Consider the following 141,642-nt stretch of genomic DNA (forward strand, 5'->3'; position numbering starts at 1 on the left):
AGGGGTCCTTAAACATCACCAGGATGACACAAAATCGGTCAAGAACCCTGCTCTAAAGGGTTTCTCCATCCCTAACTCCACAATGGGGGCTCCTTTGGAGGCACGAGAGCATCCCCTCCCCTCCCGGAGCTGCTCCTTCAGCCCTTTTGCCCTACGACTCTCAAACCGATTATGGTTCGGCTCATTTCCTAGAAAGGCTAATTGGGGAGCCCAGACTAGAAGTCAGGTATCTTGTTTCCGAGCTCGGGTTCGAGGCGCCCCTCAGACCCTCCTTCCCTAGTCCGGCTAGTTCTAGTCCTGGGCTCGACTAAACGGGGCTTCTTTCAACTTTAGTATCTCCGACCCCTATTAGCCTTCAATTACTCCAGCCCAGTTTTCTACTCTTCAGTGGAGACTCAGCATCACAAGAGTAGCTTCTGACCCCGAGGGTTTCCTCCCTCCAACTAAGCCTTTCCATCCCCAGGGTTTTCCTGCTTCTCGCTAGAGAACCTTTGGGCAAAAAATGGATAGAAGGCTCCTCCAGCAGTGCGACAGGCAAAAACGGACAGGGAGCTCGCTGCTTGGTGTATTGCGGAGCGAGGTGCCGGGTGGGATGGGTCCGGGAGTACTGAACGGTAGCTTCCACTGCGCCCCACCTCTCTCCAATCTAGGTCCCCATCCCTTCGAGGAGGAGCAGATTTGGTACCTCTGCAGGCAGTCTGCGCCTTTAAGGAGCCAGCCCCGGCAGGGTGTGCCCTGTCTCCATGGTTACTCCGGTGCAGGCGGCAAGTTGGTGGGGAGGGGGGGGGCGGGTTGGGAGCCGCATATCTCCATCAGACGGAGATAGCTGCAGGGATCTGGAGCGGGGCCGGAGCCCAAGCCGGTGGGAGGGAAGCGGGACCCGAACCCGGGGAGCACGGGAGGAGTCCAGAGACATGCTTCTGACACCGACGGAGCGGACGCCTCCTCTCACTGGGGCGGCGGAGATGTGGCTGGGCTGTGCCCCCGGACAACTGCCCTAGGACCCTTGCCCGGGGAGACGGCGCCGGGGGCAGCTCCCGGCGCCCGCTGGACTGGCGGGGCGGGGAAGGGCAGAGAAGGCAGGGCAGAGAAGAAAAGGGCTGCCCACCCTCTTCCCCTCCTTCCCCGCCCCCCGTCGGCGCTGAGGCCCCCCCCCGCCCCGCGCCCCGGGAGGGATGGGGCGGGCGGCCGCGGCAGCCTAAGATGCCGGCGATGAGGGGGCTCCTGGCGCCGCAGAACACCTTCCTGGACACCATCGCCACGCGCTTCGACGGGACGCGTGAGTTCATTGGACCCTTTCCCAAGAAGGAGCCCCCTCCCGGTGGAAGACCCCCCCCCACCAGCCTGGATTCCCAAAGGACCTCCAGCTCCCTTCCCCAAAAAGATCCCCATGGGAGCTACCGATACCCCCCCCCAAATCAGGGGTTCTTAATCTTTTTTGTAGCATAGACCCCTTCGGTATTCTTGTGACGCCCATGGACCCCTTTGCAGAATAATGCTTTTAAACGCATAAAATAAAATACAGGGTTACAAAGGAAACCTAATATATTGAAATAAGATTATAAAAATATTTTTTAAAGTTTTCGGACCCCTCGAAATCTAGCCACAGATCTTGCCCTAAGCTCTCCTGGCCCTTCCAGGTTCATTCCCACTTTGCAAAATTCTTGAAGATGTACCTTCGTCCAATCAAATTCTTCCTGGGAAGGCAGTGGGGACAGGACTCTCGTGAGTGGGCGGGAGAAGAGGGGCAGAGGTAACCAGAACCCTCCTGGTCATAGTAGACTGAATGGTTTGAGGCTTGGCAAGGTTTGCTTACCTGGCCCGATGCCTCAGAGCGTCTTTCTCACCCTCCCCCACAAAAGGATGAATGGAAGGGAGAAGACACCTTGCAACTGACCTGGAGCAGTCCCGGATTCCCCACTGTCAGCCTCATTCAGTCAGACAGTAGGCAGCCTGGTCAGACAGTAGGATCCTAAATGATCCTAAATAAGGGGTCAAGGTCAGAAAAAGGAGGTTTGGAAAGGGAATGTCAAAGAGGAAATAGAACTGGTCAGTGGGGAGCTTCATCTCCCACCTGCATATACTCCACCAAAAAGACAAATAATTCAGTCTTATTAAAGCAACAACTGAAGAGAACTAGCAGTAAAGCTCTAGTAACCGTCGTCACCTCCACAGGAAAAAAGTCAAGTGATATCAGGGTTTGGGGGGCCCCCACACTTCCCTAGGAATGGCTGAGGAGCCAGGAGTTGGGGCTTTGGAGCCTGGGTTACATGACACCTATGTACTGCTTCATGCACCCATAGCCTGGAATCAGGGAAAGTCGTCAGAGTTGCACCTGGGCCAGCAGGTGTGTGTGTGTGTGTGTGTGTGTGTGTGTACAAGTTAGTAATTGCCCATTCCATTAGCCCCACACCTTCCCATTTCCCTCCCCCTCCCCATGGTCTCCAGTCACTTGGTGAGGGATAGATGGGGGGTGGGGTAGGAAGGAAGGATGCTGGGAGCTGACGGAGCTCCCACCATCTGCCTCTCCATATGTTTGGCACCAGCCTAGCCCTCTGATTCAGCAACACCACCACCACCCCCAGCTACATCTTCAGCCATCATCTAGAGGACCACTCTGCCTCAAATCTCAGGGCCTGGGCCAGCTAGCCAGGGCCTGGGGGTCTGTCAGTCAGAGGACTTTCCCACCCCATCCTCCAGAGGTGGAAGAGAATGAAGTGGGAGGAATGGCAGGAAGCCTAGGGGACCTATGGGGTGGGTTAGCCATCATGAGTGGAGCCAAGGAAGGATTAGGAGCAAGCAGCTAACCACGTGGACACCTACACTCTCATCTAGATTTTCCAAGATGAACATAAGGGACAAGCACTTATCTACACTATCCAAGATTCATTTAATAAGCCTGAAACACAGGGCACACATACTCCTTTAGACCTGGGAAAGATGTACCAGGACAAATCAGCCAACCAAAAACTAAGTGTCTTTTATGTGACAAGTAGGAACTAACTGCTGTTGAAATGGACAAGTGAAATAGCTGGTGTACTTGGGAGCTGTCCCCTTAGCCAGAGGAGAATGAGTGTGTATGTGTAAATGCACACAAATGTATAATTTCCATGTCTATATTTATACACATATGCAAATATGTGTGTACATATATATATATATGCATGTATATACAAAGTTAAAGCTAATTTTGTGGGGTAGGCACTAGTAGCTGGGGAAAACTAGGAAGACTTTTTGTAGGTGGTGGTTGAGTAGAATCTTGAAAGAAATGAGGGATTCTCAGGGTAGACAAACGAGGCATAGGTGATCACCAGAGCAGATTGGGACCAATTTGTAAGGGGCTTCAAACTGTTCGAGGAATTTATATTTGATCTTAGAGGTAATGGGAAGCAATTGGAATGTGTTGGTATGGAAATGACATAGTCAGACCTACATTTTGGTAAATTACTTTGGCAACTTGTGAAGCATAGATTGGAGAAACTTGAGAGAAGCCTCAGGCAGAGAGGCCATTTAGGGGGTCACAGGTGAGATGTGATGAGGGCTTGAACTAGAGTGCTAGAAAGAAATTGACAAATATGAAAGATGTTAGGGAAATAGAAATAACAAGATTTAGCAACTGAATGGATATGTGGGGTGAGTGAAAGTAAGGAGTCAAGGATGACATCAGGTTTGTAAATCTGGTTAACTGGAAGAATGGTGGAAGCCCTCCACCTTCCCCCAGAATTGGGGTTGGGGCAGGGAAGAATTTTATTTTGGATATATTGAGTTTGAGTTGCCTGTGGAACACTGGTTCAAAAGGTTCAATAAGCAATTGGTGATGGGAGATTAGGGCTCAGGAGATCTGAGATGAGGATTGAATATATAGCCCTGGGAGTCATCTGCTTAGAGATGAGTATGAAACATATGTAAGCTGATGAGGTCACTAGATCATCCAGGATGTATACCCAAGGGAAAGAATCGGATAAAGGGAAGGAAGACTCGAATAAAGGGCACGTGTTAACACACACACACACACACACACACACACACACACACACACACACACAGACTCTATCTAGGACAAACAGACACACACCAGGAAAAAATGCATGAGGACATTAAAAAACAACAGATACATTGCTGAATTGTCTGGTACACAAACATCATAAGTGACAACTCACTTCCAGAGACTGTTGACCTAAAGGCACAGAATTGGAGTCTGAAGAAGAGGAACATTGTAACCATAATATTTTACTCACACATACTCATTAGGTTCATTAGATTCCAGAGCTTCACAGAGATAAAGAGTCATAGTAGTCCTTAACTCTCTGGTCGTATCTGACACTTCTAGGAGAAGAAGTTTCCTACCCTGGGGCTACTGGAGAAATAAGCTTGGTAGGGCTGGGAGCTGGGGAATTAGGGGAAGGGAACCAGGAACCCCAGGGGAAGGAGTAAAACCTTAGCCTCACTCTAGAGTTGGGAATCCAGCCTCCAGGGTCCTCTTTGTGTATCCTTCATAATTTTTCTCCTCCATCCCCTTCCCTGGGGCTTCTTGAAGCTAACCCAGAGAAATAGGTTGGAGATGGAAATTGGACTGGGCGAATTCTCATCCCCAGGAGACCGAGCCCCTCTCGGCTCAAGCTGGTTAACAACCCGCCTAAGCACACTACATACATACCCACCTCCCTGCCTCTCTCTTTCCCTCCCTCCCCAGGCTATATGCATAACTCTTTCTTGCAGACAGACTGTAACTTCTCTTGCAGACAGTAACTTCGTGCTGGGTAATGCCCAGGTTCGGGGATCCTTCCCTGTGGTTTACTGCTCTGATGGCTTCTGTGACCTCACCGGCTTTTCTCGGGCTGAGGTCATGCAGAGAGGCTGTGCCTGCTCCTTCCTCTATGGTCCTGACACTAGTGACCTTGTCCGCCAGCAGATCCGAAAGGCCTTAGATGAGCACAAGGAATTTAAGGCTGAGCTGATTCTATACAGAAAGAGCGGTAAGCCAGGGATACCCTCTCACCTCACCCGCCAGTCAAAGGCTCCCTGGTCCAGCTAATTCTACCTACCCTTTCCTACTTCTCTGTCTACTTCCCCTCTGATCCCTTCTTCTCCCTGTCATCTGTGCCTCTTCCCCTTTGCCTGCCTCCCTATCCTCTCTACCACATGGCCTCCTCCCTCTCCATTTTGAACACACCCTCCCTCTTCCATCCCCCTCCTTTAAAAAAAATACTAACTTAATTAGCAACAAACCTAAGTAAGCTCTTTCCCTCTCTACATTCTGTTTATAGCCTTCCTCCTTCTATTTCAACCCTATCCCTGCCTTTGTTTCCCTCTCCCACTCAACCTACTCATGATCCATCACATCTGCCCTGCCCTACTTCATGGCAGGATAATCTGATCTGGTCCTCTAGCCCATCCTGGGAACCCCCTTCTTCATTGCAAAGATTCACACTGATAGGAAGTTCTTTCTACTAAGACAGACATCCAAGTATATGTACACAAAAACAATTCTCTCTTATGGGTGTGTGCAGCTGTGTTCCCCACACACATAAACGCACACCCCATCAGAGTTTGTCTCTGCCTTGGACACATTGTGACAAAGTACTACAGCCCCAGCCTATTCCTTCTGGCCCAGTCCTCAAATCAGACAAACAGTGGGTGATTCTTTCTCTTCGTATGATATAAACAAAGCCAATGACTAAGTCACCCGTATCCTTTCCTTCTCCAGCCTGAATCATTCCCCCTCGCCTCTCTTTCCCTCCCCTTTTCTCCTCAGAGAAACTGTTTTCCCTAGGGAGCGGGCAGCTTTTTTTTTTTTTAGGAACAGGGCCAGAGTCTTGGAGCTAGGGTCCAAGACTGCCTTTGTGCCTAGGTCTCCCCTTCTGGTGCCTCTTGGATGTAGTGCCCATCAAGAATGAGAAAGGTGAGGTGGCCCTCTTCCTGGTCTCCCACAAGGACATCAGTGACTCCAAGAACCGCGGGGGACTAGACAACTGGAAGGAGGGAGGTGAGGATGGAGGATGGATCTGCTTCGCAGTCATTTATCATAGGTCTCCTATGGGTGGCAAAGTATTGTGACTGGTACTGGTGGAACCCCTGCCCTCAGGGAGATTGCACTATTCTAGGGAGGTTGGAAGTGATCTGGTTATTCTGATGGGATAAGGGACCACCCATACCACAGGAGACAACAGGGCCTTTAGGGAACCTCAGTTCCAGTCACCCACACCACACTCAACCTCCCATAAGCCTTTGTCTTCTCAGTTTAATCAAAACCAGGTTCAGTTTTTTCAAAAGGCAAAACAAGAGCAACTAAAAAACCCCACCCATAACAGTAGGTATATGGGAGCTGTATAGAGTATAGGTTTATGAACCAAAGTTAACTAAAATTTAATCACAGAGGGGGCTTGGCTAGCACAGCTTATGATATACTCCAGTCTTCAATTCCTTCTCCTTCTTACTGTCTGGAGAACCCTGTCTTCAAACCCCTTTCTTCATTTTCTCTGTCTCTCCTCTCTCTCCTTTCCCTACTCCCTCTCTCTCCCCCTCTCCCTCTCCCCTCTTCTTTCTTTCTCCTATCCCTTTCCCTCCCCTCTCCCTTCTTCCCTCCTTCTTTCCTACCCCTCTCCCCCTCTCTCTGTCTCTATCTCTGTCTATCTCTGTCTCTGTCTCTCTCACACACACATACACACACAATCATATCTTCTCTCTCTTTTCCTTTGACCTCTCTCCCTTCAGGGAAGGTAGGGGGAAACTTTTTTTAGTCCCTCAGCTTATTAGGAAAATAAATAGGTTTACCCCTCATTGGAAGAAAAAAATATTAATGATAAAAGCTATAATTTATAGAGAGCTTTAAGGTTTGAAAGACACCTGACAAATATCTCATTTTATCCTCATAATAAACTTAGGAAGCAAATGCTATTATCTCCATTTTACACATGAGGAAATTGAGGCAAATAGGTTAAGTGACTTGCCCGGGGTCACATAGCTAGCAAGTGTCTGAGGCCAGATTTGAAATGAGGTCTTTTTTATTTAAGGTCCAACATTATATCCACTACACTAATTCATCTGCCTTTAAGCTAACAGGCTTATTATATTTGAATCTATAGTAATAAAATGATAATGGTAATAATTTCAGTACCTCAGATTTTGTAGAGTGATTTAAAGTCACAGAACACTTTCCTCACAGAGATAGGTAAGGTAGCATTATTATCCTTATTTTACAGATGGGTAAACTAAGGCTTAGAGCTTGTGACTTGTTCAGGGTGGCAAAGCTATTAAGTGTCAGATCCAGGCCTGATATCTGGGTCTTCCAGCTTCTAGGCAGCACCTACTCATGCAGTAGGGGAGGGGAGCTCGTCCAGAGCTCTCGAAATGGCACCCTTGGACAGCTTCAACAGAGAGAGCCTCACATGTAGGAAAGAGCATAAGATTTACAGTCAGAAAGACAAGCTCTTATCAATTACTAGCATTATGACTTTGGGATGAGATCCCCTGTCTTAGCTTCAATTTCTTTGTAAAACACCTATAATGATACTCATTTTTCCTGCTCCTTGGGAGTTTCACGAGGGTAAAATAAGTAAATGGATGTGGGAAGTAATTTTTACCTACAAAGTGCTCTGCAAATGTTGTTCTCATTGGCATTAATTGTTATTATAGAACCATTGGATTGAGAACTGAAAGGGAAGTCATTGTCTCCAACTCCCTAATTTTACAGATGAGTAAACTGAGGCCCAGAGAGGTCAAGAGTTGTGCAAGTTCACCCCAGCAAGAAATAGGAGAGTCTGTATTCCAATGATGATCCCCTGACTCCCAATCTAATATTCTCTCTGCCTTAGACTTCAGCGCAACCTTGGCCTGGGAGCTAGGGCATCCAAGATCCTAAACTTTCCCAGCTTCCTTTGCCTACTTGCAGAAAGACCTAGGCTTGTCCTCTTTCCACCTGTGTTCTTCACTTACCTGTTCCCTTCTCACTGTCCTACCTAGCTCTGATTACTGGTGTCCACCTTGATCTGCTATTTTAGATAGTGTCTGTCCCTTCCAGTGGCTCTAATCTGATTGTTATTTCTCCGTTCTGAGGTGAAGGACAAGGAAGAGGAGAAATTTGGCTCATGAGTTTTCTGAGGGAACCAGCCTATAGTTGGGAAGGAAGACAGATGCCCCTCTTGTTGAGGGGGGTGCCCTTGAGACCCTACACACCCCTCAAGGGAATAGATTATTTAACTCAAACTAAAAGAAAGGTAGCCTGACTCACTCTATACATGCAAGGCATGTATATACAACACTTTGTGGGTTAGTTATTTGTCCATCTGTTTGCCCCATCATCCTCAAGGGCCCCTTTCTCATAGGTGGTGGTCGTCGTAGGTACGGCCGGGCAGGGTCCAAGGGCTTCAATGCCAATAGGCGTCGGAGTCGGGCTGTGCTCTATCACCTGTCTGGGCACCTGCAGAAGCAGCCAAAAAACAAGCATAAACTCAACAAGGTTGGAAACGGGGACTGGCCTGGGCTGGGCTGGGTTGGGCTGGGTTGAGCTGGGTTGGCCTGGGCTGGGCTGGGCTGGGCTGGACTAGGCTGGGTTGAGCTGGGCTGGGTTGAGCTGGGTTGGCCTGGGCTGGGCTGGGCTGGGCTGGGCTGAGCTGGGTTGGCCTGGGCTGGGCTGGGCTGGGTTGGGTTTGCCTGGGCTGGGTTGGGCTGGTCTCTACTGAATTTTGGAGTGAGAGGGGGGTAAAATGGGAGAAGGGGAGAACTAGGAATATTCAGAAGGCAAGAGAGGCGGATGGAAGGCAGGGTGGGACTCTTCATCACTACCCACAATTCCCCATTCCCCAAGCAAGACTAGATCCCAAGGGCTCAGGCCACTCTCCCTGCCACACTCAGGAAAAAATGCGGAAGAGTTAATGCTCAAGCCTCCTGGGCACTAGGCCCTAGGGGATTCCCAGCCTGGTAGGACTGGGGCACTGTGTATGGGAAGAAAAAGTCTGTATTTCCCTAATCCTTCTCTCCACACTAGGGTGTATTTGGGGAGAAGCCAAACCTTCCTGAGTATAAAGTAGCTGCCATCCGGAAATCACCCTTTATCCTGCTGCACTGTGGGGCTCTACGGGCCACCTGGGATGGGTTCATCTTGCTTGCCACGCTCTATGTAGCTGTTACAGTCCCCTACAGCGTTTGTGTCAGTGCTGCCCGGGAGCCCAATGAGGCTCGAGGCCCACCCAGTGTCTGCGATCTGGCTGTCGAGGTCCTCTTCATCCTTGGTATAACAATATTCCTCTCCAGATGTCAGGCTCTGCTCGTCCCCTCCCATCCCAATGTGGCCCTAGCCCTGTCAGAAGATCCATGCCAGTGACCTTTCTTCCCCCTGTCCTCCCGGGGCTCTTTGTCCAGCTCAGCCTCAACACTCACCCCATGGGCTCCATTTGGAGAAAATGGCCCAGTCCTGGTTCCTCCCAGACACCCCAATAGCCCCCTCCCTACAGCAGCAGCCATCCCTCCTTCCATAAGGAGTGCCTGATCGCTCTCTACCACCCTGTTCTCTCCATGTTGATGCTCCTGTCCTCCCTGCATTCCCTGCAGACATTGTGCTGAATTTCCGCACCACATTCGTGTCCAAATCAGGACAGGTTGTGTTTGCCCCACGCTCTATCTGCCTCCACTATGTCACCACCTGGTTTCTACTGGATGTCATTGCTGCCCTGCCCTTTGACCTGCTGCACGCCTTTGAAGTCAATGTGGTCAGTGCCTGGTGGGCAGGGAAGACTGGGTGGGGAGTCATGAGGACTTGCTTGGGCTTCCGGGGAAGTGACCGCCCTCTCCCCTCTCCTAGTACTTTGGGGCTCACCTGCTGAAGACAGTGCGGCTCTTACGGCTGCTCCGGCTGCTTCCAAGGCTCGATCGATACTCTCAGTACAGTGCTGTGGTGCTGACACTGCTTATGGCTGTCTTTGCCCTGCTCGCCCACTGGGTGGCCTGCATCTGGTTCTACATCGGGCAGCAGGAGATTGAGAGCAGCGAGTCTGAGCTCCCTGAAATTGGTACGGTGGGTACAGTGTGTGTGGGGGCACTGGAAATGGCCACTTGCAAAGGCATGATGCAGGCATATACATGTGTGTTTGGGGGGGCATGAAAGTAGTTACAGTATAGGCAAAAGGATCTTGAAGAGTGTGCTCAGGTATCACACCTAGGGAATGGACGGAGGGGTGCGTCTGTAATGTACATGGGTAGTATATGGGGGAAGTCTCAGTCATTCATTCAATCCTTTCTTTATATTCCTTTTTTTAAAAAATCTGCTTTCAATAAGCATGCATGGGGAAGAGATAGAAATAAGATATAGTTGCTACCCTCAAAGTGCTTATTATATAGCAATAAGACATGAATAGAGATAAATATAATATGAATTGGAATATATCAAATGCTTAAGAATAAATTAGCCTACCCCAGTCATACTAAGGGCCTACTATGGGCCAGGCACTCTGCTAAGTGTTGGGGATGCAAAGAAAGGCCAAAAAAAACAACCAAAAACAAAGCCAAGCCCTGTTCTAGACTTAGCTCACAGTCTTTGGGGGATACAACATGCAAACAATCATTTATAAACGGGACATTTGGGGGAAATAAAATACCATGAAAAATCAAATGAGAGAGGTCACTTTTTATTGGGGGAACCAGAGATTTTGACATTTTATTTGGACCTTGAATGATGGGTAGGATGTCAAAAGGTAAAGCTAATTAGTGGAGGGCATTCTAGGCTTAGGGAAAAGCATGAAACAAAGGCAGGGAAACCCAATTCATATTCTAGAGGAAACAAAGTATCCAGTTTGTCTAGAAAATATGGTATTAGGGAGAGTGGTGTTAGAGAGAGAAGCCTGGAGAGAGACAGTTTGGAGCCAAGAGGGACTTGATTTGGTAGGCAATGAGAAACTACAAGAGGTTTTAAAGCAGTAGTGTAATGTGATCTCAGGTGTGCATTAGGAAAATTAATCTGATGGCCCTATATAGAATGAATTGGAGTGGGGTGAGACCCGAAGCTTGCAGAGATGCTAAGAAGCTATTAGAAGAAGGGGGCGACAGATGGGGACCTTTGTATATAGCATCAATTTTGTTTTGTTTTTAATACATTGATGTTGTCCTTTGCTCATTTTCCAGTCGTGTCTGACTCTTTGTGACCCAATTTGGGGTTTTCTTCTCAAAGATCCTAGAGTGGCTTAGCATTTCCTTCTCCAGCTCATTTAACAGATGAGGAAACTGAGACAAACAGGGTTAAGTAACTTGCCCAGGATCACACAGCTAGTAAGTATCTGAGGTCAGATTTGAACTCAGATCTTCCTGTCTCCAGGCCCTGCACTGCACCACCTAGCTGCTCACTGTACGTTGATAGGTTTTGCTATATTTTTTCTCCTTGTTCCGCTTTTCATATTCCTTTAAAAAAACAAAAACAAAAAACAAGCAAACCTTTGCAACAAGGAATGACTTTCTGGGAGAGGGAAGGAGGGAAGGACCAGTCTAGTGGAACATCTCTGGTCGATAGGTTTTTTTCTTACGTCAAGCCTGAATCTTTTTCTCTGCAACTTTTTCATCTGTTACCCTTAGTTCTTCCCTAAAAGGTCAAATAGAACAGGTCTAACCTTACTTCCCCAAGAGAGCCCTTTAAATGCTTGAAGCCTGTTATCATGTCCTTCCTGGATTTTCTCTCCTTCTGACTAGATACCCACAATCCATTCAGTTGATCCTTTTTTGGAATGATCTGGAAGCTCTTCACCATGCCATTCACCCTCCTTTGAACACTTTCTAGGTTAACAATATCCAGATGTCCAGAACAGAACATTATACTCCAGATATCATCTAACTAGGGCATCAGGATTAACAATGCTTCCTAAGAAGGAAGAAAAGAAACAAGCATAGTTGAAGCACATACTATATGCTAGGCACAGTGCTTAGCACTACAAATATTCGATCCGTACAACAGCCCTGTGCTGTTATTATCCCAATTTTATAATTTTGGAAACTGAAGCAGATCAAGGTAAAGTGATTTACCCAAGGTCACCCAGCTAGTGTCTGAGGCAGGATTTAAACTCAGGTCTTCCTGACTTGCTGACTGGGGAGTAGGGTTGGGAGTGGAATGGATGTTCTGGGCACAGTTTTTGTCACTTTGGGATTCCTGACTTATAGTAAGCCCTAGGCAAGAGGGTGGTCCTTCTGGGAAGAACAGTGGTCCTGACTTCTTATCCCTCTTCTTCCTCCATTACATGATTGGGTAGAGTCAAGGTCTGCCACTTGTTACAACAAAAATGCAAGATTTGCACTCCATTCACTGCACCACCTAGGTAGCTGCCCCTCCCTGCCTCTCTTAGGGATGTCTAAGATCACTTGAGCATTCTTGACTGCCACATCACGTTTTGGACAAATATTGAACTTGCAACCCACGAAAACCCCCACATCCTTTTCATATGAGCTGCTTTCGAGCCATGTCTTCCCCCCCACACACACAATATTTTACTAGTTAATTAGATGTTTTGAACCAGGGCGTACATCTTTTTACATTTATTCCCCATTAAATGCCATCTAACTAGATTTGGCTTCCACATTCTATTCCATCAGATCTTTGGAGGACTTGATTATACCATCCAGAGTCTTAGCTCTCCCTCCTAGCTTTTTGTCACTGGCAAATCTGAGAAGCTTAAATAAGGAATAGAAATGTTGTCCCACACAGAACCAAGGACAGAACCTTTGGGCCTCCTCCTACATACTTTCCAAGCTGACATCAAAACATTACTATTCTTTGGGTTTTGCCAGTTAAGCAGGTTTGAATCCACCTAACTCCAGTTATCATCTAATCCCACATTGCTCCATCTTGTCCACAAGAAAAGAATAAGAGACCATCAAATGCTTTGCTGGGATCTAGGTCAGGAGTTCTTAACCTTTGAGTTTGTCCTGGACCCTCTTTGGCACCCTAATGAAGCCTATAGACCCCCCTCTCACAATAAGGTTTTTAAATGCATTAAATAAAATGTACAGGGTTACAAATAAAACCAGTTATATTGAAATGGTTATCAAAATATATTTGTATATGTAAATCTATCTATTATTTTTAAGTTCATGAACCCCAGGTTAAGGACCTCTTATTTAAGTCATCTATAATGATAGCATTTCCATAATAATACTAATAATCCTGTTAATAAAAGGGAAATGCAGTTATCTGGCATGACCTGCTTGTCACATCAGTATATTTGTATCCCCAGTCTGTTCTCTCTTTAGTTTCTTGGGAGACACTTGCCACCACGGATTCCGGTTTTTCTATCCTGCCAATTTTTTTTTTCCTGCTGGGCAGAACACAAATCCTGCCATTTGTTCTTCTTGAAATTCTTATCTCATGGTTCTGAGCTGTCTCTGGAACATTCTGAAACATGTTGCTGGGTTTCCATGTTCTCTTGGGAATCCCTTACAGTTCTGTGTTTCCTCGGTGTCGATCGATTTTCCTTTATCTTGCAATATTTATTTAGACGTGTTTGAAATCCTTTAGAAACATTGTTACTCTTCTCCCTTTCTGAATTTAGTATCCTTTCTCTTGATTTATCTGCTTGTGTTCTAGGTTTTTAATTGAATTTTCCTTCTCATGAGAGAGATTTGGTGATTTTGGACTTTTCTACCTACCCCCTTATGTTCCCCTATCCCTAATTATCTGATTTCTTCCCCTTTGATGGTGGTTTTATGCCTAGGGCTGAAGCTCAAAGCTGTTTCAGACTCCTGCCACACTGGGGAGTTAATTTTTCATCAGCTATGCCCCCAAGTAACTTCTAGGGACCCAGTAGAATTCCAGACCCCATTCCTTCAAGCCTATGCAGCTGTCCAGTCTTGCCCCCTGCTCCCTACCCCAGTTCACATCCTTATCAATCAATTCCTTATCCAACTGTGTTAAGTTTTTGTGTGTTTGAAAAGCTCTTCAATTTCATGTAATAAAATTATGTTTTATCTCTTGTGATGGATTCTATCCTTTGTTAATCACAGCAATAATATTAGCCAGAATGTATATAGTGCTTTAAAAGGTTGACAAAGCATTTTGACATGTTAACTCATTTCTTTGGTAAAGAATTCTCCCAAGCCATTTCTGTCAAAGGTACCTGATCTACTTCTCTCTTTCTCTCTTTTTTCATCTTCCTGATCTCTGATAGAGGTTCAACAATCACGTGTTACTTCTTTCTATGCCCTGGAAATGTAGTTTGGGATGTAGTTTGTCTGAGCCTAGTGACTCAAATTTATCAAGAGCAACTATGTCTCTTACTATTTCCCTACTTGGGTTTCAATTTCCCATTAGCCATTTTTGTTCTCCTCTTTGTAGTCCAAAGATGTCCCTGCTTTGGAAGAAAACAAACAAATAAGCAAGAGGTGAATAGCTCTTCATTTTTTCTCTCTTTTATCCTTATGCCATCCACCCTAAATATCAGTCCTACCCTCTCTTTCATCTTTCTGGTTTTCTCTTAGTTTATCTAAAAAAATCCCTCTTCTTACATCCAACCACACAAAGCTTTTGTATTTATCCTCTGTTACTTACCCTTGATTCCATCTGCTGGATCTATTTTTTGGAAATCTAAGCTGATTGGTATGTTCGCAGTGTATTTATGTCAGTTTCTTTAAAGAGCTCTCCCTCCTCTTCCTCAGAGGAATTGGATCTTTTGAATGTCTTTAGAATTCCATTCTTGAAAACTTCTCATGCTTCTTGGACACACTTCTCCCATGGAAATTCAGTCCATTGCTTTCTATCTTCCTTTCCCTAAACCCTTTGAAATCTGCTCTCCAACAATCTTGGGGTCATTCCAGACTTTGCAGGATTTTTTTTTCTTTTCTATAACAAATTTTAAGTGGTCACTTCTTTTCACCCCCAAGGTATTGTACTTTAAATGGTACAGTGGATAGAACCCTGAGCCCAGGCTCAGGAAGGCCTAAATTCAAATCTGTATCAGCTGCTTTCTAGCTGTGCAATCCTGAGTAAGTCACTTAATCTTTGTTTGCCTCAGTTTCCTCAACTTTAAATGGAGATAATAATAGCACCTATCTGTTGTCAGGATCAAATTAGATAATATTGTAAAGTGCTTAGCATAATGCCTCTTACCTATTACTATTATGATTAAGGTTACCATCATTTATACATTAGCAACCAGTTCTTCCTTATTAGTATCAATTCCAGAATGGCAATTCCCCTCATTGCTTCCTCTATCTCTTGAACGGTGAGATAAGTCGAGATAGTTATTAGCTATTGTTCATGTGTGTGTGTGTGTGTGTGAGAGAGAGAGAGAGAGAGAGAGAGAGAGAGAGAGAGAGAGAGAGAGAGAGAGAGAGATTTCGATCTCTTTCAGGTGTCAAGATAATTGAAGTCCCCCATCAGTACTATCATGATTTTGTGCCAGACTTTTCTAGTTTTCTTCCCAGACTCTTTCATATTATTGTCCTTGTGGTACATGTCAATGGATGCCAATACTTCTGTCCCTGCCCCAATCCTCAATCAGACACTCTTCTCCATACTTTTCCTATGACTTTCCTTACTTGAGTATATCTTCTTAATGTCTCCACATGAACATATCTTCCTTCTTCTCCAAGTGTGAAGGGGACAAAGATATGAGTCTGTGACTGGGGAGGGAGGCTAGGGCTAGAGATGATTGATCTGGAGGTCTTTTTGCAAAGAAGTGACAATCAGAACAAGGAAAATGAATAAGAGCACCAAGGGAAAGAATGTAGAGAAAGAAGAGAAAAGGGCCAAGGACAGGACTTCAGGGAATCCAGGATATAGTGGGTAGGGGGGAAGGTAGCCAGTGAACTAAATGGAAAAGGAATGATTAGAGAAGTACCAAAATAAGGAAAAAGGAAGGAAATGGCCTAGAAATCAAGGAAGAATGGTGCGTCAATGAGGAAAGGAGTGATCAGTTGTGCCAGGTGATGCAGAGAATGTCCAGTGAAAAGAGAAGTCTTGTCTTGGAGAACACTGTGGGCTTTTTTTAGGGGGGCAGAGGAGAGGGGAGATATGTACTCTTAAGAGTTTTAAGGCATGTCAGATGTCATGTAGTTTAACCTCCCTATTAATTCAGTAACTGCCTTTATATTATTCCCCCCAAAGTGGCCATCAGACCCTTCTGGAGCCCTTCCACTGAAAAGGAGGTGACTATCTTCTAGTTTCAATAATAGTTCATGTTTTAGCTATTTTAAGCTTTTTTATACTTTAATTTTTAATATTTTAACAATTTATAATAGCATTTTAAGGCTTGTAAAGCACTTTACATATGCTAACATTTTATTCTTACAACCTTAGGAGGAAGGAAACTGGGGCACACAGGGTTACAGAGCTACCAAGTGTCTGAAGCAGGATTCAAACTTGTCTCCCTGACTCCAAGTCCAACACTTGTGCCACCTAGATGCCACTTACATTTGTGTGTAGCTTAAATCACAAAGTTCTTACTTATATTAAATTCCTTTAGTGAAAGTTCCACCCACTGGTCCTCTGTTCCCTGGAGCCATACAGAATATATTTTATCATCTCTGGGTCTATGAGGGATGCAACGTGGTATATTGGGGGGGGACTAAATCTAAAATCAAAAGACCTGGATTGAAACTCTAGTTTTGCTTTATACTAGGGCAAGTGACCTTGGGCAAGTCACAGAATCATAGACTTAGAGACATAAAGTACCTGAATCTAGTCCAACAGCCTTGGGTTGTTGGGGGCTTTTTAATTTTAATTTTTATGAATGCCTTCTGTCATCCTATAATATTAGCTTCTGAATATACTTCTCCCTTCCCTACCCAGCAAGCCATCCCTTGTATTGAAGATTTTAAAAGAAAGAGAAGGGAAGGGAGAGAAGTTCCTTTCTGGAGCCAGATCTGGTCATTAGAATTCTGCCACTTTCTGGCTTTTTGATGTTGTTTCTGTTTACATTATTATTATTATTATTATTATTAAAACAAAATATTTGTTTTCCTGGTTCTTGTGACTCCACCCTGCATCTTCAAATACTTCCCTAAATCCTTCATTATTTCATTGTGGCTACTCATCCAGGATACTCTATCTTGTATACTTTAATAGGACAAGGATTCATTAAAAAATTTTTTTTCAGCCTTTTTTTTCAAAATAATTTTTAGATAGAAAGATTGTTTCCTTTTCTTTTTTTATTAAGATCTTAACAAAGACGAAATAAAGTGAGCATTTCCATATACATTATGGAACAGAAGGAAAGGATTATATGTTCTTTAAAAGTACAAAATAAATTCAACATGTAACTTTTAAAGTTGTCCTGCTTATCTGTGATTCCTTCTAGCCTCTCCTCACTGAGAGGGTAGATGGGTAGACTCTATTCCTAACCCACCTCCCTCTCCCACCAACTCCCCCAAAAATTGAAAAAAGAAAAAAGAAAACAAGACCCTTGTAACAAATATACATAGTCAAGTGAAACAAATTCCCACATTGGCCATGTCTAAAAATGTGTGTTTCATTCTGTATCTTGGTCAGGAGATGGGTAGCATATGAAATCTTCAGTACTTTGAAATCATGTATTATCACTATATTGATAAGAGCACTTAAGTTTCTCAAAGTTGTTTGCTTTTTTAGTTTACCCAGTTTGCCTTTAGTGTTGCTTCCATCTAAATTGTTCTGTTTCTGCTGACTTCACTCAGTATCAGTTCATACAAGTCTTCCCAGGTTTTTCTGAAACCATCACTTTTATCATGTCATGCCATAATTTTTATATCCATTCCCTAGTTGATAGAGATTCCCCTCAGTTTCCATTTCTTTGCCATTTCGAAAGGGGCTACTATAGGTACTTTTTGTACATATGAATCTTTTTCCTCTCTTTAATTTCTTTGGGCCTGGTAGTAATATGTAGCTGGATCAAAGTGTTTGTACATTTTTGTAATGTTTGGTTCATATTTCCAAATTGCTTCCAGAATGGCCACCCCTTAAGGTGTCCCAGTACATTAAAGTTCCTGTTTTCCCACAGCCCCTGCATTTTCTTTTTCTTTTTTTGTCATATTTGCCAATCTGATGGATGTGAGATGAAACCTCAAAGATGCTTTAGTTCATATTTCTTTAATTATTAGTGACTTGGAATATTTTTTAAAATGTGATTATTAATAGTTTTGAAAGCTACTTATTTATATTCTTTGACCATTTATCTATTAGGGGATGGCTCTTGTTATTATAAATTCAATTCAATTCAGTAAACATTTATTAAGTGCCAACTATGTGCCAAGCACTATGCTAAGCACTAGGGATACAAAAAAAGGCAAAAGACAATCCCTCCCTTCCAGGAGCTTACAATATAATGGGTCATAATAAATTATAATAAATTTGAAGCATTTCTTTATGTATTTGGGAAATGAAAACTTTATCAGAAAAACTTACTGCAAAGATTTCCCCCCCCTCAGCTTCCTCTTCTAATTTGAATGGCAACAGTTTTATTTGTGCAAAAGTTTAAAAAATTTTATATAATCAAAATTTTCCATTTTATCATCTTCTTTGATCTTTTCTATATCTCTTCCCCTATACATAACTTTGAGGGATAATTTCACCATTGCTTCTTTAATTTGTCTATGTGGTGATTTTTTATTAGTCATTTATCCATTTGGATAAATAGTATGAAATGTTTTACCCTAATTTCTGCCCAGCTGCCTTGTAGATTTTCCAGAAGTTTTTTGTTGAATTGTCCTTACCCCAATAACTTAGGACCTTTGGGTTTATCTATGCTATCATGTTCATTTGATTCTATATCTTGTAGCCCTAATGTTCCCTACTGATCTGCCTCTTCATTTTTTAGACAGTATTGGATGGTTTTAATGATTTTGTATCATAAAAGATAATGTACACTAAGTGAGCTAAGGCTCCTTTTCTTCTTGACCTTGAGATTCTTGATCTTTTGTTCTTCTAGATAAATTTCATTATTTTTTTCTAGCTCTATAAAGTAATCCTTTGGTATTTTATTATTATGACAATGAATAAGTAAATTAATGTAGGTAGTATTGTCATTTGTGTTATGTTGGCTTGGCCTACTCATGAGTAATTAATATTTCTCCAGTTATTTAAATCTGTCTTTATTTCTGTGAAGACTATTTTGTAGTTTAATAATTCCTGTGTATATTTGGGTAGGTAGCAAGTATTTTCATACTTTCTAGTTATTTTAGATGGAATTTCTTTCTATCACTTCCTGCTGGATTTTGTTGGTGATATGTAGAAATGCTGATGATCTATATGGATTTTTTAATATTTTGCTGCTGATATTTCAGTAAATTTTTTTAGTTGACTCAGGTTCTCTAAGTAAGTCATCATATTTTCTGCAAAAGAATATTTCCTATGCTTGTGCTTATTCTCCCAGTTTCTTTTGCTTATCTTATTGCTATAGCTAGCAATTCTAACACTATATCAAAAAATAGTGATGATGATAGATGACCTGCTTTACCCTTGATCTTACTGGAAAGAGACAGTGGGATTTTCAGAAGTTTTTCCATGTCAGATCACCTGATGTAAAATAACTATTATACTTTTTAATGTGAATTGAAGTACTTTGCTTCTTAGCATTATGAAGACATGGAGGCACATCACAAGCTAATAACTATCATGGCTTTGTGGGTATTAGAAGCTTGGTGCTCTTTCCCAGGAATTATTCTACAAAGGACTATGGGTTGTGGGAATATCTTTTGACTGACTTGCTGATACAGACTTTATACCATAATTAAAGCATATTGAAGAATATAAAGTACAGGTAAAGGACCATGGGGATGGAGAAGCCATAATGAAAGTGGAAAGTAGCATGGGACTGGAGGCCAAAATAGCTTTATTCCAGAACAGCATCATCAGAGGGCAGATGAACAGGTAGCTTGTGTTACAAATATGAACTGGGTAGTCACAACACTGTTGAGTGCAAGAGGATATCGCATTATTAATGTATAAAAGTCAAATATCAGTGGTCCAGCATTGGAAGACTCTGATGGGGTCATGGAGAAGGGTGAGAAGTTGAGATCATTACCTCCTATTCCTGCTTCTGTCCACCTAGGCTTGTAGGACCTCAAGAGCAAGTCTTGTGTTCCACAAGGCTTCCCCTCCCACAATTCAACCCCCATTGCTGGCTTCTCACCTGCTGTTAGCTGGATATTAAACACCTTCCCCAATACAATCTCTGCTTCTGCCTGAATAGTCACTGCCTTTGCTACCCAACGTCCATTGGACTTTACCATCTACCTCACTGCTGTGTGCCAGACCCTAAGGGATCATCTGGCTTTTTCCATCTACCCGAAGCTGAACCCTCCTATATATGTTGTCTCATTCAATTAGGATGTGAGCTCCTTGAGAACAGGGATGGTCATGTTTTTCTTTCTGTATCTTCACAGTACTTGGAATACAGTAAGCACTTACTAAATGCTTTTCCATTGCATTCAGAAAGCTTGCCTTTGTGACTCCCTGAGGAATGGAAGGATCATTTAAGCAAGAAATTCAGTGCAAGGACTGGAGTGCTCTTGCTGAATGAATGGGACATAGGGTATGCCTGACTGATCCTTTTAAGAGTGATCTTGTAGGGGCAGCTAGGTGGCACAGTGGATAGAGCACCAGCCCTGGAGTCAGGAGGACCTGAGTTCAGATCCGGCCTCAGACACTTGACACTTACTAGCTGTGTGACCCTGGGCAAGTCACTTGACCCCAATTGCCTCACTTAAAAAAAAAAAAAAAAAGAGTGATCTTGTGGGGAAGCTAGGTGGCGCAGTGGATAGAGCACCGACCCTGGAGTCAGGAGTACCTGAGTTCAAATCCAGCCTCAGACACTTAACACTTACTAGCTGTGCGACCCTGGGCAAGTCACTTAACCCCAATTGTCTCACCAAAAAAAAAAAAAAAAAAAAGAGTGATCTTGGAAGAAACCCTCAAATACCATTTGAAAGAATTGTTGATCAATGACATCAGAGTCCTGGAGCCCATATGTCTTGACTATAATGATGGCACTAGAAAGACCCAGATTTGTGTAGAAAACCCAGATGCTGAACAAGAGAACTAAGAGACTGGTACACTATGCCCCAAGTTCAAGCTGTCTGTCGGGCCACCAGTGGTTTTCAGTATTGTAATTATGCAGTAAATACTACTAGATTTCTGTGGCAGAGGAAGAGAGAACACAATCTTCTGGTTAGCCAAGAGTATTCTACCAGTTTGAGAATATGCCTCAAGGAATCTCGGGGGCACCAATCACATTTTTCTTTTCTTTCTTTTCTCTGGAACCTTCCTGGGAGTCCTCTTGTCCAAGCAGGTCCTCAATCAATCAGGCAGTAAACATTTGCCATCTTTTTTTTTTTTGGTGGGGCAATGAGGGTTAAGTGACTTGCCCAGGGTTACACAGCTAGTAAGTGTCAAGTTTCTGAGGCCAGATTTGAACTCAGGTTCTCCTGAATCCAGGGCCAGTGCTTTATCCATTGCGCCACCTAGCTGCCCCCATGGCAGTAAACATTTAGTAAGTGTTTACTGTGTGCCAGGCACTATGCTAAGCACTGGGGATACGGAAGAAGGCAGAATAAATAAAGCCTCTCTGCCCTCAAGGAGCTTATAGTCTAATGGAAGCCATGCACTTTGGAGTTCTCTCATTTGACCAGATTATTGTCGCTGGTCAGATCTCCCAGTTTCATATCAGCAGATTCTCTGCAATCACCCTGACATTTCCAGGAGTACAGAATTAGGATCCCAGGCATAGGAGGGATAGGCCATGTGCAGGACCTGAGATCTATTCACAAAAACATAATAATAATAACAACTCATTCCTTTAGCCTCGGAAAGATAAAGCTAGTGATTTCTTCTTTTTTTCTTTTTCTTTTTGGGGCATTGAGGGTTAAGTGACTTGCCCAGGGTCACATAGCTAGTAAATGTCAAGCATCTGAGACTGGATTTGAACTTGGGTCCTCCTAAATCTAGGGCTGGTGCTTTATCCACTGTGCCACCTAGCTGCCCCCTACAGCTAGTGATTGTTAGAACCAGTATTCAAAGCCGGGTCCCCTGACCAAGCCCACTTCTCTTTCCCAAATCTTTGAGGAACAGCCCCTTCTGAATCTATAATTGTCATATTTCTTTTCTAAACCAGTTAGGAATTTCCCTTTCTTTGCTTTTAGTTCACCTGGAGACAGGTTGTGGTTTTCCAAAAGTGATTCATCAACATTCAGCTTAATTGCATTCAATTCAGCAGATATTGGGTCTCTGCTCTCTGGAGTCACTGTGCTGGGGTGGGTGATTCCAAGGTAAATGGGATACAGACTTTCCTGTCAAAGAACTTAGAGCTGAATGGAAGGGAGAGGAAGGGAATAAGCACTTATGTAGAACCTGTAACGTTCTGGGCATTGTACAAAGTGCTTTTTGTTTGTTTCTTTTTTTGTGGGGCAACGACAGTTAAGTGACTTGCCCAAGCTAGTAAGTGTCAAGTGTCTGAGGCCTGATTTGAACTCAGGTCCTCCTGAATCCAGGGCCGGTGCTTTATCCACTGCACCACCTAGCTGCCCCCAAAGTGCTTTTTACAAATATCTCATTTTAAGTCACAACAACCCTGGAGGGAGGTGCCATTTTGATCCTCCTTTTAAAGTTGAGGAAACAGGGGACAGCTAGGTGGCATAGTGGATAAAGCACCAGCCCTGGATTCAGGCGGACCTGAGTTCAAATCCAGCCTCAGACACTTGATACTTACTAGCTGTGTGACCCTGGGCAAGTCACTTAACCCTCACTGCCCCGAGGTGGGGGGGAATAGGGGCAACTCTGATTGTTGTGAAGTTTTCCTTCTATGTTGGATCGAAATGTGCCTCTCTTCCGGTCCTTGAGTTCTGCTGGACTCAAACAGAATAAATCTAATCTCTCTTCCACATACATGACCACCCTTCAAACATCAAGATCATTTAGCTGAATGCCTTCATACAAATGACAAAACTGAAGCTTGGAGAAATTAAGGATCTTGACAAAAGTTGCTGAAATAGCAAGAGGGCAGAGGTTGGATTTGAAGTCAGCCCTCGATTGTCTGAAGACATGCACATCATGCTTCTGCCCAGATCTCAAAAATAATCGTTCCATGTTCTTTCCAGCAATCCCTGTATGACAAGACCCTAAGCTCCTCCAGCACCCTGGTCACTGTCCCCTGGACATATTCCTGATTGTCAATGTCCCTTCTAGAGGTATTCCCAAGTGAGAGGCATAATTCTTCCCAGGGTGCCTTAATTATTTTCTTATAACCCTTGATACTCTGAAAGTTCAAGAGATTTCTTTTATCCTAGGATCAGAAAACATAGATTAATTAGAAGGGACCTTAGAAGTCATCTTGTCCAACCTCCTGATTTTCCAGAAGAGAAAACTGAAATTCAAGGTCACATATGAGGCTTTGTAATAGGCAGAACTGGGGAAGGTGTTTTGACCAGGTGCTTTGACCCCATAACTTATTCCACGGAGAACTTGTGTGGATGTCAGAGCAAGGCTGTATGGTGATGTCGTGGGCTTGTATACATGTGGGGTCATGGGAAGAATATGGAGGACGTCATTGGGATTGCATGTGGGGTCATGGGAAATGTGTGGGAAGGGGGTCAAAAGGCTTGTGTATAGGGAGGTGTCAGTATGAATATGGGTTATAAAGAACAAGGAGGGGCAGCTAGGTGGCACAGTGGATAGAGCACCAGCCCTGGATTCAGGAGGACCTGAGTTCCAATCCGACCTCAGACACTTAACACTTACTAGCTGTGTGACCCTGGGCAAGTCACTTAACCCCAATTGCCTCACTAAAAAAAAAAAAAAAGAACAAGGGAGAAGTCAGCAGGATTACATAAATTGTAAGGGCTACATAAATCATGTGGGTCATTGGAAATGTGTGGGCATCCAAAAGAATCCATGCATGGGGATCATGGAGAACATGGGAGAAGAGTCATAGAGCATGGGAGAAGGGTAGATGGAGCAGCATCTGGAGCTGCCCTGGCTAACAGCCTGGAATCCCATCCCCACGCCCTTGACCCTCTGCCATGCCCCTCATACCAGTCATCATCAAGCCTGAAGTCCATTTTATGCAATCTCCTCCTGAACTACTGAGGATTTCAGAAGTCTCAGAACAAACTGCCCTTGTCGGGTCCCACTGAAAATTCATGCTGCTTAACCTTAGTGCTACTCTAGTCATGGTCTTATTTGTCATGTGCTGTCTCCCTTCTGAATTCCCCATGGCAGCTGCTCCAAAGCTTTGATGAGTTCTTTCAGCTTCCCCCCTTTCCTCCTCCCACCCCTCCAAACACTTTCAGCAAATGATCTCCCTTCCTACTAGATTCTGAAAAACCTTCCAGCCCAAGATTCCCTCAACATCTCTCCTTTCTACCTCTGAAAGGCTCAGTATTTTTCACTGACCCATCTCTCCTTAGAGAGAAGAAATAGCTCTCCCTTTCCATCCCTTCCTCCTTCCTTCTCTCTCTGTCTCTGTCTCTGTCTCTCTCTCACACTTCAATTGTGCTCTTAATTCCAACACCTTGATTTCTATTCTCTCTTCTTCCTGCACTTCCCTCCCTCGCACTAGGAGCTACAGATTTATCATCCCCATCACTTTTTGGCCTGCCTTGAAGCAGGTAGATGTCACAGTAGGTAAAACACTGGGCTTGTAGTCAGCAAGACCTGAGTTCAAATCCATCACAGATATTTATTAGCTCTGTGACCCCAGGCAAATCACTTAAGATCTATTTGCCTCAATTTCCTCAACTGTAAAATGGGGATAATAATAGCACCTACCTCCTAGGGTTGTTGTGAGGATGCCTGTGATGTTGGCAAATTGCTTAGCCCAGTGCCTGGTGAATAATAGGTGCTTAATAAACACTTGTCTCCTTCCTTCCTCATGTTCCCTCCTCTCCTCCCACTCAACTCATAAACATACTCAGGTGTCTCTATCCTAAAAATAATTCCTTCGTCCTACTGACCTTTCCACTGCCTATCCTCTACCACCTTCATTTCACATAATGGTTTTCAAAAGATGAGTCCATGATTTGCTGTCTCCATTTTTCCACCACCCACCCACTCACTCCTTAATTCCTTTCAATCTAGATTCCACCCCCCAGCTCCAGCTCCAGCTCCAGCCCCAACCCCAGCCTCACCTCTCTACTGAAACTGTTCCCTCCATAACATCAAGTGGCCCTTACTCAGTCCTTGCCCTCTCCAACTTCCACAGCATTTGACACAGTTGATCATAACTTTCGTGAAGTCCTTGGTTTCTTCCTATCATTCTAACCACTCTTTCTCTCAGTGGCTCTTCTTCCTTTCACCTCCTCAACGTGAGTGTTCCCCTTCTGTCCTAGCCCCCCTTTCTCATCCCATGCATTCTCCTTCCTTGCACATTCTCATCCATCCCCATGGTGTTAATGATCACTTTCATGCTACATCTTTCGAACACTAGGATTGCTCAAGTCTCTATCTCTGGTTCTGACCTCAGATGGTCACTTCCTTCCAATATGGCCCCAACCATATCTTTCTCTACTCTACACCTCCTTAAACCTTTTTATCAATAGCTGATCAATAGATGATTGAAAGATGACCACTCTGTAGGTATGGGATCTCTCTCCACTTGAAGCAGACTACAACCCTTCCATGATTTATAATCTCCCTTCAGCTCAAAAAATTTAAGTGACTTATTCCACAGTTAGGGTCATGCAGCCAGAGGTGGTCCCTGGTCTTCCTGGTTCCAAACTGAGCTCTCTACCTCAGACAAATTGAACTATTTGCTACTTCTTAAAAATTCCTCAAGGTTCCTCTGCTTCTCTTTGTGTTGGTGCAATCCCTTTCACTTGGGATGTCCTCCTGTACTCCATTGCTGCCTATTGGGATCCTACCAAAAAAAAAGCATCAGGACCAAGCTCAGGACCCCCTTCACAGTCTTCTAAGCCTATTCTGACCCTATTATCTGACCCACCATTTTTAAATAGCTAACATTTATATTGCACTTACTATGTGCCGGGCACTGTGCTAAGGACTTTACAATGATCTCATTTGATCTTTGAAACAACCCTGGGAGGCAGGTGCCATTATTATCCTCATTTTATAGATGAAGAAACTGAGGCAAAGAGAGGTTAAGTGATCTGCCCAGGTGGAGATGCTGCCCTCCTTTTCTAACCTTTTGTACTCAGTTGGTACCATCAGATAGCAACTTATCCCGTTATTGTCTTAGAGTTGTTTGCATATATGTCTCATCTTCCCTTCTGATCTACCTTCCATGAAGGTAAATGTTCATTTTTTGTGTCTTTCATTACCGGGCACAGTACATTGTACATAGTAGACACATGATAAATGCTTTTGAATGAATGGATGGAGGACGAATGAATGAAAAAATGAATGATGGTGTGAGGGCCAATGAGCCACAGGTAGTATATGCATACCTGAAGAGTGAAGGGTCACAGGAAGTGTGATGGGATGATCAGGAATGTATGTAGGAGGAGGAAGAGGGTCACACAAAATAAGGGAGGGATTGTGGGTAGTATGTGTTCTGCCCTGGTTCCTGAGGCACTGGAATGACCTCAGCAATCCTTCTTATGACTGCCTATTAGCTCTTCTCTAGAGCTCCCGGAAGGGAAACCCAAGCTTCTTTGGGGCTCTCCTTAGGGGGTGGGAACCATTGCTATGAGTCTTTCTAGGATCCCTGCATCTACTAGGTTGGAGTTCAGGATAGATCCCTCAGGAAGTCATGGGCCAGAGGGTGCTCAAAGCTCAGACCTCTCTTATCTCAGGCTAGTCTTGATGAGGAGAGCTGATACCCGGTGCACAGTAGATTGAGGAGAGGAATTCACCAGCCAAGTGCACATGTGTACCTGGCAGGATGAGCACACCTTCTGTTTGGGAAGGCTAGATTTGGGAAAGCTTTCTGGAGGAGACAGGCCAAGCAGGTGGATCAGCTGTTCCCAGCAGAGATAGTGAAGGAGAGGACAGACAAGGCCCTTCTTGGCCCAACTGGGCAGAGGAATAACAGATCACATCGGGGGTTTATTCTGTCTTAGTTTCCTCTCTTTATACTCACCAGGTACCTTCTTTTACCCTATATATTAATGTCCTGTTCCCTCCTCCCAAACAAACCTACAGGAGAATTGTTTCTGACCCTGTGAATAAGCTGTATTTCACCATCCGCACTGCTTATCCCACCTGTCTGACACCAGAGGCTATCAGAACTGTAAAAGGACATTGTGGCCCCCACTAGTGTCCGTGTCTCTGTTCTTGAGTGCACACATATTGCCTGACTAGATGGAATCTGTGGATGATGCTTTCCTAATATAGATTAAAAACTAGCATACTGTGGGATTGGGAAGGAAGGATTGGAGGATGAAAGGAAGGGAGGGAGGGAGGAAGGACAGGAGAGATGGAGGGAAGGAAGGAAGGAAGGGAGGGAGGAAGGAAGGAAGGAAGGAAGGAAGGAAGGAAGGAAGGAAGGAAGGAAGGAAGGAAGGAAGGAAGGAAGGAAGGAAGGAAGGAAGGAAGGAAGGGAGAAAGGGAGGGAGGAAGGGAAGGAGAGGGTGAGAAAGAGCATTTATTAAGCACCTACTATGTGACAGGCACTCTGTGAAGTACTTTACAAATATTATCTCATTTGGGGGGGAAGGGTTGACTATAGAGAAAGAGGAGATGGATAGAAGATGGGGGAGAGGAGCAGGTGAAGATCAAGGTTGAATAATAATAATAATAATAATGATCATGATGATGATAATAATGATGCTATAAGTGTTACAAAGTATCTTGCTCAGAATTTGGGAGGTAGGTACTGCAAGTAGTATTATTGTCATTTATCAAACAAGAAACCAAAGCTCAGAGAGTTTAAGTGACTAGCCCAAGGTCGCATAGTTAATTAATGTCAAAACCTGACTTGAAATTTAGGTCTTTTGATACCCAACCCAGCACTCTTTCTGCTGTGCTGGGCACACCCTTGGGTCACAAGCACACATACCTGTCCATGTTTGGACCTGGTGAAATACACATGTAACCCAAGACTAACCCAGGCTCCACAGCCCACATGTGGGCCACAACTTTGCTTCTGTGCTGACCTCTGCTCTGTTCTCCTGCTCCGCTCCTGACCTAGGTTGGCTACAGGAGCTGGCTAGACGACTAGAGACCCCCTACTACCTGGTGGGGCGAGGCAGAACTGTGGGGAACACCTCTGGCCCGGGGGACAACTGCAGCAGCAGTGGCAGCATTGAAACCAACGGGACAGGGCTGGCGTTGCTGGGGGGCCCGTCCCTGCGTAGTGCCTACATTACCTCCCTTTACTTTGCGCTGAGCAGCCTTACCAGCGTCGGCTTTGGCAACGTGTCGGCCAACACAGACACAGAGAAGATTTTTTCCATCTGCACCATGCTGATTGGGGGTGAGACCCCCTAGGTTCCCATCTCTAGGCCGTATTGGACTTCCTACCATTCCCTACCCCTGACCTCATCCACCTCGGGGCCCCTCTCTCAGCTTTTTAGCCTTTTCCCACACTGTTCCCTTCCAAGTTTTATGCCCCTCTACCACTCTCAAAACTCCCTGAATTCCCCACCTTTGATTCTCTACCCAAGATACCTCAATCTCCCTATTGTCTTAGGATTCCATGCTCAGGCTCTCCTGATGATTTGAGAGATGGGGGGAAGGCAGCTGGATCCCAGCAGATGGAGGAGCAGGGACCCAAGAGTTGCAAAGCCCAAGGGGTACCTTAATGCCAGCAGGCGGGCCCTAGGCCCAGAAGAGTGGAGGATGAGTACTCAGCAGACAGGGTCGGATACCCATGTCAGGAGGGAAATTAGAAATAGAGGGAAGTGGGGAGTTGTGTGCCTGAGAGGTCCAGGGGTCCGAGCCTGGTGGTGCCCCCCAAGCTGTGATACCCCTCTCCTTCAGCGCTGATGCATGCAGTGGTGTTTGGGAATGTGACAGCCATCATCCAGCGAATGTACGCCCGCCGCTTCCTCTACCACAGCCGCACTCGTGACCTCCGGGACTACATCCGCATTCACCGCATCCCTAAGCCACTCAAACAGCGAATGCTCGAGTACTTCCAAACTACTTGGGCTGTCAACAATGGCATCGATACCACAGAGGTGGGTGGGGAACCCATCAAAGTTAGAGGTTGATGCCACCAAAGTAGGGGGCACTGGAGCCTGGGGTGGAATGGGCCAAGGCAGCTTTTCTTGAGTTATCAGCATTGGCACAGTAGGCATAATGGAAAGGTCACACTGGCTGGAACCAGGTCGGGATTCGAGTCTTGACTCGGTCGATTCACTGTGGGGTTTGAGGCTAGTTGTAGAAGCTCTCTGGGTCTCGCTTCTTCCTTATCTTTCAAATGGAAGGAATGAGTCTTCAAATGTCCCTTCTAGCTTCAGCATTCCCTAACTCTAGCTGGTCTTTGGGGGTGGGGGGGGGGCGGGGAGGTAGCCCAGGAGACCCAGGAGGGTAGGGATGAGGAGGCTGAATCCTGTCTCCCAACTTTGCTTCACTCTTCCTCAGCTGCTGCAGAGCCTTCCAGATGAACTTCGGGCTGACATTGCCATGCACCTGCATAAGGAAGTGCTGCAATTGCCCCTCTTCGAGGCAGCGAGCCGCGGTTGCCTTCGGGCACTGTCCCTGGCCCTGCGTCCAGCCTTCTGCACACCTGGCGAGTACCTCATCCACCAGGGCGACGCCCTGCAGGCTCTCTACTTCGTCTGTTCCGGCTCCATGGAGGTGCTCAAGGGTGGCACTGTGCTCGCCATCTTAGGTCTGTGAAGTAGGTGGGGCGTGAGGGAGAGGGGGAGAAATGGGTCCAAGAAACACTATGGAATCAGGGCTATTTTATAGGAAAAGCTCCTAGTAAATCTAAGAAGAAAATAACACAGAAGTGCATCAGGAGTGACACTTAAGACTTTACTTAGGTGTCTCTAATATGCAGGTGTGGGTAATAAGGTGAAAATGAGATTTTAGGGGCAGCTGGGTGGTGCAGTGGATATAGCACCCGCCTTGGAGTAAGGAGTACCTGAGTTCAAATCCAGCCTCAGATACTTGACACTTACTAGCTGTGTGACCCTGAGCAAGTCACTTAACCCCAATTGCCTCACACACAAAAAACAAAAAAAAGAAAATGAGATTTTAGTGCAAAGGAGATAAATACAACTTCAAAGGCTCTGTAGAGTGGGACTCATAACTGGGGCAATGGAAGGGTATGCTTTGTTCAAAAGAAATAAATCTAATAGGAGGGAAGGGAGTAATACTATATGTCAAGAAAATATTTTTCAGGTTCATGAGGGCATCCTAGAGAGCATTTGAGCCTATTGATGAGGATAAAAGGAGAAACAGGAATACTAGCATTGTAGAAATATACTTCCTGGGCAGATGGAGATTATGGATGATGTTTTCCTGAATGAGTACAGAGGCAAAATATACTTGTAATGGGGGATTTTAGCTATCCAGACATCTGTTGGAAATCTCATTTTGCTAAATCCAGAACATCTACAGTTTCATCTCTCAGAAGGGAGGAGAAGCAATGAGAGGCATTGCTGCCCTGAATCTAATTCTGATCAAAAATCAAGGTCTGTGGAACAGCCTAGAATACTTATGAGAAAATCGCAGTATCAGGGGGAAAACAGGTGGATCCAATGAACTCTAAAGAGGAGAGATGGGAGACTCTCAAAAAGCAGTTTCTAACAACACAATTGCATAGAATCCCAGTGGAGAAGAAAAAACAGGAGACATCTAAAGGAAGAAAGGAAATAATCATCTATTAAACAAATACTATGTGCCAGGCACCATTGCTAAGTACTTTGCAAATATCTCATTTGATCACCACAAACAACCCTGGGAGATGGGTAATATTATATCCATTTTGTAGCAAAGGAAACAGGCAAACAGAGGTTAAATGACTTGTCCAGGGTCACATGGCTATTAAGTGTTTGAGGCTAGATTTGAATTTAGGTCTTCCTGACTCTAGTCCTGCACTCACTCTATCCACTGCGCCATTTAGCTGCCTCAGGAGATCCTAAGTTTGGAGCGAGTTCTCACAAAGCCCAAACTGAAAATGTACGTGAACAGAAGATGGAAAGAGAAGGACATAGAACCAAGAATGAATACCAAAGAATGGTGCAGACATATAAGAATGCCGGGAAGTCTAAAGCCCAGAAGGAACATAAAAAAGAAATGCTAAAGATAACAAGAGGAGCTTTTAAAAAGCTAAAATCAGCACAAGAACAAGGAAAGGATAGGCCTAGCACATGGGGAAGAAAGCATGATGATGATTACAGCAGAGAAAACAGAACAATTCCCTTTCCATTAGAATGAGCTTCACACTAGAAAGTGGTAGAATCAATATGGCTAAGAGGAAATTGGACCTCCAGTAGAAGTGAGAGATAGTAGGAGAGAATCTAACTGCTTTAACTGATTGAAGACCAGATTACATCCCTGGGCACTGAAAGAACATGTAATTAGGATTATGAACCCATTGCCAAAAAACCTGGAGAGTGATTGAGAATTCTTGAGAACAGGAGATAGGAAGATGTCCCAATATTTTTATCTCTCCCTCTCTCTCTCTTTTTTTTTTTTGTGAGGCAGTTTGGGGTTAAGTGACTTGCCCAGGGTCACACAGCTAGCCCAATATTTTAAAAAAATGAACAGGGTGGATTCAGCAAACTATGGATTAAATGAGTTTTATGTTAATCCCTCACAGAATTCTATGCAATTAAAAAACCCAACAATGCTAGGCCTTCTTCCTACACATTAAGGGACCCTTTTTAGCTCTGGACTTACACATGTACAGTTCTGGGGAGCCTGACCACCTAAACAGGAGTCTTTATCTTGTATTTTTTGGTTCTTTATACCCCTGTTCCCCAGAACTCTGGGGGAAAATCCTTAAAGCTTAAGTTTGACTCATGGGTAGAGTCTCCTCAAAGTTTGTGGGGGGTGAGTTGTAGAAAGATACACAGTGTACTACACTTTAGATCAGATATAGGACAACTATTTTCTCTTACACAACAGAAATATTACCTTGAACATTAGTGACAATATGAAGCAGCTTTTCAAACTGCTAAATAGGCATTTTGTGTTTTACCTTGGCTCTGCACTGTCTAAACAATTCCCTTTAGGGCCACATCTTCTGGCAAGTCAACCCAGAGCCTATACTCATCCTCTCGTCTGTGGTTATCTTCTCCAAGAAGCAGTGGAGTACGTGTAGAAAGGGTGGGACCCAGGATCTTCTGACCTCTCAATTCTCATGAAACTGCCTCCCAGACTGAACACACCCATCTCAGGATTACTGTTTGGCCACCTATGATTAGGCAAGGAAACACAAGGCAGAAGGGGCAGGCAGAGGCCCAAGCTCAAGTTCAGCTGGCAGAGGACCCTTTTATAGTTACCATAATAAAGTGGGACCCTGCTGTCACCCTCATGAGAAATCCCAGAATTAGAGGATGCTACCCTGAGAGTTGAAGGAAGTGATAGAACTGTCATTCCATTTTTTTTTTAAGTGAGGCAATTGGGGTTAAGTGACTTGCCCAGGGTCACACAGCTAGTAAGTGTTAAGTGTCTGAGGTCGGATTTGAACTCAGGTCCTCCTGACTCCAGAGCTGGTGCTCTATCCACTGCACTACCTAGCTGCCCCTGAGTCATTCCATTTTTTAGATCAACTCACTAAATTATCCATTTTTCCTGGCCTAGTAACCAATCCTTTCTGATTCAACTTTTTTCTTTCTTTCTTTCTTTCTTTCTTTCTTTCTTTCTTTCTTTCTTTCTTTCTTTCTTTCTTTCTTTCTTTCTTTCTTTCTTTCTATTTTTTTGGGGGGGTGGGGCAATGAAGGTTAAGTGACTTGCCCAGGGTCACACAGCTAGTAAGTGTCAAGTGTCTGAGGTCAGATTTGAACTCAGGTACTCCTGAATCCAGGGCCAGTGCTTTATCCACTTCGCCACCTAGCTGCCCCCCTGATTCAATTTTAATGTATCTTCCTCTTCTCCCATTTCCCTACACCTTTCAGTTGTCACAAAATAAGGGACCCAGGTTTGCTCCATCATCCCCAAATAACAATCCTTCAGAGGTGAGTGAACAACTTTTCCTGGAAATAGCTAGTACCTGGCATGGACTCAGAACAAGTTATACGAAGTGATTTTTCTTTTAGAATATCTGGATTTTAGGGGCAGCTGGGTGGCGCAGTGGATAAAAAACCGGCCCTGGATTCAGGAGGACCTGAGTTCAAATCTGGCCTCAGACACTTGACACTTACTAACTGTGTGACCCTGGGCAAGTCACTTAACCCTCAGTGCCCAACAAAAAAATAAAAATAAAATATTAGAATATCTGGATTTCAACTAGGCATTTGATCAAGTTTCTCATGCTATCTTTTATGAACAAGATGAAGAAATCTGGGCTGAATGACAGTAAAGTTAGGTGGTTGCATAGTAACCAACTTTATCCAACCAATAGAGGGGTCTACCTTAGAGGAAGTCTGTTCAACATTTTGATCAACAATTTAGAAGAATATATATGAGTGTGTGTGTGTGTATGTATCTATATATGTACATGTGTATAAAATTTGTGGTTGACATAAAACTGAGAGGGAGAATAGTTCATGTCTTAGATTACAAAAACAGGACTGCAAAATATCTCAGTAGACTGAAACATTGTTGCCAAACCAAAAAAGTGAAATTTAATATAGACAAATATAAGGTCCAACACATAGTTTTAAAATAAATTATATAAGTATACATACATGTATATATGTGTGTATGTGTGTGTATGGATGTATAAGATCATGGAGACATGTCTTGATAGTCCTTCCCATGAAAAAAAAAGATAGAGCACTGAACATGAAGTCAGGAAGGTCTGGGTTCAAATCCAGCCTCAGACACTTAACCGTGTTGCTCTGTAAGTCACTTAATCTCTGCCTAACCCAGTTTCCTAAAGTTAAATAACATTTTTAAAATTAAATAACATTTGTAAAGTACTTTGCAAACCTTAAAATGCTATATAAATGCTAGGTATTTATTATTATTATTATTGAGAAGTGGAAGTTTTTGGTCACTACAAGCTCAATATAACCAGGATATGAGGAAGAAATGACAAGGAGGCAGATTTACATTTACTATAAGAACTTTCTAATCATTAGAATTGTCAAACAATGGAATGGACTCACTACTTAAGGAGTAGTGAGCTTTCCATCTCTGGCAGTGTTCAAACATGACATCCGGTGATGCTGAAATGAAGTTTTTTCCATTGGGAAGAAGGTTGAACTCTCACTTTCTGAGATTCCTTTCATCTCCTAGATTCTATGAATCTGTGTATGTTTCTATATTCTGCTTGGCATGCTAAGTATGTTGGGGAGATGAGGAGAGAGAAGGTGATGAAAAGGATATTAGGAGATGGAGATGTCACAGGTCTGGAGAAACAGTGAGGCCACAGAAAAGGATGGGCTGTGGCTCTCTATCTCTCTCATCCTCCCCTTCTTTTCATCCCAGCTGTCCCCTCACCTCTGTAGTAATATCTAGACCCCCCAAAAAAATCCCCAAACCAAAAGCAACCAAGGATGGTTGCCAATCCTCCTAGGTGGAATGCCCTCTGGTCTTCATCTTCCCGTCCCCTGTTTCCAGGGTAAGGAGGGGGCAAATTGTGTCCCTCTCATCAGGGTCTTCCTTCTCCCAGGAAAGGGTGATCTGATTGGCTGCGAGCTGCCTCAGCGAGAACAGGTGGTAAAGGCCAATGCTGATGTGAAGGGCCTAACATATTGTGCGCTGCAGTGCCTACAGCTGGCTGGACTACATGAAAGCCTAGCACTCTACCCTGAGTTTGCCCCAAGATTCAGCCGTGGCCTCCGAGGGGAACTCAGCTACAACCTGGGGGCTGGTGCAGGCCATGAGGTAAAAAGCCTGTGCTGGGGGTCCTAAGGAAGGACTGGGGACAAAGGTAGAAGGACCGTGGGCCTGAAGCGGGGTGGGTCTGCACAAGGGGCTACCAAAATTAGCAACAGGCCTTTGGAGGGAAGGAGGTGCCACTGGACATCACCAATCTTCCCACTTGTCTATGGGCTCTGTAGGCTGACACGAGCTCACTGAGTGGAGACAATACCCTGATGTCTACTCTGGAGGAGAAAGAGACAGATGGGGAACCAGGGCCTACAGCTTCACCCACCCCAGCTGATGAGCCTTCTAGCCCCTTGCTATCTCCAGGCTGTACCTCTGCCTCCTCAGCCTCCAAGCTGCTCTCTCCTCGCCGGACAGCCCCACCTTCCCGCCTGGGTGCCCGAGGACGGCTGAGCCAGGCAGGGGGGGCACAAGCGGAGGTCGCACGTGCTTCACGCTCACTGGGCCTGGAGGGACTGAGGCTGCCTTCCATGTCCTGGAATGCCCCCCCTGACCTGAGCCCCAGGTGAGTGGGGCCACAACATGTGGTCCCCAAGGGCCTCATAGGGAAACATTCGTTGGACAAGGGGCATGACTCCAGGTGACTCCTACCCACTTGAGACAAGAAAGCCTGTCCCTGTACACAGTCTTCTCTAGCCAGAAAACATAGTATGGTAGAAAGTGTTTTGAATTTAGAACCACCTGAGGAAAAAAAATTTTAATTCTGTATTTTATGTTTTAGCCAAAATCTATCAATGACAATTTATAAACATATACATTCATTTATTATTATTATTATTATTTTTTTTTAGTGAGGCAATTGGGGTTAAGTGACTTGCCCAGGGTCACACAGCTAGTAAGTGTTAAGTGTCTGAGGCTGGATTTGAACTCAGGTACTCCTGACTCCAGGGCCGGTGCTCTATCCACTGCGCCACCTAGCTGCCCCTTTTTTTTTTTTTTTGGTGAGGCAATTGGGGTTAAGTGACTTGCCCAGGGTCACACAGCTAATAAGTGTCAAGTGTCAGAGGCTGGATTTGAACTCAGGGAGTCCTGAATCCAGAGCCGGTGCTTTGTCTACTGCGCCATCTAGCTGCCCCATATACATTCATTTAGCTAATCAGAATAGCCTCTCTCCCCAAGCAACTTCCTGTTGACGTTGGAGAGTCAAGTTGAACCATGGAAAACCAAAGCACATCATTGAAAGTGTTTTTGCTTTACCAAATAGAACGGTTCATAATTATAATGATGGCATATACACCCTTGGGGAAGAGCTGACTTCCTGGAAAACCTGTGTCCCTTCTTTGACTCAGGTCCAGGTGTAAACAAAAGGGTGACTTTATTGGGTCTACTTCCTGTGCTTAACAGAGGTAAATTTTCCATTTATTCACTGGTTCTGATCTCTTTGAGGAAATGCCATTATCAGATGAGATGTTTGCATAGTACTTAGCCTATCCCAGGCAAATAGGTGCTTACTAAACCCCTCCCTCCCTTCCTTCCTTCTCCATATGGTCCCTGATTCTAGGGAATCAAAAGTTCAGAATATCAGACGAGTCTACGGCACTCGTGCTTCATGTTTTTATAACACAACCAAGACCTTCGTGCTATCTGCTTTCACTTTCTATGTGACTGTGATCACGTGTCCTAATATCTATGGGTTGTCCAGCTCTTGATCCGATGGGAATGAGGGAAGAAGGGAAGAAGCAAAATCTTCTAAGGGCAGGGACCTTCTACTAAGGAAGAAGGGACTGGGAGGGGATGGAGATCTTGGACCAGAGGAAGGACTGCTAGGGTAGGGGAGACCTGTCTTAGAGGTCAGGGTCAGGAAAATATGAAGACCCCATAGAGGTGACAGGAGGCTTTGTGTTTGCAGGTAGTTTAGGGGTGAAAAATTAGGATGTGCAGAGTCAGGCTTTAGAAAGGGGCGGGGACAGGGGAGGTCTGGATAGAGGTGAGAGACAGGGCTCATGAACACCTTTCTGAGTCCTCTTTTGAGGATGAAGTGGGTTCATTTGTGGATTCTTCCCCCTGGAATGCCTTTCTTATCCTCACCTCCCTGAAACCTCCAGCCCCCTTTGATCTACTCAGAACTAACATCAATTAGTGATGCGCAATTCAGCCTATTTTGTATTATTTTCTTATTGTTTGAGAGGACTAGTCACGTCTTCCCAATGAGGTTGTCAGTTCCTGGTGGGCAGAGAATATTTTTTCCAGCATCTTGTGTGCCCCGCAGCTCTTACCTAGCACAGGTAACGAGCACACAGGTAAGGAACAGAAATTTATTAATTGTTCTGAAAACTGGGCCCACAGGGTCGTGGATGGCATTGAGGATGGCTGTGGATCTGATCAGCCAAAATTCACCTTTCGTGTGGGACAGCCTGGTCCAGAGTGCAGGAGTCCCTCCCCAGGTCCAGGTATGGGGCTGAGTGGGAAATGGGTCTGTCTTCTATCCCTAAAGCCACGAGCAAGCCCTAAAACTGGCAGGGAAGTGACTCCTGGATGCATACACTATCTTCCCCTATTGTCTCTGTTGTGGGGTCACTACCTAGAGGCAGGCCGAGGAAGAGAACCAGGTTTGTCAGAATGGGGGCACAGCAGCAGGAGGGAGGTGGCCATGTCAACATGGATTTGGAGGGACCTTAGAGAAGAGTTGGTAGTTTTCCTTTGCCAGTTGGGCGGGGGGTGGTCAGAGAGAAAGAAGAATCTCATGAGAGTTGGAGAACATTTAAGAGAAATGTTCAGAATCTCCTTCCCTGGAAAACTTTAAGTAAAGGGAAGATTTTTGCTTGTCTGGGCTATCAGTTGAGGTCCTGCTTGAAAATAACTAGGTGTGGCAGTCGATGTTCCCTTGGGTGAAGCTGGGGTGGGGAGGGTGGGGGGCTCTGGGAGGTGGGTTGGGTTCGTAAGCACGAAAAAGAGAAGCCCCTGCCAGGATGGGTCCTGCCTTTAGCATAAAGGCAGTTCTGTCCACCTGTGCTCCAGGGCAGACCGGGGCCCAGATCCAGGCCCTTGTTCTTGCCCTACCCAGTCCTACTTCTCCCCTCAACCTCCTTCCCAGCAGAGAGTGGACTGCTCACCATCCCCCTCGGACCCAGCGAGGCTAGAAGCACAGATACGCTGGACAAGCTGCAACAAGCGGTGGGTGAGGGAGCGAAGAGATGCTGCCCCTGGGGAGGGGAGGGAGGGGGCATCCCCTCCACCACTAGAATTTTCAGCAAATACTATTGGGGTGAGGTGGGAGAAGGGAGGGGGGAAGGAGGGAGGTTGTGGCCTGGGCTGGGCACTCTGACCCCTTCATCCCCACCCCGGGCAGGTGGCTGAGCTGTCGGAACAGGTACTACAAATGCGTGAAGGGCTACAGTCCCTTCGACAGGTGGTGCAGCTCTTCTTGGTGCCGCATGGGGAGGGGCTGTCCCCCAGGGCAGGAGAGGGTCCCTGCCCGTCAAGGGGGTCTGGACTCCTACAGCCCCTCTGTGTGGACACTGGTGCCCCTTCCTACTGCCTGCAGCCCTCGGCCGGATCCTTCCTGAGTGGAGCCTGTCCCCGACACCAGCCAGGCCCCCCACCCCTCACGGCTCCCTGGCCTTGGGGCCCTCCGGCCTCTCAGAGTTCTCCCTGGCCCCAGGCTACAGCTTTCTGGACCTCTATGTCAGATTCGGAGCCCCCGGGCTCTGCAGAACTTGGCCCTGTGCCTAGCACAGCTGCCTCACCCCCACCCACTGATGAGGTGGCTGGGACAGGGCCCCAGGAGCCCTCCTCAGGTCAAGCTGAGGAAACTAGCACTGGCGAGCCCCCACCGGGGCCAGGCGGCCTGTCTCTGACTTGGGATCCCCACAGCCTAGAGATGGTGTTGATCGGCTGCCATGGCTCCAGCACCGTGCAGTGGTCCCAGGAGGAAGGGACTGGGGTCTGAACTGTTCTACCACCCAGAACTCAGTGTTGTCCCATCATGCCGCTACCCTCACCCTCCCAGGTGGAAGGAGGGGGTAGCAGGTGCCGCATAGGCCCATCCTTCCTGTTGGCTCAGGGCCCTGGGCAGGGGAGTAAAGGCCCGGCTCAGCACTGGTTCAGCATTCAGGGCCCAGGACACAAGGGCCCAAGGGCAAAAGGTAGCTGCTTCCTTGGAGTATCCATGCCTGGTTTGTTCCCCTCTTCACTTCCCCTCTGCAGGCTGGAGGGGTGGGTCCCTGTGTTCCCTGCATGTAGCCCTGACCCCAGCTATCACGTCCCGTTCCCAATGCTTTTTTAAAAAACAACAATAAAAGAAATCATTTGGAGCTTGGTGCTTTATTTACAAAAGGTGAAACGTTGGTCAGGAAGAGGCAGTCCTGGGTAGAATCTGGAACTGACGGGGCTGAGAGGATGGGGTGCTGGGTCCTAGTCCACATAAGGATACTCGGTCTCCCTTTAGTACCTCCTACTGTGGTATTTCTTCCCAAATGGCTCCTCCCTCCCTCCGTCTGTCCATCTGTCTGTCTGTCCATCCGTCCATCCCTCCCTCCCTCAGGGCTCAGTCAGCCACATCTGGGGCTTTAGGAGATGCCCTCCCACCAGACTCCTGGGGACAGAAGGAATCTCTGCAGAGCTTGCTTTCCCAGACTAGCGCAGCTGCTGTGGAAAGAGAGGCTGGGAGGCCAGAGAGGAGTCAGCTGGCTCCTGCCTTCTCACTGTGGAGTTATCTTGGCGGCCTCAGCCCGGATGAGGGTAATGAGGTCCTGGTTGATGAGGAAGACAAAGCGCAGGCTGGCAATCTGTAAGCAACAGGGAAGGTCATTCCTGGGGCTCAGAGGGTCTGAGGTAGCCCCAAAGCCTCTCTCTCCACACCCCCCATCTCACCTCCACCACTGAGTTGTTGCTGAGCCGCCATTTGGAGCCACAGAGGACAGGTCGCCCATCGATGTAGATTGGCCGCCTGCCCTCATTGGCAATGAAAAAGTCACCGTTGTTCTTCAGTTTGATGACACCTAAGGCACAGGAGAGATGAAAGAGGGATGGAGAAAGGGCAGGCCAGGAAACCTCCCCTGCCTCTGCCCAGTTTCCCCAAGGAAAAAGAGATCCTCACACTCCCTAATGTGGAAGGGACCACAAAAATGCCCTCGAGAGGCCTTGCCTCTTCTTGGGGGGGTACCTTGTTTTCGGGAGATCTTCCAGGCTGGCCCCTCCAGGGACAGATCCACATCAATCTGGTTGTCCTTGGTAGCTCTGCCCAAGGTAATCTGAGCAAACAGCAAGAGAGAGAGGCTGCAGGTCAAACTTGTGGAAGAGGATAAGGAACAGGAGAAAAGAGGAGAGAAAGAGAAAAAGGGAAACACAGGAGGAAAAAGTGAGAGGGCTCCTTACCTCCCTGGAACGCATCAGGTAGCGCACCATGCGTCCACGCAGCACGGCCAGAGTCTGGTTATCAAAGTCTGGAGAACTCATTCCTGGGGAAGGAGCAGGGCTGAAGAGGAGTCTGCCTCTGCAGGAAAACCCTGCCCTTAACTCCCTCTAGACCACACCGGAGCATGGGGAAGTCACAGCACTGCCTCCTGTTGTCTGTTCTATGAGATGATTCAGGTGCCCAAAGATCAAGGGGCAGGACCCAATTTACTTGAACAGGAGCTCAGTGACAAGGAGGAATGAGGACTGGCCCTTGGGGTGGCGAGGACTGGTGGGAGGGAAGGAAGCGTCCTCACCTGTGATGCTGTCCACCAACACCTGCCACTTGTGCAGCTCTTGCTCCAGCTGCCGAATCTCCCGTTTCTGCCGTCTGTCAGCTACTGTTAGCTCTGAGGATGAGGGGACAGCCCTACCTGTCACACTCCCCCTCCAGGAGGCCAGCCACCAGCAACACAGGCCTCCTTGGATTTCACACCCACAGTCTCAAGAAGCCTTCCTCCTCTCTCCAATCCCCTGCCCCTTCAGCCCCCAGAATACCCATGCTCTGCTTTAACAGGACACTCACCATGCTCCAGCACCTCGTCCCGCATGTCCCTGAGTGGTCGTAACAGGGCAATGGAGAGAGAAATGGGTTAGACTAGGCCCCAAACCACATACCCCACAAAGAAGTGGTCTCTTGGACATCCCCCTTACCACCACAGGGCCAAAGAGGTCTAGAGGCCTATCTAAGTACAGCTGTTTCTCTAAGCAGCACAGACCCAGCCTGGGACTCCAAGGCTGCAGTGGGAAACCCAAAAGGAAACACTGTGGGAGAGAGGCAGCAGTCCATTCTAGCCAACAGGAAGCCAGGAGCCATTGCTGGGGCTGCTGCTCCAGCTCGATACCTCTTTCCTTCTAAAATCTGATCATGTGGCCAATCCCCTCTACACTTGTGGTCAGATAACCCCCACCCGCTGGGGGAAGGAATCAGGAGCCTGGCTCAGTTCTCAGCACCTCTGAGGAGAGGGAAGAGTGAGCCCTCCCCCAGATTCCCAAACAGCCAGGTGCAATGGGCAAGCAAAGGCTTGTCCCAGCGCAGAAAATGCAGACTCTCCACACTCCCAACGGCTTACTTGAGTTTGCTGTCATCAATCAGATCCTCCGCATCTGAGAAATTCAGCACTTGGTCCCCCTTCGGCAGTGGCTGCACTAAATGGAGAACAGATGAAGGGTCAGCATCAGTTGTGATGGGACAATCGTGTTAAGTAAATAACGTACTATAAAGAATAAGACCCTTGGAAAGGTATGCATAATTATTATTGTACTGCAGGGAGAAAAGGAAAGTTTATATGCCCCATAGAAAGAACCTGATGCCCTACGTTATTTTATACCCAAGCTGTCCCTCTTTATTCCTGGTACCAGTACGGAGTGAAACTGTGAAATGGGCACAATGAGAAAAATTAGGCTGTAGGTAACCTCTATTAGAGAGATGAAAGGACTCAGTCCCCTGAAGTGACACATCCAGGGGTATTCAGAGAGGAGTTGGACAGTTTCCAAATCAGCCTGCTTCCCTTTGTCTTATTTCCTCCAAGCTAGGAGGGGGTTGTGGTCATCAGACTACAAATGTATTGGCTAAATGATAGGATTTAAGAGGGGAAAGGGGTAAAGGAAAAGGAGAGTGAAGGAGGTATATTACCAACAATTTATACTTTAGTGTAGATTAGAGGACAGCCCCACCACCCCCAGGGGAGAGTTCAAAATGTGTTAGCAATGAAGTATTCCTCAATTAAAAAGGAATTAGTATGAAATGAGTATTTTCTCTTCACAAAAGAAAAAAAGCAAACCTTTTAAAGTGATATTTAGATTGTGATGGAATACGGTTTTACTATAAGAAATTACAAAGGATATGGTTTCAGAAAAACTTGGGAAGACTTTTATGAACTGATGCAAAGTGAAATGAGCAAAACCAGGAGAACATGGTATACAGTAACAGCAATGTTGTTAAAAGTGATCTACTGTGAAAGACTTAGTTACTGTGATTGAGACAATGATCCAAGAGAATTGCAAAGGACTCACAACGAAAAATGCCATCCACCTCCAGAGAGAGAACTAATGAACTCTTGAGTACAGAGTAAACCACATTGGTTTTTTGCAACATAGCTAATATAGAAATACTTTTCACATGACTTCATATGTATAATGGGTATCATAATACTTACCTTCTCAATGGGTAGGGGAGGAGCTAGAGGGAGGGAGAGAATTTGGAACTCAAAAAAATGAATGTTAAAAAAATGATATTTAGAGTTCTATTTAATAGGTAAGTTTATACAAAATAACTTTTAAGCTAGTAATGACCTTGCAAAATGTGACAAGGGGGAGTTTTTTGCTGTAATAACAAAAATAAATTTTATCATGCCTCAGTTCTTTCTGCTTTCTAAAATATTTTATGCAGTTGAGCCCTGAGAAAGAACCATGAAACTAGGCCCAGCCATTCCCAAGAAAAGGATAGCTGAGTTCAGGATTAATTAGAAGGCCGGGCTCTAATAAAAATCAGCAAACACTTAGAGGCAGCTGTGCCAACCAGCTGGATTAGGAAAGCCACAGAATAATAAGACTTTAATCTATGTGGCTGTGATACCTCACTCAATCCTTGCAACCACCTACAAGCAAAGGGCTACATAACACTGTTTCACAGTCCAGTAAAAAACATGTTATAATGAGATATACACAAGTTTGTGTTAATTTATTCAAGCACATGGCCTCCCTTTAGTAAACTACAGAAGTATGAGGTAACATATGTATTCATCAGTAGAAGTCCCTCTTTTACCAAGTTTTGCTTACATATTTTTAGGGATCATACTTCACAGCAATCAGAGCTGAGAGGGACCTTAGAACTTACTTACTTAGTCCGGCCTTCATTTTACAGAAAAGGAAACTAAGGCCCAAAGAGGTGAAATGTTTTGCCTAAGTTTGCACTGTAGAAGAGCCATGATGACTGGCTAACATGACAGAAAAGGAAAAGGAAAAATGCTGGAGGGGATGAGGGAAAAGAGGTACACTAATACACTCTGGAGAACAATTTGAAACTAAGTCCATAGGGCTAAAAAAACTGTGCATTACCCTCTGGCCCAGCAATAGTACTGCCAGGTCTGCATCCCAAAGAGATCATAGGAAAAGGAACCATAGATACAAAAACATTTATAGCAGCTCTTTTTGTGGTGGCAAAGAATTAGAAATTTGAGGCAGTGCCCATGATCAATTGGGGAATAGCTGAACAAGTGATGGAATACTATTGTGCTATTAAGAAATGACAAGGGGGGGGGTGGGAAGCAAGGTGGTACAGTAGATAAAGCACTGGCCCTGGATTCAGGAGGACCTGAGTTCAAATCCGGCCTCAGACACTTGATACTTACTAGCTGTGTGACCCTGGGCAAGTCACTTAACCCTCATTGCCCTGCCCCCCCCCCCAAAAATGACAAGCAGAATGGTTTAAGAAAAACCAGAAGTCTTACATGAACTGATGTGAAGTGAGCAGAACAAGAATACTGTACACAGTAACAGAAATATTGTAATGATCATCTGTGAAAGATGTAGCTACTTTGATCAATACAATGATCCAGGACAATTCTGAAGAACTTATGAGAAAAATGCTATCCACCTTCAGAGAAAGAACTGAAAAATTGGGTGCAGACTGAAGCATACTTTTTTCATTTTCTCTATTTTTCTTGTGTGTGTGTGTTTTCTTTTGCAACATGGCTAACATGGAAATGTTTTATATGACTTTGCATTTATAATGGTTATCATACTGCTTGCCTTCTCAAGGGGTGGGGGGAAAGCGTGGAAGGGAGGGAGAGAATTTTGAACTCAACATTTTTTAAAAATAAATGTTAAAAAAATTTTAATACAATTAAGAAATATCTAATGAGGGGGCAGCTAGATGGCGCAGTGGATAGAGCACCAGCCCTGGATTCAGGAGTACCTGAGTTCAAATCCGGCCTCAGACACTTAACACTTACTAGCTGTGTGACCCTGGGCAAGTCACTTAACCCCAATTGCCCCGCAAAAAAAAAAAAAAAGAAAGAAATATCCAATGAAATTTTTTTTAAAAAACCATCAAATTATCTCTACTTCAGTAATGAATGACTTTGACGTGGGGCAGGGGGAGCCAGGATGTGAACCCAGGTCTTCTAACTTACAGGTGTTCTTTTATTACACTGTGTTGTATTGTGGGTAGTCTATGTAATCAGCCTGGAGTTGTCTGCTGTGCCACTGCCCAGGACTGACTGTACATAGGACTCATGGCTACTCCAAGGCGGCTTTAGTGGAAATTCTTCTCAGATCATTCCTGGCCCCTCCCACCTTACCAGCAGCTGCCTCGTCCCCTTGGCCCCACACAGCTCTCCTTCTGCAGGCCGTTGGTTACCTGTCTGGTCCTCTAGAAGATAGTACTGCTTCATGAGCTGCCAGTGGCTCTGCAGGGCCTTGGCTGTGCGGGACAAATAGAAGGCATCGGGGTGTCTGTGCAGCAGGTCTTGGAAGGTCTCCAGGGAGGGCTGGCTGGCCTGGAGGGATAAAGGGCCACGCTGCACCCAAAGAGGTCTGAGGTCCTCCTGCCCCCACCTTCCCCAATGCAGAGAAAGGTGAGAGCAGGACTCAAGGAAGCTGCTTCTAACTTGAACCAGAGCATCCCTGAGGACCCAATCAAGGTGCCTGTCAGCTGGAAGAGCTATTGCTGGGAATGTGCCTCTACCTGAATGTCACTGACACCTAAGCCCACCTAGTGTGTAAAAAACATATGCATGTGGAGAGAGAGAAACTGGCAGAGACAGAGAGTGAGAAGAGACTAGACTTCTGCTTCCATGGGGAGAAGTTGCAAAGGAAGATTTTGGCTCAACATATAAAGGGGAGGGGGCGGCTTGGTGGCACAGTGGAGATAAAGCAGCAGCCCTGGATTCAAGAGGACCTGAGTTCAAATCTGACTGTAGACACTTGACACTTACTAGCTGTGTGACCTCAGGCAAGTCACTTAACCCCCACTGCCCTCCAAAACAAACAAACAAACAAAAAATTAACATATAAAGAAGGAAAAAATCCTAAGAAGAACTGTCCACAACTTGGAATAGTTTGCCTTAGAAGGCAATGAGTCCCTGGGGGTCTTCGGGAAGAAGCTGGATAACTCCTTACTTGACAGGGATTTTTAAGGTCCTTTCTGACCCCAAGATCTTGAGGTGATTTTCCAGCCTCTGGTTTTCCTCCACTTTTATCATGTCCCATTCAATTTCATTTGTTCCCATAGACAAACTCCAGCTTAAATACTTAAAATACTCTCCAAGGTCACCAATTACTCCTTTATTGATAAAACGCTGACAGCTTTTTCTCCAGCCTTTCCCTTCTCTGTAGCATTTGACATAATTGAGGGTTCTTTTCTACTCTATGTCTTTTTGATGACAGCTTTCTTTGGGTCCTCTTTCTGCCTGATCCATGCTCAACCTACTCAGCAGGGCTACTGTCCATGGCCCCTTCTTGCCCTCGACTCCCCTGGCCACCCCGCCCCCCACCCCACAACACAAGTGTCAAGTGTCTGAGGCCACCTAGCTGCCCCTACACATTCAATTCTACCCAACACCTTCCCCTCCCACCAATCCCACCTGCTACCCTCCCCACCTCAGCCCCCAGTACTTACCGATCCCACCTTGCTCAGAAGCTGCTCCTCAGCTTTGCTGAACAAAGCCTTACTTTGTATGGCTGCAATGGCCTCTGGGTGTAGCTGCCTCATTGCCTGACAGGCCAACCTGCAGGGGAGAAAAAAAGGAGAGGAGTGGGGATTAGAGAAAGGAAGGAGAGCCCTCTGCGCTTCCTCCCTCTTAGTAGTACCCAAATTCAAGATGCCTGATTCCATTCGAAGTAGGCAGTCTGAGAACCTATCGCTGGAGCTCGCAGCTTTTGAGAAAGATGGGGGCAGCAGTGGATAGAGCACTGGCCCTGGCTCAGGAGGACCTGAGTTCAAATCCAGTCTCAGACACTTGACACTTACTAGCTGTGTGACCCTGGGCACATCGCTTAACCCCAAATGCCTCACCAAAAAAGAAAAGAAAAAAGAGAGAAAGATGGCCAAAGTTCACACACTCAAAGGATCCACTTCTCTCATTTTACCAGTTAAGAAACTGAAACCCAGAGAAACTAAATGACTTGGTCGAGGATCACCCAGCTAATTAGTGAGAGCAATGAAACTAGGATCTATAGCTTCCAGCTTTGAATCCAGTTCTCTTGCCATCACACAATGCCTTGAAAAGACCAGAATGGGTCCCATTTAGAACCTGCCCATCCTACATGAGTTCCAGGGGACTAGAAAGATTTATGGGAAAGAATTTCTCCACAGTGGAAACTGGCTACCTAATTTCATCACTTGATTCTCAAAAAGTATAAGGAATAAGGATATCAGAAAGGTGATTCAGGAATCCTTCCTCCAAACCATCATGAGGCAGAAAAACAATTCCTGTGTCCCTCTCCCAACCCCTACCTGTGTCTATACCATACTTACTTAGAGATGACAGGATCATACAGCAGGGCGTACCAGCGCTCCTGGACCTCCCGAAGGGTGAAGCGACAGCTAAACTTCACACCCAGGTGGACTGATGTCAGGTCATTGGTCTGCAAGGCCCCAGAAGGTAGTGACTAGAGGAATTTTAGCCGGGGGAGATCTCCTACTGTAGTTCCCAATGTGCCCTTGGGATGGCCAGACAGCAGGCTACTCTGCAAGAATCCCCTGGGTCTGGCTGGGGGTGGGGTAGAGGGGTTGGGAAGATGCAGAGCCATGTGGTAGCGATACCTGTAACACAGCATTGATGAGCAAGAGATCGTCTGCTGGTTTCCAGCGGCCCAGGTCCTTGGTCACCTGTAGCGGCTGCTTGCTTTTCTTCATGCGCTTAGTGAGGCCAGGGGCGGGGGCTGGGCTGGGGGGTACTGGTGTGCTCAATGCCTTGGATACCTAGGGAAGTTGGGAGTGGGCTGAACGTGGCTGGGTGTAGAGGGAAGGTGTGGGGCTGTCCTGACAATGCATCCATTCCAAAGCTGGTATCCTAGAGCCTGGAGTGGTTTGTTTTCTGTGGTATTCTCCTCTTCAATGGGCCTGAGCTGAGCCCAGTGTCACAAGGACACCCAGAGTGGCACGGACCTGCTCCAGTTACTCCACAATTTACCCTTTCTCTCCCCAGTTTCCATGCCCTTGGGGGTAGAAAGCAGACCTTGACAGCATGTGGGCTGTTATCTGCTGCTGCAGTTTCCCTCCCTATGCTCTTCATGACTGCCAGGGGGATGCTACCTTTGGCACAGTGCCCAGGGCCAGAGCAATGCCACCTGGAAATTGTTTTTACACCCCAGCACTGCTGGGAACGGGCTGCCTGCTCCAAGAATAGACACATGCTTAGTGCCTCCTACACAGGATGCTATACAGGATGAGTGGGAAGGGGGGGGGGAGGAAGGAGGAGGTTCTGGATAAGGATATGGATGTGAAAGAGTGGTAGTAGGAAGAAACAAACTGCCTCCAAGTACACAGAGGTTCAGGCTGGGGTGGCATGTTATTCCTTTAGTTCCCCCCAAATCAAACATGGCCTTCCACCTGAAGGTAAGAGGCACTGACAGAGAACCAGCCCTAGCACTATAAATAAAAAATGCTCACGGAGTCCCCAGGCCTTCTCACCTTCTTCTTTTCACTGGAGGAAGGCTCACTCCCTGAACAACGCCCTGGTTCCACTCCTGTGGCACCCTTGGCCCGAGTGGATGATTTCGCCAAGCTGCTCTCCACCAACTCATCATCAAATTTCTTCCTTTTGATGAACCTAAAAAGAATCTGCCCCAGTTATCCCCTCACACCTGGCAGTTTCGTCCAGGGATTTGGCTTCTATAACCTCGTTTCATAAAGAAGGTAGGGATGGATCCAACAGACATTCGCTTCAAGAGCTGGGAATGGAGTTTGGTAAGGTACTGGCCTCCCCTTTGGGGATGACTAATCTGAGTAGCACCCTTTGCCCCACAGAGGTATCAGTGCATCTTTAATCTTTTAATATACAGATGATGTTTTTGAGAGGACAATGTTTCTCCTCCCTTGTTCTCAACAGTATATAGTTTGATGATGGAGGAAAAGGAACTTGGGGCTAAGCCAATCCCCCAGCCCCAGACTCATATACTCATGATTCATTGTGTTGGGAGTGTATGAGGGAGGGAGTGAACAGGGAGAACTGGGAGTTCTGGGAGCTGCCAATACCCCTCCCTGCACTTATCCCAATAATCATTGCTACCTGGAAGAGCTTCTCCGCTTGGGAATAGTGCCCAAGGCCTGAGAAGAGCTTCGCTTCTGTCCAGCCAATGACTCTTCATCTTCTGAGCGGCTGGCAGTGCCAGATGCCATCAAAGATGAATCTAACAGTCCCTGAGGATCTAGAAGAAAAGGGAATGCAAGACCTGATTTCATATCACTATCCCACTAACCCCCAGCAGAAGAGGACCCACAATGCTTTTGCCCTCTTTCCCCCCACTTCTCAGATATCTCAAAGTTTAATGCAGCCTTTAGAAGTCCTTGAAGATGGGGACCAGATCTCCAAATTTCGCAGTTCTCCTGACATCACAAGTTATACTACACAAGGGGTGGTCGAGTCAGAACAGTGATGCCAACATAGGGTTCTAGGCACAGATTTATCTGTCACCAAAATGTAACCACCTCTAAAGCAGAAACAGGAGTTGAATTTCCATGGAGTCAAATGTGGCCCCTGCTGGGCGATAAGTAGGGGATGGCCCAGGAAGGATATGATGCTTAATTAGGACTAAGAGAAAATTGTGGCACGTATGGGCTAATGTGGTAGGAAGTTAATTAAGACTTGTAAATCAGGGGAGCTGATCTAATCCAATACTACCTTTGTCCATCCTTCCAGTCTCTTAAAGCCAAACCAAAGGGATAGGAAGAGTCCCACAGGTTCATCCAAGGCTTCAGACAGGGTGAATTGAGAGGCTGAGAAGGAAGTCTGCAAAGAAGAAAAGTCGTTCCCCAAGATGGAGTTGCCAGAATAATCAGTCCCCGCCTCCCTTCCCTAAACTGACTCCCCTCCTAGCTCCAAATTCCCCGAGGACAGAAAAGGACTGGGTCCCCATTTGCTAAATCATCTTCCCTGTTAGCTAGGAACAGCCCTCTAGGGTTCCATGGGAAGGTGAGAAAGATTCCTTCTATCACACCTGTGGGCTCGGCCAACTATGCAATTAATCCCAGTTTGGCACTCTCCTATGTAAGGTTCCGTGTTAGCACTTCTACCACAGGGCAGACAGGAGTTAAAGGGTGATGAAACCTTTCGGGTGCTTTACTTTGCTCTCCGCTGGAGCTCTGGTGAAAGATTTGCTAGAGACGATGTTGATGCTCTTGGCTACAAATGAAGCTCTTGGGATTTTCTAGGATTCTCAATCCCCCCCAGGTCTTCCTTCACCCTCACCAATATGAGCACTGATTTTGGAGCTAGAATAATTCGGTCAGGTCCATGGAGGATCTGCTCCAGATCACAGGTTACTAGTGATGACACGGACTCCAAGCCCAGGACCCTTTCCACTGCACCATGCTGCCCCCCGAGGCTGCCTGTGCGTCTCTTCAAGCGGGTATATTAGTAGAGGACAATGGTTTTTCAGAAGAAAGACCAGGGCCCCCCAAACGGGTAGGAGATTAGCCCATAGCTCTCCCTCCCCGGAATGAGCTCACCCTAACTTGCAACTCCTTCTGGGTCCCCTTGTCCCGCCCCCCCATCCTCACCCACAGCTCCTGGGTGTGGCGGGGCGGGAGGATGGGGGGAAGGGGCGGGAGGGAGGGCTTATTTTTTGTGGGCTATCAAGCTCAGAACCACGTGAGAAGAAATTCACCTATCTGGGCTGTCACTACCCGCCAGGGGTCTAAGCCCCGAGGGGGCGTGGGAAGACCACTGAGCTCACCCCCGGCAAGAGGAGTTTGCGCATGCGTACCCTCTCCTGGGCCTGGTTCCTCGAGCGCATGCGCAGATTTTCGGGGCGCTACCGGGGCGGGCCCCCAAACCTAGTGGGGGATTGCATCCCATCTGCCGTCAAATTCTCAGAATCAAACCACGGGGTGGCAGGAGTCTCACCATTCCTGGGCCGCCGGCTCCAACGCAGTATTCTCCGCGGCGACGGCAGCAGCCGCAGGGCCTCAACCGACTTTCGTGAAATACTTCCAATTCCGGGTCTTGGGCGAGGACGGGTATTCCCTTCCGGTTCGTCACATGAACACTTCCTATAGCAAATAATAGTGCGAGGAAAGTCAGGGAGAGAGGTGTGGCGGCGGCCATCTTGGTAAAGGGAAATAATCCTCACTTCCTGTGCCTTTTGCGAACATCAGAAGAAGCTTCCCCAAATGTAATTACCACTAAGGCAACCCCACCAACGACGTTCACCTTTTCATTAACCCAGGAAAATTTTTCAGCCAAGGGCAAAAAGTAGTGGAAAGCAAATGAACTGGCCGTATGGCAATGGCAAAGGAAAGGACTGCGCAAGCGTAATGAAAGGGGGCGGGGAAGCCAAGGGGGAGGAGGAGTCTTAGAGTAAACTCAAGTTCAAGGTGGAGGCAGAGTTCCCTGCTCTTCTAGGCCGGGATTCTGCTGTTCCTCCAGAGCGGGGGTCGCCCTGGGTGCCCTGTACAAGGGCAGCTCCTTTTCATTCCTTTGGTGCCCATCATACCCGCGCATTTCCTGAGCATCTTCTGCGAGCCTGGCTCAGGAGCCCGGCTCCTATTGAGCTGACTGGCCGACATTTACCTAGTGCCTGCCGTTCGTTGGATCCACAGCACAGTCTCCATCACCCGAGCTGGAGCCCTCTTGGGGTTTTCTACCGGCTTTCGGGTCATATTCCCCCCTTTCAGGGCCTCACTTTTACATGATGATGACCCTTCAAGTATCCTGACCTAATTTCTGAGTCTCCCCCACCCCAGCCATGTATATGATGCAGCATGTCCAAAACAATGCTGTCTTCCATCTTCTTCCCCGACCCATCCCTTTTCCTAACTTACACCTCTTTAGGATCTGCAGACAGTCGTGGTATATGATTGTGATGGAGTATTATTGTGTTATAAGAAATGAGGAGGGGGGTGGTTTTAGGAAAACCTGGGAAGACATGTACTGATGCAAAGTAAACTGAGCAGAACCAGGAAAACATTGTACATGGTAACAATGATATTGTTCCATGATCTACTGGGAATGATTTACCTGTTCTGATCAATACAGTGAATACAGTGATCCAAGACAATGCAAAAGGACTGACAATTTAAAATGCTACCCACTTCTAGAGAAAGAACCAATGGACTCTGAAGATTGAAACATGTTTTTTTTCATTTTCTTTATTTTTCTTGTTCTTCAGTATCATCCCACTCTCTATGATCCCATCTGGGGTTTTCTTGGCAGAGATATTAGAGTGGTTTGCCATTGCCTTCTCCAGCTCATTTCACAGATAAGGAAACTGAGGCAAACAGGTGCTAAGTAATTTGCCCACAGTCACATAGCTAAGTGTCTGAAGCCAGATTTCAACTCAGGTAGATACATCTTCCTGACTCCAGGCCTTGCACCTCTATCCACTCTGCCAGCTAGCTGAGGGCTATTAATGTAAGAGGGGAATAACCAGGAAAGTTCCCATCTGCTGGACCTTGAGTTACTTCTAGTGGGTCTTGGGTAGTCTGACTCAACACTAAAGTACTTTGAGATGACACAGCAAACCCTGGGTCAATCCTTGGTCCTCTCTTACCTTGGAGGTTAAGAACAGAGGAGATACTGCATCAGATTAAAATGAAAGACTGCCCTCTGACTTTTTTCCTTTAAAAAAAAAGTGCCCTCTCTGTATCTGTCTCTTTCTCTGTGTCTGCCTGTCTGTCTGTCTCCCTCCCTCTCTTCCCAAGAGAGCCAGGAGAAGAACATCTCCCCTCACTACCAGCAGCGTCTAATAGACACACTACCTAGGCAAGTGTGAGCCTGGGCCTTTTCAGCTTTGTATTTCTTGAATTGCTGTTGTTCAGTCGTTTCTGTTGTGTCCAACTCTTTGTGACATCATTTGGGGGTTTCTTGACAAGGATACTGGAGTGTTTCACCATTTCCTTCTCCAACCTATTTTACAGATGAAGAAACGGGAGTCCAAAAGGATTAAGTGATTTGCCCAGGGTCACACAGCTAGTAAGTGCCTGAGGCCATATTTGAACTCAGGTCTTCCTGACTCCAGACCTTCCCGACTCCATCATTCTACCCACTTCAACACTTAGCTGCCCCTTTTCTTGAACATCAGTGACTAAATGCTAATCAAAAGCTGCCCTTTTGGGAAGTTCCTGGGTGCCTCAGTCAGTGCTGGCGGTACTAAAGTAAGACTTTCCTGTGACTACCATAGTGATTCCTGAAGAGGAGAAACCCTTGACGGAGACAGTGAATAGCTAAGGTGAAGGGTTTCTGTGTTTGTTACACTTTACAAATCAGATGGTTGCCTGACATGAGTTTGTCTGACTATAAATGGTCAGCTAGGTGGCACAGTGGATAGAGCACCAGCCCTGGAGTCAAGACGACCTGAATTCAAATCCAGCCTCAGACACTTAACACTTACTAGCTGTGTGACCCTGGGCAAGTCACTTAACCCCAACTGCCTCACCAAAAAAAAAAAAGTCAATCCAAATGTCCACACATCCCCCGTGAAGCTAGCTTGAAAATAAGAGGAAACATTTCAAGCTCCTTCTTCCCTTGTGATTTCTATATTTTAAGTTTTCTTTAGAAAGCATTGAATTTATTATTTGAAATCAGCATATTTTCTTCTTTGTATACTCACATTTAGGCTATATTTATCCATTTAATGACAGAAATATCAGCCAGATAGATAAGTTTTACATAGTATTCCATCATTCAAAAATACATTTTATTGATATATTTTGGTTTTGCAACCTATTTCCCAATAGGTCCTTTTCCCTTTGAAAGAGCCATTCCTTATAAAACAAAGAATGGAAAAAGTTATAAAAAAAAAACAGCTAAGCAAACTAACCAATATATTGAAGGGTTTGGTATTATGTGCAATGTTCCATACCCATAGTCCTCTACATTTAGAAAAAGAAAGGGGAGAAACACATGATGGGGAGAAGGAAGGGGGAGAAATACTACATCATTTAACTGAGAAACAAAGTTCAAATGGAACAGCTTAGTTTATCGAATATTTAAAAAATTTTTATTTTGACAAGGAATTTTCTCACCTTCCATTACCTCCCCCATTGAACATTTTTTTTAAGAAGTCAAAATCAGGGCAGCTAGATGGCATAGTGCATAAAGTGCCAGCCCTGGATTCAGGAGGACCTGAGTTCAAATACAGCCTCAGACACTTGACACTCACTTTCTAGCTGTGTGACCCTGGGCAAGTCACTTAACCCTCATTGCCTCACCAAAAAAAAAAAAAAAAAGAAGTCAAAATCAAAATTGTCATAATAAATATGCATAATTCAGCAAAACAAATTTATATATTGGTCATGTCCAAAAATGTATATCTCCAATACCTCTGGCTAGAGGCATGTGGAATGATTCATCCTCAGTCCTCTGTTTTGGTGGTTTATCATTACATTGGTCAAAGACTTTAGAAAAATCTTTCAAAGTTGCTTTTCTCTATAATGTTATTATTGTATAAACTGGTCTAGCTTTGCTAACTTCACTTTGCACACAAGTCTTCACAGCTTCTTCTGAAACCATTTGTTTTGTTATTCCTTATGGTATAATAATATTCTATTACATTCATATACCATAATTTGTTTATCTATTACCCAATAGGTAGGGACTCCCTTATTTTCCAGGTTGGGGCTATATTGAAAAGACCTATTTTAGATCTGTGTACACATGCATGCATGCACACACATGCATGCACATAGAGCCTTTTCTTCTTTAATTTCTTTGGGTTATAGGCCTAGTAATGGTATTACTAGGTCAATGGATATACATAATTTCATAACTTTTTGGATATAGTTGCAAATTACTTTCCAAAATGGCTAATTTGCACATCCACCAAAAGTACATCTATGTGCCTATTTTTCCACAGCCCCTCCAACAAGTTTTCTCTTTCATCATCTTTGTCAATCTTATAGGTATAAAGTGAAACCTAAGATTTTCTTTAATTTGCCTTTCACTAGATAATTATTTTGAACATTTTTTCCATATGGTTGTTGATAGCTTATATTTCTTCCTTTGAAAACTGTATTTTCTTCTCCTTTGACCATTTTATCTATTGGAAAATGGCTCTTAGTCATATACATTTGAATCAGTTCCTTATATATCTTGGCTATTGTGAGAAAATAATGGGATTTGGCAGATGCCCAGGGGCCCCACCTGGAGATTGATTTGGAATTGATTGAATTGGGTGAGACTGACTGAGAGACTGGCTGAGAACCTACTTAAGGTTGATTAAATCAAGACCACACCTGGCCGGACCTGGGTAGGGTGTTGTTCTCAGAAGCAGGACTTTGAACTCAGCAATGAGACCACCCTGAGGTACAGTGAACCAATCTAGCCAATAGGCTTGAAAGACGGCCCCTTCTGGGGGAGGGAGACAGGAAGTTGGAAGTGAGCCTGGCTCCTTGGCTCTGTCTCTTTCATTCTAAAACCTTGTGTTGGTGGCTGAGGAGAAGAAGAAGGAGTCCAGTCTGAACCCTAGGGAAGATAGGTTTCTTTTCTTAATTTTCTGAACTCCACATGTTCTTTCTTTACTAACCTCTAATATACTTTAATAAATGCTTAATGCCTAAACTGTTGCTGAAGCTTCTAATTTATAAGTAAATCCTAGCTAGTTTCCCCCCACACTGGGAGCAGAAAAAGTCGAACACACATTAGATTTTAAATGTCACACTATGAAGTGTTTATCAGAAAAGCTTTCTACAAAGATTTTTTTCCCTCCAGTTACCAGTTTCTCCTCTAACTTTTTTTTTCCAGGGCAATGGGAGTTAAGTGACTTGCCCAGGGTCACACAGCTAGTAAGTGTCAAGTGTCTGAGACCAGATTTGAACTCAGGTCCTCCTGAATCCAGGGCCAGTGCTTTATCTACTGCACCACCTATCTGCCCCCTCTCTTCTAATTTTAACTATTATTTTGTGTGTACAAAACCTTTTTTATTTTAAATAATCAAAATTGTCAAATTTATCTTCTGTGATCCTATCTCTTATTTGGATATTAACTCTTCCCCTATCCACAGATTTGAAAGGTAATTTCTTTCTTCCTCCCCTGATTTGCTTATGATGTCACCTTTTATGTCTAGGTCAGCTATACATTTGGAGGGGTTTTTTTTGGTATATGGTAAGAGATGCTGGTCTATACCTAATTTCTGCCAAATTGCTTTCCATGTTTTCATCATTTTTTGTCAGATAGGGAGTTCTTGTTCAGTAGCTGTCATTTTGGGGTTTATCAATTATTGTTCTACTATGTTAATTTGCTTTTGTATGTTGTATACTTAATGTTATACTAACCAACTTTTTTTAAAAATCAGTACTACATCATTTTAATGATGGCTTCTTTTTAGTATAGTTTGAGATCTAGTATTGACAGTTGGCTTCCTTCTCACTTTTTTCATTAATCTTCCTTGAGATTTTAGAGCTTTTGTTCCTCTTTTGTTTCCTCTTTTTTTTGTTTTCCTCTTTTTTAGAGCTTTTATTCCTATGTTTTTCATTATATTTGTATAGCTCTATAAAATATTTCTTTGGTAATTTGATATGGCATTGAATAAGAAAATTAACTTAGTTTTTTTATGTTGGCTTGACCTACCCATGAACAATGTAATATTTCCCCAATTATTTAGGTGTGCCTTTATTTCTGCAAACAGTATTTTGTAGTTGCATTCATATAGTGCCTGGATGTTTCTTGGTAGATTCTCAAATATTTTATACTTTCTGCAGTTATTTTGAATGGAATTTCTCTTATCTATTCCTGTTAGGTTTTGTTGGTAAATAATCTAGATTATTTGTGTGTATCTAGTTTATGTCCTTCAATTAGAATGAATTTATTAGTAGTTTATAAAATTTTGCAAGAACCTTACACCTTGATAAGAAGAAAATATCATTATGAAGAATAAAAATGTCATGATGAGAACCCTCTTCCTGGTACATTTGTTTGAGAAATCTTGTTTTAAGAGCTCTTGACTTGACATATTTGACTATTTTAAACTGCCAAGTGCAGAACATTTTTAAATTCCTCTGGAATAATCTTTGCCACCAGAGCCTCAAAATGTATGAAGCAAAGCTTTGAGCCTACATGTGGAAAACCTTGTTTTACTTTTTTGAAACAAATCCTTGTAATCTTCCAGTCATTGAAAGTGCACTGTTTGTGCAAACAGAAAGACAGTTTTCCCAAGATAGATCATTTTTCTCCAAGGTGCTGGAGATAGAATTATATGTATCTTATCCTGTTGACATTGAAGGTAATTCAGTGCATGAAAAGAATTGTTCAGTAATTGAATCTTCTTCAGCAAATCTGATATAACTTAGTAATTGACATTTTTTACTTATATCAGTTGAGTCATCGAGCTGTAGTGAAAATATTCAGCCATCACTCACTTTTCTCAGCTATATTCTTTTGAATATCTGAGAATCAATCCACTGAGAAACTGTAACTGACATTGGAGCCAGGAATATTTCTTTCTCAGTGCTCTTACCTAACATTATTGACTATTTCTGTTAAGGCAGGTAAAGTTAAATCCTCAGCTGTGGCTACATTTTCATTATCATTATATTGACAACTATATAGCTGGCTACTTGTACTTTTTCAGCAGTAGTTGCTCTTTTCCATAGATTTTATTTTATACTCTGACATGACTAAAATAGTTCTTCTCTTTACCTGATACATGACCATGTTTCATATTCAAGTGTCTTTTCCCTTTACTAAGAACCATGCATTCATTTCTGGTTTTTCCACGTACCACATATTCTGGAATAGGATTTTTTAAAAATCAGATTTACTTTATCTAAATCCAAACTGTGAAAATGATTTTGGTTATAAAGTGTAAACTGTATGAATGATATGGACCTTGCACTTGTAATCGGCCTGTCCTCACTTTCATTATTATTGCTTTCTGCCATTGACTCACCTTTTTTGTTCAATCAAAAGTCTATTCATATTAAATTTAAGCATTTTAAATGTCACATAAGGAAAGGGCCTTTCCCCCTTAGCTTAATTGATGTAGTTATAAAATATAGTTATGGATGATGAGGTTTCAGTATGTTAACAAGGTGTTAATGCCCTATTATCCCTTTACAAAGTCTGACCATCTCTTTCTGATTGAGTCATTAAAGGTGAAAAGTCACTGGACAAATAAAAAATTAGCCATTACCTTGCAAGTCTTTAAATAGCTAAACCCCAGGATCAAGCAGCAGTTTGAAATCGAAAAGGGACAAGGGACAGCTAGGTGGCACAGTGGATAGAGCACCGGTCCTGGAGTCAGGAGGACCTGAGTTCAAACCCAGCCTCAGACACTTAACACTTACTAGCTGTGTGACTCTGAGCAAGTCACTTAACCCCAATTGCCTCACCAAAAAAAAAAAAGAAAAAGAAAAGAAATTGAAAAGGGACCCAGGGACCCAGCTCTCTTTGCCATTGAGGAAAAGAAGGGATTTTCTCTCTCCCTTCCTTTCCCTCTCCCCACCCCACCCCCATATATACACATTGGCCATTGTGCCTCCAAGTGGAGATATTCATCTAGAAAACAAACCATACTATCCAACAGTTGGAGAATCAGTTTGAGTTTGAGGCACAGTTATGGGAGAAGAGACATACTTCAGACACATATGGATATCAAGAGTCAGTCACTTGAGGATAGAAACAGCTACAAGGATTGTGATCTCTGGCAGCCAAAAAGAGGGCCCTATAGACTTAAGGGAGAGGTAGGTCTGGGAATTGGGGGTCAAGCTGTGGAGAGGAGAAGACTCTAGGAACTCATATGAGACTGTGTAGAGGATTCCCAGGAGAGACTATGTCTGGGGAAAACTTTGTTAGGACTCCACAGGAGAGAAAGGGCTTCTAGGCCTGGTAGTATCTGAGAACACATAAGATCTTAACCATGTATGCTTCCTACATATGTGTCTTCCTACTATTGTATTTTAAGTTTGTACCCACTGTTCTCATCAATGCTGTATGTACTTGTGTGTCCTGGATTTATAAAGAAGAGGGGATGTTTTGTAGCTATTGTCTTTGACTAAGAGAAAATTGTGTCTATTTGCTGATAGTTAATCTGAAGAACACTGTTAGGGGCTTACAGTAATAGGAGTCCAGGCTCTCTGTACACTTGAGGAACATGTATACTTAGGGGGCAATGGATGAATAATGAACTAGGAAGAGATACTTAAAAAGATCTGGTCAAGTGGGAGGTGAACCAGGAGAGAACAGAATCATGGGATGGACCCCATCCCATGGGGATGAACCCATCCCAAGGGGAGAGAATACCTGGGAAGGTAGGAATGGTCAACAATATTAAAAGCTACAGAGAACTGTGAGAAAATGATTAATAACAGGAGGTTTGGGACTTCCAGGGGCCTTCCTGCTGAGAGAACCTGGCTGACCTTTCTTAAGGTCAGCCCAGAGTCAGGAAGTTAGCTTACTCAAAACCACACCTACTTTGAAAGCCTTGTTCCCACCAGAGGATCTGAACTCTGACCTCAACATCTTCTACTCATGGACCACCCTCAAATCCAGTGAACCAATGGATTTGGGTCATGCTGGCCAATTAGCTTGGAGCAGTGTGTAGGGACCACCTCTCTTCCTGACCCGCATGTAGCTTCTACTCTAACAGGGACAGGATCTTCCTCTTTTGGGCCCAAGACTTGTAGGTGAGGGGCAGCTAGGTGGCGCAGTGGATAGAGCACTGGCCTTGGAGTCAGGAGTACCTGAGTTCAAATCCGGCCTCAGACACTTAACACTTACTAGCTGTGTGACCCTGAGCAAGTCACTTAACCCAAATTGCCTCACTAAAAACCCCCAAAAAACAAACAAAAAAAAAGACTTGTGGGTAAAAGCACCTTTTTCTCTTCTCTCTCCTGTAGATCCTAGCTGGCTTTCCTATCTTTCAGAGCCATGTGCACTCTCTTTACTAATATTTAATATACTTTAATAAATGCTTAATGCCCCAAACTGGTGCAGTAGCCTCTAATTTCTAAATAACAAATATATGATAAACCCCAGCTAATTTTCACCAAACTTGGGGCAGTAATATGCCCAACCACATTTAGTTTTACTTGTCACAGAACTCAAGCAAGGATACAGCTCTCATTCACTTCAACAAAGCTTCTCTGCCTGTGTGAGCCATGTAGGTACATTAGACAAGCCCAAGGGAAAGGACCCTCCTCTTAAGCTTGCTTTTGTATTTGGACCACCAGAAAGCTATATTATTAGTCCCTTGAGCCAATTAAGTCTGGAGGACAATTTTAATAATATTTGAGAAAAAACTAGCCTAGTCCACATTGCTTCTACCACAACTCTCAATCACACTGCCTCCCCAGTAGCTGCTCCCATGCCCCGGTTTATACTATCTTTCCTGCTAGGAATACCCATTCTTCTTCTATCTAAATCCTCTCCATCTTCCTAGACCCAATCTTCCACATATGAGAAGCCTTCTTAAACTATAGCTAGAGGTCATCTCTACTTTCTGATAATTCACACTTCATGATTATCTGCTTACATCTAAATGTTAGGAATCCCAGCTAGACTGCAAGCTCCCTGAAGGCAGGAACAACTTCTATTTCCTATAATGCTGAATACAATAGGGTGGAGGGACCAGTATGGAGAAGTCCCAGTTCAGAAATGCATTCTACCATGCAGATCAGCAAGTCATCTAATAATTGATGGTCTTAGAGAGGTGACTTGACTATGGTCAAGCTATTATATTTCAGAGACAGGTGTCATCTTTAACCTTTACAATGTAAAAGGCTAAAATTCTAGTTAGTCTGTCTAAAATCTAATGAGTGGTCGCCAATAAATTATAAGCTTTAGCAAGAGTTAGACTTTTAAGCATTTATTAAGGAGAATAAGAATTTGGTGAAGAGAAAGAGAAAGGCCTAGATTCATCTATCTATTATAGGGAGAGAGCATTCCTAGCCCCACTCTCCACCAGAGTCCACATGAAAGAGAGCTAGCCAGCGCCAGCCTCCCCCTTCCTCCTCCCACAAGCCAACTTCACTTCCTGACGCCAAAGAAAGCCACATGATCCTGCCCTCAGAGGCCCTCTCATGTTGGAGCTTTCCTACAGTAAGTCTCCAGCAGGTGGCGTCATTCCAATCATTACAAGGAGTAGGTATTCAGTCAACCTTGGGCAAGTCTCTTTACCTCAGTGGGTCTCAATTTAAAGACACAGAAAACAAAGTCCTTGCCAACAAAGTCCTTGGTGCTAGGGGAGGGGGGAGGGAGGGGAGGGAGGGAGAAAAATCTGAAATTGTAAAGCTTGTATAAACAAAAGTTGAGAACTATCTTTACACGTAACGGAAAAAATAAAATACTTTATATGTAAAAAAAAAAAAAAGTCCTTGGTGCTGCTAAAAGGTTCAACACCAGAAACTAGTAAGCTTTTATCAATGGAAATCTCATGAAAGAAGAGGCAATAAACATAGGCTTTGCTGCCCCAAGGACCATGCTGACTTGCTAGTGAAATGTGAACTCCCTGAGAATGAGGACTGTCTTCCTTTTCTGTTTGGATCCCTAGCACTTAGCACGGTGCTTTGCACATAGAAAAAGCTTACTAAATGCTTCAGTCATTTATTTCCCCATCCATAAAATGAGTGGGTCAGGCAAGACTTCTTCTAAAGACCCTTCCATGGGCAGCTAGGTGGTACAGTGGATAGAGCACCAGCCCTGGAGTCAGGAGGACCTGAGTTCAAATCCAGCCAAAGACACTTGGCACTTACTAGCTGTGTGCCCCTGGGCAAGTCACTTAACCCCAATTGCCTCACCAAAAAAAAAAAAAAAAAGACCCTTCCAATCCTACAAATACACTTCCATTGATTCCATGACATTTTCATTGTTTAATATCCCCTCTAAGATACTTTCTCTTCCCTTGGCTTCCTGGACATTGCTCTCTCTTGGTTCTCCTTTTATGCCATCTTTCACATGCTCCTTCATTGTGGGATTCCCAAAGTTCTATCCTATTCTTTCTCTAAACTCTCTTCCTTTGTGATCTCATGGTTTTTGGTTATCACCTTTATATAGATGACTCCTCCATCCAGTACAGACTTCTCTCCTGCAATTCTAATACCACATCTCCAACTGCCTGCCAAATATTCCTATATGGCCATCCCACCAGGACCTCAGATGCAACGTGGCCAAAGTTAAATTCGTCATCGTTCACTTTCAGTCTTCCCTATCTACCTACCAAACTGCCTTATTTTCTTGAGTGCTCACCATCCTCCCAGTCACCCAATTTTGAAATCTGAGTCATCTTTCACTCAACCTCAATATTTAACTATTTGCCCAATTCTGTCAATTATAACTCCCTAATAATATATCTCATATCAGTTTCCTTCTTTCTAATACCCGTAGTTGAAGCCTTTCACTTACACTATTCTAGTAGTCTACTGTTCTCCCTCTCTCCTGGGCAATCCATCCTTCATTGGGCTGCCAAAATAATCTTCCTAGGATGCAAATCTAGCATATATCACTGACCACCCTGCTCAAAAACCTTTATAGACTCCCTAGTGCCTATAGGATAAAAATAAAGAATTTTCATTCTGGTATGTAAGACTTTTGCTTCCCCTAGCCCCAATCAGGCTCCACTCTACCTCTCTAGCCTGATTGTACACTCCCCCCACCCCACATGCTTTACATCCTAGCCATATTGGATCATTAGTTATTCCTTGGTCTTGCCCTGCAGTTCTCCACTTCTAGATATTAACTCAGGCTGCTCTCCTCTGCCTACAATGTAGTTTCTCCTCAACTCCACAAATTGAAGGATTTAAGGCCAACCTCAGGTGCTACCATCTCCATGAAAACTTCCCTGATTCCCTTGGTTGAAGATAATCTTTTCATCCTTGTGAATTTTTCCTAGAGTATTTTGTTTGGCTTCTCACACTGGAACAGGGGAAGGAACATTGGACTTTTGAGTTAGGGGAGGCCCAAATTTCAATCTTACACTAGTCACGTGAAGATAAACAAAGCATTTAAGTTCCCTGAGCTTCAATTTCCTCATATGCAAAACATAAACAACAATAATAACACCTGCCTATATATATATATATATATATATATATATATATATACCTATATATGTACACATACATACAAGATTTATACAATATAAATGGAAGGCAATATCCATGTATATACATTCATATATACATACATAGATTTATATAGTGTAAATGGAAGGTAATTTCCAAATATATGTACATACATATACACACATACATACAAGATTTATACAATGTAAGTAGGAGGTAATGTCCAAATATATACACACATACATATATACATAGACCCATACACACATACACATATATACATACACATATCTATACATATATGCATACATACACATACATACATACAAGATTTATACGATATAAATGGAAGATAATGTCCAAAAGAAAGTGGGGGGGGTGGAGAGAGGGACCCGGAAAGGCCTCCTACAGAAGGTGGTATTTAAGCTGAGTATTAAAGAGCATTCCAGACACCTGGAACAGCTATCATCTAGATGAAGTCTCATGCATGAGGAACAGCAAATAAACCTAAAGTGTTACTGGATTATAGCGTGTGAGAAGAGGATCTGGTACACTGTAGGAAAATCACTTTGGCATCTGAAAGGAGGATGATGGAATCCGAAGAGCCTTGAAGTGGGAGGTCCAATAAGAAGGCTATTTATTGCAGTAATCTAGATGAGAGGTGAAGGGTCTATACTAGTGCGCTGGCTGTGTGAATGGAAAGAAGGGAGAAGTGAACCAGGGAAGTGAAGGGAGAAGTGGTAAGATTTCACAAAAGACTGGATAAGTGCAAGTGAGGAGTCAAGAATGATACCAAGGGGGGCAGCTAGGTGGCGCAGTGGATAAAGCACCGGCCCTGGATTCAGGAGTACCTGAGTTCAAATCAGACCTCAGACACTTGACACTTACTAGCTGTGTGACCCTGGGCAAGTCACTTAACCCCCATTGCCCTGCAAAAAAACCAAACAAACAAACAAACAAACAAAAAAAAGAATGATACCAAGGTTTTGAGCCTGAGTAACCAGGAGGATGCCATATGATTGCCCTGGATAGTCATAGGAAAGGAGCAAGAGAGGAAAGATAATGCCTTCCATTTTGGACACGGTAAATCTGAGACGCCCGTGGAATGTCTAGGTTGAGGCACCTCAAAGGCAGTTGGTGACTAAAGTTCAGAGGACAGACTAGATGTGGAAGTCACTGAAGAGAGATAAGAATCGAATACACGCCAATAAAATCACCGACTGAGATTATTATAGAGGGAGAAGAGGGTCTTGGGGAATTAGATGGTTAGTGGGTGTGATCAACAGCAAAGGAGATTTGAATCAGAGAACGCAGAGAGTTTAAGGGAGAAAAAGGAAGAGGACTGAGAAAAGGCCGTTCGATCTTCCTAGGCTAACCTCCACCTACGTTCATCTTTCCCTTAAATTATGTTTGTTTTTCCAGCAGTCTCAGCTTAAGATACACAGTTCATGCCTAATTCTCTGAGCCATTTTCCTTTATTGTGACACTTGAACAAGCACTTTGCTGCCCCTGTGTGGTTCTTTGGGGAAAAGACAGACCTCTCCTCACAAGGCACAAACCTATAGCTCAGCATTATGGGGATCACCGTGTTTAGACAGGGAAGGGTACTTAGAAATCATCTACTCCATGTCCTCTGGTGCTAAATCAAATGTTCTTTCCACTCTACCTTGCTACCTTTTTCTAGTTTATTTTTCTTAAGGTTTTTTTTTTTTTTGGTGAGGCAATTGGGGTTAAGTGACTTGCCCAAGGTCACACAGCTAGTAAGTGTTAAGTGTCTGAGGCTGGCTTTGAACTCAGGTCCTCCTGACTCCAGGGCCAGTGCTCTATCCACTGCGCCACCTAGCTGCCCCTTTTTTCTAGTTTATTAGACCTGAGCAGTAACAGAGGTGATCTAGGCTTCACCCAGAGCAAGGAATTTCCCATGGACACTTTAGTTCATTGGTGGTGGTTGCCCCATTGTCCCAGTCCAGTCAAAAAAGGACAAGGTGGAAGACTGAGGCTTACTGAGCAAGTCAATTCTTTGGGAAGGGACTGTTGTTACAAAACTGGTATTCAAACATTCAAAAGAAATATAAATGCTAATGGTCTTTTGGTGATAACAAAAATCTATTTATTTCACTAATAATCACTCACATTAAGAATAGCTCACGGGGCAGCTAGATGGCGAAGTGGTTAAAGCACCGGCCCTGGATTCAGGAGTACCTGAGTTCAAATCTGTCTTCAGACACTTGACACTTACTAGCTGTGTGACCCTGGGCAAGTCACTTAACCCCCATTGCCTGCAAAAAAAAAAAAGAATAGCTCACCAGGGCAACTAGGTGGCGCAGTGGATAGAGCACTGGCCCTGGAGTCAGGAGGACTTGAGTTCAAATCCGGCCTCAGACACTTAACACTTACTAGCTGTGTGACCCTGGGAAAGTCACTTAACCCCAATCGCCTCACACACACAAAATTAAAATTAAATTAAAAAAAAAAAAAGCTATGTACAAACAGTATATATACAGGATAAATGAGAGATAATCTCAGAGGAAAGGCACTAAGATTAAGGAGGCCTGGAAAAGGTTTCTTGCAGAAAGAAGCCATTAGCTGAGACTTGAAAGCAAGCCAGGGGGCTAAGGACAGATGGCAATGAAAATGCTAAGTCAAAAAATGGAGTGTCGGGGCAGCTAGGTGGCGCAGTGGATAGAGCACCAGCCCTGGAGTCAGGAGTACCTGAGTTCAAATCTGGCCTCAGACACTTAACACTTACTAGCTGTGTGACCCTGGGCAAATCACTTAACCCCCAATTGCTTCACTTAAAAAAAAATAGCTTACCATAGGGTTTACAGAGGCTCTCAGAACAGTAACCCCAACAGGTAAGTACTTTTGAGTGAAATTACTATACCCACTTTACAGATGAGAAAACTGGGATTCAAAAAAGTTAGGCCACCTAGCTAGTATGTCTCTAGAATCAGGAATTAATCCTAGGACACTAGATCATAAGATTTAGGAGGTAGAAGGAACCTTACAAATAACCCATCCAAATCTCCTTATTTTATAGATGAGGAAACTGAGGTCCAGCAATGGAGTGACTTGCCTAAGGTTACACAGGTGAGAGAGCTGGGATTTCCAGCAGATTCTCTTGTCTCCAAATCTAATGCTCCTTCCAGGTCTTCTACATACAGAGCTCTCAAATATATCATCACGCTGCTTCTCCAGAAAAAAAAAATGCCCTAGATATAAAGAAAAATATCTTTCCTTCAGCATGGGGCTCCATAGCCTCCTTCTTTGCTCCTCCTTCCCACCAGGGATAGCTGCTTAATCTTGTGGCTATGACCTTGGTAATGTAGGCCCCCCTCCAATATCTTCATGCAACAGAATCTTCATGTCAGCAGCATGGTCTCAAGCCGTACTTGCTGTATACAGAACAACCTGAAGATGATGAGAATTTGTCAGGGCACACACTCTATGTGGCTAAGTCCAGCCTAGGAGACAAATCTAAATAAAAGATTCCTCAGTCGATCTCAGGCCAACTAGTTCCCAGTCCAGGATCTTCTTTCCATCACCTCCCTTTTCTTTCTCATTCATAGAATCATAGATTTAGAGCCAGAAGGGACCTTTGAGATCATCAGGTCTAACCTCATTTTACAGATGAGGACACTTCAGTGGAGAGAGGTCACACATATAGTCTATAGGTCCTCTATTGCTGTGTTCTTGCATCCATTTTGGTTTTTTTTTATTATTTTTTAAAAATTATTATTTTTTTTCGCAGGGCTGTGTGGGTTAAGTGACTTGCCCAGGGTCACACAGCTAGTAAGTGTCAAGTGTCTGAGGCCAGATTTGAACTCGGGTCCTCCTGAATCCAGGGCCAGTGCTTTATCCACGGCACACCTAGCTGCCCCCCCCCTTTTTCTTCCTGCATCCATTTTAAAAAGCATTTAAAAGCATGTCCATATCTCTGACAATCACCGCATCCCTCAATCCCTGTGTTCATTTGACTAGATGATATATTACCATTTCTCTACTTTATCTCTTGTGTTTCTGCTTTTCCTGATCCTGGTTGAATTCCTTTTCCTAGTTACCTGGGCAGTACATCTTTGTGATGTGTCAAAAAGGGGGAATGAAATAACCTGGGGCATGGGGTCTGGTTCTGCTACCAATTAACTGTGCGACAGGTGACAAATCATTTGACCTCTCTGAGGCTCAGGTTTCTGCCTTGGGAGGGACTAGGACTAGATCCAGGGATGAGAAAGTGGAATTTTGTAAGGTGCCTTCCAACCATAATTTAAAATTCTAACCTTTCAGGTGATCCCCATGACCTACTCCTTCTCTGGGATGAACTACTGCCTTCATGCACTGACTACCAGTGAAGCAGCCTTTCCTAGGGCCCAAACTCAAATGTTTGTTTTCTCTTTACCTTCTGTTCTTTCCCTGCCTTTTTTTCTCTCTACCAGCTAAATTTCCCTTTGATCTGTGATTTTCTGGGACTCAAGCCCATTCTATCTCCCCTGGAGGAGCCATTAACAATCAAACCTTACTAATAATTACCTAGAGTAATTTAGCATATATATATATATGTATGCATATATATATATATATATATATATATATGTGTGTGTGTGTGTATAAAATAATGATGGGTCACATTTATTTAAGAATGGTAATAGTCTGTGGGTCCTAAAAACACTTAAGAACCTGAGAATATGACCAGATCTCAATTCACCAACAGACTACCCCCACTATGCCATTTTGTCACTGTCGCAGTCCCTTATGTTAAGGGCTAAAATTCTAGCTAAACTGTCTAAAATATCTAATGAGTGGTCGCCAATAAATTATAAGCTTTAGCAAGAGTTAGACTTTTAAGCATTTATTAAGGAGAATAAGAATTTGGTAAAGAGAGAGAAAAAGGCCTAGATTCCTATCTATTAAAGGGAGAGCACATTTCTAGCTCCGCTCTCCACCAGAGTCCAAAGGACAGAGCCCCAGAGTCAGCGCCAGTCTCTTCCTTCCTCCTCCCACTAGCCCGCGTCACTTCCTGACTCCTGGTCTTGCCCTCAAAGACCTTCGCTTCATGGGCAGAACTCTTCTACAGTAAGTATCCAGCAGGTGGCGTCATTCCAATCGTTACAGTCCCCCCTGTTGTTCCTCAAGAAACAAAATGTTTCCTTGATGGAACAGTAAAAACAATATAATAACTATTGCTAACTAATAATATGTGAACAACAATATAGAAAAGGAAGAGAGGAAAGTTTTGTCCAGAGGGGCGATTTTTTTTTTTTGTCCTCATGAACCGACGCTTTGACATTAGTCTTGCAAAGGGAGGGCCTCTGCAGAGAATACATGTTACAGATGGTGTATATTATAACAGAAAGAGAAAAAAAACAACAAAAACAACAAATCAAAACTGTTCATTTAAAGTCTCTGAAAGTCTTTTCTCAGATGTCCTCTAGGTGTAGTCGTGGAATGGAAGTCTTTTCAGGGGTTGATGTGTGGATGCTGGTAATCAGCCAGGAAAATTTCCTACAAAATTGAGCTTAACACAACTTTAAAATAGCTTTGTCAATAATCAAATCAAACAATGAAAGTTCTCAAAAACATGTCTAAGGGAATTCAGAATCTTAGTTGTTACACATGAAACATATAATAAAACAAAAATTGAAACATTCTTTAAAATTATAATATTACTATAGTCCCCCCTTATGGAGGGTAATTGAGAAGACAATTGCTGCAATATTAATTAATAAAAATAATTTTTATCTTTGTTTTATCACTTTTTGCATCATCTGCCTAATTATCCTCATGCCATTATGAGAAATTTAAAATCTAATATAATTAGTAACAGATGTCAAGGCCAAATTCAACACTGTTATTTATCATGACACCTGAGATAATTATGGGGGTTACCATAAAAGAACAGAGAAATGATGGGATATGAGCATTCCCACACTTGAGCAATATGTACTGCCCATACAGTATGCCAGGCTTAAAATAGGTGGATGGAATATACGTCCATGCCACCAAACATATTGGAGGAAACTGAGTCAGACTTAATCAGATGCATGGGATTGAGATGTCCATGGCATCAGGCATATAGGAGGGAGCATAGAAGCCAGGTGTAGAAGTGAGATGGGTGGGATGAATACTTCCAGCCATCTGTACAATATTGTGGGGAAAAATAAAATAAAATATTAAACCAAGAGAATCCAACCTCAACATTAGTCAAAAGCCGTTCCCTCGGCCATACCTTGACTTCATGCATGTCTCCCCTCATGTGACAGTTCAGTGTCTGCTCTTGCATGTATTCCTCTTGTGATTGGATGGCATCTTGGCCAACTGGCATCTGATAACTCAGAATAAAGGCAATTAGTGTCTTAAATGATAAGTTCCCATAATCCAAGTCTCATATGGATTTAAAAATTGAGGATAATAAATGATTGCAAAAAATGTGAATACATCTTGACTCAGAATATAATATATAATTATGCAACAATTTCAAATGATACCTTTTTTTTACTTAGTATACAATTACTTTTGTGAAAAATCTGAACATATTTAAATATAAGTTAAAGCACAACAGAATCTCAAAGAAAACTTTTTTTTTTTGAAAAAAAGAAAACTTTTACAAATGTTCCCCTCTTTTTTTTTTTTTTGGAATATGCTTGTCAAAAATAATACTTCTTTACACATGCCATGGCAACCAATTTGCCAGGGAAATGCTTCAAAGAGTTTGATCAAATAATCAGTTGAGAAAAAATAACAAAAACAAACAACTCAGAATATGGGAGCACAATACTCCTAGAATTAACATTGTATTATGAAATCAAAACCATCTCTCAATTTTTTAAAATTAGATAAATGAATAGAAGAAAATACACATGGAACAATAAAAAACAGTGAAATTCAAACTAAGGAAATCTAAATGAGCATGAATTTAATATTAATAAGAGTATTATAAAATATAAACTTGATCACATGACTATAAAAAGCTTTTACAAATATTCTCCTTGTTTTAAAAACTAAGTATGACACAATCTCAAAAGCATGAAAATCTCTATGAAAATAAACCCATACCATTAATTTCAAAATGTACATGTAATAGCATAGAAATCCTATGTAACCTCTGAACTGATACTATTACTCTGAGTGAATTCAGAACACTTTTGATTCCAGTATCTAAAATCCCCAATACTCATATCAATACCTTGCTGCTTACTTCTACATTTCTGTAAAATATATACCCTTCCATGGCAAAAGAATCGGAGTCTTGAACTATGTTGATGATTGTCATTCTTATTCGGCTTAAGTTTTTCTTCTTTAACCCCTCTATATTGTCTGTCAGTCTTTTCACCATACAAATGCTTTATAAAATTACTAATTAAAGACAAAAGCAGGTTAGCAAAATTATGAACAAAACGAGCATATCTGGAATTTAAAGGGTTTTCTAAGGTTGTCTCAGAAGCACAGCCAGGCTGGGGAAGGGCTGAGCCTGAAGCTGCAAATGTAGTTAGAGAAAGCTGAGCATGCGCATCAAATCTCTGGACTTCCCAGGCCAGGGAAGCAATGGGCTTGGCCATGGGAGGAGTAGAGGGTGGGGTCTGGAGAGGAGGGGAGGGACCAGCACAATTTGAATCACACTTGATTTTGAACTCAGGCCTGGATTCCTCTTCCCCCACTTTGCCTCCAGGTGCTAGGGGATTAAAAGCTTCTAGAGGGTGGGTCATTGCCTCCAGGCATGCAAAATAAGAGCAACAATTAGTGTTGGAACTGGGAAAAGCTGCGGGAATCTCTTCAGTTTTCTCTGAAAAAGCATGGTTGGGAGAGGGAGAGTTATTTCCTTGTGTGAGTAAGTTGCTGGCTCTTTTAACAAAAAGAAAAAGAAAAATAGAAAATCCACAAAAACAAAGCATTAACATGATCTTATCTCCCATTTGTCTGGTTAAACAGACTAAAATCAAAAATAGGGTAATTAGGGAGTTTAAAAGGTCCATTCGAAAAAATTTAAAGGGAAAACACAGCCAGTACGCCAGTACTTAGCAGTTAAAGGGAGAGGGAGGGGAAATTTCTTACCCAACCAGAAGATCAGAAGACTGAGGTTTAGCTTATCCCTTCGTGGTCGCCATCTGTTAACGGTTAAAATTCTAGCTAAACTGTCTAAAATATCTAATGAGTGGTCGCCAATAAATTATAAGCTTTAGCAAGAGTTAGACTTTTAAGCATTTATTAATGAGAATAAGAATTTGGTAAAGAGAGAGAAAAAGGCCTAGATTCCTATCTATTAAAGGGAGAGCACATTTCTAGCTCCGCTCTCCACCAGAGTCCAAAGGACAGAGCCCCAGAGTCAGCGCCAGTCTCTTCCTTCCTCCTCCCACTAGCCCGCGTCACTTCCTGACTCCTGGTCTTGCCCTCAAAGACCTTCGCTTCATGGGCAGAACTCTTCTACAGTAAGTATCCAGCAGGTGGCATCATTCCAATCGTTACACTTATCTAGGAGCAGTCTATGTTAGTATATGTAGTATATGTAGACATATACTCTCTCCCTCTCTCTCTCTCTATATATATATGTACATGTGTGTGTGTATAGATAGAGAGAGAGATAGAGATAGAGACAGAGACAGAGATAGTATATATCAGTTCATTTCTGGCTCAGTTACCCCCTATTAGGAGCCATTCCCCTTCCTTTACCTTCATGTTGCTTCATTCACTTACCTTCACTAAAGGTCATAGTTTAATCATATTAGTAAATGTATAATAAAAACAAAAAGCATAAATTATTATCAGAAACAAATCGCCCATTCCATTGAATCCCCGGCTCTAGTCCCTCCCAAGGCAGAAACCCTTTTAAAGCTGAAGGCCTTGCAGTGTCCCAGCCAAAACAAGAAAGCAGGTGAGAAAACGACTTTGAAGTTTAATGTCCTATGATATGTCCTCTATTTAATGTCCTCTTGGGGGGAGGGCCCTGTGCATGTAAGAGGAGCTATATACACAGTTCACGACTGACTTAGAACACTTTGGAAATGTGGGCGATACTCGTGATCACATCTGCACAGGCTGACAGGATCATATTCCTAGGAACTGCACTGTGGATTCTGGTGTAGGCCTCTCATCTGTTCCTGTTAATGCCAGCCCTGGAAAGGGCACCACTGCTCAAATGCCCCAGGGGCGCCTAGCACAACACTAGCACCAACCCAGGCAGGAACAGTTATGCCTGTGTGTCAGGCCCACTTGCCATTATGTCTCTCAATTACTCTTTCACCTTCAGAATTTCCATTCAGCTGGCATCTCCACTGTCCTGCCCATCCAGTCCAAGTCCATGCTGAGGCAGCTGCCCAGTTCTGCCTATGTCTTTCTTCAGCTAGGAAATATATCCAAACCTTTTCCAAACATATATATATATATATATATATATATATATATGTATGTATGTATGTATGTATGTATGTATATATATATATATATAGCTTCGGAATCACTTTCTTTACAATAACCCACTTGAACTGGCATTATCACTGTTTTACAGATTAAGAAATTGAGGTAATGAGAGATTAAATTGTTTACCCATGGTCACATAGCTATCAAGGGAAAAACCAGGACTTGCCACCAACCAACTTTAGAGCTCTTTCCATCCTTGCCTCTCTTGTAACTAAAGAAGATGTCAGCATGATTGCACACTGCTGATCCCATACGTTGGCATTGGCCATGGTAGGCTATTTGGTTACACTAGGAACACTGGAGTCTAAACTGCAAATGGGCTCGTAGGTCCCATGGTAAGCAAGATGACAAATATTAGGTGACAAAGATTCTTTGAGATAACACTGGAGAGATAAGTACAAATGATTACTTGATGATGATAAGAGCAGGAGCAGGGAAAGGTGAGAAGAGTGAAAGAAGGAAACCTCTTAGATACATCTCTAAGGTAGAAATAGAGGAGGAAAGAGAAAAAGATGGGTATGTAATGAAAAGGGGAAGGAAAAGGATGATGAGGTGAGCCAATCAACAGGTAAGTAATTTGATTTGCATTTAATTTGATTCAACAAGCATTTTTTAAAAATCAGTTTTACTGATATCTTTTGTTTTTACAACACAATCCATTCTGGAAATATTCCTGCCTCCTCATCCCCTCCAGATTGAGCCCCACCTTGAACAAAAAACAAAACAAACAAACAAAACCATGCAAAAATATCCATTCCAGTGACCATATCTGACAATGTAAATAACATAGAGGAAATAGAATTCACAACCTACCTCAACCCCCACCCCCCAAAAAAATAAAAACCCTTCTCCCTTCCTCATTTCCCGAATTCACAATTTTGGAGTCATCCTCAACTCATCACTCTCACCCCCTCATATTCAATCAATTGCCAAATCTTGTCAATTCTACCCCAGCAGTTTCTCTCATATTCAAACCCTTCTTTCCATTCACACTGCTATGACCCTCATTCAGACCCTTATTACCTCTGGCCTTGACAACTGCAATAGCTTCTTAATTGGGCTTCCTGCTGTTGGGGAGCCTGGCATTCCCCTATACAAGCCATTCCCCACAGACCTTCCCTGTACAAGTCGCTCTAGGGGCTACCTCTTACCTCTGGCACAAACCCATTGTTTTCAGGCTAATTCCACACCGTTCTCCTTCCTGCATTTTATGCTCCAGCCAAATTGGTCCACTTGCTGTCCCTTCCCTCCCACCCTCCTGCATATTAAAATTCCATCTCCCTTCTCTTTGCCTTTGCATATGCTGTCTCCACATGTCTCTGCCAAATAGAATGCCCAGCGTTCTTCAAAACTCAGTTTTGTTGTTGTTCAGTCATTTCAGTCGTGTTCAACTTTTCATGACCCCATTTGGGGTTTTCTTGGCAAAGATACTGGCTCGGTTGGCCATCTTCCTCTCCAGTTCATTTTACAGATGAGGAAACTGAGGCAAACAGTTAAGTGGCTTGCCCAGGATCACACAGCTAGTCTGAGGTTGGATTTCAATTCAGGTCTTCCTGATTATACTGCACCACCTAGCTGCCTCAAACTCAGCTTACATACTACTTCTATAGAAATCCTATCCTGATCTCCCCATTTCTTAGCACTCCCCTGCATGTACATACTTTGTATTTATTTTTTCACATAGATGTTATTTCTCCTGAATAGAAAATAAGTTAATTGACATCAGGGACTTGTTCCTTTAAAAAAAAAAAAATCCCATCACTTAGCATAGTAACTGGCACATTGGAAGGTGTTTAATAAATTTTTGTTGAATGAGTAAACGTTCCGCCCTGGTAGTTGCCTCTCTCCATGCCAGGAAGACCATTACTGATTTTTCGGATACTCAGAATTCAACCTCCTTTTAAGGATTTTTTGGTTTACATTTTGATCAGCATTTATTAAGCACTTACTCCATGCAGTGCCCTGCAATGTGTTACTGGGGACTCAAAGATAAGGGGGCTCTTAGAAGAGCTGACAAATAGGGTAGGACAAGCACACATTTGTTTATGGAGTACTGTAACTAGGCACTGATATTTTCGGGAAAGAAGTGGGCAGAAGGAACCCTGAGAATTGGCGTAGTGTGTTTATTGTGAAGAGCCTTAGATTGGAATGAGAAGAGCTGGGTTTTGAATTCCTTTTCTGGGTCTGTTTCTCTAACTACCCTTCTAGCTCTAAATTCTGTGAACTTATGAGTCCATGGGGGCACTTTAAAATCAAATATATAATAAAGTATACAAAGCTACATACAGACCCAAGCTTCAAAGCTGTGAGATTTTAGAGGGAGGTATTGCTCAAAATAAGGGGGGGCCAGGCTTTCTCGTGGAAGACATGCTGGAGGAATTTGAGCTAGATTTTGTAGGAAGTAGGGGCAGAAAGATACTATAGATACCTAGAAGAAAGATACCTAGAACCAGAAAAGGAAGTTGCTTCTAGAAAAGCTTCCCAGACTGGTCATGTGATTGTTGCTGATACCCTTTTCCTGACCCAATCCCATTTGGACCTGAAAATCCCACAACTAAACTCCTTGCACACCTCCTTGCGCTCTATCCTAATGATGGATTCATGCTTACTCTCCCTCTCATTATACTTCATCTGATATTTCACTATTATTTACAGGAGAGGAGGGAATATATTCACTATTCACTATATTATGGGCTGCTCCTTTTATTTTAAATGTTTGAATCATTCATTCATCCATTTTTAAACAAATATTTATTAAAGCACTTTAGGCAGAGATACACCATGAAGGTACTATGCTTACAACCTCTCCTTAAACCCATGCCTAAGATCATGTCATTCATAATAGTGTGAATTCTCAGAAGATGGAACCATCACTTAGTTACTTCTCCTTAGACAATTCCTAGCCCAGTACCACTTATAGACATTTACTAAAGGCTTTTTATTGGTTACGAGGGAGCTGTGATATAATAGCCACAACCTTTGTTTTTTAAATTTAGATGGAGGAAATGTGGGCATCAGTGAAGAGATGAAGAAAATGATAGGGGGCAGCTAGATGGTGCAGTGGATAGAGCACCGGCCCTGCAGTCAGGAGGACCTGAGTTCAAATCTGGCCTCACAAATTTGATTTTCAAATACAAGACCCTAGAGAACCATAAAAAAAAAAATTGGAGCTGGGGAACATACCTGGGGTTGTACAATGGGTGACTGTCTTGTGTCTGAGGCCGGGTTTTGGCTGGGATCCCCCTGGGTCCAGGGGTGATGATTTGTTCACTGTGTCACTTAGCTAGATGATAACATCTCTAGGGTTAAATTGAGGGGTGAACGGAATTCATTGGGGGAGGGGGAAGGGCAGAAGCGGAAATCCTACATGAAAGCAACAGGAAAAGGCTTATGGAGTGGGGGAAGAGATGGGAGAGAAGCAGGGCAGTAAATGAATTTTACACTCATCAGAAAAGGCTCAAAGATCTTAAACTCCTAAAAGCTGCCAAATAGACTAATAGACACACCCAACTGGGTGGAGTAATCTATTTAATCTGGGCAGTAAATGAGCCTAACACTCATCAAAATTGGCTCAAAAACCTCAATCTCATTAGAATTGGCTCAAGGAGGGAATAATGTACACACTCAATTGGGTAGAGTAATCTCTCTAACCCTGCAGGAAAAGGAAGGGAAAGGGATAAAGAGAGAGGGGCAAAAGAAGGAAGGGAAGAGTGGGGGAAGGGACTGACAGAAGCAAATCCCTTTTGAAGAGTGATAGGATGAAAGAAGATGGATAATAGAATAAATATCATGGGGAAAGGAAGAGGATGGAAGGGATACAGTTAACAATAGTAATCATGAAAAAGAGAAAAGGGGGAAAATTGTACAAAAAATATTTATAGCAACTCTTGGTGAAGGCTAAGAATTGAGAATCAAGGGAATGTCCATCAATTGAGGAATGATGGGAAAAGATGTGCGGTATGATTGTAATGGAATGGACTTGTGCTACAGGAAATGACAAACAGGATGATTCCCGAAAAACCTTGAAAGACTAATGAACATTGATGTATAGTGAAGTTAGCAGAGCTGGGAGGACATTGTGCATAGTGACAACAGTATTGTTCAATGAGCAATTGTGAATGACTTAACTATTCTCAACAATGCAATGATCCAAGACAATCCCAAGGAACTAATGAGGAAGCTTACTATGCACCCCTATAGAAAGAACTGATAAAAAGAACACTTGTGATTAACATAATCAACCACATCAATAAAAAAACCAACCAAAATCACATGATTATCTCAATAGATGCAGAGAAAGCTTTTGACAAAGTACAATACCCATTCCTAATAAAAACACTAGAGAGTTTAGGAATAGGGGGAGCTTTCCTTAGAATAATAAACAGTATCTACCTAAAGCCATCAGCAAGTATTATATGCAATGGAGATAAATTAGAGGCCTTCCCAATAAGATCAGGGGTGAAACAGGGATGTCCATTATCACCCCTATTATTTAATATTGTCCTAGAAATGTTAGCTTTAGCAATCAGAGAAGAGAAAGGAATTAAAGGAATTAGAATAGGCAAGGAGGAAACAAAACTATCACTCTTTGCAGATGATATGATGGTATACTTAAAGAATCCCAGAGAATCAACTTAAAAATTACTTGAAGCAATTAACAACTTTAGCAAAGTAGCAGGATCTAAAATAAATCCACATAAATCATCAGCATTTCTATACATGAACAACAAAGTCCAGCAGCAAGAGATAGAAAGAGAAATTCCATTTAAAGTAACAGTAGATAATATAAAATACTTGGGAGTCTACTTGCCAAGACAAACCCAGGAACTCTATGAACACAACTACCAAACACTCTTCACACAAATCAAATCAGATCTAAATAATTGGAAAGATATCAATTGCTCATGGATAGGCAGAGCTAATATAGTAAAAATGACAATACTGCCTAAATTAATTTACTTATTCAGTGCCATACCAATCAGACTACCTAAAAATTATTTTATAGAGATAGAAAAAATAATAACAAAATTCATCTGGAAAAACAAAAAATCAAGAATATCCAGGGAAATAATGAAAAAAAATTCAGAGGAAGGTGGGTTAGCGGTACCAAACCTGAAGCTTTACTATAAAGCGGCAGTCATCAAAACTATCTGGTACTGGCTAAAAAATAGAGTGGTAGATCAATGGAATAGGCTAGGCTCAGGAAATGCAGTAGTAAATGACACTAGTAATGTAGTGTTTGATAAACCCAAAGACTCCAGCTTCTAGGATAGGAACTCAGTATTTGACAAAAACTGCTGGGAAAACTGGAAGATAGTATGGCAGAAATTAGGCATAGACCAACATCTTACACCTTATACTAAAATAAGGTCAAAATGGATACATGATTTAGACATAAGAGGTGATACCATAGGTAAATTAGGCGAGAAAGGAATAGTCTACCTATCAGATCTTTGGAAAGGAAAACAGTTTATGACCAAACAAGAGATAGAGTATATTATAAAATGCAAAATGGATGATTTTGATTACATTAAATTAAAAAAATTTTGTACAAACAGAAGCAATGCATCCAAAATTAGAAGGGAGGCAGAAAGCTGGGAAACAATTTTTGAGGCCAGTACTTCTGATAAAGGCCTCATCTCTAAAATATATAGGGAACTAAATCAAATTTATAAGAACCCAAGTCATTCCCCAATTGAGAAATGGTCAAAGGATATGAACAGGCAGTTTTCTGATGAAGAAACCAAAGCTATCTATTCCCATATGAAAAAATGCTCTAAATCTCTAATGATTAGAGAGATGCAAATTAAAACAATTCTGAGGTATCACCTGACACCTATCAGATTGGCTAAAATGACAAAAAAGGAAAATAATAAATGTTGGAGAAGCTGTGGGAAAATTGGAACACTAATCCATTGTTGGTGGAGCTGTGAACTGATATAGGTTATATATATATATATATATATCAGATTACCTGCTGTCTAGGGGAGGGGGGAGGGAGGGGAGGGAGGGAGAAAAATCTGAAATTATAAAGATTGTGTAAACAAAAATTGAGAACTATTTTTACATGTAACGGAAAAAAATAAAATACTTTATTAATTAAAAAATTAAAATTTAAATTTAAAAAAAAAAAGAACACTTGTGGATTTTACATATATAACCTGATTGCTATGTTGTGGAGGGGGGAGGAAAGGGAGGGAGGGAGAGAGAAAAATTTGGAACTCTAAATCTTATGAAAATGAATGTTGAAAACTACCCTTACATGTAAATGGAAAATAAAATAAATAGATTACAAATCCGGCCTCAGACACTTAACACTTACTGGCTGTGTGACCCTGGGCAAGTCACTTAACCCCAATTGCCTCCCCCCCCCCAAAAAAAAAAGAAAAGAAAATGATAGAAGTCTATTTTATTCATTAAGCATGTACAAGATGAAGTTTGAGGAGGTTAGGGGATCAGAGTGGGTGGGGTGGAGATTGGAGAAGGAAGAGGCATCTCTCAGACATTATCCAATATCTCTATCCACATTCCTTTCTTAGCTCAGATTTCAGCCATCGATTCAGTTGACTCCTCATGAATGAGTTCATTGTCTCTGTCCAAGGTGGATTTTCTTTTGAAACTGCTTGGTGATCTGAAAGAGTAAATACAGCTTCCAAAAAGGCCTTGGAGAGGTCCACTCAGGGAGAGCATGGTGTGTTTAAGAAAAAAAAAAAAGGAGCTCTGTTGCCCACCTGACCCCTTCTGACCAGCCTCCCTGGGAGTTAGGTTCACAGCAGCAATCCCATTTGGCCTGGAAATGAAACCTGCCAAATGTCATGATACCAGCCTCTTACGGTTACTCTGTTGACCAGTGACTCCCCAAGAATCAAAAGTAGGTGGAGAGCCTCAAGAAACGAAGTGTGGCAAAGAGGTCTGATAAATGAAAGAGGAAGGGGTGGGGAGGAAGGTCACAATGGAATGGGAGGCACAGAGCACATAGGTGGAAGTGGACAAGACAATGGATGCTCTCCTACTCAGTTTTTACTTCCTTTCCTGCTTATTCATTTACCCAATCTCTTTCCCACACTTCTCATCCAGTTTCCCACATACTAGAATTTTTTAATATTAAAGATTTATTTTGTTGGTGATGTTAATATGAATGAATATATGGATCACCTGGAGTTGATGGAGGTACCTTATTATGTAAAAGTATTTTTATGAAACCCTGCATTAATAGGAGCAAAATGTCCTTCAACTGAACTACAAACTGAACCCAGATAGCTAACAGATAAAAGACCCTACCTAGTGACTTCTTTTCCCTCAGGATGGTAAGTCCCTATCTTATGATAACATCTGGGCATCCTCATTCTTACCAAACCATATCACGATGCTTATATTTCCTCCATACTTGTTAAAATTGAAATTGCTAAACTGTTTTTTGCTTCTGGGTTGATTTCTGCATTGTGCTATCGAAACTGACAACACCCTGTAATCAGTGGACAAAAACCATATATACCTTCAGAAATAGGGAGTCCCCTGAGCTTCCCTCTTGGGAGGGGAGTCTCCATATGATCATGTGTTATATATTTCTTCTTGGGACAAAATATTAAATTGATATTATGTTTTTCCTATCCATTCTCTGATCTGGTTTTTGTGAGGTACCTACTTCTGGTAAGAGAGGCAGAAATAGACTTCTCTGATCTGGGTGAACACATTGTAGGAGATATTATTGATGTCTCTGACATGTTTATTATCTTGTAGCAGGATGGGTATGAAAACTATATTTAATATTCAGCAGTGACAACTTCCGCACAAGTCCATGTGTAAACCATGACTCACCCTCTTATTTATCAGTCTTCAAATGAGCTATGCTTACACCTGTCTATGGCTCTGTCCATATGGGTGTGGCAGCACACAAGGTGATAAAGCATCACCTGCTATATATGGGATGATTTGAGGAGCACCAAAAGGCTCCCCTGCCCTACAAGACCTCCACTGCTTTAGCCTCTGCCTGGCATTCTCTCATCATTAGGCATCACGTTCCTTTGACCATGTGAGAAATGAATATTTCTCTCTTGTATTTAACTATTAAATCAGGACCAAGGTTTTTCCCCTTTTCTCCCTCCTCATCCAAAAACCAACATGTGGGGAATCTCTTAAAGATCTACCCAGGCCAAGACCTAAAAAGATAGTAAAAGAAATTCTAAGTTTGAGCTAATGGGTGTATTCCTGCTCATTGTGTTTACTCAGACAGGTCTAGGAAGTGTTGATCCTCCCTTTTGTTTAAGGTGGGTGATATGGAAATTGATATCTCTCTTTTTTTCCTTTTCTTTTTTTTTTTTTTTGGCGGGGCAATGAGGGTTAAGTGACTTGCCCAGGGTCACACAGCTAATAAGTGTCAAGTGTCTGAGGCTGGATTTGAACTCAGGTACTCCTGAATCCAGGGCCAGTGCTATATCCACTGCACCATCTAGCTGCCCCCCTGAAATTCATATCTCTTTGACCAAGATTTGGGTGACCCAGGTGACATACCCCAAGATCCTAATTTAAAATTTTTATTTTAAATGTATTTATTTATTTAGAATTTTCCCCAAGTTACATGTAAAAACAAATTTTCACATTGTTTTTTAAAAATTTTGTGTTCCAAATTCTTTTCTTCCCTCCCTCCCCACCACTCCCTAAGAACTCAAGCAATTCAATATAAATTATACATGTGCTGTCATGCAAAACATCTCCACATTAGTCAGGTTGTGAAAGAAAACAGACAAAATAACTTTAGAAAGAGGAACTAACAAAAAAAATTTACTTCAATCTGTATTCAGATACCATAAGTAGATGTAGATGGATTGCTTCTTTCATAAGTCCTGATAGCATTGCTCATCATTTCTTTCACAGTTACTACTGCTAACTGTATTATCCTCTATTTTATTCCCTTCCCTTGATATTTACTCTATTTTCTATCTTCTTTCACCCTATCCCTCCTCAAAAGTGTTTTGCTTCTTACTGCTCCCTCCCCCAGTCTACCCTCCCTTCTTTCACCTCTCCCCCCTTATCCCTTTCCCCTCCCACTTTCCTACAGGGCAAGATATACCCACTTGAGTGTGTATGTTATTCCCTCTTAGAGCCAATTCTGATGAGAGTAAGGCTCACTCAGTCTCCCACTCTTTCCCCATCTTCCCCTCTATTCCATAAGCTTTTTCTGACCAAGACCCTCATTTTAATATAGCCCACCTCCAATTGTGTTAACAAATCAGAATTGATTGGTACCCCTCAGGAACACCTACTCTTCAAAAGGCATATAAACTATGGGGTTTTTGGTCTAAGAGAGATGACCAAATGACTATCCTTTCATTAATAAATGTGCTGGCCTTATTAATAAAATGATTAAATTACCTAAAACTGTCTCTTGAACCTTTTTAATCACCACAACCAATAGCATTTCTTCCATGTTCAATTGTTTTTTGTTGTTTGTTCTCAAAGAGGACCATGACATAAAGGTGATGTCATGACTTGCACTGAATTGGATTTTAAGTGAGGGAAGGCTGAAAAATTACAACTGCTACTTGGGAGCAACATTAACTCAGCACCCATTGATTTGAATTAGTTTATCAAATTAATTAAGTGAGACCCCAGTACAGTGTTAAGCCTAAGGAAATAAGACACAGGATAGATTTTGATGGGGAAGTTGTGAGAGCTTATCGCCCCCTCGCCTTCAAGAGTTGACCCAGGTAGAGTACAAAGCAAGTGCTTTAGTGGGGGTAAGGGGGTAGTGGGAAGGGTTGTTGAGTGGTTAGGGATGTAGCTCCTGACAGTGGAGGAAGGGAGGTCAACAGGAGAGGAAGGAAGCCTTACCCATTACACAATTTTTTTAGAATGGACTAATGAGGGTTATATGTGTGTATGAGTATATGTATATTTAAGATCACTGATTTGTGACACATGATTGGAGTGTGTGATCCCAGACTGGGACTCAATCATGTGCAGATGTGATGGCTTATATTTAAACAGCTTGGAGTTCTCCCAAAAAAGTGATATAAACAGTTGGGGTTGAAAGAAGACTAGTTTTTTCCACTGGGAAAACCAAATGGCCTCCTAGAAAGCATGCTAGGAAGGGAGAAGCCATTGACCAACCTAAACCCTACTCTTTCACCCCCTATTTCCCAGAAGGACCTTCTAGAAGCAGCAAGGAAACGGAAGCACTAGAGATAGCATAGGCCCACCTTCAGATGCACTGGATGGTTTATAACCTCTCTATGCTGTCTAGAAAAGCAATCGACAGAGTGGATAGAGGGTCAGCCTGGGAGTCAGATATACCTGGGCTCATGTCACATCTTTGACACATACCAGCTGTGTGATCCTGGGCAAAGCCCTTAATCTCTCATTGCCGAAGACAACGAGTGACAGAGAAGTTATCAATGTGCTCTGGTGGAGGCAGTTTCCATACCATGATGAAATCACAGGTCCAGACTAGGTCTAGATCTGTATCACCCTCCTTTGCCCAAAACACCCTTCCCCTCTACCCAAGCTCTCTCTACAGGTATGATGAAGCAAGTATGAAGGGCAAAAAAGTTATATTGTGAATTGTAAAAATGCTGGAGCCCAAAGTAATGTAACTTTTATGCCATTCTAAAGACCGAAAATATGCACAACAAAACCAATATCATGTTCGGGGGGGCGGCTCAGTGGCGCAGTGGATAGAGCACCGGCCCTGGATTCAGGAGGACCTGAGTTCAAATCCAGCCTCGGACACTTGACACTTACTAGCTGTGTGACCCTGGGCAAATCACTTAACCCCCATTGCCCCACAAAACAAAAACAAAAACAAAACAAAACCAATATCATGTTCAGATGAATGAATGGTTGGCAAATGGAAACCAATATCAGCTCTATTCAATATAATTGAATGAGTTATGAAAGGTTGAAAGAAAGATAGAAAAATAATTGCTACATTCTAGCTCTTGTCCTTGGTGAAGCTGACCACTCTTAGCCCACAAAACCTCTGAGTCTCACCTTGTTCTTAGGGATTTCAGGCATTTGTGGTGGGAGGGATAGACATCTAAGTCCATCATCCGAGGAAAATCTGGGCACCCACCAATCTGGGACCAGATGACACTTGCAGGGGTCTTCTTTTGGACTGGATAACTGGAGGTAGACACATCAGTCTTCCAGATAGCCTCTATCTCACTTCCTCTTTGTCTAAGAGAATTAAGAGAGATGAAGATGAAAGCAAAACTCTTTTCCTGGTCTTATTTTCCCTCCCAACCAAAGAGAATCAGCCCCACTTCACCTTCTCCACACCTGCCCTTCCCCAGATCTGTATGTACAATTAGAGAGAAAGAGATGCACTCAATTTTCCCCAGGGTGGGTCTTGCTTAGTTTTCTGGGAAGGTTCAAAAAACAGAGACTGAATAGGAGGTAGGACGTGAGTCCAGAGACTAAGTTGACCACATGGGAGCTGAGGACCCCTGAGATGGGCATATAATGGCCCAACACTGTGTGGCAGTCAAGGGGACCAGTTTTCCCTGTCTTCTTCCTAGGTGGGAATAATTAAATCAGGAATGAAAGGTGGACCTGTGGACAGAAATGTTTGCAAATTTGTCAACTGTTGATACTAAAGTGGAGAGGACTCTGCCATCCACACAGCATTGCTCTTTTACTCTGATAGCCTGAAATGTACCCAAGTTCATGCTCAGATCTTAGATTAGAAGTATGCACATACATACTCCCTTCTCAGCCTGGGTAGTCAGCAACTTGGAACCATTCGCAGCAGTGGAGGTGAGGATAAACCACTCACACATCAATGAGGGTTACACTCTGTCTCCTTCTGCATGGCTATGTGTGGGACCGGAGAAAACCTTTTGTTAGCCCCCAAGGCTTATTTCATCCCAGTTTCTCCATCCTTCAGTCAAACCGTCCTGCCAGTAGCGGTTCTGCCCACCGAGCAATCTTCAGAACTTCAGGACACTCTCGATGCTTCACCATCAGGGACTGTTTGAGTTGTGTTCTGCCAGACCTGATGAAATGGATGCATTTCTTTGGTACTGCTACTGCTGCGGTTTTTTTCTGCTTCTCTGGGCTGGCTATGAGAATTGGAGTGCTGAGGTTCAGATCCCATTCCCCTCGGAGCTAAAGGAACAAGGCAGAGACAGGCTGTCAGGAGAGGGGAAAGGCAGAAAGGATAACAGGTTTCTCCTCAAGGGTGTTGACATTTCTCAGGATCTAGACATAAAAAGAATGGATATGAGGGAAATAGGATCTAAGTGCAGTTGTAGACAGGGAAGCAAGAGAATCAATAAATAATTGACAAATGTTGAGGGGCTACTGCATGCCCAGCCCTGAGCTAGGTTTGCGGTTGTAGGATAAGATGGGGGACCCTTATAGAACCCTTCATAAGCCCCTTAGTTAATAATGTGGGGGTAAATTGCAGAGTATTAAGACTTGTAGTAGAGGTACGCTTCTATACCATGATGTAATGTTGTGATGTCAACACTTCTAAGGCAAAAGGTAAATTACTCAGAATTCAATTCAGTAAGTAACTTTTTGAGGGCTGATAATATGTGATCAATTCTGAGTTAGGTGCTGGGGGAGATAGTGTTGTGCAGTAGAATGAGCAAAGGTGTCCCAAGTCGGGTTTAAGTCCCACTTCTATCACTAGCTAGGTAACCTTGAACAAATCTCTCTTTTTGAGCCTCAGTTTCATCAGTTATAAAACAGAGATGATAAGATTTGTCCTTCCTGCCTCACAAGATAGTTGTAAGAATCAAGTAAATGATGTAAAGTGCTTTGTTTCCAGAAAGCAGTATATAAATGTAAGCTGTTATAATAGAATTATACATACTACCTGTGCTCAAGGAAGACCCCATGATATACTGAGGAGAGAAATGGACTTTGAGTCAGAAGATCCATGTTTGAGTCCTGGTTTTCTGCCACTTGAATCTATATGGACATTGGACTAGATAACCCTAGAGTATCTTCCAAATCTAACATTCTGCAATTTGATAATACTAAAATCTTGTTGGGAGTCTAAAGCAAGCATGCATACAACAGAGAAAAATAGGACTTAGAACTGGATGGAAGAGAAGTCATCTCTTCTAACTCCTTTGTTATATCTATGAAAAAAATTGAAAGAGATAAAATGATTTGCCCAAGGTCAGTCACATAGATAAAAGATAGAGTAGCCAAGATTTGAACCCAATTTCTCAAACTCACAATCCAACATTTGTTTCCTTGCATCATGCCACATCCCAATACGATATACTATACATATGTACATATAAGAATATAGTATGATATGTAACTAAGTGATAAAATACACTCTAGGAAGTCAGAGTTCGAAGAAATAGATCACTGTTGGCCAGAAGGCCTCCACCACATGATTTTGCGAGTGCAGATCTGATATTTCGATCACACATGATCCCCTACTACCACAACTGACATTTATACAGTAATTTAAGATTTATGCGGCACATGCCACCTCTTCTATAAGCCTGAGACTATCTTGACACACAAAATGACAGAGTATGTCCTTGTTGGAGAGTTAGAGAAATGAAATCTCACAATGACTCAGTCATCTAGTCATTCAACAAAAAATAGTTAGAATGATCTGTGAGTTCAGTCCCCAAAGTCAAAGGAACTCTATCAACCCCGACTTTCATTCCTATTTAACCTTTTCCTAATTGGTATATTCAAAAATGCCTGTGTCTGTTTATCTTAGTTTGGTGCATTTGCAAAAGACTCCTGCTTCCCTTTGTTTACTTAATATAATACCCCTTTGGCTACTTTAAATTGATTTGTAGTTTCCAAACCAAGAGGATTTTCTGGGAGGTGAAGCAAAACAAGACTGAGACCTAAGAATAATGGGGAGGTGGAAGCTCAAGTCCCCTTGATTTTTTTTTCATCTGGTGAGTATTCTATTTTTTAGTAGTATTTTATTTTACTTTCTCCAATTACATGTTAAGATCATGTTCATATGTTTAACATGCTTGTAATGTATAATCTATATGAAATTGCTTGCTGGCCTCAGGAGGGGGGAGGGAAGAGAAAATGGGAGAAAAATCTGGAACTCAAAAAAATCTTTACACGTAATTGGAAAAATAATTTAAATAAATAAATAAAAAGATTAGAAGGGGAAAAAAGGATGATTTCCAACATTCATTTTGTAAGATTTTGAGTTCCAAATTCTTCTCCCATCCTCCCTCCACTTACCCCTCTCCCAAAGCTAGCAAGCAACCTGATAGAGGTTATATATTACAATCATGCTAAACATATTTCCACATTAGTCATGTTGTGAGAGAAGAATCAGAACAAAAGAAAAAAAGAACAAGAAGAAACAACAACAACAAATCAACAAAAGTGAAAATGGTATGCTTACATCTGCATTCAGACTCAATAGTTCTTTTTTTGGATGTGGAGAGCATTTTCCACCATGAGTCCTTTGGAATTGTCTTGGATCATTGTATTACGGAGAAGAGCTAAGTCTATCACAATTGATCACCACATAATGTTATTGATGCTGTGTACAATGTTCTCTTGGTTCTGCTCATTTCACTTGGCTTTAATTCATGTAAGTCTTTCCAGGTTTTTCTGAAATCTGCCTGTTCATTTCTAATAGCATAATAGTATTCCATTATATTCATATGCCACAACTTGTTTAGCTATTCCCCAACTTTGCCACCACAAAAGAGCAGCTATAAATATTTTTGTACATGTGGGCTCTTTTCCCTCTTTTATGATCTCTTTGGGATATAGCTTTTTGGGTATGGTTCCAAATTGCTTTTCCAGAATGGCTAGATCAGTTCACTACTCCTTCTAGTGAGTATTCTATTGGTGTGCAGCTAAATGGCTCATTGGATAGAGTGCCAGGCCCAGAGTCAGGAAGACCTGAGTTCAAATCCAGCCTTAGACACTTACTAACTCTGTGACCCTGGGCAAGTCACTTAACCCTCTTTGCTTCAGTTTCCTCAACTGTAAAATGAGCTGGAGAAGAAAATGGCAAACCGGGCGGCTAGGTGGTGCAGTAGATAAAGCACTGGCCCTGGATTCAGGAGTTCCTGAGTTCAAATCTAGCCTCAGACACTTGACACTTACTAGCTGTGTGACCCTGGGCAAGTCACTTAACCCCATTGCCCTGTAAAAAACAAAACAAAACAAAACAAAAAAAGAAAATGGCAAACCACTTTAGTATCTTTGCCAGGAACACCCCAAATGGAGTCATGAAGAGTTGGACACAACTGAGACGATTCAACAATCTTCCATTGGTGTTTTAATGCTATTAATAAATCCTATAGTTAGGTTAGAGGAAGGTGCTTTTTTGTTCTTTGAAATACAGAAAAGGGACTTATTCAACAATGCAAGCAACTGTTGGTTATATAGTGGCTGATGGTCCTGGAGTTTGTTTTTCTTCACACTGCCCTACTCTCACAGATTGGGGACAGAGAAAATGCAAAATGAAGTCTCCCTGGTCCTTCTGTGGCTTTCTGACCCTGGGCTTGGGATAGGCTAGCCTGTGACCAGTGATGTTAACATAACCCACTAGCAATTGAGAAAGTGTAAATGGAGGTTTCAAAGGCTTCATTAAAAGGGAAAAGACCAGTGATGAATGCTGCAGGCAGCTGCACTTAATGGATAAAGCTGGAAACAAGCATCAGTTTTGCAATGCTTTGAAAGATATTGAGGCCTTGTAGAAAAATTCACTTTAGCGTAACAGGTATTCATCAAATCTTCTATGTGCAACTTTGTTAGATGTGAGTGGTGGGGATACGCAAGTGAAGGAAAGAAAAAACAAACAAACAAACAAAAAAACAAAAGCAAGTAAAGGAAAGCATTCCCACGTTAGCAAGCTTGCAATTTAACTGGAAGCAGGGTCAAACACTTAGATAAATATAATCCATTGCCTAGGCCTCCCTAAGACTCCAGGCTCAATGGATCAGGCACTGACCCCAAAAGTTAATTTTCTTCTTTTAGTTTGTTGCCCCAGGGGCAGCTAAGTGGTGCAGTGGATAGAGCACTGGCCCAGGATTCAGGAGGACCTGAGTTCAAATCTGGCCTCAGACACTTGACACTTACCAGCTGTGTGACCCTGGGCAAGTCACTTAACCCCAATTGCCTCACCAAAAAAAAAAAAATAATAATAATAGTTTGTTCCCCCTTACTTATGAGGAAATCTCTAAATAATAGCACCTATCTAGGATTCCACCAATGTGGCTAACAGGTGTTCTCAATTCCCATAAAACCACTTGAGGTAGCAAATGCATATAAGGACCTGAGAAGACGTATATGAAAATTTATATGAGTTGGTACAGAATGAAGTGAGCAGAACTAGGAAAACACTGTATGCAATATGTAACAATGATTGACTGTGAAAGATTTAGCTACTCTGATTAATACAGTGATCCATGTTCCAAATCCAAAGGACTCATGATGAGAAATGCTCTCCACCTCTGAACTCTGAGTGCAGCTCAACTGCTGAACTCTGAGTGCAGCTCAAAGCATATTTTTTTTTTTTGATGAGGCAATTGGGGTGAAGTGACTTGCCTAAGGTCACACAGCTAGTAAGTGTTAAGTGTCTGAGGCTGGCTTTGAACTCAGGTCCTCATGACTCCAGGGCCAGTGCTCTATCCACTGCGCCACCTAGAAGCCCCTCAAAGCATATTTTTTTCACTTTCATTATTTTTCTTGCTTCCCCCCACCCTGACCCACACTGCAACATAGCATATGTGGAAATACGTTTTGCACAACTTCCTATGTATAATGGGTATCATATACCCATTTGGAGCTGAAATTTTTTAAAATTTAATTTTAAAATGCATTTCAGTAGAGAATGGTTGCCTTTATTTCAACTCATAAAACCGGCAGAGGACTCACAGAAGCCTCAAATCAGAAACGGAAAGCACATAGTTCCCCTTGGAAGTGACTGAAGTCGAGGTTGTCAATGGGATATCACTCACATTTTAGTGAATCAATATTTTTCCCTCATAGTCCTAAAATGAACCTCTGAAACTTGTGTCACCTGATGGCTTGGATTTTGGAGCTATGAAACAAGCAATACATAAGCAAAAACTACATTGCAGGGAGTCCCTCCCAAAAGACTCATACAGAAATTCAGCCAAATGGTACTTACTTTGAGGGCTTATACTTCTCTAGAAGAAAAATGCTTTGTGGAGGTGCTAGATGTCAATCTCCTTTCTTATCAAATTGCACTGTCTGAATAACTCACTCTGATATTAGGAAGTGGCTATAACTTTGACTATTCCTCTAGATTCAGAGGCCTCTTGTGTGGTACTCTTCTTTCAACAAAAAAGATGCTACTCTGGGCAGCTAGATGGCGCAGTGGATAGAGCACCAGCCCTGGATTCAGGAGTACCTGAGTTCAAAGCCAGCCTCAGACACTTAACACTTACTAGCTGTGTGACCCTGGGCAAGTCACTTAACCCCAATTGCCCCGCAAAAAAAAAAAAAAGATGCTACTCTGCATCTCTGCTTCTCTCTGAAAGGCCAGATCTTTAAACTATTAAACTGAGGTTACTCATAAAGTAACATGCAAAGTTTCCAGTCCAATAAGTCTACCTTATCAGTTTAGAAGAACTCTCAAATTTGGGTTTGTCTTCAAGACAACCCCTAGATGCAGCCAGGAAATTTTATTTATTTATATATATATATATATATATTATACACACACACACATATATATATACACACACACATATTTCAGGGCAATGACTTGCCCAGGGCCACACAGCTAGTAAGGGTCAGGTGTCTGGGGCCATACTTGAACTCAGGTCTTCCTGAATCCAGGGCTGGTGCTTTATCCACTGCACCACCCAGCTGCCCTGAAATATTCCTCCTTTAAGGGAAATAGTTGGAAAAAAATCTTGGAAGTTTTTTCTGATAAAAATATCATTTTCAAGATACTTAAGGAGATGATTCAAATTTAGGAGAACAAGAGTCATTTTCCCAAACAGATCAAAGGATATGCACAGTCAGCTGGCAAAGGAAGAAATCCAAGCTATCAACAACCATATAAAAATGTTCCAAAACACTCATTTTTTAGAACCGCAAATGAAAACGATTCTGAGGTTCCTACCTATCATATTGGCAAAGATGATAAAAAAGGAAAATGACAAATGTTGTTGGGGCTGTGGGAAAATGGGCACATTAATACACTGTTAGTGGAACTAAGAATTTGTCCAGACATTCTAAAAAGCAATTTTGACCATGTATTAGGGCATAAAAACCTCACAAAAAATGTAGGGATGCAGAAATATTAAAAGTATCCGTTTCAGATCATAATGCAATTAAAAATTACATTCAATAAAGGGTAGTGGGAAGATATATTAAAAATTATTTGGAAACTAAATAATCTAATCCTAAAGAATGAGTGAATCAAAGAACAAATTATAGAAACAATCAATAAGTTTATTAAAGAGAATGACAACAATGAGACAATATACCAAAATTTATGGGATGCAGCCAAAACAGTAGTTAGGTAAAATTTTTTATCTCTAAATGGTCCCATCAATAAAATAGAGAAAGAACAGATTTATGAACTAGATATACAACTAAAAAAAAAACTAGAAAAAGAACAAATAAAAAATCCCTCATTGAACACCACATTAGGAATCCTGAAAACCAAAAGTGAGATTAATAAAATTAAAAGTAAAAAAAAAAAAAGACTATTGAGCGAATAAATAAAACTAGGAGCTGGTTTTATGAAAAACCAATAAGATAGATAAACCATTGCAAGACGGGAGATTTAATAGAGATGGGAGATGATGAAGTTACAAAGTGAAAGAATGGAAAGAAAGAAGAAAGCCCATGACAAGAGCCTTGCATTCCATCTTTATTTATCAGGCATGACGTGGATGATGAATCAGCAAAGGACACAGAGACAGAATGATCTGACAGGTAAGAGGAGATGCAAGAGAAAACAGTCATGAAAACCCAGAGGAGATAGAACATCCATGAAGGGAAAGTGTTTAACAGTGTTAAATCCTTGAGAGAGGTCAAGAAGGATAAACATCAAGAAAAGGCTGGTAAGATTTGACAATTAAGAGATCAATGGCAACTTTGGAGAGAATAGTTTCTGTTGAGAAATGAGATCAGACATCAGACTGCAAAGGGTTGAAAGTGAGAGCATGAGAGAGTTTTTCAAATGTCCTTCTGAAGTCTGTGTAAACTATATCCACAGCATTCCCCTCAACTTTTATTTAATAATTCTCTCAATAAAGGAAATGGAGTTAGTCTGGCATAACCTGGTTTTTTTTGTTTGTTTTGTTTTTGTTTTTGTTTTTTTGGCAGGGCAACGGGGGTTAAGTGACTTGCCCAGGGTCACACAGCTAGTAAGTGTCTGAGGCTGGGTTTGAACTCAGGTCCTCCTGACTCCAAGGCTGGTGCCTTATCCACTGCGCCACCTAGCTGCCCCCCTGGCATAACCTGTTATTGATGAAACCATGCCAACTTCTAAAATCTTTCTTTCCTTTTCTAACCATCTCCTTAGTGAGACAATGTAGAATTTTGTTTAGAATTAAGTTAAACTCACTGGCCCAAAATTTATGAACTCCATTCCTTTCCCTTTTTAAAAAAATTCAGATGATGTTTTTATAGCAGCTCTTTTTCTGGTAGCAAAGAATTGGAAACTGATGGGATGCCTAGCAATTGGGGAATGGCTGAACAAGTTGTGGTATATGAATGTAATGGAATACTATTGTGCTATAAGAAATAATGAGTAGGCATATTTCAGAAAAACCTGGAAAGACTTAAGTGGGCTGATGGGAAGTGAGCAGAACCAGAACATTGTACACAGTAACAGCAACACTGTGTGATGATCAGCTGTGATAAACTTGGCTCTTCTCAGCAATACAATGATCCAAGACAATGCTCTCCACATCCAGAAAAAAGAACTGTGGAATCTGAATGCAGATTTAACCACACTATTTTCACTTTGGGTTTTTTTTTCTTTCTTGAGGTTTTTCCCTTTTGTTCTGATTCTTCTTTCACAACATGACTAATGTGGAAATATGTTTAACATGATTATACATATATAAACTATATCTGATTAGTTGCTGTCTTGTGGAGGGGGAGGGACAGAAAAATTTGGAACTCAAAATTTTATAAAAAAACAAATGTTGAAAACTATCTTTACATGTAACTGGAAAAAATATACTACTATTAAGTCTAAAAATAAATGAATGAATGAATAAAAAAGAAAATTCAGATAATGACATTTGTTCTTCAACAATTCTTCTCTCCTCCCATTCTCTTTCTTAATTTTTTTTTTGTTTGGTTTTTTTTGCTTCTTCTTTTTTTTTTTTTTTTGCGGGGCAATGGGGGTTAAGTGACTTGCCCAGGGTCACACAGCTAGTAAGTAAGTGTCAAGTGTCTGAGGCCGGATTTGAACTCAGGTACTCCTGAATCCAGGGCCAGTGCTTTATCCACTGCGCCACCTAGGCACCCCCCCATTCTCTTTAAATAACCTTTCAAAGATCACTGTGGCTCAACACTAACATCTTCTCAATCTTTATGGAATGTAATTTGCATGGACATGGTGATTTCGACATTGACAGTGAGGTGTTATCTTATTATCTCCTTAGCTTGGATTTCAACTCTGTATTAACTAGTTTTTGTTTGTTTTGTCCTACACAGTTCCATTCAGACCAGTCCTTAAGAGGCATGGTCTTCAATCCTCCCAACATCCTGGTCACCCCCTTCTCGATGTGATCCAGTTCATCACCCAGAGCTCCCTTCAAGATCAGGTGGCTCTAACATGCTTCCTTATCCATCAGCTCTAGTCACACCTCATTTTCCCAGCTGAATGATTTTTTTGTTTGTTTTGGGGGGGTGGGGCAGGACAATGAGGGTTAAGTAAATTGCCCAGGGTCACACAGCTAGTGTCAGTGTCTGAGTCTGGATTTGAACTCAGGTCCTCCTGAATCCAGGGCTGGTGCTTTATCCACTACATCAACTACCTGCCCCCCAGCTGAATGTTTTCCTGGCCTCAGCATTACTTGGCATTTCTTGCTCCCAAAGCTCTGGGGAGGTAACAGGAAATCAGAACCCACCTGGGAGAATAAGGACATCATTTGCTCCAGACAATCTCCTCGGTCCTGTTCCAGAACTTTCTGCTTTTCTGTCCAGGTCTGCAGCCTGCGGCTCTGACACTTCTCTATTTTTTCGAGGAAGATATAAAAGTTCTGGGCATCATCGACATTCCCAGTTTTTTGGCTGGCTTCTATGTGGTTGATGACATCCTGCCTGGGAAGAGAAAACAGGAAGGAGTTCAATGGAGAAAGGGGTTTCTCCAGGTTTCTTTTAAAAAACACAGCTAGGTGGTACAGTGGATAAAATACTGGCCCTGGATTCAGGAGGACCTGAGTTCAAATCTAGCCTCAGACACTTGATACTTACTAGCTGTGTGACCCTGGGCAAGTCACTTAACCCTCACTGCCCGAAAAAACAACAACAATAAAACTCAGCTCAAATCCCAACGTCTGCAACCAGAGGCCTTTCCCAGTGTTTTGGGGGATAGGGAGAGGGGAAATGGGATGATAGAGAGGTAGAAGGAAAGGTAGTGGTTGGGATAGTTTCCTAGGATTCCCTTGCAATTATTTTTAAAATGCTGTTGTTTAAAGAAAAGAATCAGGGCAGCTAGGTGGCGCAGTGGATAAAGCACTGGCCTTGGATTCAGGAGAACCTGAGTTCAAATCCTGCCTCAGACACTTGACACTAGCTGTGTGACCCTGGGCAAGTCACTTAACCCTCACTGCCCTGCAAAAAAGAAAAAGGAAAAAAAAATAAAGAAAAGAATCAGAAAAAAAAGATACTTCTGAAAGACGAACCCCACTCCCACTCCCACCCCCCAGACCAAATGCAAAGGTCCCCTGGCAGAATTTTTTTTTTCTTTTGCTTGGCAATGGGGGGTAAGTGGCTTGCCCAAGGTCACACAGCTAGTAAGTGTCAAGTGCCTGAGGCCGGATTTCAACTCAGGTCCTCCTGAATCCAGGGCCAGTGCTTTATCCACTGCACCACCTAGCTGCCCCTTCCCTGGCAGAATTCTGAAGAGGATCTGATAATCCCTCTAGGAAGCTAACTTGGCTGCCCAGAGTAGGATCCCAGAGTAAAAGGTATCTTCTCTAAAGTCTACTTGGATGTTTTACATGACCTCACATGTACAATTAATATAATATTATATTGCTTGAATTCTCAATGGGTGGGGGATGGACTGGAGGGAAGAAAAGAATTTGAAACTCAAAAATTCAAAAGAATAAATGAACAATAATTAATCAATCAATTAATTGACTGATTAATTGATTGATTGATTGATTAAGTCTATTTGGGTATCCCCAGGGCCTTTCCCTGGGTCACACTCTCTGCCTTCTCTCAGGGAGGCATTTTATGAAGCTGGAGTGTCCTCTCAAAGTTCTTTCCTCTCCAGACCACCTAAATAACCAGCCCCTTTCCCTGACTTCTTCCTCTTTTTCTCTGCAAAATCTTCTCCCCAGGGGCAGCTAGGTGGCACAGTGGATAAAGCACCGGCCCTGGATTCAGGAGAACCTGAGTTCAAATCTGGCCTCTGACACTTGACACTTACTAGCTGTGTGACCCTGGGCAAGTCACTTAACCCCAATTGCCTCACCAAAAAAAAAACCAAAAAACACTTTTTTAAAATCTCCCCAGCTCAGCTCCTGTTGCTTCATGAATACACCTACCTTATGCACTGGAACGTCCTATAGGTGCTATATTTCTGGCTCAGGTACCCAAACCTGGTGATGTCTATGTGAAGCGTTTCGATGATCAGCTTCCGGGCCAGGCTGTGCAGGTGAGCAGGAAGGCCCAAGGTCTCAGCAGCCTCATTCAAGAGGAACAAGTTCCTCCTCTGGCCCTGCACATCCACCCTGTACCTCTTCTCCTTCAGTGGAGAGGTCAGTCTTCCAGGAGTGCCAGCTTTACTAGGGAAGGGACAGGGAAAGGATCTGACCGGCATCACAATGCAGGGAAAGGGCTCCAGTTTCGTGGATCCTTGATAGGGCCCCTGGCATCCGGAGGTACTAACAGAGGGCAGCTGGGGCTCATAGATCCCAGGGGCTTGGGGCCTCCCCACTGCTGGCTGGCTCTGGTACACCCTGTTCATGAGGTTTGCTACTTCCTCTGGCCCCTGCCTTGCAGATGGTGACAAGGACATAAAAGGCTCCTTGCTCTGCTCCAGTTCATCTAGCTCCTTTCTTTGCTTCATCAGCAAGTTGGGGTTAAAAGACTCTTGCTGCTTCTGCTTTAGCTGCTCCTCTTCCTCCAGTTTCCACTGCCGTTGTTTCTCCTTGTGTTGCCTTTCCAGCTGTTCCCACATCTTCCGTTGCTTCTGCCACCGCTTCTCCTCTGCCTGCCACTGCTTCCTTCTTTGCTGCCAGCGCTTCTCTTCGTCTGCTTGCTCGCCTTGCAGGAGGTCTGTCTTCTCTTCAGGAGGCATCTTGGCTGGCAAGGCTCCCGGGGTCTTTCTGGGTAACTCGGAATCCTCTTCATCAATCCAGACTGCACTTTTAGCTACCACTTTTCTTTCTTCAGAAACTATGGAATCTGTGCCTTTGCAGCCTGCGGGTTTCAAGGCAGTGGCTTTGTATTTGGAGTCTATGGCATTTTCAGCATGGATGCCCACGTCCTCTGAGTCCTCGAGGTACAAGCTTATTTTTGGAAGTAGCTGCTTCAAGAAGGGTATGCGGTCACTCCTCATGTTGACATCCCTATCTTTCGTCAGGGTGTTTGGAAAGAGCTGCGCCACTTCCTGCTCTTGCTCTTCTTCCTCCCCCTCTTTCAGGAATGATTGCTCACTCATTTCCTCAGGTTTCTGCTCCATCTCTGTCTCTAATGCTTCTTCAATTGTGGGGAGGCTCGTCTTCTTAGAGACCTGAGATTTTAGGGGCCTAGAAACAAAGTCGGTGAAGTCTGTTCTATCCCTGTCACCTCCACCCATCTGCAAATGGTACTTCACGGTCGCTTCTTCCAGGAGAAGCTGTTGGTACTTCTGCTCCGATGCTTGGACCTGCATCTCTAGAGTGTTCTTCACATCCTCAAGGACTTGGAGCTCATTCTGGAAGAGGAGTTTTTGCTTATTCATCTCTTTTGACATCTCTACTTCTAGGACTTTGTACTGGGTTTCCAGCTTGTGGTTTTCTTGAAACTGAAGGCTCAAGGCCTGATTAAGGTTTTCTACCATGGTAGAAATGTACTTGATGGCCTTGATTTCTCCTTTGTTGAATATGGCGGAGTCCAAGAGCTCCTGAAGCATGGCCTGGACCTCACCTACCTTTGCATTTGTGGTACTTTCATCTTCAAGCATCTGCTCTGGGCTCAGAGGCTGAAGTAGAGAGGAAGATTTATGGAGAAGCTTCTCCCTCCAGGCTTTCCAGAAATTGCCCTTGGGCTCTACACAGAACAGAGAAATAGAAGAAAATGTGTTCTTGATGCCATCTAGAGTTGGCATGATTCTCTAGTATTTGTTTGGGCCCAATTCCCATCTAATTCTGTTGGGACTTTGGTCTAAATGAGAGTTGGGGCATGATGGGGACCAAGAAGAAAACTCTTGTTAACACCTGGAGTCTTCCAGGAGAGAGCCCTTCAGATTCCATAGGCATCTTGTGTGTTGATGTACATTCACTCCCTCCTACCTCCCCCTTCTCCACCCATTGAAAAAGCAAGGAAGGGGCAGCTAGGTGGCATAATGGATAGAACACTGGCCCTGGATTCAGGAGGACCTGAGTTCAAATGTGGCCTCAGACACTTGATACTTACTAGCTGAATGACCCTGGGCAAGTCACTTAACTCCAATTGCCTCACCAAAAAAAAGAAAGAAAGGAAGGAAGGAAGGAAGGAAGGAAGGAAGGAAGGAAGGAAGGAAGGAAGGAAGGAAGGAAGGAAGGAAGGAAGGAAGAGCAAGGAAAAAACCCATGATCAGCCCATCTTCTCTTTCCTTTGTTTTTCTTCTCCCTGATCCCTTGTCTCCAGGGATAGCAACTGCAACCCCCAGAGGTACTCTACCCTGAAAACGGGGCCCCTTCTCCATCTCTGATAGCCCTCTCTACCTCCAAAAGAAGGCCAGATGGGCATCTGTGGTCTTCTGGCCTGTCATTTCCCACCAATTCAAACCAAACCAGGAAATTTTTAGTTTCTATGAAGATCAATACCCCATACCCTTACCCTCTGTACCCCATCCACCCAGTCCCAGTGTATGTGGGACTCACTTAGTGTTCTTTTCTTCTGCTCTTCGATCAGATTAGAACAAAGGGAAATCAAAGACTCAATGCCACCCTCCGTGGCAATGAGAGAAAGTGGCAGCGCCCTCTCCATGACTTCCACCCATTCATCTTGTTTGTCACCTTCCTTTTTACTCTCCTTAGGTTTGGTCTCATAAGACAAACTGTCACCTGAAAAAGAGGCAAAAGGTTCAGAATGGTCAGTCCTGCTAATAGACCCAAGAGACAGACACTGACAGCAACAGTCCTGTCCACTGTTGGTGGTGAGGCTGCAGGATCCAAGGACTCCAGAATTTCATAGGATTTTATTCCCTTGGAGGGGGAGTGAAGTGGAATACAAGACATTAATAAGTGGATGAGACCTCTCTCGGGACACTAGCTTCATGTGATTACACCCTTATATGAGGACAATGGGGATGCCATCCTTAAGACCTTAGACCCACCTAAACCAGAACCTTACCCCAGTCACTCATCCAGTTGAGGATTTCATAGAGGCTCCTCTCCTTTGTCTCAGCAGCCTTTGAGAAAGAGGCTATTTTCTCCAGCAAGACAAACCTCTTCTTGCCCTTCTCTTGTTCCCCTTGACTGTTTTTCCTTTCTTTCAAATCTGATCCCAAATCTTCTTGGAAGCGATTGATGACACCATTGACATTGCCCAAGATGTCAGAGAGCTGGATAGAAATGTCCTATAGGCCAGGGCAGGAAGGGAAAGGATTCACACTGGGACTTACAACAACCAATTCTTCAGCACTTGGGGTTGGTGTGGGGCTCTGGATGCCTCTCCTCCCAGGATCTCTGAGGGAATGAATAATTAGAAACTCATTTCCCTTTGGGGAAAATGAGGCCCTAGGAGCACCCCCCACCCCCATTCTGAGCTACCCTGTCAGGAAAGATCCCAGAGGTACTGTCTACAAATTTAGGTTTCATTCTGATCTGAATTAGCTCAGAGAATCCTGTGCAGGAAACTGAAACAGACATAACATAGGATCAGTACTCTGTGCCCTTCCTGCTCTCCATGAACCACCATTAAAATAATTTTGTAGCCCTGGATTTTTTCCTCATCACCCTATTCTCAGTCCTCTTCCTAAGAATTTCTCAGATCTCTTGTCCCACACCTATGTATCTCTTCCTCCTGCCTCAGGAGGACAATCTGCTTCCACATTATCTACTGTGAAATAAGTCCAGAAAGATATCTGCTCTGGCTGGACCTTCCTATGTCCTACCTAGGTCTTGGGTGCTTAGGTCATGACAAGACTACCCTGAGGGTTCAGATCTAGGATCTCTGGATCTACCCCAGCAAGCCCACATATCAGAGGCTGGGGTTACCCCCAACCTATATCAGGTGATAGAAAAAGCAGCTTCTTTCTATCTTCCCTATTTCATTCCTCACCTCTTGGGCTCGCTTCAGCTGAGCTTCTTCAATCTTTGAGATGATTGCCTTCACAGCTGAAGGAGTCACCAGCTTGTGACGTCTAGTACGGTCCCTCCCAATGGGATTCATCATGGATCCACTTCTGTCACGGCAAAGACTTAGATCTCAGGGAGGAAGAACTGGGAAGCCTTGCTTATATAAATGAATACATAAACAAACCCCAAAAATACTACCAGTGGCAGGTTCTGTAGGAACACTCATATAGATGCTCCTTGCTCTGTTGCAGTTTCTCCTATAACTGCCAGATTTAAGGTTCCATTTATATGGGGTTCTCGGAACAGACCCTCAGATCCAGGGTGACATCATCAGTTTTATAGAATGCTGTCTCTCTATATATATTTATCTATCTAGATAGCCATCTGACACTCCTGTGCTTCACTTTGAGAAACACAGGATAAGTGCTTAATTGAACTAGGGAAGGGGCTAGAATCCTCCAAATTTTAGAAGCTCCCAAAGTTACCACCTAGTCTGTTCTGTCTCCAATACTCCACCTAATTAGTCAGTCAGTCAATTTTATTAAAATGTATAAAGCACCTACTATGTGCCAGGCACCATGCTTAATGCTGGGGATACAAATATGAAAAAGGAAGGGGGCAGCTAGGTGGCGCAGTGCATAAAGCACCGGTCCTGGATTCAGGAGGACCTAAGTTCAAATCCTCTCTCAGACACTTAACACTTAGTAGCTGTATGACCCTGGACAAGTCACTTAATCCTCACTGCCCCGCCAAAAAAAGAAAAAAAGAAAAAGGATAATTCAGACTCTTAAGTATCTTTTTTTTTTTTTCCCGGTAAGGCAATTGGGGTTAAGTGACTTGCCCAGGGTCACACAGCTAGTAAGTGTCAAGTGTCTGAGGCCGGATTTGAACTCAGGTACTCCTGACTCCAGGGCTGGTGCTTTATCCACTGTGCCACCTAGCTGCCCCTCTTAAGTATCTTATAATTTAATGGGGAGAGACAAAATACAAAAGATAGCTGAAAGGGGGAAGGGGAAAAGGCACCCTAAAAGGGGCATGATGGAATCTAAAGAGTGCAGTCAGGCAGGAAGTGAAGAGATGGCTAGCCTGGAAGCACTCTTTAAATGGAAGCTTTAGAAAGGATTCCTGGACAAGGTGAAGTTTTAGCTGAGACTTGAAGGAAGCTAGGAGATAGAGATGAGGCAGGAGAAAGAATCTGAAGCACAGAGGGCAGCCAATGAAAAGGCAGGCAGGAGATGGAGTGTCTTGTGCAAAGAACAGGAGGGAGGCCAGCATCACCAGTCACAAAGTAGGGGGCAGGGGAGAGGGGAATAAGATGTGAGAAATCTAGAAAGACAGAAAGGCTTTAAAAGGCAAACAGAAATTTATATCTGTTCCTGGAGGTGATAAGGAGTGACTGGAGTTTACAGAAAAAGGAGCATGATACGGTCAAACCTGCCGTTTGGGAAGATGAGTTTGAAATATGAATGGAGGTGGGCAGCTAGGTGGCACAGTGGATAAAGCACTGGCCCTGGATTCAGGAGGGCCTGAGTTCAAATCTGGACTCAGACACTTGGCACTTACTAGCTGTATGACCCTGGGCAAGTCACTTAACCCTCATTGCCTTGCAAAAAAAAAAAGAAAAGAAAAGAAAAAGAAATATGAATGGAGGTTGGATTGGAATGGGGAAATGTGGCAGCTGAAAGATGAAATGACTGAGAAAACAAAGGTCTGAACTTCCAAGCATATCGATTTATTAAGCAATGCATGCCAAATGCTTAACAAATCAGGAATAGTTGCCCTCCTCAGCTGTGGCACTGATCCAGAATACAGCTGGAAACAGACTTCTATACATGAAAAACAATTTATCAAATAAGATGAATTAATTAAAAGAAAACAATTAACAAGGACACAAAATTAGGCAATCTGATGACCTAATTATACATCTCAAACAACCCGCCTGTCTTATCTGAAAACTGACCCCGTATTGGTCAATCAGTTATTGTTTCCATGCTCCTTTGATTGATACCTGGAGGACCCCTCTTCTTCTGATTTCAGGAAATTGTACCTGTTCACTCTTCCTCTCCCAATTTGGAAAGTCCCTAATCTTTCCTCCAATTACAAATCAGATTACCTAAAGCTATATCCTGGTTAATTGTTTTCGTTTAATTAAATTGGTCTTATTTGCTATATTGGGGGTTTTGTGCATTATTTTTTTAATCATAAAAGTATTTTATTATTTTCCAGTTACATGTAAAGATAGTTTTTTATTAGGATCCTGAGTTCCAAATTTTTCTCCCACCTTCCCTTACATCCCCCCTCCCCAAGACAGAAAAGCAATCTGATATAGGTTATATATGTACACTCACATTAAACATATTTCTGTATTAGTCATATTGTGAAGTATTGTTTTTATTCCTTTTTTTTTTAAGTGAGGCAATTGGGGTTAAATGACTTGCCCAGGGTCACACAGCTAGTAAGTGTTAAGTGTCTGAGGCCGGATTTGAACTCAGGTCCTCCTGAATCCAGGGCTGGTGCTCTATCCACTTCACCACCTAGCTGCCCCTGAAGTATTGTTTTTAATGTAAAAAAAAAGTCTCTTTCCTCCTATATTAGGGATCCAATGCCGAAGCTAAGGATGGCGACTACTACCGATTTATTTGGACAGTTGCCATGCATTGCTTAATAAATCGATGTGCTCAGAAGCTCAGAGCTTTGTTTCTTCAGTCATTTCATCTTTTACCCGTCATCATGAAACTTGAGGCAAGGAGACTGAGCAGCAAGCTATGACAATAGTCCAGATATGAGGTGATGGGGGCCTGCACCAGAATGGTGGTCACGTCAGAGAAGGGGGCAGAGAGGATGGATGCTGTGAGGGAGAATCACTAGGAGATAACAACGGATTGAATATAGGTAGTGAGAGAATGAAGAATCATAAATGACCTGAGTGACTGGAAGGGTGTGGCTGCCCTCAGTGGTAAATCAGACATGATATTGACTGTGGGAGTCTGATTTTTGGATTTGTTTCTGACTGCTTTGGGTATTGTTTGTTGTTGTTTTCATCTGACCATTTATATAGCACTTACTATGTGCCAGGTACTATGTTCCGTGCTTTACAATGATTATCTCCTTTGATCCTCACAACAACCCTGAGAGGTAGGTGCTATTATTTTCTTCATTTCACAGATGGGGAAAACAGAGATTCAGAACTACAGGCCCAGCATTCTATCCACTGCCCCATCTAGCTGCTTACTATCCAAAAAGAGACAAAGTGTCCCTGCCTAGGGAGTCCTTGATAGTCGGCTATACTCTGCCTTGGTCAGACCTCATGTGGGACAGTATGTTTAGTTTTAGGTGCAGAGGATTCAGAAAACTAAAAGGTGACCATGACATTGAAGGGCTCTGATCTTGAGATTATACTGTCTGAGAATCCACTGAAGGAACTGAGATTATTTATCCTGGGGGAAAAATGAAGGGCTAGTGATAGCTGTTATCAATTATTGGAAAGGCTGGCATATGGAACTTGGTCCTTAGGATTGTGTTACTTGGCCCAGAGGGTAAAACTGCACAAATCTATGGCAGATAAAAATTTAAGCTGGATAGGAGGGCAATTTTCTAATAATTAGAGCTACCCTAAGGTAAAGAAGGCTCTATTTTGGGGCAATGGGTTACTTCTCTTTTTTTTTTAGTGAGGCAATTGGGGTTAAGTGACTGGCCCAGGGTCACAAAGCTAGTAAGTGTTAAGTGTCTGAGGTCGGATTTGAACTCAGGTCCTCCTGACTCCAAGGCTGGTACTTTATCTACTGCGCCACCTAGCTGCCCCTGGATTACTTCTCAATAGAGGTCATTAAGCAAGAGTTGGATTGCTATGCAGAGGATTCAGTTCTTTAAATCATGATGGAATTATTTGTTGGAATTGAGTTAGTACAAACAAATCAGAACAGAACATATATAATATTCGGCACATGATAAAAAATTATAAAACTTAAAACCTGCTTAAAGCAAAATATTTGAGGAAAATAATGAAAATGAAGAGCTATAAAGATAAAAAACCTTCACTATTTCAGGATTACAGTTTGTACTTTGTACCTAAATAAAACAAGTTACTGAATTCTAATGAAATACAGATGCATGTTAATGGATTCCTAAAAAATGAATTTAAGGGATTGGATACATTTTCTAAAAATCTTGCATTGAGAATTGGGTGACTAACTGCTGAAAGCAGGCTAAGGGAAGGAAGTAGAGATGAGAAATTAATTATGAAACTAGATGTTTTACACACAAAAAAGATTCTTAGTACAATTTGCTCTCCAGTTCCATCCAGCTCTGCAATGCTGAGAGTAAAAGACATCCGACATGCAGAGAAGTTAGCTAAGGATCAAAATGGCAAGATAGGGGTGGGAGGTGGAGTTCCAGAGGAAATAGGAGAATAAGATCAAAAAGGATAGGACCTAGGGAGAGCCAGAGATGCAGTAGATGGCAATGGACCTTCCCCTGTCACTCCCCTTTCCTCCCACCTCACTTTACTTTGTGCTGCTACAAAGAGCTAATCAGATTTCATTTTACATTGTTATCATTTTATAATCATTTGTTTATGTATCTTTTGGGGGGGGGGCAATGAGGGTTAAGTGACTGGCCCAGGGTCACAAAGCTAGTAAGTGCCAAGTTGTCTGAGGCTGGATTTGAACTCAAGTCTTCCTGAATCCAGGGCCAGTGCTTTATCCACTTCACCACCTAGCTGCCCCCCCTTTGTTTACATATCAAAGCCCCTTCTGGACTACCATCTCCATGGCAGTGGGGACCGTGTCTGATATAAACTTTGTATCTCCCTCAGAATGTATTACAGCATGCTTGTTGAATTGCATTTATTCCTGGAGTAAAACCTACCTTGGGCTCCTAGAACTGCTCCTTAAATCTTCTTGTTACCTGGAGCTAATTTGCCCTGGTACCACCAGTGACTCCCGAAAATGGTAGTTTGTGTTCTCATTTCTTCAACTTGGGGAAAAACTTGCCATTCTCTTTACCATACTGACCCTTGGCCAGAGAGTAATTTTTTTTTTTTTTAGTGAGGCAATTGGGGTTAAGTGACTTGCCCAGGGTCACACAGCTAGTAAGTGTTAAGTGTCTGAGGCCGGATTTGAACTCAGGTACTCCTGACTCCAGGGCCAGTGCTCTATCCACTGCACCACCTAGCTGTCCCCAGAGAGTAAATTTGCAAAGGTTTTACCTAATATTTTACTAAGCAAGCAGGAGTTCTAATTCTGGACGACTTTAGTCAAAAATATTTCTCAAGTGGTGAAGTTTTGCCAAGCTATGTAGATTGAAGGAAATATTCCTTAAAGGACATATGACTCCTTTTGCTCGGATCCTCTGCTCCCCAAGCAATATCGTGGTTTCATAGGTCTTGAGTAGGCAGCCATCAAGAGTGGCAATCCTGGGGCAGCTAGGTGGCGCAGTGGATAAAGCACTGGCCCTGGATTCAGGAGGACCTGAGTTCAAATCCGGCCTCAGACACTTGACAATTACTAGCTGTGTGACCTTAGGCAAATCACTTAACCCCAATTGCCTCATCAAAAACAAACAAACAAAAAAAAAAAGAGTGGCAATCCTGGCCAGATGACTGAGACTGATGCTCTTGGACTAGTTTGACCTCTGTAACAGTCTCTGCCATGCATTTCTTCTCTGTAGGAGTGTGAGGTATCTTGTCAGCAGGCTTTTGAAGGCAGGAATGGACTGCAGGGGGCTCAGGACAGGACTAAAGCATCAAGAGAAGTTGAGAAAGGGATGAGATTTTCCAGATGCAAATGCGTATGTCCAAGCCAGTGTCTTTTCCATTTGGTTGTTTATCAGCTTTCTTTTGGGAACATTTACCAGGCTGAAGTTCTTCCTATTTGGACTGGCAGCCTACCATTCTTATTCTATTCCTTGTTGAGACGCACATATTGAGAGCATTTGGTCAGGCTCTTTATGGTGTTGAGGTACTACTGCATAATGAAGGTTGAGCTGAGGCAGATACCAGAGAGCGGAGGTGTCTGGGGGGTGACAAGATAGATCAGCCACCAGAGACAGAAGTAGTGCAGAGCTGGGCTGGCAGCTACTGTGAAACCCTAGTTGTTGAATGAAATTGGATCAGGTAACTGGTAACTCCCCTCCCATTCCACCTGCCCCGCCCAAACTTTTCTGTTTTTTGAGCTGTTCTTAGGGAATTGGAAACAAACAACTTCTCCAGTCCTTTTTCCTTTGTTACCAGAAGTGGTAGGGCTGATCAGGAAGCTCTGGGGTGGGGTTTGGGGGGGAAGCAATGGGGTTGAGTGTTACACCGAATACTTCTTATTCATAAGCAGAATGAAAGACCTGATAGAGAGCTGGCCTACCATTCAGAAAGATCTATGTTCAGATCTCCCCTCTGACATCTACTGGGTATAGGCCCCTAAGCAAGTCATTTAACCTCTCAATGCCACCACCCCCAACCAGGAAAATCTCCAAGACTATAAACTACAGAGCAAGTAGAGAGAAGTTTCTCATCAGAAGTCACCTATGCCAATGAAATCATAGATGTGATTTTTTAAAATAAGTGCCTTATTCATTTTCTTTATACAGTAAACTATGTGTGGCTATAGTATGGATTGGCTACATAATGGAAGTACAGTGCAGCTAGGTGGTGCAACAGATAGAATGCCAGGCCTGGAGTCAGGAAGGCTTACCCACCTGAGTTCAAATCTGACTTCAGGCACTTACTAGCTTTGTGACCCTGTGAAAGTCACTGAACACTTTGCCTCGGTTTCCTCATCTGTAAAATGAACTGGAAAAGGAAAGGGCAAACCCCTCCAGTATTTCTGCCAAGAAAATTCCAAATGGGGTTACAAAGAGTAAGACAGACTGAATAAAAGCATAGTATTGTCATGGGGTGCAGAGCACCCCAGAAGTTCTCTGCCCCCCATATCAGTATAGAGCAGAAATTCTCAATTTGGGGTTTATAAACTTGTTTTTAAAAATATTTCAATAACCATATTTCAGTATAATTGGTTTTCTTTGTAATCTTGTGTGTTTTATTTTATGTATTTAAAGACATTATTCTTAGAAGGGATCCACAGGCTTCACAAGACTGCCAAGGGTTCCACTGCACATACACACACACACACACACACACACACCCTAGTATAGGGGACAGCAGGATTGAAGAAAATTTCCTAGATAAATGGGGATGGGGCTGAAGCCAAATAGAGACTTCTATAATTTTCATATTTCAGAGAGATATTCTATTTTCTTGGATTTTTTTCCCCCATATCCCTAGATCAATACTGAATTGGAACCAGCACTCTCAAGGAACACAAACATGTTGGTCATGAGGTAAGAGAGGAAGTTGTTTAAGAACTTGTAGGCAAGTTTAGACATAGTGCAGCCTTTAGGGAAATCAGCACCGGGACAATAGGCAGCCTCTGATACAACTGTTGCGTCGGTCGCCTGAGAAGAGCTTCACCTGGTGGCCAAAATGTGTACTACACTATCTTTAGGGCGATCTCTGCTTTAGCTCTCCCACCATAGGGAACTCATGACTCCTCTTCCATAGGAGCTCTCATCCCAATCTAGTGTTGATCAGGGTTATGGAAAAAGAAAATTGAATATCTCTCTGAAATATGAGAATTATGGAAGACTCTGTTTGGACTGTTAACTTGGGAATTAAGGAAACAATCAATATAGGAGAAATAAGGTCTTTAATCGGGGCAGAGGAACTATAGCTCGTGGTAGCTCAGAAGCTAGGAATACCCAAAGAAGAGAACAGAGGACAGGGTTTTTAATGGGGTAACAGAACAAAACAGAACAAAAGGGAACCAAAAGATTGCACCAGAGTGACATATAGCTAATTAATGTAAATGAACCTTTGACAAAAGAAATAATAGAACAGCTCCTAATTTAAGTATAGGCGTTACTGACTCTGCATAGAAGCTACTTAATGTAGGTGGACCCTTTTTACATAAGAACATAAAGTCCAGGGAGTAAGGTGGGAAACATTGGGAGGGGATAAGTTGCTTGGGGGAAGGTCCATAAGTCCATCAAGAGTCTGGAAATGACAAAGACAGTCAGCCCCAGGCAATTCACTTGCCTGGGAAAGAGGGGACTGGGTGGGGAATCAGTTCTCAGTAAATTTTGTAGTTCTCAGGATTTAACTCCTATCCTCATGTACTCACATTATATAGGCAATCCACTCTATGGTCAGACATTTCACTGTACAAAGAAAGTGAATAAGACCAAACTTTTGGACCAGACTTGTGAGTTTCCAGTCAGTCAATTAATAAACATTAAGTGCCTACTATGTGCCAGGCACTGTGCTAAGTACTAGGCATACAGAGAAGGTAAAAGACATCCCTGTTCCCAAGGACCTCACAGGCTAAAAGGGAAAGGGAAGGAGAGACAATATGCAAACACAAGAAATATGCAGCATGGGGGCAGCTAGGTGGCGCAGTGGATAAAGCACTGGTCCTGGATTCAGGAGGACCTGAGTTCAAATCTGACCTTAGACAAATGACACTTAGCTGTGTGATCCTGGGCAAGTCACTTAACGCTCATTGCCCCACCAAAAAAAAATTTTTTTGAAAAAAAACAAAACCACAGATTAAATGAAGATATATGCAGCATAAATCAGAAATAATTAGCAAAGAGAAGGAGGACCTGTAAGGTCCTGTAAGGATTCCTGTAAGAAGGTGAGATTTTAGATGTGACTTGAAGAAAGCCAGGGAATCTGTCATGGGGCGCAGAGCACCCCAGAATTTCTCTGGGGCACACCGAGGAATCTTCTCCTTGAGAAACTAAACCAGAGAACAGATAACGCCTAGAGAGATAAGCTGAACCAAACCGGACTGAGCTAGCTTCGGATTCCTACCCTTCATTCTGGTCTCCCTTACTCTGGAGAGATAAGTTTGGGTGTGGCTTCGGCCTTTGTGTTCTGAAGAGGGATCCGTAGCCACCCCTCACCCAATTCCTCTAGTCACTACTAGTGGGGGATGGTCCTCCACTCCTCACCCAATTCCCCCAGCTACCACCAGTGGGGGATGGTCCACCTTCATTAAAGGAACTTTTCACGGGCAGATGGTCCACCCCCATCAGTCCTCTATAAAAGTACCTTCCGGTCTCCTGTTCGAGATTTTTGGTACCTCTGAGCCATGTGCTTTATGCCAAATCTCCCCATGAAAAGTCTAAGGATTTCTTTCATGGTTTCCCTCCCCCCACCCTTCCCTTCCCTTGCTCCTAAATAAACTATCACCTTGTTCTAACTATGTTTTGTGTGCAAGAGGGTGTAATTCTTTAAAGAGGAATTCCCAAGAACCCCAACCCATACCCCATTTTCCCACCATAACAGAATCCATGAGACAAAGATGAAGAGGTAGAACATTCCATTCATTCGGGACAGTCAGTGAAAATGCCTGGAGTCTGGAGATGGAGGCCAGTGTCCTTGGATTAAAGAGTATATGTATAGGAGTTGGAGAGTGTAAGGGATAAGAAGATAGGAAAGCTGGGAGGGGATCAAGTTATGAAAGGCTCTGAATACCAGAGCATTTAATATTTTATCTTGGAGATGATAGGGAGCCACTGGAGTTGAGTAGAGCTGACATGGTCAGATCTGTGCTTTAGAAAGATCACTGCCAGCTGAGTAGAGGATGAACTGGAATGGGGAGAGACTTGTGGCAGGCAGATCAACCAGAAGGCTATTGCAATAGTACAGGTATGAGGTGATGAGGGCCTGCACAAGGGTGGTGGCAGCAGTCAGTGAGAGGAGATATATGCAAGTGATGTTATAAATGTAAAATCAACAAGCCTTGGCAACAATTTGGATATGGGGTAGTAGTGAGAGAGACCAAAGAGTGGAGAATGACACCTAGATTTTAAGCCCACATGATTGGGAGAATGGTAGTACCTTCAACAGTAATAGGGAAAAAGTTAGGAAGAAGGGAGAGTTTAAGGTGAAAGATGAGTTTACTTTCCAAGTCTTTTTGTTTGGTTGGTTTTTTTGGTTGGGCAATAAGGGTTAAGTGACTTGCCTGTGAAAATATTTTAAATTGACTAGCCTAATTTGGGGGGCTAATCTGACTGGAGGACTAATCTGGGGACTTTTGACTATTTGGCTATCTGACTTCGCTAATTTAATATGGGCCGTTTATAAAGTTCCACCGCACTGCACTGATAGACTAAAGATTAAGAAGGCTCTTAACTAAATAATCAAAGCAGAGTTTATTTATGAGAAACTATTTCAAATTAGGAATACAGGGAAATAAAGTGTACAACCTGACTGCTTTCCTGCAGTCTCTTTCCACTGCGTCTCTTTCGAACCTGCTGTACTTTGAACTTCTTCAATACAATAAGGGCCTTAGCCGCCTCTGGCCTCAGGGCACGTTACACTTTCCCTGGTTTGTATTAAGGCCTGTAACCTTGTCAACCACTCTCTTCTGAACCGAACTCTCCTCCGTCCTTGTCCGGACTCCCCTCTAGTCAGCCTCTCTCCTAGTCCGTCCTCGAGTCTCCTCTAGTCTGTCCTCTTCTAGTCAGCCCCCCTTCTTTCTAGTCCATCCTTGCTCCTTTTCTATCTAGTCCGTCTCCCCTCTAGTCCGCCTAGTCCATCACCCCATCTTCTTTTTTTTTAGTCTGTCCCCCTCTAGTCTCCAATCTTTGCCATCTCCTCAGCCGCCTCTTGACCTCTTCTTGTCCATCCGAACCCCTGAGTCTTGTCTATCTAGTCTGTCCTCACCCCTAGTCAGCCCCTCCTTGCTCCTCCTTTTTTCTCTAACTCCCAGGTCTATATATAACTTTTCTTCTCTCCACTCAAATCTCGGGGCTTCCTTCGCCCCCACAGACCAAGCTAATCCGCCAGCCAGAGCTGCAGCTGGGGGGGGTGCTCTCAAGCTTCATGCCTCAGCACAGGCCATCGGGGATTCCTTCAGATAGCTCGGCTCAGGTCGGAAGGAGCTGAGGGCTTTTATTCCCCCCCCCCCCCAGCTGTCTGACCTGGCGTCTTGTATAGCCCACGGGGCTTTTTCCGCTCAGCTGAAGCTGAGGAGGAGGGGGAAAGACCCTGAGGGCCTAAGGCTTTCTAATCTCAGCCTAAAGGTAGGGTCCCCAAATCAAAATAAATTTCCACAAGCCCAATGTCACACAGCTAGTAAGTGTCAAGTGTCTGAGGTGAGAACTACAAAATTTACCGAGAACTGATTCCCCACCCAGTCCCCTCTTTCCCAGGCAAGTGAATTGCCTGGGGCTGACTGTCTTTGTCATTTCCAGACTCTTGATGGACTTATGGACCTTCCCCCAAGCAACTTAGCCCCTCCCAATGTTCCCCACCTTACTCCCTGGACTTTATGTTCTTATGTAAAAAGGGTCCACCTACATTAAGTAGCTTCTATTCAGAGTCAGTAACGCCTATACTTAAATTAGGAGCTGTTCTATTATTTCTTTTGTCAAAGGTTCATTTACATTAATTAGCTATATGTCATTCTGGAGCAATCTTTTTGTTCTGTTACCCCATTAAAACCCTGTCCTCTGTTCCCATCTTTGGGTATTCCTAGCTTCTGAGAGGGAGAAGAGAAGAGAATCCTGTGGGAGACTTATTGTTAGAAAGCTGTTGTTTGATCATTCTCAAAGAGGACCAATGACATCAGGAAGGTGATGTCTTGACTTGAAAGTGAACTGGACTTAACTGAGGTAGGGCTGGGCAAAGTCAACAGCCTCACTCTCTCCTCCAGGTTCAGTGGAGTCCAGTGGCAGGACAGAGACAGGACAAGTGGAGATGGCCCCAGATGCAATGGGAGACCTTGGCCTTCTTAAGCTAAGGTCTTTCCCAAGACTTAGTTTGTCTGAGGCAAAACCCATTCAGTGATTAAGGCTAGGTAAGAAATGAGGCAAAAAATGGCCTCTTACCTATTTTTTTTTTAATGAGGCAGTTGGAGTTAAGTGACTTGCCCAGGGTCACACAGCTAGTAAGTGTTAAGTGTCTGAGGCCGGTTTGAACTCAGGTACTCCTGACTCCAGGGCCGGTGCTCTATCCACTGAGCCACCTAGCTGCCCCCACCTCTTACCTAGGTTTTGTTTTGTTTTTAGTGAGGCGATTGGGGCCAAGTGACTTGCCCAGGGTCACACAGCTAGTAAGTGTTAAGTGTCTGAGGCCGGATCTGAACCCAGGCACTCCTGACTCCAGGGCCGGTGCTCCATCCACTGCGCCACCCAGCTGCCCCTCTTACCTAGTTTTTAAAAAATCGATCATCATAAACCTCAAGATATCTTTAGACGTTTCAGCAATCAAAATTTATATTCCTTTGGGCAAAGCACCCACAAGTAAGGGTATGGTTCCTCATGTGAACGGTGGGAGAGGAGGGAGGGAAGGAAGGAAGGAGGGAGGAAGGCAGGCAGGCAGGCATGACTTAGATGAAGCTCCAGAGAAGGAGCAATCAGGTAAGAAGAGAACCAGGAGAGAGTAGCATCACAAAAACCTAGAGAGAAGAGAATGTTAAGGAAAAGGTGATCAACAGTATCAAAGGCTGTGAGAAGTCAAGAAAGATAAGGACTGAGAAAAAACTTGGCAATTAAGGGGTCATTAGTAACTTTGGAAAGAGCAGTTTCTGTTGAATGATGAGGTTAGAAGCTAGATTGTAGAGAGTTAAGAAGGGAATGAAAGGAAAGGAAGTGGAGGCACCTATCATAGGTGGACTTTTCCAAGCGTTTAGGCAGAAGAGGGAACAGAGATATGAGACAAAAGCTGGCAGGGATAGAAGGATAAAAGGAAGGCTTTTGGAGGATGAGGGAGACATGATGGATGGGGAGATATCTAACATAAATAAAAAGAGGGGATGATAAAGGGGCAATCTCCTGGAGAAGATCGCATGTAATGGAGTTTGTCCTGGCAAGGAAAAAGGATACCTCGTTAGGTGAGGCTGGGACGAACTAATGAGAACTAGTACAGAAAGCATCTGGATGATGTGAGATGAGGAAGAAGAGAGAAGAGGAAACTCTCAGCAAATAGCTTCAATTTTTTAAAGTATGGGGGGCAGCTAGGTGGCGCAGTGGATAGAGCACCAGTCCTGGATTCAGGAGTACCTGAGTTCAAATTCAGCCTCAGACACTTGACCCTTACTAGCTGTGTGACCCTGGGCAAGTCACTTAACCCCAATTGCCTCACTAAAAAAATCAAAACAAAACAAAAAAATAAAGTATGAGGCAATGTTCTTCGCTAAGGGAGTGACAGGAGGGGGAGCCATGGGAGGTTTCAGGAGCAATGAAAAGGTTTAGAAGAGCCACTGTGGAGAGTTGAATAATGAACTAATTATAGAGGTGTAAAAGGATGGCCTTGTAATAGTGAAGGCCCAGGTGAGGTTATGTAACAAATTTATAGTGGACCCTCTCAGAAAGGTTTTTTAATTTTCATCAGCTTTTTTTTTTTTCCAGCAGCACACATTCAGAGCACAAACAGCTGGTGTTGGGAGTAATCCAAGGCTGAGGCTTTCAAGAGAAGAGGACAGTGTAGAGTTCAACTGGCTTATGAAGAGATCAAAACAGAGAAGGGAGGAACATGTAGCAGCTAATGCAAGGGTGATGGCCTGGGAAAGAACTGAGGGGTCGAGGGATTGGAGGTCACAGTGTAGATGAAGAAGAACAGTTTGGCAAAAGAAGAGGTAAAATGACAACCAATTGTGACCAGATAAGGAAATTACATAGTTCATGAACATAGAAGTGATACATTTGTGAGTAGTAGCAAGATCAAGAGTATGAGCATCTATGTGTATGCTTGAGATGGAATGGGAAATAAGTAAGATGACAAACTGAGTGTTTGAGGGAGTATATATATATATAAGTTCTTTAATATGAGGGGAAGATTTGAGGAAGACTTGTGAGTCAATGAACTTTTCAATGATGAAAGAAGGGGAGAATCCTGGAGGTTGGTAATCAACAGCTGTCACCATTTGTGTGTGTGTGTGTGTGTGTGTGTGTTTTATTTAGAATTTTCTCCACCTTACATGTAAAAACAAATTGTGACATCAATTTTTAAAACTTTGTGTTCCAAATTCTCTTCCTTCCTCCCTATCCTCCTTAAGAAATCGAGCAATTAAATATGTTATACATGTACAGTCATGCAAAACATAGCAGACAAAAAAAACTTTAGAAAAAGGAACTAACAACAACAACAAAATATACTTCCCTCTATATTCAGACACCATCAGTTCTTTCTCTGTAGATGGATTGCATTTTTCATAAGTCCTTCAGAGTTGTCTTGGATCATTGCATTGCTGAAAATAAGTAAGTCATTTGCTGCAGATCATCTTATAGTATTGCTGTTATTTTGTATACAGTACATTTCACTTTGCATCCACTCATGTAAGTCTTTCCAGGTTTTTCTGATGGCATCTTGCTCATCTTTTTTTTTTTAATAGTAAACTACATTTATATGGTACTTTAAAGGGAGATTTCCTTGCAAAACACCCATGAGGTTAATTATTGCAACAACAATAATAGCTAACATTTACCTTATATCTGACAAAGAATTTTCTTCACAATAGCCCAGCAAAGTAAGTACCACCACTACCACCATCTTACATTGCTCTTGCCTCTGCTTCAAATTTTTGCCCAGTTACTATTGCTAATTATGTTTCCCTCCATCCTATTCCCTCCCCATATTTACTCTATTTTCTATCTTCCTTTACCCTTTCCCTCCTTCCTTTACCCTTTCCTTTGCTTCTGACTGCCCCTCCCCCAATCTGCCCTTCCTTCACCCCTCCCCCCTTCCTTGTCACCATTTTTGATTGGGTGGTATATATGGATTGAATGAATGTTACAGGAGAGGTTACTGACTTATGGTGGTAGAGAGAAAACCTGGAAGTAGCAGCAGAGATCAAGGAGTATTCCGAATCAACCCCTTCAAATGAAACTGGAGAGTGCTGGAAAGGGAGTCCAGGGGGAGCTCTGTCACCAGGAGGAAACTGGATCCCACTAAATAGAGAGCCTTACTTGTAATTTTGGACTGGACATATTTAATTGATTAATTAAAGTGATAAGGTTTGCAGAAAGCCTGGTTTAGGCTATACTTCTTGAATAGGCAGCTTTCATCACTGTCACATCTCCTACATATCTGACTTATAAATCAGTCTCTTGATGGCTTGGTTCTTATCAATAAGTTCTTAGGAGTCTGATGACCTTTGGATGTATTGATGAAATAGAGTTCCTGAGAATGCAATTTGAGGTAACTCCACCAGGTTATTGCCACTACTACACACCTAGTCTGGACAGCCAGCCAACCTCTCTCTCCTTTTAAATATAACAGTAATTACTGCTTGTGAGCCCCCCCCCCCAATGTGTATTGAAACACATTTCATACATTGGCTAGTATTCCCCCCCCCCCCTTCATAGGATCAGAGATACAGAGATGGAAGGGACTTCAGAGGCCAACTTAGTCATATCTGCCCATTTTACAGATGAGGAAACTGAGGCCAGGCTAAGTGACCTGCCCAAAAGTCACATTAAGTAAGAAGCATCGGAGTCAAGAGAATAATTTAGGTTCTCTGACTCTAAACGAACGTTGGTTTTACTATACCATGCTGCTTCCCTACAAGACTGAGTGCCTAATGCATGGTGATTAATACTCATTGAATTTAATCTCTACACAAGACTTATCAGAGCAGAATTATCATTCATTCTACATTCACTGACCCGTTGCCCATAGCTACCTTCCTTCCATTTATTTCCCCGCCATGGACTCTATATTATGTCCCAATCAGTCCATTCTAGAACTAATAGTTGTAACTATTAGAAAGTCTTTCCTTGTCAAACTCTCCCTCTGAATACAGCTGTCTGCATTAGCAGTGAGGTCCCCATCACTGGAGGGCTTCCAGCAGAGGATGGATGCTGTAAAAGGAACATGCGACTTCCGTCCCGGGGGCTGCAGAGAGGGAAGAAGGAAGGGAGGGAGAGAGGGAGGAGGCTAGAGGGAGGAGCCCCACGCTGGGGGTCAGCCGGGAGGGCCGCCCAGGCGACTGCGCGGCCGGAGGCGGTGGGCGTGGCCTTGGGCGGGCGGCCCGTCTATCATTCTGGAGTTCGGTTCGCGCGCTTCCCGCACGAGCCAGCGTCCTGGGCGGGGGCGGGGGCGGGGCTGGGAGGGAGAGGGGGGAGGAGTGGAGGCGTGACTCGGTGAAGCTGCCTCTACTCCGGCATTGAAAGGGTGCTTTCCCCGCCGGTCCCACCCTCCTGCCCTCGGCCCGGCCAATCAGAGAAGCTTTTACTGGCGGGTGGGCCGGGCCGGCCCAGCTGCTCGGAGGCTCTGGCATGGTAACGTCCCCGTGCGGGGGTGGGGGGTGGGGGGGGGTGCTGGGCCGGTCCCACAGCGCCCCCTGCGGCCCGGGTCGGCGGTGGGGGCTGGGGGGAGAGGGACTGGGGGGCAGCGAAGTCCCGGTGGGCTACCTGAGGAGAGAGACTGGGCCAGGGGCGAGGAGGCATCGGGGTGGGACGGGGGAGGGGCGGCAGTGGGGCTCTGGGGAGAGGGAGGAGAGAAGAGAGAGAAGGGGTGGGGGCGGCCTGGGGGGAGGGGAGAGGAAGAGACCCCTCAACAAAAGGGGGAGAGAGACTGGGAAAGTGGGGGTGGGGTTGCGTGAGGCAAAAATAGAGAAGGAAACACGGGGAGTCACAGGTTATATCCCCCCTCCCCTCCCCCATTCTTTTCTCCCCCTTCTCCCTATTCTCCCTTTTCTTCCCCCTCTCCCCCTTCCTTCCTCCACTCCTCCCCTTCCTCCCTTTCCCTTTCCTCTTCCCTCCCCCACTTTTCTCTTGGTCCCCTCTGCCCCTCTCCCCAGCCCCACAGGGGCTATGAGCCCTTTTAGGATCCCCCCCTTCCCCAGTCTTTGCCTGCTTGGTTGTAGGAGGCCCTGATACGGGCACCCCTGAACGTCAGGTGAAAGGTCAAGAAAATGGGAGCGAGCAGACAGGGAAGTCACGGAGAAGGGGACTAAAAACCAGAGAAAGGGATGAGGATGCAAAGGAGGCCTTCAGACTGAGCCTCGAAAAGTCACTGGAGGCCCTGGGAGGAGAGAAAGAATACTTGCAGATTGGGGGGAGGGGGGTAGCACTTAGGCTAACCAAGAGATTTCAGGTGATGGAGGAGTAGAGTTGGAATAGAGATGGAACTGAAGTGGCAGAATCAGAGTGGCCAGGTTTTAGCTAGAAATTAGAGTACTGAGAGTCAGTCAACAAGCATTTATTAAGGGCCTACTCCGTGTTAGCTCTGGGGATACCAAAATTGGTAAAAACAGTAAAAACCTCAGAGAGCTCTCAGTCTAATGGGGCAAACGACTATGTGCAAACAAGGTACATAGATCAATTGAAGATAATCTATTAAGAGAAAACTGAAAAAAGCTTCTAATAGGAGGTGGTATTTTATCTGAGACTTGAAAGAAGCTGAGAGGCAGAGATGAGGAGGGAGAGAATTCCAGGCATGAGGCTCAGCTTGTGAAATGCAGTGTCTTGTGCATAGAACATCAAGGAAGGCCACTGGCACTGTATCACAAAGTATGGGGGGGGGGGGGGAGAAGGTATAAAATACTGGAAAGGTAGGAAGGCCAGATTATGAAGGACTTTAAAAGATTTTCTGTTTGATCCTGGAGGTAATAGGGAACCACTGGAGTTTATTAAATTGGGGGGAGGGGTTAATATGATCAGACCTGGGCTTTAGGAAGATCACTGATAGCTGAGTGGAGAACAGCCTAGAATGGAAAGAGACTTGGAACTAGGTAAAAGTGGAGAGCTGAATTGCAGTTGACTTTGGAAGCCTGCAGCCTCCATTCTGTTTCCATGTGAAGCAGCTATTCAGTTGGGAGACTTTCAGTCCCTCAGGTCTCCATTTTCTATTGTCAACCCAGAAAGATGGTAGGGTAGGACCAGAGGGATCTAGAAACCTTCTAGTCTAACCCTTGTTACCTACCTCCCTACCTGAAGAAGACTGAGTACTTCACAGATCCACTGGCATTTCAAGATTGGCTTTCCCTCAGGGTCATAGGAGTAAGATGGGGGGGGGGGGCATGGGGAGCTATGGAGGAATTGGTCTCATTGCGTGACTTTGTTGGAGTTCCCTACATCAATTTACTTTCTCCCTTCTATTCCTTTACCTTTTGGAGTCCCCAACCTTGTCCCTTAGCTATGGGTTTTGTGATGAATTTGTTTTGGGGAGAAGGACAGCTTCCCCTGTAAAGACATTATTTGGGGGGCAGCTAAGTGGTGCAGTGGATAAAGCACCAGCCCTGCATTCAGGAAGACCTGAGTTCAAATGTGATCTCAGACACTTGACACTTACTAGCTGTATGACCCTGGGCAAGTCACTTAACCCTCATTGCCCAGCCAAAAAAAAAAATTATTGGAGATGGGTAATGGTCAATTGTCCTTTCTCCTCTTCCCTACCCAAGATCTATTTCATGGAAACCCCAGCATCTTTTTATTCTAGCTCAATAACTGTCTCACCTGGTATGGTTCAACGTAACTTCCTATCAGACTGCCACTCAGAAGTATAACTTCTGCTTTACTTAAAAGTTAGAAAGTAGAGGGGACATGTAGGATGTATGACATGGGAAAATGTGAAATGGAAGGAGAACTCTGAAAATTTTGCTGGATTTGCCATATTTTTCTCTCACCACATTCAGGAAGGTGCCCAAAGCAGGCCTTAGCCAATGTCAACTCCTAACACTTAGTAGGCACTTCAAAAATGCTTGTTGAATTGAATGCTCTATGCAGATGCTCTTATCTTGATTTCCCAAGACTAACTATGCTATATTTGATCTGAAAATAATTTTTACCAACCAACATATTTTACTGTTACTATCTCCCCCTACCCTACTCAGTGTGCTCAGATAATTGAACAAATACAAATATATGTGTTTGCATGTTTTTAAAAAGTGACTAAGAAAACAACTTTTGAAAGTTTAAGTTTATGAAACAGCTAAATTAGGGTTTTTTTCTTCACCTTACAAAAGGATTCACTTAGATAATGACTTTTCCTGATGCATTTAAAGGTATGCCTTGATTTTTCTTTTAAATTCAGTTTTCAAAAAAACTTAAGGACACATCATTTGTGTAAAGTGGAGGCATATATATGTATATACACATGTATGCATTTGTATATATACATATACACATATGCCATCCTTTGTATAAGATGGTACTGTTGATGTTGGTTAGTGTTTGTGAATACATCATTAAACAGATTAATTTGTATGTTCTGACCACCCCCCCCCCACTCCCAGCCCTCCCAGGCCACATCCATTCCCTTTCTAATCCCATTAATGGATGGCTGTGTTTCAGCACCTCTTCTGAATTACAGCTGCTTAGATATCCCCAGGTTGGCACTGCTTCAACCAAATATCCTGGACTGTGAAAAGTAATTAGGAAAGCAAAGTTGCCACATTGTGTATATGTGTGTGTGTGTGTGTGTGTGTGTGTGTGTGTGTGTGTGTTACTTTATGTGTGTTTATGTATATATATAGGTCACACTGTATTCCTCGGTCAAATATAATTTCTTTTGTTTCATCTGTACCTCTGCTGTCCTCCATTAGTCCAGAGAATTTGTTGTTGAACATGGATACAACAGTGCTAATAAGGCTTATCTGTGTTTATTTCCCAGGGAGTCCTCATTTTGGCAGCCTGGAATGAGGTCTCTGGATAATGGAAATCTATAAGTAATCCATCCTTCTCACCAAACATATTGCTTCCCCCTCTTTCTCCAACCCTGCCTTTCATTAGAGCTGTTTGCAAGAAGCCATGTAGACAGTAATGGCTGCCCCTTTTCTCCTGGCCCTCTTCTTGACAATGAGGGAAGAATGGAAAATGGATGGGAATAAATGGAGCTGAATATTTTATATGTTGGTACCCCAGCCCCATGGATAATGGAAAGAGGGGCCAGACCATTCTAGGTTCTCCATCAAAGATGGGATTTTTCAAACCCAGGGGGGATTTGATGTCCAATAGAGATGGGACAGAATTTAAGTATTTGAGTACCTATCTGTAGAATATTGTAGTAGACCCTATTTGTAGGATTGAAAAGACTATAAGAGTTTGTCTCTTCTAGAAATTTTTCTGTTGGAAGAGACATACATGTGAAGTAACTAGGGATCAATTACAAAGCAACATATAAAGTACAAAAATACCACAATATAGTGTGGACTAAGTAAATATCTGCTGAATGGCAGATAATAAAGAAATTATAAGAATGGGGATGAAGTGGAATTAATGAGAAAAAGAAGCCTTGGAGGAGGTAAGTTTTCATTTGGATTTCAAAGGAAGTGATGGAGCTGCAAGGAACAATAATACGGGGGAGGATTTATAGAGTTGATGTGGTAGGGATAATATATAAATATATATGTACATATATAGTTATCAGATATAAATGGTACATAGATACATATACATATCTATGATTTCATTGGTATAGGGAGATCTTGGTGAGAAAGTGCCTCTACTGATAGAAATCAGCACCTTCTCTTCAGTTTACAGTCTGGGGAATTGCCTGGGACACAGAGAAACTAAGTGATCAGCCCAAGTTCACACAGTCAATAGGTATCACAGGCAGTACTTGAACTAATGTCTTCCTGAAGCTGAGGTCTAACTGCTAACTACACCTCTCTGCTCTTATGGAAGGCATTAACTAGCCACTGTCATTCTTAAGCAGGGCCCTTTCTAATAACTGGGATTGTCCAAAAGGAGTAAATTTCTTATCACTGAATGTCTTCAAATGGAGGTTGAATTGTTAGAAAAGATTCGTTAGAATTGGTAATATTTTCTACTAGTTCTTTGGTAGAAAAGATTCCTGTTCAGTTTAATAGATGACCTTTGTGACTCTGTTTTATCAAGGACAGATCTAGCCCTTCCATCTGAAGCCCCCAACTCTGTGTTCCCCTGGCCATTGTGCCTGTGTACAGTCTTCCTATGGCACTGTCCTGTCCCTTAGGGACAGGATGGGGAATCTTGGTGTATTCATAGGGAGTGGTGTAGGATGAACCTGTTAACAAGCACAATGTCTAAAGTTTGTGATTTTCCCCTTCCAAGTGATGCTTTGGGAGGAAGATGTGATGAGGAAATCCTAACTCTAAATTAGATATTCAATAAAGGAGCAAGGTTAGGGCATGGGGATGAGCAGGAGCAAGGATGTACAGGACAAAGGTAGCTAAGCTTTCCTTTTTTAGTCTCTTCTCCCCTTTTAGATTTCAGGAGTAAGGCTGGCATAACATCTGAATAGGTTGGGGATATAGGGGAGCAGATGGCATGCTAGAATGAAAAATAGAGTTTATGTTGGTTGGCTACTTGGGGGAGAAAGTATCCAAAACTTGTCTCAAAGAGAACATCTGAATGTCCTGGTGAAGTAATTTTTAACACCCTCCTAAATTAGGAGGAGTCTGCCAAGATCAAGAGTTCAAAAGGAAGAACTGGCAGGTGCTAGGGTTAAGGAGAAGAACGTGGGTGGATTCAGAAGAGATCACAGCAGCATAACAGGAAAGTCTAAATATATGATGGGAACATCTTCAGGTCTCTCCACAATCTGGTAGGTTCCTTGCCTGAGACATGATGAAGAATCTTGAAAAAGAAAAGACAGGCTTTGGACAAGGGGTAGACCAAAGGATGAGACTGGAGTGATAAGTTTTTAATCTGGGTTATGGAATCAGGAAAGCAGTAGGTTTAGTAGGAGGGTCAGCATTTAGATATCAGGAAACACTTCCTGATACTAAGAGTGGTCAGATTGTGAAAATGGGAATTTAGGCAGCATCAGGGGCTTTGTGGACTACCTGGGTCCACCTAGAACCACATCAGCCCCTGACCTTAGGTGGAGGTGTGAGGCCTTGCAGCTATCTATGTTCCTTCAGTTTATTAACAACCCCTATAACTTTTGATGTAGAAACTGCTGGTTTGACAGTGGTATTAGAATAGCACTTTCAACATGGCTCTGGGAGAAACGAGGCTAGTTTGAGAGGAAAGTACCACTAGAGATCACCTTTGGGCTAGGGAAGGCTATTTGACTTGGAGTCCATCCTGCCCAAATGGTCATGTTCCTCCATCTTCACCCCTTCTTTGCCTTACTGCTATACCCGATCGCTACCTATCCTAGATCCTATGACCATTTTTTTCTCCCTCAACAGTCGGTTCCCGATTCTGGCCCCAGGCCCTTGGCAACACCTGCCCCTTTCCCACCGGGGCCCCCCATGATGCCACCACCCTTCGTAAGTTAAATGTCTTTCCCTGTGGCTCGCCCTTCCAGTCTTCAGCCCCCAACTTTGTGTTTCCCTGACCATTGCTGCCTCCTGGGCATAGTCTTCCCATAGCAGTATTATGCTCCTTGGCCCAGGGACAAGAAGGGGTGGGTTTATGGGAGATGGGGCTGGTGACAAGTTCTGTGTCTAAAATATGTGTGATTTTTTTCCCCTTCACCGCGGCAATGCTGGTGGGGGGAAAGAAAAAGTGAAGAAGTCCTTATTCAAAATAAATATATTTGCTATGGGGACATAGTTGGGATGTAAGGGTGAACAGGGCCAAGGAAATTCAGGAGAAAGAAGGGAGCTGAGTTTTCCTTTCTATTCCTTTCTCTCACTTTCTTTATAATTTAACATAACTTCTGAATTGTCACTGAATCAGACCTGAGGGCATGGGTGGTAGGCGGATGATTAGGGGAAGCTGAGTACCAGTTCTTACTTTTCTCCATTTTTCAGGGGGACTGTTTGGAAAAGAGGATCTTAGAAGGCAGACCACCCCTATGGCTTAGTTTTACCCATTCGGATTCACTTCCCCATGCCTCCTGAGAGGCTGCAGTGTTTATTAGATAAGAGTTTTGGAATTCTAGGCCTATTTCCAGAGCATGCCTTTTACTCCAGCGAGATCTCATTTTAATCCCATAGTTCCCCTTTATGGGTCACAGTCATTGCAGTGGTGACCTTCCAGGCCAGGAAGAGGGAAGGTGCTACCTACTATGTATCATCCACAAGTGTTCTCTCAGTTTGGGGTTGGCATCCAGGCTCCTACCTGCCTCACCTGATCCCAGAGATGGAAGCAGGTGGTCATGTCTAGGATAATACTTCCTCTGCTCAGTGCCCCTTCCCCTCATTTCCAGATGCCCCCTCCAGGGATCCCTCCACCCTTCCCCCCAATGGGGCTGCCTCCCATGAACCAGAGACCACCTGCCATCCCTCCCATCCCCCCTGGCATGATGCCTCCGATGCTTCCACCAATGGGGGGGCCACCACCAATTACACAGGTAATACTCCTTTCCTTTCATCTTAGGGAGCTACAGATAAGTGTTCTTCGGCCCATCAGTTTACCCGAAGGTGTGGATGAGAATGGGGGGAAAGGCAGAAGGAGCTTTAGTTGAAATTATGTAGACCTGGCCTAAATCTAGTGGAAATTAGACAGTGAGTCTAATGGAAATTGAATATACTCAGTCTCTTGGAACTTTCTCTGGGGGGCTTTTTCTGGGGATAATTCTTAGGGTATGGACAGTAAACACTGGGAACACCGGAAGACAAAAATATCTTGGGAATTGGGAGGGGGTGGGACACACCTGTGCAGTTTTTACTGCTGAGTGATTGATGAGAACTGCCAGTTTGGGCTGAGCCCCCAAACCAAGACTTCCTGTGCCAAATGTTCTAAGTGATGGTCTGTCGCCCTGCCCATCCCCACTCATTTGGGACCCAGTCCATGTCCACCCTGACATCTGTAGCTGGTTCTTGCCTTGTTTGTGCTCAGATACCAGGGATGGTACCACCCATGATGCCAGGGATGCTGATGCCCGCGGTACCTGTCACTGCAGCGGTAAGCGTTGGGGGGCCTCCTATGCATCTGAGCTTTGTCCTGCAGCCTTGTGGGTCTGACTCAAAGCAAGGGGTAATTCCCCTCACCCTCTCTTCACTTTGCCTTTCTTACCTTCTCTCTTCACATCCTAATCCATCAACTTTCCCCTCAGTCACCTCATGTGTCTTTCTAACTGCAAATTTAGTTCCATAAATTCCCCATCACACCCTGAAGTCACACACATTTTCTTCTCTCCTATTTCACTGAGATGTGCATACATACTTAATACACACTGCTTTTCACATTCACAAATACCCACTTGGATCCGTGTTAATGCCACTAAAGGAGGTGGCATTGTCTCACTGCATCCTACTCATTCTTTTGGTGCCTATCAGTGCCTATGGGAAGTCAAGCTGCCAGGGCAGGATGTAGGGCTTGTGTCTGCCAGTGGGGGAAATGAGACATTTGGTTGATTTGGTTGATCAAAGCATTTCCATCCAAGGAAAGAGAAGAAAGAAGCGGCTGTGGGATTTGCCCCTGGTATCCCAAGGTTCCAGCTATGGAGGGTGGGGGGATCTGGTTAAGAAGCACAAACACTTAAGAGCCAAGACACCTGGGTCCTGGCCCGGCCTGCTTCCCCTTCCCCCAGGACCTAGGGTCCTGGGGACGACTGGGCTTGGCCCCGACCCTTCCCCCTCTTTCTTCGGCAGACGGCCCCAGGTGTGGACACCGCCAGCTGTGAGTCTTCTGGGGGCTTGGCCCCCCCAGGCTCGGAGGTTGGGGGTATAGGGGGAGGGGGACGGTGGTCTGGAACCTGCCGTGGATCATGCCTGTTGGGGTGCCAGGGAATTTGGGGTGTTGATTGGGCAAGGGTGGGTATTGGTACGGGCGGGATGATGGGGGACCAGATATCTGGGGGGTATTGGGCCAAGGTCGGAACTTGGCCTTAGATATTTCTTTTCATTTCTTTTCCAGCTGTTGTGACTGGAGCAGACCCTACGGTGAGTGCACCAAAAAGGACTAAAGGAGAGGAGCCGGAGGGCAAAGGAGTAGGGAATGGTGGGCATTGGGAGTAGAGCCTGAAAAAAATTCTCTGCTTCCTTAGAGGGTTTTGTGGAGTGAACATGTGGCTCCTGATGGGCGAATCTACTACTACAATGCAGATGACAAGCAGTCTGTATGGGAGAAGCCCAGCATCCTCAAGTCCAAAGCTGAGGTGAAGGATCCTTGAATCTTTGGCTACCACCACAGCCCTGACCCCTCTGCATCTCTGATCTTCATGCTTGTCTCAACTGCTGTGCTTTAATCACCTTTACCCATTACTATGTGTGACACACCTTTATGACTCTGGGCATCCTTAGTTCTCTGAACATACCTTCCTTCTTCTCCTTGAGCATGCATATTATGAACCCAAGTCTTCAGTGTAGCCACTAATTGAGTAGAAAAGTCTGCTCTCAGAACCTGGCCCACTTTCTGATAATCATTCCAGGTTTCCACTCCAATGGTTCTCTTAACACCCTTTAAGTGTAGCACCCCAGTTCTCTGATGCACACCTTGTCCCATAATTCCTACTGTATTCCTGCAGTTGCTGTTGTCTCAGTGCCCCTGGAAAGAGTACAAGTCAGACACTGGCAAACCCTACTACTACAACAACCAGAGTAAGGAGTCCCGGTGGACCCGGCCTAAGGACCTGGATGAACTGGAGGGTGAGGGGTCTGAGGGGCAGGGTGGAGGCTGGGTTGGGGGCTCTGGTGGAGGGGGCACCAGGAGCCCCTGCCCTCTCTGTGCTCTGACCCACAAACTCTCTTCCCTAATTGCAGCTTTGGTCAAACAGGAGGCTGCAGGGTGAGTGAGGCCACCTATCCCCAGGGCCAGTGGGCTTGGTGGGAGCCTTGGGGGATGAAGTATTGAATGAGCCCCCACCTCTTGTTATCTGTGTGAAGAGAGTTCCCTGTATCCCCTCAGGACAGTCCATTTCTAGCCCTTGGTCTTGCCCATGGTATGACCACTCTAACCCTTGACCTCATGCCTGTTTTATACCCCTGCTCCACCATCTGCTGGGGTTATTGCAGGAAGCCACAGCCACAGCCACAGCCACAGCCACAGCCTGAGCCACCTCCTGCTACTCCCGGCCCGGCCCCAGTCCCTACAGGCCTCACTGAACCTGAGCCAGGTGGGCATGAAGACTGTGAACTGTCTGAACCTGCCCAGCCTCTGGATCAGGGGCTTCTGCATCAGGAGGAAAGCACTAGCAGGTAAAGGCTGAAGCACTTCGGTATCTAGGTCAGCTATGTCTAGGCCCCTGATGCATATCTGCCATCCTCTACCTTCTTCTGTGTGTCCAGCATCCTCAACCTTGGTGCCTCTGCCAGGGATCTAGAACAGTACCTGGATCCCAGGGTATGCCCAGGAGGAGGGGAGCAGGATACCCAGAGGCTGGAGGGTAGGGGTATGATGAGGGCACTTTGCCTGAATCCTATCTGGCTCCCAGTGCTGCAAGGCGACAGGAGGAGGAAGAGCCAAAGCTGGAGCCAGAGAGGTCAAGCTTCAGCTGGAGCAACCGAGAAAAGGCAAAGCAGGCATTCAAGGAATTGCTAAGGGACAAGGTACTATGACTAGGGGACGCTTTCTCAGCTTAGGGCTAGGGGAGCTTGTGGACCTTTGCAACCCTTCATCACCCATCTGCTCAATTTCCAGGCTGTCCCCTCCAATGCTTCATGGGAACAAGCCATGAAGATGGTGGTCACTGACCCCCGCTACAGGTAGAGTAGCCAAGACATCCCTTAAATCCTATTCATGGGAACAACAGGGCTGGGGAAGCTTGGAGTGATCCTAGTTCTCTTCAGGGATTGGGATGGGCAAGAGCCAGAAAGGTAAAAGAATAGCCTAGGATGGTTGGGAGAGGGAATAAAAGCAGAAGACACCCAGGAGATTACAGTGATTAAAAAGGAAATGTTCAGAGAAGGTGGGATTATGGGCACTGAAGGGATTGGACTTGGCAAAGACTCATCAGTAATTTAGACACTGCTGAAATGAATGAGTGTGGAATTAGGACTGTGTCAGAAGAAAAAGATTCTTCTCATCCCTACACTCAGTACCTGAGCCATTTCCATGGCCCCTGCTGCGTCCATACCTACTACTGGTTGATATCTTGGGGTGTATACTGCTGGGTTGGTTGTTGGTACTTCCTGAGCTGAGGTGGAATGCAGGTGGTTTGGGCTGACATACCCAGACCTTGTCTTCTTCATCCCAGTGCTCTGCCAAAACTAAGTGAGAAAAAGCAGGCATTCAATGCCTACAAAGCACAGCGGGAGAAAGAAGAAAAGGAAGAGGCCCGTTTGAGGGCCAAGGAGGCCAAGCAGACCCTTCAGCACTTTCTGGAACAGCATGACCGTATGACCTCTACCACCCGATACCGGTGAGGGTCTGAGGTGGGATACTGGATCATTCCTGAAACATACTGTTTAAGGGAGACAGTGCCTTCTCCTGCTTTACTTCATAGTCTGCCTGTATAACCCTAGGCGAGCAGAGCAAACATTTGGGGAACTGGAAGTTTGGGCTGTAGTACCTGAGCGGGACCGTAAGGAAATCTATGATGATGTCCTCTTCTTCCTCGCCAAGAAAGAGAAGGTAACGTTTATCAGCCAAACTCCTTCCAACACCCTTCAACTAGTTGTCCTGCTCCTGCTCCAATCCCTTTGTTACGCATTCAGTCTTGACTTAGTAGTAGTTACATTTTGCAGAGTAGCCATCCAATCCTTTTTAGTTTCTATCCTTTTTGGTCCCAAACAGGGCCATCTTGGAAAAGTAAACTGTTGGTCTGTATCCTTATGTCTCCAGGCCCCCAACCCATAAATATAGTCTTGACCTCCCATCTCTCCATCCAGGGTTCCCCTTTTCTTCTCTCCTAGACACATTTCCTAATTGCTTCCTCCTCTTTCACCATCTCAGGAACAGGCTAAACAGCTGCGTCGCCGAAATATCCAGGCTCTAAAGAGCATCCTGGATGGAATGAGCAGTGTCAGCTTCCAAACTACCTGGTCCCAAGCTCAACAGCACCTCATGGACAACCCCAGCTTTGCCCAGGACCACCAGCTGCAGAGTGAGCCCAGGGCCTCGACACCCCCACATATCCCTCCCCCTTCCCCAAGGACCTCCTGGGACCCCTGGAACCCACCTTGCCCTCTTTCCCTTGAACCTCTTATATTTATCTCGGACTTCTCAGGAGCCCCTAATGTCCTGAACTTCCTGGGACTCCCAGCACCCTCCATATCCCTAGTGCCCTCAGACCCTCTGAGATTTCCCTGTTCTTGACTGGACTCTAGGGCTCCCAGATTCTTTCCAAGATAACCTGGGACATCCCTCTCCTTTCCACTGAGATCCACTATGGCCCTGGAGGTGGCCTAGTAGGAAGAGCCTTAGGCTGGGACATTCAAGAAGACTTGAATGATGCTGATGATTTTTGTAGCTCAGATGAATAAAATCTTAACTTGGCATAACAATATGGACCCTATTGGCCACACATAATACAAACTGCTATTAGCAAATCTCCTGATGATATGAGAAGTACCACATTCTGGAGTGACAGAGCCTTATTAAACCAATTCCATAAAAATGTCCTACTAATTTGTGGGAAGCCCCTTTAGTCACTGCAATTACTGTTTTGCTCTAGCCACTCTTAAAGGGTGAAGTACCTGGACTTTTTTTTTCATGTATTAATCATTCCTTCCCAAATCCTCCATCCCAATGGCCTTTCCCACCTTCCCTATTGTCACTGCCACCTTTTGGGGTCTCACTTTTCCCCACCCTGGGTGCCCTTGGGAAACAGTGGGGAAAGCATCCTTGTAGTGCTGGGGGTGCTGGGTTCTAAGAGGGTGCCCTCTACCTCCCTGCAATGTCTGCTGAGCCTGCTCCCTGCGGGCAGACATGGACAAGGAGGATGCGCTGATCTGCTTTGAGGAGCACATCCGAGCACTGGAACGAGAAGAGGAGGAAGAGCGTGAGAGGGCACGACTTCGGGAGAGGCGCCAGCATCGCAAGAACCGAGAAGCCTTCCAGGTAGTCCTCCTGGCCTCACCATGGGCATCGACTCTTTATCTTGCCCCAGGAACCCTCAAGCTGCTGCTTTGCTTCATGCTCTGCTCCCTCTTCTGCTCTTGGGCCCCACTGTACCCCCAAACTTGCTCTTGTTGCCTCAGCTTCTCTAAAAGCAGAGAGCACCACATAAGCACCAAAGACTTGATACGAGGGCAGAATTTTAGAGGCAGTGGGAGTCTTTGCTGGGCTGTTGCTAATCTCTGGGGTGGCAAGGTTGAGGATGTGCTTACTGGGGAGTAGGTAGGGGTAAGGGGGGGGTGAGGTTCAGATAGATTTCTATGTCTTTGTTCCCTGCTGTGTTTTCTGGTCTGTTTTGAATTTCCTTGCCTCTAATTCTCTTTCTACCTCTGCATTTCACCATCTAGGTATCCTCTCTCTGCCTGTTTTCCCATCTTTCTCCCCTTATATGTCTCTGTCTCCATTTCTCTCTCAATTTCCTCATCTCTCTCTCTCTCTCTCTCTCTCTCTCTCTGTCCCTGTCCCCATAACTGGCCTTTCCCCGCTCAGACCTTCCTGGACGAGCTGCACGAGACAGGGCAGCTGCACTCCATGTCTACCTGGATGGAGTTGTACCCAGCGGTCAGCACCGATGCCCGCTTTGCCAACATGCTGGGCCAGCCGGGTAAGGCAGCCGGGCTTTCCCTCCCCGGCTCCCTGCCCCTGACCGGTTCTCTGCACCACCTCTCCCTTGCCCTGCCCTTAACTTCATTCCCTAGACCTCAGGAAGGTGCCACCAGCCAGGCCCCCCCTCCCCCTCCCTGCCTCCTCTGCAGGCTCCACCCCTCTGGATCTCTTCAAGTTTTATGTAGAGGATCTGAAGGCCAGATTCCATGATGAGAAGAAGATCATTAAGGACATCCTTAAGGTAAGTGGGATCTGGGGGTGTGTTTTTTGTTTGTTTTTTAATTAATTTATTTTTGGTGAGGCAGTTGGGGTTAAGTGACTTGCCCAGAGTCACATAGCTAGTGTTAAGTGTCTGAGGCCGGATTTGAACTCAGGTCTTCCTGACTCCAGGGCTGGTGCTCTGTCCACTGCGCCACCTAGCCTCCCCTGGGAGTGTGTTAAATAGAGCTGACCCAATTCTAACGTATGAAGTAGACTGTAAATTAATGATGCTTTAAGGGATGCTTCTTGGGGAGCAATAAAGCTCTTAATTGTGGCATTTCAGGAACTGGGCCGAGGAGGGGCCTTCTCACTAGTCTTTGGACAGCCTTGGACCAGCATAGCAGAAAGCCTAGTTTTTTTTTGGTTTTGGGGGGCGGGGCAATGGGGGCTAAGTGACTTGCCCAGGGTCACACAGCTAGTAAGTGTCAAGTGTCTGAGGCCGGATTTGAACTCAGGTACTCCTGACTCCAGGGCCGGTGCTTTATCCACTGCACCACCTAGCCGCCCCTGAAAGCCTAGTTTTTTTTGTTTTTGTTTTTTTTTAGTGAGGCAATTGGGGTTAAGTGACTTGCCCAGGGTCACACAGCTAGTAAGTGTTAAGTGTCTGAGGCTGGATTTGAACTCAGGTACTCCTGACTCCACGGCCGGTGCTCTATCCACTGCACCACCTAGCTGCCTAGTTTTTAATACTGTGTCCTCTGCCTCTTCTGTCCACTTAATCCATAGGATAGGGGCTTTAGTGTGGAAGTGAACACAGCCTTTGAGGACTTTGCACATGTCATCAGCTTTGACAAGAGAGCTGCTGCACTGGACGCTGGCAATATCAAGCTGACCTTCAACAGCGTGAGGGGGCAGGGTTGGGGTAGGGGCAGTATGGGGCCCGGGAGAGAACCGTTGAAGTGAATTAGCATGTGAAAGATGCAATGAGGAAGAGCTGTTTTCTCAGGGCAAGGGTGGGGCACAACCAGCAAATACTTTCTAGTCCTTTTCCTTCCTATTGCCCATTCTCTCCTCATCTTTGAGGCAGCTGCATTTCAGGGTTTGTGGTACCCAGTAGCTTGAGCGAGTGGGAGGAGCCCAGATTCCCAGAGGTGAGCCCAGGCCCCTCAGGTTCCCCTCCTGAGTTGTGATCCATGGGAAAGGAGCCCCTGTCTTACACCAGTCATACCTTTTCCCACCCCTACCTTGTTGCCCCACCTGCTTCTCTGCCCAGATGATACTTCTGCCTGCCCCTCCAGGCTTTTCCTATCTTGGAATCTTAAGTGACCCTACTGGGTATTTTTTTATACCTTCAGCTATTAGAGAAGGCAGAGGCACGAGAGCGGGAGAGGGAGAAGGAAGAAGCGAGGAGGCTTCGGCGTAGGGAAGCTGCCTTTCGGAGCATGCTGAGGCAAGCTGCCCCTGCCCTAGAGCCTGGCACTGGCTGGGAGGAGGTGAGGAAACCAACTTGCCATGAGGTTGCATTACATGGTTTCCAAGATTCCTTCTTGCTCCAAAGATATGATTTGATTTAATCTCCAGACCCTTCATCCCTGGCCCCTGCCTCCACTTAGCTTTGTTTGACCCTGAATTTCTGTGCTGTCATCTACATGCTTGGCTCTGTTGTATCCTCCTACAAGGTCCGAGAGCGCTTCGTGTGCGACTCTGCCTTTGAACAGATCACATTGGAGTCAGAGCGGATACGCCTCTTCCGAGAGTTCTTACAGGTGCGGAAGATGAAAAGCATAGCCTCTCTGTTATCTTTCTTCGGTTCTTTGGCTCTGCCCCTACACTACCTCCCCCCTCCCCACACCCCACTCTGCCCAGGCTAACCTGAGCTACTTCTTTTCCTAAAAGCCTTTCAAGGGAGCTAAGGGGACAGCATGATGGGTGGGTAGGTGCTGTAAGGGAATGAGGGAATGTGTCCTAAGGCTGCAAGGTCATTGTGAGGCAGAACAGAAGTATTTCTGGAGCTTCTCTCTTCTTTCTCCTTCTCCATCAGAGCGAGTGCCAGCACTTTCACATCAAAGGCAGAAAACACGGCAAAAAGGGCAAGAAACATCATCGAAAGCGATCCCATTCACCTTCGGTGAGTTATTGGAAAATAGGTATGGGATGAGGCAAAGACCCTGGGGGGTGATGGGGAGGAATCATTTAGAAAGTCGGAAAAACATTCTTATTTCTCCACCACCCTTCTCCTTTCCTGCTTCACTTTCTAAGGGCCTTTTTTTTCCCCCCTTTCTCTCTCTCCAGGGCTCTGAATCTGAGGAGGATGAGCAACCACCCCTTCTTCGGCCCTCCAAACGCAGAAAATGGAATCCTTCTGAGTCAGGCTCTGAACCTTCATCTTCACTTGATTCAGCTGAGAGTGGGGGTGGCCCTCTTGGGAGCCGGGGCTCTCCCTCTAGCCGCCCCCCTCTTGGAGCAGGCAAAGTCACTTAATAGAGCCTATTGTGGGGGAGTAGAGAACCCTAGGAATAGTTGTATGAAATAAAAGGGGGAATAAAAAAGATGTTTGTCAGTGGAAGAGAAAGCTGAAGGAGGGAATCGATGACAGGGTGGAATGCTGTGGATTTCATTCAGGGGAGAAGGCTCACTGGTTGTTGTTTTTTTTAGCTCCCTTGAGGGTAGAGCACTTTGTAAACCTTAAAACACTATATAAATGTGAGTTTGTTATTATTGAGGGTTGAAAAGGGAGGATGGGCCAAAACCACATAGGAGAATCTGAGATTAGAAAGCAGAAAGAACTTTTCTACTGTAATATAGGTGAAATGAATGGAGAGATGAGAGTGAGAAAGGCTAAAGGCTCTCTAGACATCACTAAAGATGTTTTAGAATTAGAAGGACCCAGCTCTTTGGAATGGCTGTAGGAACATTCTTCTTGGAGGCTGGGAGAAGGATGAGATGGCCTGGGGCTAGACTAATTAAGTGTCTAGACTTCCTCTCTTCCCTAAGAGAGGTTGGGGATACTGAGCCACCCTCTTCCAAATCTAGATCATGGCTTCCGGAAGTCTAAGAAGCCGAAGAAGAAAGGCAAGAAGAAGAGGCACAAGTCGGTAAATGGGGAAGGGTACTTACTGTAGGCTCAGGGGCAGTGGTTCTCAGTTCATTTTACTAGGGAGCAGTAGTAATTCCTTTGTGCCTCTGGCTCCTCCCCCTCAAACCAGACCACCTTACCTGCCCAAGACACAGTTTTTGTGTCTTCTCTTTGGGCCTCTAACTTCCCTTCATTCCTGCCCTTCACTAGCAACTAAGCAGTTATGTGGTGTGGTCTTACAGAACAGTCCTGAGAGTGAAATAGAGCGAGAGAAAGAGAAAGGAGGCAAGGAAATGGAAGAGAAAGAACGAGAACGGGACAAAGAGAGGGAAGCCCGGAGGCCAGAGCCCCGGAATCGGTCCCCTGGCCTTGGACTTAAGAAAGAGAAGGTGAGGGGGCAGGGATCCCCCATCAGGGCTCTCTGCATTTTTGCCATCATACCATGCAGTGCTTTCTCTGCTTGTGGTCAGCTTGTACCCTAACAGCTTAGGGTCACCAGTCAGTCAGTGCCTTTGCCCTTACAGACAGGCTGGGACACATCAGAGAGTGAGCTGAGTGAAGGGGAACTGGAACGGCGCCGCCGGACACTTCTGCAGCAGCTGGATGATCAGCAGTGACCCTGAGTCTCACTCTCCCCTTGTGGGACTGTGTGAAGCCTGTGTTCCTAGTACCACCCTTGTTAGCCAAGCTACCCAGCCCAGGACTCCTTCCTCAAACTGGTTGATGCCCGTTGTCCCTAAAGCACCCTGTTCCTGTTTGGCAAAACCCCTCCAAAGGCCAGCATCAGCACTATAAGGTTGCCCCAGCTGCTCTTCAGAGGCCCCCCCCCTTTATCATCTTGGACATCCAATATAGTTCTTGGCATCACCCCTACTCCCTTGTCCAGGCCTGATGGGGTTAGGCAGCACAAACATGAGAGTGAGGAGGATGGCAGGGGGAGTTGTGCCACTAGTGACTACTTGTCATTACCTCTTTCCCTAGGAAGGGTCACTGTGTGAGAGAATTGCAGTCTGCCAATGGGCACTGAGCCAGTTGGGAATGGGGGGGGAGGGAGGCATTCTAGGCCATTCAAAGTAGCTCTGCCCCTTACCCCTCCTACCCTGGCCCAATGGCGCTACCTCTTCCTCTCTCCAACCTGGGAACTCAGTGTTTTTTTTTTAAATAATTAATAATGATAATATTTATAACATGGCTACAGACTCCTGTCTTTAAATGGTTAAGGCGGGGTGGCAGGGGAGAGGAAGAGAGGGTTTGGTCAATAAGTTTAGAATGAGACCTATAGACTCAATGGAGGCTATACCCTCTAAAGCCAGCAGGGGGAATTAATGCATCATGGATCAACCTAACGTGCTCCTTTGCATCTCAAACCCTCTGACCAGCTCAAGGCACTATCTGGAGTCGGCCACACATAGCCTCTGTTCCTTGTTGCTGACAGGCTTATGTCTGTCACCGCTTATTTTGTGCCGAGCACAGAGAAGCTTGGGCTCCAAGGAATCTATGGGTACTGCCCTTCACCCCACATCCCTGGGCCAACCTATGACCCCGAGGGGAAAGAACTCACAGACACAGTGATGCTCTAAGCTTTTGTTGGCATTTGGGGAGCAGAGAGATAGAGATATATACACAGAGACACACAAGACAAGTAGGGATGGGATACTTTCCATATACAAAACAGGATGGCTAACCTTCCAGAGGATAGAAAAGGTGAGGGAGCCAGAAGGACGAGGAGAGAGATTTGGCTCACTTAGAAAGCCCTACCCTGGCAAGGCAGTGCATGGGCTCTGCTGTTTTCTTCCCTTAAAGAGCTTCCAGAGGCAGGATGACAAATCCTTTGAGTGTCCTTTACTGGCTGTGTAACTGTGACAAGTCATTTACCTTTCCAAGGCCTCAGGCCGCTCTCAAGACTTCAGTTACAGAACAGGTGCTGATCTGAATGAGCAGTTTCCTCACTTAGAAAATCAGGGCTGGCCTATTCCACTGCAGTTGCTGATGCCCCCTCTTTACCTTCAACAGGTCAGGCAATCCCAATGATTTCTTCCTTCCCCAGCTCTGTCCTTGTTCTCCACTTAGAGGCCAGTGACCAGATTTGGACAGGTAGAAAAGCCTCCACCATCAATACTGATGAGCCCGGAAGTTGGCCTAACAAGCTCCCCTGCTTATTATAAGCAAGGCAGGGCCCCAAGCACTGGAGGATTATTATTTTCAACCCCCAGTGCTCTGGCAGCCATCTAAACCTAAGGATCTAGAAGAAAAGTCTAGGACTTTTCTCCCCATCAGCTCATACTCTGGGCTTTGTCTCTTCCCTCCCTCCAATCAGAATCTAGCCACTACCCTTGTTCCTTCTCTTCATGCCCTTGGGTTGAGGCCTAGGGCCCTGAGCCTAAGCTCTCAGGAAGTGCTAAAGCTGACATCTCCACCCTGATCCTGCTAGGGGCTGTGCCCACTCCTAACAAGGGGCTGAGCTGCCTTGAAGGGATTAAGAATGCCCTAACAGGGCAGGTGGTTAGAGGCCTTTAAGAGCAAAGTGCAGTAAAAGACAATGCATGGGTCCTGGGCAGGGACTCGGCCTAGGGAATCTGATTCCCACGGGGAAGATGATTGCTGTCTCCCCTTCTGGACCAGAAGCCAATGGGAAGCCAGTCTCAAGGCCTGGGATGCGAACAGGAAGTGAGGGGATAAGTGTGGCAGTCCCAACGTGGGAGCCACTGCCAGTTCCAAGGCTCCGGATCAAACCCCTTCAACTTGCAGAGACGAGCTTGAGGGCCTGAAGTGCTTCCTTCTCCGTGATTGGTGCCTCAGTGGGGACCTGGGGCTCGGGCCGGGGCGTAGCTCCAGGCCCAGTGGTGCAGGCCTGTGGATGGAGAGAAGCATCTTACCAATCAGGCTACAACAAAGGCACACCATCTGCAAAAGCATACATTTGGTTCCTACTCCCTTGCAGACAAGTCTCATTGGACCCCGTGGGCTCAGGCTGCTGTTGCTTTGCTAGGTAAACCAGCAGGCCAGGACGGACTAGTGTTAACTTAGATGGAAGAAGTAGTGTAAAAAATATCATAAGGACTGAGGAATTTTTATAGTTAAAAGACAATAGAACTAGAGAGAAAAGACAGAATCAGCAAAGGAAATCCCAGGCACAGAATACACGCCAAGGAGCATGACAGCAAGAAGGCATCTGTTGTCACAGTTAGAAGCTATTCTGTTATGTTAAACCATGGGTCCCTAAGTCCCCCATTCCCCCAACACAATGCCTGCCTTTGACCACTAAGGCCCTCTGCCTCACCTGTCAAAAGGAACTTCCTGGTGCTGTCTCCTCTGACATAGATCCAAAGCCCCAAGCTTTGAATTCAAGACTCTTTTTCCTCAATTTTGAAAGAGGCACGACAGCACTGGTAGAAGAGGTGCCGCTCCCCCCATGGGACCCCACCCTGAGGAAGCATGCAGAGGGAGAGTGATGCCCAGAACAGGGGAACATGCAAGGACAGAGTGACCTTCACAGCTGGGCATTAATAGGAGAGGCGTCTGAGTCATGCAGCAGACATCTCCAGGGGATGGTCATGCAGAGTTGGGCAGCTTAGGTGCCCAGTACCTGTCAGGGGCTCCCAGCCTTGGGGGCTAACAGTTTGACTCATCATGGTGGGCTGCATCGCAGAAGAAGCGTGAGCCCCGCTTGGCAGTGCGGGCCGTGAAGGGGACACTCTTCAGCACTGCAGCCAGCAGGAGAAAGAGACACTCATCAGACTCCAAGGCAATGGGAATGCAGGAAACGGGCAGAGAAAGAACTGGACTCTGGGCAACTTAGCACAGCGCCGTGGAGTTCAGCACCGGCTCATGTAGTTCTGGGCTCTCTACAGAGCTCAATCTCACCTGTGATAATATCCTCTATGGTGCCATCCTTGCCCTCATAGACAGGCCGGTGCTCCTTGGCCTGGCGCCGCCGAAGCTCAGCGATCAATTCTTGCTGCTGCCACTTGTTCCGCTGGGATGGAGTCTGGAAGAAGAAATTTAAGGAAATGCATCATAACCATCTCCCTGACCTAGTTTGGGGCCCTGCCCCAAAGTCAGTCTGAGAAGTAGCCAACATCCCCTCTATTCTAGGGCTCCACCCTCACATGTCCACGGCAAGGTTCAGAAAGTTCTTTAGCCCCTTCCCCTTTGGCTAGTCCATTCATGGGCCTAGACAGGTCACTTAACCCTCTCTGGGCCACATTTTTCACCTAAAGAATGGGAAGGTTGGATGAGAGGTCCCTTGTGGCTCTGGCTCTGTGATCCCTTCCCCTGGACTAGCTTGGGGGCCCACTGGGGGGCCTCCTGGTCTTAGCTGTCCACCTTTACTGTCCTTGCCACCCCCTAGCTTTCTTCCCTTAAACACCACAGACACACACACACACACACAGACTTCTCTGCCCCACCCACCTTGGCATCCAGTTTCTTAGCCTCCTGAGCCAGCAGCTTCTCGCGCATTACCTCTTCCTGCTTTTTTCGTGCCTCATTTTCCTGCTCTGCTTCCTAAAAACCAATGGGATTGAGGTATGGGGATGAGGGGAGCTGAAGTGGGGAGGGCTGGGGTGGAGGCTGCTGCTGATGATGGCTGGACCACATTAACCCCAGGTGGCCACCCACTAAGGGGCATTTCCTGTCCCAAACAATCACAGGAAGGGCTTGGGTCCCGGCCCTGCCCACCACTCCCTAGCCAAGGGGCCTTTCGCCAGTATGGAACTCCCACCTCCAACCCCACTGATTAAGGAGGAGCTAAAGCTGAAGCACAGCACCCCTGCCCCTCAAATGGGGGCTTCCCCGTCATGAAGGAGCCTTCTCCCTCCCTACCTTGTAAGAGCGGATAAACCGAACAAATACTGGAAAGAATACAGAAGGAGGAGTTGTCTTGGGGCTTTCACCAAAGTAACGGACAACTGCATTGTAAGCCTCCTGGAGAAAGGAAGAGGACAAAAACGGAATCAGCACAGAGTGGGCAGCAAGGAAGCCGACTCAAATACAGGAGAACCAAGATCTTGAGACATGGAAAGCAATACACTCTAACCCACTGTAGGTCAAAATAGAATGGAGGAATCCCACTAGCGTGGCTAAGTGGCAAAGTGGAGAGCGCTGGGCTAGAATTCAAATCTTGCCTCAGACACTTACTAGCTCAGTGACTCTGGGCAAGTCCCTTAACCTATTTGCTTCAGTTTCCTCATCTATAAAATGGAGATAATAATAGCACCAACCTCCCAGAGTTGTTGTGAGCATCAAATGAATAATAAGATAAGGGCTTAGCACAGTGCCTAACACATACTAAGTGTTCTAAGTGTTAGCTATTGTTATTATTATTATCCTTACTCTGTATTTTTGTGCTTGCCCTGTATTTTGATAGCACGCTTTGTAGAGTTCTACACCCCCCCCCCAAAAAAAATAAAAGGAAAAACATGCACATCAGTGTTTGATAAATGCTTTTTGGTGATGATGAAAGTCATCAGAAGCCAAATTGAAAAAGGAGCGCTTCTCCCGTCCACCGTCTCGTTCCCCTGCCCCAGGCCCCACCTCTGCTGTCCTGGCGTCTCGCTGGAGCTTGTCCAGCTTGCCCTCGTTGGCACTGAGGAAGCTGCGGAGGACACTGTTGTCGTGAAGGCTACACTCCCGCCGGATCAGCTCCATTCCTCGGCCCAGCTCCTTCACATCCAGCAGCACGTTCTCTAAGGACACTGTGGACGCCAGAGCCTGAGGTGAGGACACGCACAAGCAGCAGCATCCCCTCCCTGCCCAGCCCATTTCACCTGGACAGAATGTGTCGCCTCACCTTTCTAAGTCCTCCAAAGTGAATGGCCTTTGCTCAGTCCTCTGCAGCTGCACAAACTGCTCCCTGGCCTCTCTTCCTTGATACTCTCTTTTTGGAGTTTTCCTCAGGCCTGTCTAACCCCCTCTCAGGTCCCTTTGCTGCTACATACATCACCTCTATCTCACCCCTCATCACTGGGATTATGCCCTCCACACTCTGTCCTGGGCCTTCTTCCCTTCTCTCGCTATACTCTCCCTCCATGACTTTACTCATCATCTACAAGCACATGACCCCATAGTCTCCACCCTCGTTTCTAGCTTCTAGCCCTTTCATCTAAGCTTTCCCAATAGCCTCCTCCTCGGTGCCCCTCCCTCAGGACTCTCCCCTCTTCATTTTACCCTCCACATGGCCTACAAAATGACTTTCCTTGAGCACAGGTCTGACCATGCTGACCATTACACGATACATTACAGGGGCTCCCTATTGTCTATAGAATCGAATCAGGCATTTGGAGATCTTTACAACCTGGCTCCATCTGACCCCCATGGCCTTCTCATCTACCAGACCCTGGTCACCCTCCACAATGCAGCCAAACTCTCCTCCTCCCTGTTTCTCCCGCACACCTTTGCTGGGGGAGCCCAAGCCGAGAACAGCCCCCTCCCCAACCTCAGAATCTCTCATTCCCCTTACTACAGGATCCCCCAGGCCCACACTCCTTCCCAAAATTAAGTCTCTTATTTATCTGGGATATAACGCTGCATATACTTCTATGTGTACAGTCTCCCTCAGTAGAATGTAAGCTTCTGTGGTTAGGAGCTTCATTGCTATACCTAGCACCTAGCAGGCACTAGATAAATGCTTCTGGAGTAATACTAATTCTTGCAAACCAGATGGAGAGATGTAGGCTAAAGGAAAGGACAGTTTGGTGGATTCAGAACTGATTCCCTAAGTAGATCCCTCTGAGCAGCAAGGTGGTGCAGTGGATAAAGCACCAGCCCTGGATTCAGGAGGACTTGAGTTCAAATCTGACCTCAGACACTTGACACTTACTAGCTGTGTGACCCTGGGCAAGTCACTTAACCCCCATTGCCCCACAAAAAAAAAAAAGAAAGAAAAGCCAACCTAAGTAGGTCCCTCTTCTGTAACATTTTTAACAATGCTTTGGGTAAAGACAAGGATGGCATGTTCATCTGCAGATGACACTGAGCCAGGAAAGACAAGAAATATGAGACAAGAGTCACACCCACAAGGATCTCAGTGGGCTAGAACACTAGACCAAAACAAATAAGGTAAAATGGAATAGCCAAAAAATAACAGCAAAATCTTACAGTTGGGTTTTTTAAAAAATCAAGTTCTCAAAAATAAGAAGGGGAAAGGCTTTTAAATGGATTGACTACAAAACTCAAAATGTATCAACAGAGGGATAAAACAGCCCAAAAGAAAGCCCCTGTGCTCAGGCTCCATTAAAAGAAGAAGGATGTCCAGAGCCAGGGAGGAGACCAACCTGCTGTTTGAAAACATCTGGAGAGTCTGGGGCACGATATTGTATTTAAGAAGAACATCAGCAAGGGAGAGAGCATCCAGAGGTGTCTAAGTAGCTTAATGATGGGGCATGAGAGAATGCCACAGAAAGATCTATTGATCTAAAGATCAGTCACTACAGGAACCTTTCCTGATTCCTGCACTCATGCACACACACACACACACAATTATTTATTCTGCATATACTTAGGTATGTACATTCATAGAATGTTAGCTCTTTGGGGACAAGGAATGTTTCATTTGTTTTTGTGCCCCCAACTTCTAGTAGAAGGTCTGGAACATGGCTTTGTCTCACTAACTGAGGACATCTAACTAGAGGAAGCAGGAAGGCATCGATCCCGGGCTTCCATTCGGCCTAGATACTGACCTCTGTAGCCATTCCTGGGAACCACCATTCACTGGTCACCCAGACAGCCAAGCCACCAGATTCCAGCTGGGCCCAAGTCTACCTACTAAGCAAGAAAAGATATGGGCCAGTGACCCCATGCCCTGGCCCCACCTACATTCTGAAAGAAGACCTCTTCTGATCATATGCTCCGAGATTTAGGTCTATTTTCCAATAAGGGAATTGAGGCCAAGAAGTTAGATGACTTGAGTCATGATGGAAAATGCTCTTCAAATCCAGAAGAAAAAAACTATGGAATCTAGATGCGGATTGAGCCATACTATTTCTATTTGTTTTTGTTTTTGTTTTTTTGAGGTTTTTCCTTTTTGCTCTGATTCTTCTTTCACAGCATGACTAATACAGAAATATGTTTAATGTGATCATACATATATAAGTTATATCAGATTACTTGCTGTCTTGGGGAGGGAGAAAAATTTGAAACTAGAAATCTTATAAAAACAAATGTTGAAAACTATCTCTACGTGTAACTGGAAAATAATAAAATACTTTTACGAAAAAAAAAGTTAGATGATTTGTTCAGAGTCACCAAGATGAGAAGTGTAAAAGGCAGGACATGGATCGATACCCCAAGACTCCAGACATAGTGCCCTTTCCAGGAGGTTCTGCCTACTCTTCTGTCCAAGTCCATCTGAACAACGGGCAAGGAAAGACAGTTTTTAAAGAGACCTTACATTTGCTAACGCACCTGAAACCTTTCTAAAGCCTTTTCACATATAGCATTAGAAGAACAAACCCGGAATCTACTAAGCCAAGCCTAAAGGAGCAAGGATTAAAAGGGCAGCTCTTCTCTCTGCCCCCCACTCCACAAAGCTAGGAAGGGCTGGGCCAGGGCTCCATTCCTGGAGGAAGACTCCCCCTGGGCAGCCCCAGCCGTGGCCCTGCGGAAAACTTTGAAGTGATCAAAAGGAAAAGAAAAAAGAAAGAGAACCAAAAGGCTACAAGTGCCCCCTGCTCCGCCTGCTCTGCGCTTCCTGGGATTGTCCTAGGGTTGAGACAGCAGGCAAGGCGTCACTGAGCTCCAGGGCCCAGAGCCCAGGGCAGGCTAGTTCTTCTCACCTGCCGCAGCCTTCTCCACAAAATGCAGCTCGTGCCAGAAGCCAGCCAACTCTGGGTACTTCTCTTTCACGGTCAAGGCGATGAAGTGTAGCAAAGTCAGCTTCCGGTCAGTAGATTTGGTATCCAGTAGCTAGGGGTGGAGGCGAGATGACAGGGTTGAACGTGACGATGTTGTACACAGACGGGGCATGTGGCTTCCTTTGCACAGAACCCCCGGCCTCCTCCTATCATCTCTCCCCTGAAGCCCCTACCTGCCCCAGCCCCATCCTTACCAGGTCCAGGCTCTGCAGCTTGAATCCGTACACTGCACCCCTCTTGCTGCTGTTCATGTAGTTCCCCAAAGCAAGGATTATCTGCCAAGAAGCCAGAGAGAGGAGATAACAAGCCCTGCTCAAGTAGGTCACTTCTTACTTTACCCACAGCCCTCTGTCAGCCCGCAGGCCTTGGCCTACCTCAAGCATCTGCTTCAGCCTCTGAGAAGACTTGACGGAGGCAGACGCTGCGATGATGGCATTGAGTTGCTGGAAGGAAGAACAGAGCAGTGAGGCGGCTGCAGGGCTAGAGGAGGGGGCCAAGGGGACAGTTAGCATGGGACGCTCTGGGATGGTGGCAGGGTCTGAAGACGCTTAATGCGGGAGGAGAGCAGAAGCCGGGGAAAGAGGCGGTACCGGTGTGAGCATCTGCAGGTTGTCCTGGAAGTTGCCCAGGAAGGCCATGCCGGCCATGCGCTGGGTCAGCCGCTCTACTTTGCTGAAGAGCAGCATGAAACGGTCCTCAGCCGCCAGCTCTTCCAGCGGCTGCCGCTCCCGCTCATACTGTCGCAGGAGCTTCACCTCGGCCTCCGTCGGCAGGAAGCGCATGAGACACTCAACGAAGTCCACGGGCAGCGTCTGCAGGTCAAACCTGACGCCAAGGCAGAAGAGGCCGTCTCAGGCAGATCCCTCGGACCCAGCCACCATTGTATCACCTCTTCAGGTGGGGCTTCCACTGTCCCACCCCTTGCTCCCACCACATTTTACAAACCTTCCTGTCATGCCCACAGGGAGAGAACAGTGGGCCAGAACCCCGGGAGGACTAGGCCCAGGCCTAGTTGTGAGCAAGGCAAGGTTCTAGGTTCATGTAGTTCTCAAAGCAGCCTCTCTGGGAGGAAGTGAGAATGCCCAAGGAACAAGCGAGGTGTGTGTGTGGGGGAAACACACACTTCCTGGCATCCTGAGCTTTCTCTAACCTGCCCCACCTGACTTAGCTCAGATGGGATGTGGAAGATAATCAGTCAAGTCCCCAGGGACATGGGGATAGGGAAAAGGAGGAGAAGAGACAAAGCAGCGTGGGGGCCTACGTATGGATTGCTCTGCAGATTTCCTCGGCTGAGCGGCCTGCCTTTCGTAGCGTTATCGCCAGGTTCTTGGCTCGGTTCGCCTCCAGCAAGGTGACCTTGCTGGCTGCCTTTTGTGACGTTTTGCTCTTGGAGCAGACAAGATCAAGAGCAGGACCTTGTGCCTTTGTCTTGAACAGTTCCTCAAACTTGTCCAGGTCCAGATCCTGGTACAAACAAGGGAGATTCTGTTTCCCTGACACAGGTGGCTGTCCCAGCCCCACCACTGCCCTCCCAGTTTCAACAAAGCTTTGGGCCATCAGACACCATTCCCAGGTGATGGCCATCTCCCAGCCCGATGGACAGAGGGAAGGCAAGGTTAGTATTTTGGGGCCCTTATAGCATCCCTCCGAAACCA

The 141,642-nt window shown here is 44.5% G+C and overlaps 5 protein-coding genes across 17 annotated transcripts in view; 2 read left to right on the forward strand and 3 right to left on the reverse strand.

Annotated features, from left to right (window-relative positions):
• The first annotated feature begins 792 nt into the window (after window positions 1–792).
• Window positions 793–39,036, forward strand: KCNH3 (potassium voltage-gated channel subfamily H member 3). Of its 4 annotated transcripts, none has more exons than XM_043966090.1 (15): window positions 793–1,279; window positions 4,743–4,976; window positions 5,852–5,986; window positions 8,325–8,458; window positions 8,987–9,230; window positions 9,550–9,707; window positions 9,800–10,007; window positions 28,026–28,310; window positions 28,817–29,016; window positions 29,423–29,672; window positions 34,572–34,786; window positions 34,963–35,294; window positions 37,076–37,179; window positions 37,824–37,903; window positions 38,079–39,036. In XM_043966090.1, exons 1-15 carry the CDS (start codon window positions 1,204–1,206, stop codon window positions 38,676–38,678), a joined length of 3,255 nt encoding a protein of 1,084 aa, XP_043822025.1. In that variant the 5' UTR covers window positions 793–1,203; the 3' UTR covers window positions 38,679–39,036. The 4 variants fall into 4 exon arrangements, with proteins under 4 accessions (XP_043822025.1, XP_043822027.1, XP_043822026.1 ...); XM_043966092.1 differs by having other exon boundaries at window positions 38,274–39,036; XM_043966091.1 differs by having other exon boundaries at window positions 37,827–37,903.
• On the reverse strand, window positions 39,034–50,633 carry MCRS1 (microspherule protein 1). 3 transcript variants are annotated; one of them, XM_043966095.1, is made up of 16 exons: window positions 50,563–50,631; window positions 50,257–50,402; window positions 49,033–49,140; window positions 48,421–48,559; window positions 47,823–47,961; window positions 46,953–47,111; window positions 46,665–46,774; window positions 45,807–45,915; window positions 44,547–44,685; window positions 41,257–41,332; window positions 40,710–40,738; window positions 40,441–40,533; window positions 40,106–40,188; window positions 39,894–39,981; window positions 39,602–39,729; window positions 39,034–39,516 (listed from the first exon to the last, which is right to left on the reverse strand). In XM_043966095.1, the coding sequence occupies exons 3-16, from the start codon at window positions 49,040–49,042 to the stop codon at window positions 39,430–39,432; spliced, it is 1,389 nt and encodes a 462-aa protein (XP_043822030.1). In that variant the 5' UTR covers window positions 49,043–49,140; window positions 50,257–50,402; window positions 50,563–50,631; the 3' UTR covers window positions 39,034–39,429. The 3 variants fall into 3 exon arrangements, with proteins under 3 accessions (XP_043822030.1, XP_043822032.1, XP_043822031.1); XM_043966097.1 differs by lacking the exon at window positions 46,953–47,111 and having other exon boundaries at window positions 50,563–50,633; XM_043966096.1 differs by lacking the exons at window positions 50,257–50,402; window positions 50,563–50,631 and adding an exon at window positions 50,117–50,240.
• A 27,541-nt stretch (window positions 50,634–78,174) lies between these two features.
• On the reverse strand, window positions 78,175–98,471 carry FAM186B (family with sequence similarity 186 member B). The gene is made up of 8 exons (XM_043967642.1): window positions 98,361–98,471; window positions 97,431–97,656; window positions 96,959–97,141; window positions 94,436–96,143; window positions 92,789–92,981; window positions 83,671–83,858; window positions 82,743–82,928; window positions 78,175–78,384 (listed from the first exon to the last, which is right to left on the reverse strand). The coding sequence occupies exons 1-8, from the start codon at window positions 98,469–98,471 to the stop codon at window positions 78,294–78,296; spliced, it is 2,886 nt and encodes a 961-aa protein (XP_043823577.1). The 3' UTR covers window positions 78,175–78,293.
• Window positions 98,472–114,591: 16,120 nt separating this feature from the next.
• PRPF40B (pre-mRNA processing factor 40 homolog B) lies at window positions 114,592–132,326 on the forward strand. Of its 6 annotated transcripts, none has more exons than XM_043965094.1 (27): window positions 114,636–114,655; window positions 117,343–117,381; window positions 120,496–120,576; window positions 121,461–121,604; window positions 122,093–122,158; window positions 122,848–122,875; window positions 123,113–123,138; window positions 123,243–123,353; window positions 123,723–123,843; window positions 123,958–123,982; window positions 124,210–124,392; window positions 124,629–124,743; window positions 124,835–124,899; window positions 125,391–125,555; window positions 125,659–125,767; window positions 126,089–126,239; window positions 127,044–127,195; window positions 127,742–127,856; window positions 128,008–128,099; window positions 128,846–128,962; window positions 129,415–129,552; window positions 129,739–129,825; window positions 130,101–130,187; window positions 130,352–130,526; window positions 131,093–131,154; window positions 131,378–131,524; window positions 131,664–132,326. In XM_043965094.1, exons 2-27 carry the CDS (start codon window positions 117,370–117,372, stop codon window positions 131,688–131,690), a joined length of 2,601 nt encoding a protein of 866 aa, XP_043821029.1. In that variant the 5' UTR covers window positions 114,636–114,655; window positions 117,343–117,369; the 3' UTR covers window positions 131,691–132,326. The 6 variants fall into 6 exon arrangements, with proteins under 6 accessions (XP_043821024.1, XP_043821029.1, XP_043821025.1 ...); XM_043965088.1 differs by having other exon boundaries at window positions 114,637–114,655; window positions 131,660–132,326; XM_043965091.1 differs by having other exon boundaries at window positions 114,637–114,655; window positions 127,062–127,195; window positions 131,660–132,326.
• A 67-nt stretch (window positions 132,327–132,393) lies between these two features.
• FMNL3 (formin like 3) overlaps window positions 132,394–141,642 on the reverse strand; it is a 113,541-nt gene continuing 104,292 nt past the window's right edge. For all 3 annotated transcript variants that reach the window (XM_043965087.1, XM_043965085.1, XM_043965086.1), the window contains 11 exons: window positions 141,249–141,451; window positions 140,578–140,812; window positions 140,362–140,430; window positions 140,182–140,262; window positions 139,910–140,039; window positions 136,671–136,831; window positions 135,960–136,061; window positions 135,549–135,641; window positions 135,000–135,123; window positions 134,722–134,839; window positions 132,394–133,986 (listed from right to left, as the gene is read on the reverse strand). In XM_043965087.1, coding sequence (XP_043821022.1) covers window positions 134,748–134,839; window positions 135,000–135,123; window positions 135,549–135,641; window positions 135,960–136,061; window positions 136,671–136,831; window positions 139,910–140,039; window positions 140,182–140,262; window positions 140,362–140,430; window positions 140,578–140,812; window positions 141,249–141,451 — 1,290 coding nt within the window. In that variant the 3' untranslated portion in view covers window positions 132,394–133,986; window positions 134,722–134,747. The remainder of the gene's footprint in view (window positions 133,987–134,721; window positions 134,840–134,999; window positions 135,124–135,548; window positions 135,642–135,959; window positions 136,062–136,670; window positions 136,832–139,909; window positions 140,040–140,181; window positions 140,263–140,361; window positions 140,431–140,577; window positions 140,813–141,248; window positions 141,452–141,642) is intronic.

Source organism: Dromiciops gliroides, chromosome 5 (genome assembly GCF_019393635.1).
Source record: "Dromiciops gliroides isolate mDroGli1 chromosome 5, mDroGli1.pri, whole genome shotgun sequence".
Taxonomy (NCBI): Eukaryota; Metazoa; Chordata; class Mammalia; order Microbiotheria; family Microbiotheriidae; genus Dromiciops; species Dromiciops gliroides.

What these genes read in the sequence shown, in the direction of transcription:
- KCNH3 (XM_043966090.1), top strand. Translation starts at nt 1,204, where the DNA reads ATGCCGGCGATGAGGGGGCTCCTGGCGCCGCAGAACACCTTCCTGGAC. An exon ending in CTGCACCATGCTGATTGGGG is followed by an intron (nt 28,311 to 28,816) that starts GTGAGACCCCCT and finishes CCTCTCCTTCAG; the next exon opens with CGCTGATGCATGCAGTGGTG. An exon ending in CCCCCTGACCTGAGCCCCAG is followed by an intron (nt 35,295 to 37,075) that starts GTGAGTGGGGCC and finishes CTGGGCCCACAG; the next exon opens with GGTCGTGGATGGCATTGAGG.
- FAM186B (XM_043967642.1), bottom strand. Translation starts at nt 98,471, where the DNA reads ATGAATCCCATTGGGAGGGACCGTACTAGACGTCACAAGCTGGTGACT. An exon ending in GCAGAAGAAAAGAACACTAA is followed by an intron (nt 96,144 to 96,958) that starts GTGAGTCCCACA and finishes TGTTCTGTGTAG; the next exon opens with AGCCCAAGGGCAATTTCTGG. An exon ending in AGGACGTTCCAGTGCATAAG is followed by an intron (nt 92,982 to 94,435) that starts GTAGGTGTATTC and finishes TTCTCTTCCCAG; the next exon opens with GCAGGATGTCATCAACCACA.
- MCRS1 (XM_043966095.1), bottom strand. An exon ending in AAGCGGAGAAGCTCTTCCAG is followed by an intron (nt 47,962 to 48,420) that starts GTAGCAATGATT and finishes GATTCTTTTTAG; the next exon opens with GTTCATCAAAAGGAAGAAAT. An exon ending in TTCTGAGCAAGGTGGGATCG is followed by an intron (nt 44,686 to 45,806) that starts GTAAGTACTGGG and finishes TTATCCCTCCAG; the next exon opens with GCCAGCCAGCCCTCCCTGGA.
- PRPF40B (XM_043965088.1), top strand. An exon ending in TCCTCGCCAAGAAAGAGAAG is followed by an intron (nt 125,768 to 126,088) that starts GTAACGTTTATC and finishes TCACCATCTCAG; the next exon opens with GAACAGGCTAAACAGCTGCG. An exon ending in TTGGACTTAAGAAAGAGAAG is followed by an intron (nt 131,525 to 131,659) that starts GTGAGGGGGCAG and finishes TTGCCCTTACAG; the next exon opens with ACAGGCTGGGACACATCAGA.